Here is a 144179-nt window from a genome sequence, read left to right on the forward strand (position 1 = left end):
ATTTTATCACTTGTCCCAATAATGTCCCTCCTGTCTAGGATCATGCATTGCATTTAGTTTTCACATCTCTTTGATCTCTAATCTGGAACTTCTTCATCCTTTCTTTGTTTCTTGTCATTGACAGTTTTGAAGAATAGAAGCTAGTTACTTTCTAGACTGTTCCTCAGTTTGGGTTTATCTGATATTTCCTAAGTTTAGATTCAGGCCATGTTTTCTTGGCTAGAATACTTCTTCATGTAGGTGGTGACGTGTCCTCAGGGAATCACATCCAGAGACATATCTGACTGCTCCTCCTTACTGAGGTTAATTTTGACCATGCAGTCAAGGTGGTAGCCAGTTTCTCCATGATATAGTTAATCTTTTTACCCTTGAAACTAATAAGCACTCTTGCAGGGAGCCTCTGCAAATGGCCTGCTCCTCGTCAAATCCCACCTCCCGGATTTGGCATCCACTGATGGTTTTTATGTGAATTGAGCTTGACTATAGTGATTAGAAAATGGTGAACAATCCTCAGCGGGTTAAATGACCTCAAAAAGCCTGGTCATTGATTAGAGTAGACTTGGAAAGAGGGAGCAGAAGTCCCTCTGCTGTTGAGAGTAATCTGTTTATAGACTACCTAGTCCTCTAGTGCTTCTCTTAATTTCCTTTACCAGCTAAGGTCATGATAAGTCCATTGTGATTTGTTGAGGTGCTCTGAATGGTTAAAAATTTTTTATTTTTCAAGGAGAAAAAGAGAATGAAATTTTTAAAAAATCAGATTGAGATGGTTTGTGTATCAGCATGGTTCCTTAGGCAGACTGAAAGGTTCTTCATTGGTGGTTCTGAACAGATAGGTATATTTTCATAGAGTGAAGATGAACATATTTATAGTAGCAACTTTTTGTTTGCATTTCCTGTCATTCATTCGAGCTAGAGCCCATCTCTGCATGTAAGAAGATAGTGTGAGCTTTCTTTTTGGAGGAGTGGGTTTTGAAAATACTCAGATTTAGCAGATAGGCAAGTAAAACTAGTTATATCATGTGATTGTGTGGTAATGATAATGAAATGGATGTAAAATTCATGGTTTCTTTTATTTTCATTTTGCAGTTTGATTGGTTGGGGTCAAATAAGAAGAGGAGTGACAATCAAGCCAACAGTAGATGATGACTGAAGAATTAAATAATACATTTGGATGAAGTTGGAATTTCTCTTAACAACCTAGGGGTGTATTTTCAAAGCAATAGTGAGGAGTTAATTTCACAGCTTATTACCTTAGTAGTAGCTGTAAGGTTATTCTCATTTTTCGGTGATGAAAATTTAACCTCTAGTACTAAAATAAATGGGGTCTACAATAAATGTAAAAATTGGCATAATGTTGGATTGAGTCTACATTTTACCAGAAATTAATCACTACCAAATAATGTCTAATTTATATATCAGTACAGGTTTAAAATGAAACTGTTTGCTACAGCCCACCTTTGCTGTAGCACACATACCACTGAACCTGTTTGAAATAAAGTTTTTCTTCATCATTTTCATAATTCATCTTTGAGTAGCTCTAGGGCTGAAGGATTATTATATCAGAAAAATCTTGAAGACAGATTCTGAAAGACCAATTTCCTTTGCCCCATATTTTATGCTGCTTTGTCTTTGCAATTTTGAGTGAAAAAGAAATTAATAAGTTCAAATAAAATTATCCTTCAGGGCACGAGTGCTCGTTCCCATGGACACACCTCTCTCTCCCCTTCCTCTTTTCCTGGCCTGGACACAGGAAACTAGAGCCTGAAGTTGTCACCCTCTCCCTGTGATGCCCTGTGATTGTTTATGCATTGCTTTACACCTGAAACCTGACAGCTTTCCCCCATTGGAAAATACTGTTAACACCAGATGATTTTAGATAAGTAACACAGATCTTTCCAGGCCTTGTTTTGTGTATTTTTTTTTAACTGCTTAATTGACACAGTTATGATGTAGATTCTAATGTTAGTAATCTTTGGAACTTTCAAAGGGTAAAAGATGTTAGAAAGCAAAGGGTGAGCCCTTTGGTTTTTAACTTATTCTCCATGTTCTTGTGTGCCATGCTTTTAAGTTTTTTTTTTTATTTCATAAGATTCTGTTAAAGCAATGGTTCATAACTCTGACTGACATTAGAATTGTTGGAGAATCTTAAAAAAAGATAGATGCTCCACAGAGATTTTGATTTCATTGGTTTTGAGTGGAGCTCAGGCATAATTTAAAAAAAAAAAAACTTCTGTGTTGAGAAGCAAATTTAGAGTTGAGAAGTAGGTGTATTAAATAACACAGAATCTTACTGAGTTTTGGTAGTCCAATAATACTCTCTGGTTTGCTCTTCTTAAATTTGCATTTAATGTGGGACTTGATGCCACAGTTGTACTACTGTGCTCTTTGGGGCATTGAACCTGCTGCGTTGTAGAAGTTTAGTAGGAGCGGCTCTGAGTTGTTACTTAAGTTTATAAGTTTTGAGGAAGCATGTTAATGTTACTTACTTGCTTGATTTTGAAGGGTTGTGTTATAGCATGAGGAACACACTTGAATGAAGCAAGGTTCTAATCCAAACATTAATTTTTATATCTAACATGTCCCCATGTGTTTTGTACGAAAAATTCTGGAGTAACAAGACTCAAAACTTTGCAATAGTTGACTTATTTATTGTAGTTAATCTCATGTCAGAACTGAAACCAGAAGTCTGTTTTCTATTTCAGACATGCGCATGAATTTTGACAAATTTGCAAAGCACTGTGCTTAGTGTACATGGGAATACACAAATATGAAAACAGTGAGCCTGATTTTCATAGAACTTGAGGTCAGTATAGTGATTCTCCGCAAAAGGTGTACCTGATTGAGAATCTGCCTGTAATGTGATGTTACTGATGAAAGTACATTGTATATGTAAATCCTCTTGGCTCTCCTGTTAAGAGGTTTTCAGAACTGGACCAGTTCTCACCATCTCCACTGCTACTGCCCTAGTTGAAGCTGCCCTCTCACCTACAATGGCCCTGTACCTCCTCACTTCCACGCTTGCCCCACTGCAGTCTGTTTTCCATACAACCAGTTACACTTTTTGGAAACGAATGCTATGTACAACTCTAATAAGTTGTAAAGTTAGTCTCACGGAAATGGAGGGCATGTGACGACATCCAGGTGACTTCCAGGCTGACCTAGACAGCTCTCTTCACTATTTCACTCTTTGTATGTAATCTCCAAAGATGGTGTGTGTCTTTGGTTTTTGCAGAGGAAAAAGGACTAGTAAGAGTGCAAATAGCTGCACTCGCATAAAACTTCTGAAATTCCATTCCTAGAAAAACTTAATATAGTAAAGCTCCCAGTGAAATGGGTTCTTTTCTAGAAATACAGTGAAAATGTTTAAATTACCAGAGACGAAGCAGATATCCTTATATTGATAATCAAGAAACTGAAAAGGCTATTTAAAAATTACCTCTGCTCGAGGTCCTGGGTTCAATTCCCCAGCACCTCCATTAAATAAATAAAACAATAAAATAAAAATTAACCTCTGCAGAAGTTTCCACAAAACTCACAATACACATTCTTCCAAATTTGGAAGAATAGTAATTCTTGTTACTTAAAATTTTCCAGAATATAGGAGACATCATAGTTCATTGTTCAAAATTATATCCTTGTTGCCCAGACCTGGAGAGAGAACTGCCAAAAACAAGACAAAAACAAACCACTAGAGACCATTCTCACAGTTAAAGTTGTAATATCTATACTAAAATATTAGTAAATTAAGTCTAACTATATATTAAAAGTAATGCATTACTGTATATGCAGGGATGTCTTATAAGTGAAAAGAAAAAGATATACCTTGAAGATGTATTTGATACAATTCAAAGTATTTTTAAAACATAGGTATTGTAGAGAAGGAAACTATTAACTTGATGTAAAGTACTTAGCAGAGAACTATCAGAATCATTGATTTTAATGAAACATTGGAGCACAGTAACATCTTTCAGTAGTGCTGTAGGTGCAGTTAAAAGTTCCAGTTGTGTAAAATGTAGGGTTGCGAGGTTAATGAAATAAGGGTGAAATTCAGAGGGTTGGGAAGTAGTCATCAATTGCATTGCACCAGAATTCATACTGTTTGGTTTCTCTGTTCTCATTAAGGTCTGGAACAAATCAAGAATATCAGCTGCCACTTGAATTCTACAGCATTGTTCTCTGAGGCTTAGCAAATGAGATAGAAATATTGGGAATGGAAGCAACAGAATGTTACTTACAAGGTATAAGATTGTCTACCTAGAAAATACAATGCCGAAACTAAATACAACCCCGAAACTGATTATTTTACCAAGTAATTTTACTAATTAGTTTACACACACACACCAGAAAGTGCAATGAGGATAAACTATCCAGGTATACATTTAACAAGATTATGCAAGATATATATCAATAAAACTAACATTTGCTAAAGGACAAAAAGATGTAACTGCTGAGAAAGTAAGCAGTATTCTTGGATGAAAATACTCAGTATTGCACAGATGACTGTCCTTTGTTCCCTATAAATTCAGTGCAATCTGAATAAAAATTTCAGTAAGACTTTTTGAAGAACTTGTCCAGCTGGTATTAAAGACTTGGAAGAGTGATTCACAAGGATATTTTGAGGAAGAATTGTGATGGAAGAGTTGACACATGTTTTGTTTTAAATTTTTTTTATTTTTTAGTAATTTTTTCATTTTGTGGGAGGTAATTAGGTTTGTTTTTTTATTTTAATGGAGGTACTGGGGATTGAACCCAGGACCTCATGCACATTAAGCATGCACTCTACCACTGAGCTATACCCTCCCCTCGACATAGGTTTTAGAACATATAAAGCCACAATATAAGTGTGGTGCTGATGCAGAAATAGGTCAATCATTGGAACAAACTTGACAAACATAAAATTTTAATAATACATGCTGTAGGCAGCATTTATGTCAGTGAGGAAAAGGACAGACTTATTTTTTAGTCCAAATTGCTAGCCATTTGGAGATAAAAGATCTTTCACTTAAGATCTTATTTAAGATTTTATTTTATTGAAGCAAAATTATGAACAAAGAAAACGGAGATTATTTTAATAATTTGCATGAGGAAGAAAAGAGAAACCCAAAAGCCATAAAGGAAACGTTGACAGATCTGACACACAAAAAGTTCAAAATTTATAGGCAAAGGTAATACAGATTTAAAAGATGACAGAGTGAGAGAAAATACTTAAAACTTACATGAAATGTGCAAGATTAATATTCCTGGTATAAATCGGTAAGATTAAAAAAATAAAGTAGAAATGGGACAATATATATTGCATCACTTCAGGTGGGCTAGCAACTAGCAGGAAGAGAACTCATGTAGACTCATGAGCACACGGAATGCCAATGATTTGATTTGAGCAGAGATGGGCGTTAATGTCAGTGAAGTCCCTCAAGAAGGAGCAGATGTGTCCTCTCCATGGAGTTTTCTTTGTGCCTCAGGCTCCACAACAGGGAAGGGCTGTGCTGCTGCCAATGACTATCTTATAAGGGCGGGTCTTGCCAGATCAGAGAAAATTAGTTTTGTGCTGGGCCATTGTACTTTTATACTCAGAGGTCGTGTCACTTTGCAGGAAGAGCTTAGACAAATATTCCTCTTAATGCTGGCATTTAAGGGATTTTTTTCGTTTGTTTTCTTTATTTTTAAATTTTTATTTTTATTTTTTTTTTTGTTATACATTTAAGGAATTGTTTACACTTGTTGGGCAGCAGAGTAATCATACTGTATTCTGGAAGGTAAAGCACCATTACTGAATAAGATGTCTGACTTCAGCTTTTTGACAACAGGGAAAATCCATCTCACAAATGTGTATAGGCTGTTTGTAAAAGAAATGAAAATATCCAGTATACATTTGTAAAGTGCTCAGCATATCTAGTGATAAGAAATGTGAAAACTAACAATGTGGTTCATTTTCACTCATTAAAATTGGCAAAAATTAAGAAGATTTATAGCAGCCAGTGTTGGTGAGGATATATTGTTGGTGAGAAGTATAAACTGGTTCATTCTTCAAAGAGGACAGTTTGATTACAGCTATCAAGATTTAAAAGATCTCACCCTTTGACCCAGAATTCCCTATCTGGGAATGTACCATAATGAAATATTTGCTCCTGTCCACAAACATCTACGTAGAAGAATGTTTATTCCAGCATTGTTTAGTAAAGCAACAATTGTAAGACACCTAAATGTTAGTCAAAAGGGAATGATTACATTTTGTGGTGCATTTATTCTATCATGAAATAAAACTATAAGCCACCTTTGATTCAGCCCTGGTTAAAATTAATGGTGAAAACATTGGTCCCAAAAGTATTTCATGAAAATCCCTGAGAGGAAATAATCTCTGACTTAAAGTGCTTTGAGAATTCGTAATACAGTGTTGGTTGTTACTCACCTCAGAAAGAAAATGGAGTGTCAAGGGAGCAAGCTCCTGGTTAGTATTAGCACTGAATCTGTTAGAATCACAGGTTTATTTTCTCAAACAAATTTATAAGGGGAAAGCCAAGACCAGCAAGTGAATTCATGCCACTTACATAATAGTGAAATTATACATTAAAGTTTATCACTATCAGGCTGGTATATCCACTACAACCTATATTCCTAGAATAAATACTTTCTATCAAATATAATTTCTTATATGAACATATATAGTGAGTAATATATTTTGCACAACAAACATATAAAAAGATTTAGCAGAAATCATAATTTTACATATTCCAAAAGAGTTAAAAATCAATCCTTTACAAATAATATGTCAAAAATACCGCAGTAGGAGCTTCAGTTAACCAGGAATGCATTTAATGATGGCAACATACAAATTATAGTTCAAAATTAAAATCTTTATCCCTTTTGAATTCTCTTAAGTCTTAGGTGTCTTATGATTTGGAAATCACCTTCAACTTTCTCCAAAGGGTTAAAAATACAGTATAACCCATTAGTCTAGTGGTTTGTATTCTCAAAAGCACTAATCTAACCATCTTTTGTCTCAAAAGTTTCTCATCAACTGCTGTTATGACTCATGGCCTATTTTTTCAGAAATTTTATTAGCCTTCTCAAAAGACCAATTTTTGACTGTGTCCAGCCTGTATTGTACTTTTTATTTCATTGATTTCTTTTCCTATGGGTATTATTCCTTTCTCCTACTTTCTTTGGATTCATTGTGCTAATTTTTACTAAGGACTGAACTCATTAATTTTCTTTTAGCCTTCTTTCTATGTAAACATTGAAAGCCAAGCATTTCCCACTTAGGACTTTTTTAGCAGAATCAAACAAATTTGTATTTATTTAGGTATAATCTACATTCAATAAAATGCACAAATCTCAAGTGCTCAATTTGATGAGTTTTGATTATTTTATACACCCATGTATCCATCAGCCCAAACAAGATACAGAATATTTCCACCACCCCAGAAAATTCTCTCCTCCTACAATATGTAGTCTTTTGGCATCTGACTTCTTCCACTTAGGATGTTTTTGAGATTCATCTATGTTGTAGTATGCATTAATAGTTTGTTTCTTTTTATGGCTGAGAAGTATATAAAGATAACACTACATTTTGTTAATCCATTCACCAGTTGATGGACATTTGGATTATTTCCACTTTTTGGCTGTTAAGAATAAATCTGCTATGAACATTAGCGTTCACGTCTGTGTAGACATGTATTTTCATTTCTTTTAGTACGTTCCTAGGAAGGAATGTTAGGTTGTGTGATAAGTCTATGTTCTGCTTCTTAAGAAACTACTAAACTGTTTTCCAAAGTGGCTGTACCATTTTATATTCCCATTAACAATGTATGGAGGGTTCTGGCTTTTCCACATCTTTACCAGTACTTGATATTGTCTGTATTTTATTATAGCAATTTCAGTGGATATGTAGTGATATCTCATTGTGGTTTTAATTTGCAGTTTCCTAATGAGTAATGATGTTGAGCATCTTTTCATGTGCTTATTAGCCATTCATATTTCTCTGGTGAAGTGAGTATTTAAATCTTTTACTCATTTTTTGACTGGATTGTTTGTTTTATTACTGAGCTTTAAGAATTCTTTATATGGTCTCAATAGCGCCTTGTCAAATACTTGATTTGCAAATATTTTCTCCATATCTATGGCTGGCTTGTCTTTTCATTTTATCAGTGGTATCTTTTGAAGTACAATTTTTTCTTTTATGGATTATACTTTTGGTGTTGTATCTAAGAACTCTTTGCCTTCCTCAGGCTCAGAAATATTTTTTCTCCTATGCTTTCTTTTAGAAATTTTATAGTTTTAGCTCATAGATTAAAGTCTGTGCTCTATTATGAGTTAATTTTTTTATGGTATGAAGTAAAGGTCTAAGTTCATTTTTTCTATACGAGTATCTAATTATCCCAAGCCATTTGTTGAAAAGACTATCCTTTTTCCAGTGGATTGCCTTGGCACCTTTATTGAAAATCAGTTGACATAGGTATAAAAGTTGATTTCTTGAATTCTTTTCTATTGATCTGTATGACACACTGTCTTGATTACTGTGTCTTTACAGTAAGTTTTCAAATCGAGTGATATAAATCCTCCAACTTTGTTCTTTTTTCAAAATTGCTTTGACTATTCTAAGTCCTTTGAATTTCCACATAAATTTTAGCTTCAGCTTGTCAGTTTCTCCAAAAAGCCTGCTGGAATTTTAATAGGTATCACATTAAATTTATAGATCTAGTTAGGAGGGAATTGCTATCTTAACAGTATTGATTTTTTCAATTCATAAATATGGAGTGTCTCCCCATTCAAGTTTTCTTTAATTTCTCTCAGTAACATTTTGTTAGTTTTCACCGTAGAAGTCTTGCACTTCTTTTGTTAAACTTGTTCTTATTTAGTTATTTTTGATGCTATTATGAATAGAATTGTTTTCTTAATTTCATTTTTCGGTTGTTTGTTGTTCATATTAAAAATTGGTTGATTTTCTTTCTTTTTTTCTCTTTTGCAGTTGACATGATCTTACTTTTTTCTTCCAGTTTTATTGAGATATAATTAATATATCAATATTGTATAAGTTTAAGGTGTATAGCGGAATGATTTGACTTACATCTTTAAGTGATTATTTCAATAAGTTTAGTGAACATCCATCATTTCATATAGATACAAAATTAAAGAAATAGAAAAAACAAGTATATACTGTATAGCACAGGGAGCTGTATTCAATATCTTGTAGTAACCTATAATGAAAAAGAATATGAGGTGGAATATATGTATGTATATGTATGACTGAAACATTATGCTGTACACCAGAAATTGACAAAGCATGTAAACTGACTATACTTCAATTAAAAAATTAAAAAAAATCTTTCCTTGTGATGAGAACTCTTAGGATTTGCTCTCTTAACAACTTTCATGTATAACATACAACAATGTTAATTATATTTATTGTGTTGTACATTATATCCCTAGTATTTACTTATAACTGAAAGTTTATACCTTTTGACTGCTTTCATTCAGTTCCCCCTCTCCCCAACTCCCGCCTCTTATAACCACAAACCTGATCTCTTTTTCTTTATGAGTTTGTTTCTGAAGTATAATTAACCTATAACACTATATTAGTTCTTGTTACACAACATAGTGATTTGATATTTCTAAACATTTCAAAGTGATCACCACGACAAGCCTACTTATGATATGTCACCATATTGCGATATGACATAGTTATTGACTCTATTCCCCTCACTGTACATTTCATAGCTGTAGTCATTTATTTTGCAACTGAAGTTTGTACCTTTTAATGTCCCTCACCTATTTCTCTCTTCCCCCAACTCCCATTGCCTCTGGCAGCCACCTGTTTGCTGTCTATATCTGTAATTGTTTCTGTTTTATTATGTTTGTTCCCTTATTTTGTTTTTTAGATTCCACATACAAGTCACACATCATTTGTCATTCTCTGTCTGACTTATTTTATTTAGCATGATAACCTCTAAGTCTATCCATGTTATCTCAAATGGCAAGATTTCATTCTTTTTTATGGCTGAGTAATATTCCATTGTGTTCCATATATATATATCACATCTTCTTTATCCATTTGTGTGTTGTTGGGCACTTTTAGGTTGCTTTCATATCTTGGCTATTGTAAGTAATGCTGCATTGAACATAGGGGTGCATGTGTCTTTTCTAATGAGTGTTTTTGTTTTCTGCACATACTCAGGAGAGAAGTTGCTGGATTGTATGGTAGTTCTATTTTTAATTTTTTGAGGAATTTCCATACTGTTTTTCATAGTGGCTGCACCAGTTTATATTCCCACCAACAGTGCCTGAGGGTTCCTTTTTCTCCACATCCTCGCCAGTACTTATCACTTGCTGTCTTTCTGATGATAGCCATTTTGACAGATGTGAAGTGATATTTCATTGTGGTTTTGATTTGCATTTCCCTGATGATTAGTGATGTTGAGGATCTTTTCATGTGCCTGTGGGCCATCTCTATGTCTTCTTTGGAAAAATGTCTATTCAGATCCTCTGCTCATTTTTTAAACCAGGTTATTTAATTTTTTTGACATTTATCTTGTATCCTGTGGCCTTGATAAACTCATTTATTGTTTTTTTTGTGTGTGTGAATTTCTTGGGATTTTCTACAAATAGGATCGTATCATCTGCAAATAAAAACAGTTTTATGTCTTCCTTTCCAGTTTGGTTACCTTTAACTTTTTTTCCTTCTTCCTTATTACACTGGACCTCCAAATCAGTGTTGAATAGAAGTGGCAATAGCATACATCTTTGTTTTGTTCCTGATCTTAACAGAGAAAACATTCAGTCTATCACCATTAAGTATGATGTTAGCTGTGGGTTTTCTAAGTTGAAGTTCCTTTTGATTCCTTGTTTGTTGACTGTTTTTATCATGGATAGGTGATGGATTTTTTTCTGCACCTATTGAGATGAACATGTGTTTTTTGTAATTCATTCTTTTTAAACACAGTGTATTACATTAATTTTTGGATGTTACCTCAACCTTGTATTCCCAGGATAAATCCCTTTTGCTCATAATGTATGATCCTTTTATATGTTGCTTAATTCATTTGGTTTATATTTTGTTAAGGATTCTTGCATTTATGTTAATGAGGGATATTATTGATTTTTTTGTTTTCTTCTGATGGCTTTGTCTGGTCCATACCACACAATGGTAATGCTGGAATCATAGAATTAATTGGTCAGTGTTCTAGCCTTCTCTGTTTTCTGAAAGATTTTGTGAAGGATTGGTAATATTTCTTTAAGAATTTGATAGAATTCCCCAATTTACCAATGAAGTCACCTGGACCTGAGCTATTCTTTTGAGGAAGATTTAAAATTACTAATTCAATTTCTTGTTATAGGTATATTCAGATTTTCTATTGCTTATTGGGTTAATTTTGATAATTTATGTATTTTCAGGAGTTTGTCCATTTCATCTAAGTTGTGTAATGTCTGAGCATAAAATTGTTCATACAATCACTTTTAACCCTTTTAATTTGTGTAGAGTGGGTAATGATGTTGCTTCTTTAATTCCTAATTTTGGTAATTTGTGTCTCCTCTTTTTCATAGTCAATCTAGCTAAAGGTTTGCCAGTTTTATTGCTCTTTCAAAGAACCAACATTTAGTTTCTTTGATTTTCTGTATGGTTTTTCTGTTTTCAGTTTCATTGATTTCAGTTTTAATCTTTATTATTTCTTATGCTTGCTTTGCATGTAGTTTGCCCTTCTTTTTCTAGTTTCTTAAGGTAGAAGCATAGGCTATTGATTTGAAATCTTTTCTCATACTGGCAGTTAAAGCTCCAAATTTCCCTCTAAGCATCATTTTCTCTGTATCCCATCCTATTTTTAAGATTAAATTTTTACTATGAGATAATTGTGAATTCACATGCTGTTCTAAGAAATCATACAGAGTGATAACCATGTACCCTTTACGCAGTGTTCCTCAATGGTAACATCTTACAAAAGTAGTACCATGTCACAACCAAGATACTGACGTTAATATAATGAAGATACAGGACTTTTCCATCTCCAGGGATCTCTCATGTTGCCCTCATGCAGCCACACCTGCTTTTCTCCTGCTCTACCTTCCCCTACCCCCATCATTAAGCCCTTGTGACCACTAATATGTTCTCTGTTTTCCGAATTTTGTCATTTCAAGTATGTTATGTAAATGGAATCATACCTTTAGGGATTGGCTACTTTTTTTTTTAACTTAGCATAGTTCTCTGGAGGTTCATTTAAGTTGTTATGTGTATCAATAGTTCATTCCTTTTTATTACTGAATAGTATTTCTTGGTATGGATGTACCATAGTTTAACCATTCACCCAAAAAAAGGACATTGGTTGTTTTTCAGTTATTGCCTATTCCAATTAAAACAGCTATAAACATTCATGTGCAGGTCTTTGTACTTAAGTTTTTAGTTCTCCAGAATAAATGCCTAGGAGTGCAGTTGCTGAATCATGTGGCAGTTGCATGTTTAGCGTTTCAAGAAACTGCCAAACTCTTTTCCAGAATGGTTTACTATTCTGCATTTCCACCAGGAAGGTATCTAGTTTTTCCATGTCCTCGCCAGCATTTGATGCTGTCACTGCTTTTTATTCTAGCCATTCTGGTAGGTGTGTAGTGGTATCTCATTTTTGTTTTAATTTGCCTCTCTAATGGCTGATGATATTTTACATCTGTTCATGGGCTTATTTGCCATCTGGATATTCTCTTCGGGGAAATGTCTGTTCATGTTTTTTCCTCATTTTGTAATTGGATTATTTACTTTTCTACAGTTGAATTTGAGATACTAATCCTTTGCCAGATATGTGATTCATTGGGAGGAGGGTATAGCTCAAGTGGTAGAGTACATGCTTAGCATGCATGGGGTCCTGGGTTCAATCCCCAGTACCTCCTCCAAATAGAAATAAATGAATAAACCTAATTACCTCCCCCTCATTAAAAAAAACAGATATGTGATTTTCAAATATTTTCTCCTAGTCTGTAGCTTGACTTTTCATCCTCTAATTAAGGTTTTTCACAGAGAAAAATTTTATATTTTGATGAAGTTCAGCTTATCCATTTTTCCTTGTATAGTGTTTTTGGTGTTAAGTCTAAGAACACTTTGCTCACCCTAGGTTCTAAAGATTTTCTCCTATGTTTTTTTCCTAAAAGTTTTATAGTTTTATATTTTACATTTAAGAGAATTGACATCTTTTCTTTGTTAAGTCTTCCAATCCATGAACACAGAATGTCTCTCCATTTATATAGGTCTTTTATTTCTTTCATCAGTGTTGTGTAGTTTTCAATATACAAGTCTTATACATGTTTTGCTAGATTTACACCTAAGCATTTCATTTTTCTGACTGATTCTAAATGGTATTTATCTTTTAAATTTTGGTGTCCGTGTGTTCATTGCTAATATTTAGAAATACAGATGATTTTGTATATTTGTCTTCTGTGACCTTGCTGGACTCCTTTATTAGTTCTAGGAGTTCTTTTATGAATTTTTGTTTCACATAGACATTCATGTCATCTGCAGATAGGGACGGTTTTATTTCTTCCTTTCCAATCAAGTTTCCTTTTCTTTAGTTTTTTTTTTTTTTTTTTTTGCACTGTTGCACTCACCAGGACTTCTAGTACTATGTTGAATAAGGTGATGAGAGCAGACGTCCTTCCCTTGTTTCTGTTCTTAGGGGGAAAGCAAGCAGTCTTTCACCAATAAATATAATGTTAGTTGTCAGTTTTCTTTTTTTATGTAGATTTTCTTTATCAAGTTGAAGAAGTTACTTCTGTCCCCAGTTTTCTGAGGCTTTTAAGTCACAAATCAGTGTTGAATTTTGTCTGATGTTTTTCTGCATCAATTATGTGATTATCTGATTTTCCATCTTTAGCTTGTTGTTGTGATTTTTGACTGTTAAACTAGATTTGCATCCGGGGAATAAACCTCATTTGGTCAGACCATGGTGTATAATTCTTTTTTTAAAAAATTATTTTAGTAAAATACACATAGCATAACATTTACCATTTTAGCCATTTAAACGTGTACAATTAATTGTCCCTAAGTACATTCACAATGTTATGCAACCATCACCTCTGTCTAATTCCAGAACATTTTCATCACCTCAAAAGGAAGCCTCATACTCATTAAGCAATCACTTCCCATTCCCATTCCCCCCCAGCCCCTGGCAACCACCAATCTGATTTTTTGTTTCTATGGATTTGCCAACTCTGCATATTTCATATAAATGAAATTATACAATATGTGGCCTTTTGTGTCTGGTTTCTTTCACTTAGCAAAATGTTTTCAAGGTTCATCCATGTCATAGCATGTGTCAGTACTTCATTCCCTTCTACGACTGAATAATATGCCATGTTTTGTTTATCCATTCTTCTGTTGATAGACATTTGGGTTGTTTCCATCTTTTGGCTATTGTGAATAGTGGTGCTGTGAACTTTCACAAACAAGTTTTTGTTTGAACACCTGTTTTCAGTTCTTTGGGGTATATACCTAGAAGTGGAATTACTGGGTCATATGGTAATTCAATGTTTTAACTTTCTGTGGAACTGCATTCCCACCAGAAATGTATGCGGGAGAGTTCAAGTTTCTTCACATCTTCATCAGTACTTGTTATTTTATATTTTGTTGTTGTTTTGGCCACCCTAGTAGGTGTGAAGTGGTATCTCATTGTGGTTTTGATTGGTATTTTCTGATCGTTAATGATGTGGAACATTTTGTCATGTGCTTGTTAGCCATGTGTATATCTTCTTTGGAGAAATGTCTATTCAAGGTCTGCTCATTTTTTAAGTGAATCTTTTTGTTGTTGAATTCTAGAAGGTTTTTAAAATATATATACTGATATTACAACCTATATTTTAAAATATATTGCTGAATTCTATTGCTAAATATTGTTAAGGACTTTACATCTATATTCCTGAGGAATATTGGCAGTAGTTTTCATTTTTTGTATTGTCTCTCTGCTTTTAGTCAGGGAAATACTAGGTTCATAACATGAATTAGGAAGTATTTCCTGTTCTATTTTCTGGAAGAGATTGTATGTAGTTAATGTTAATTCTTCTTTAAAAGTTTGATATAATTCTCCAGTGGTAGCCATCTGGGCCCGGAGATTCCTTTTTTGGAGATTTTTAACATTAAAAATTCAGTTTCTTTAAGAGTTACAGGATTATTCAAATTGTGTGTTTCATATTGGGTACACTGTGGTAGTTTGTGTTTTTGAGGAATTGGTGCATTTCATCTTAGTTGTCAAGTTTCCGTGTGCAGAGTTATTTGTAGTATTCCCTTATTATTCTTTCTGTGTCTACAGGGTCTTTAGTGATAACCCCTGTTTCATTCCTGATATTGATAGTGTGTCCTCCCTCTCTCTCTCTTCCTCCTTCTTTCCTCTTTGGTCAATTTCTAGAACACTGAAATGGTTGTCTTTGTCAATTTTATCCAACTTTATAGTTGCTTTTCTGGGAAAGGATTTGACTTCCACCTTCCCTGGAAGTCTTACTCTACCATAGTCTTTTAAAAGGAAAAAAATAGTTTTCTTTTTCCAAGTTAAGGAAGTTTCCTTTTAATTCTAATTTTCTTAATTGTTTTTATTTTGTTTTATTTTAAATAATAAATAAATGTTCATCATCTCTTCTGTATCTCATGAGATGATTATATTTTTCCCTTAGAATATAAAATATCATATTACTAGATTTTCTGATGTTGAATTCTTAATGCCTTCCTCAAAAAGTTATCCTTGGTCATAGCACATTGCTTTTTTTTTAATGCATTGCTTAAATTTGGTTTGTTATTTTATTTGGAAGATTCTCATGCACATTAATAAGTGAGATTGATCTAAAATGTTATTTTACTTTTGTGGATTTGATATCAAGTTTATATTAGCTCATAAAATGGACTGAGTAACTTTTCCACTTCTATTTTGTGAAATACATTATTTAATATAGAGAGATTATTTTTCCTTTGAAGGTTTGGTAAAACTTGTTAGTAAAACTGTGTGGGCTTGGTATCATGGAAGACATTTGATTGTCAGTTCCAATTTTGGTAATTTATATTTTTCTTAAAATCTCTCCCTGTCTTCTTAGTTTTCAAATGTACTGGAATAAAGTTGTTCATAGTATTCTCATATGTTATTAAAAATTTCTACTGTTACTGTTTGTTATTTTTCTATTTCTAATACTGTTTATTTATTCTCTCTCTCCTCTCTTTCTGATGAGCAGACTTCCTGGAGTTTTTTCTATTTTAGTAGTTTTGTCAGAGAACAAGATTTTGGTTTTATTGATTACCATTTTGTTTTCTGTCTTTAATTTCTGCTTTTATATGTTTATATGCATCTTTCTACTTCTTTGGGGTTTACTTTTTTTGACCCTAGGGTCCTGAACTGAATATGTAACTCATTTATTTTCAGGCTTTCCTATTTTTGCTTTTACAACTTTTTGTTTGTTTGTTTTAATCAAGCCTCTTCCCCAAGAGTGGCTACTGGACCTGTTCTGTTCCTTGAGGTTCAGAGTATTTGTTTTATTTTATTTTTTATTGAGATATAATTCACATATTGTTAAACTCACCCATTTAAAGTGCATGATTCAGCAGTTCTTAGTATATTCACAAAATTGTGCAACCATCACCACTATCTCACTCCCAAACCTGAAGCCCGGTACCCGTTATATAGTCATTTCCAACCCCAGCCCCTGGCAACCACTAATCTCTCTCTGTCTATGGATTTGCTTATCTGAGGCATTTAATGTATATGGAATCATATAATTTATGGCCTTTCACACTTGACTTCTTTCATTTAGTATAATGTTTTCAAGATTCATCCCTGTTGTAGCCTATATCAGACTTGTATTAGTTTCCTAGGGCTGACATAATTACCACAAAATGGCTGACTTAAACAAGAGAAATTTACTGTGTCACAGTTCTGGAGGCTAGAAGTCTGAGATTAAGGTGTCAGCAAGAATGGTTCCTCCAGAGGCTGAGAGGGAGCATCTGTTTCAGGCCTCTTGCCTAGCTTCTTATAGTTGGCTGACAATCTTTGATGTTCCTTGCCTTGTAGGGGGAAAGCATTTAATCTTAATCTTAATTTAATTTTTCAAGTGTGTTAGCTATGTGTTTTGTTAAGTTGCCCTCTGCTTGTCCCAGTTTTAATGGACTAAATTGGCTCTGGAGTTTGGGTGTTCTCAGTGTGATCTCTGTGTTACAAAATTCCCCTTTCACCTGTCATTTAGAGGTTTTAACCTCCACTGATAATTGTAATGTAAATCTGTAACTTCATTAGGGGTGGTAAAATGTTATTTTACTAAGACTCTCATTCTTTCTGCATTTTGAGGGCTAGAATTCTTCTATGAAGAAGGAATTTCTTCTGTTAACCATGTGATAACCTTAGAGTCCTGACTGCAGATGGAAATGCCAGGATAAATGCTTGATTCTTTCTCTTTATCAGTTTGCACAATTATGAAATATCACTCTAGCATGGTGAGGTTCCTTGAAATGATCTCTGTGGGCTCAAGTATATTATATATTTTTTAACATTTTTTATTGAGTTATAGTCATTTTACAATGTTGTGTCAAATTCCAGTGTAGAGCACAATTTTTCAGTTATACATGAACATACATATATTCATTGTCACATTTTTTTCACTGTGAGCTACCACAAGATCTTGTATATATTTCCCTGTGCTATACAGTATAATCTTGTTTATCTATTCTGCATATGCCTGTCAGTATCTACAAATTTTGAAATCCCAGTCTGTCCCTACCCATCCCCCACCCCCTTGGCAACAAGTTTGTATTCTATGTCTATGAGTCTGTTTCTGTTTTGTATTGATGTTCTTTTTTTTTTTAGAGTCCACATATGAGCGATCTCATATGGTATTTTTCTTCCTCTTTCTGGCTTACTTCACTTAGAATGACATTCTCCAGGGCCATCCATGTTGCTGCAAATGGCGTTATGTTGTCTTTTTATGGCTGAATAGTATTCCACTGTATAAATATACCACATCATCTTTATCCAGTCACCTGTTGATGGACATGTAGGCTTTTCCATGTCTTGGCTATTGTAAATAGTGCTGCTGTGAACATTGGGGTGCAGGTGTCTTTTTGAAGTCAGGTTCCTTCTGGATAGATGCCCAGGAGCAGGATTCCTGGGTCATATGGTAAGTCTATTCCTAGTCTTTTGAGGAATCTCCATACTGTTTTCCACAGTGGCTGCACCAACCTGCATTCCCACCAGCAGTGTAGGAGGGTTCCCTTTTCTCCACAGCCTCTTCAGCATTTGTCATTTGTGGACTTTTGAATGATGGCCATTCTGGCTGGTGTGAGGTGATACCTCATTGTAGTTTTGATTTGCGTTTCTCTGGTAGTTAGTGATACTGAGCATTTTTTCATATGCCTATTGATCATTCGTATGTCTTCCTTGGAGAATTGCTTGTTTGGGTCTTCTGCCCATTTTTGGATTGGGCTATTTGTTTTTTTCTTATTAAGTCATATGAGATGATTATATATTCTGGAGATCAAGCCTTTGTCAGTTTCATCTTTGGCAAAAATTTTCTCCCATTCTTTATGTTGTCATTTTGTTTTACTTATGGTTTCCTTTGCTGTTCAGAAGCTTGTAAGTTTCATTAGGTCCCATTTGTTTATTCTTGCTTTTATTTCTATTGCTTGGGTAGACTGCCCTAGGAGAACATTTTTGAGATGTATGTGAGATAATGTTTTGCCTATGTTTTCTTCTAGGAGGTTTATTGTATCTTGTCTTATGTTTTTAAGTCTTTGATCCATTTTGAGTTTATTTTTGTATATGGTGTAAGGGAGTGTTCTAGCTTCATTGATTTACATGCTGCTGTCCAGTTTTCCCAACACTATTTGCTGAAGAGACTGTCTTTATTCCATTGTATGTTCTTGCCTCCTTTGTCGAAGATTAGTTGACCAAAAGTTTGTGGGTTCATTTCTGGGCTCTCTATTCTGTTCCGTTGGTCCATATGTCTGTTTTTGTACCAATACCATGCTGTCCTGATTACTGTAGCTCTGTAGGGTTGTCTGAAGTGTGAGAGAGTTATTCCTCCAGCCTCTTTCTTTTTCTTCAGTAATGCTTTGGCAATTCTAGGTCTTTTGTGATTCTATTTAAATTTTATTATGATTTGTTCTAGTTCTGTGAAATATGTCCTGGGTAATTGGATAGGGATTGCATTAAATCTGTAGATTGCCTTGGGCAGTGTGACCATTTTAACACTATTGATTCTTCCAATCCAGAAACATGGGATATCTTTCCATTTTTTAAAGTCTTCTTTAATTTCCTTCATCAATGGTTTATAGTTTTCCGTGTATAAGTCTTTCACCTCCTTGGTTAGATTTATTCCTAGGTATTTTATTACTTTAGGTGCTATTTTAAAGGGGATTGTTTCTTTACTTTCTTTTCATGTTGACTCGTTAGTATAAAAAAAATGCAGCTGATTTTTGAATGTTAATCTTGTAACCAGGTACTTTGCTGAATTATTTGATTAGTTCTAGTAGTTTTTGTGTGGACCTTTTAGGATTTTCTATGTATAGTATCATGTCATCTGCATATAGTGACATTTTTACCTCTTCTTTTCCAATTTGGATCCCTTTTATTTCTCTCTCTCGCCTGATTGCTGTGGCTAGGCCTTCCAAGACTATGTTGAATAGGAGTGGTGATAGTGGGCAGCCTTGTCTTGTCCCAGATTTTAGTGGGAAGCTTTTGAGTTTTTCACTGTTTAGTACTATGCTGGCTGTGGGTTTGTCATATACAGCTTTTATTATGTTGAGATATATTCCCTCTATACCCACTTTGGTGAGAGTTTTTATCATAAATGGGTGTTGAATTTTATCAAATGCTTTTTCTGCATCTGCTGAGATGATCATGTGATTTTTGTCCTTTCTCTTGTTGAAGTGATGTGTTACATTGATTGATTTGCGTATGTTGAACCACCCTTGTGTTCCTGGGATGAACCCCACTTGATTATGGTGTATAATCTGTTTTATGTGCTGTTGGAATCTATTTGCTAATATTTTGGCAAGGATTTTTGCATCTTTATTCATCAGTGATACTGTTCTGTAATTCTCTTTTTTGGTAGTGTCATTTTTTTAATGTATTTCAATAAGTTATAGTCATTATTATTTCTGATGCTCAAATTATCCTTTGTTTGGCCAGTGGGCCCTCTTTAAGGTGACTCCTGTGCTGTCCTGGTAGCATTGTTGCAAGATGTCCCAGGTTTGTCTTGTATATGTCCTTCCCAGATTTGGAATCAGCTATTTTGGGGCTTTCCTTTTTCATTTAAAATTAATCCATCTAAGAATTAAAAAGTAACTTCAAAATACTGATTTTGCTACACCCCATACATTTTAGTATGTAAGTACATTTGAATTCAGCTACACATATTTTGTAATTTCATTTTTGACTTACTCTTTTTAAAAAAACAACTTGATTGAGATATAATTCATGTACTATACAATCACCCATTTAAAATGTATAATTCAGTGATTTTTAGTATATTCATAGAAATGTGCAACCATCACCAGAGTAAATTTTAGAACATTTGAATCACCTCAAAAAGAAACCTCCTACTCTTTAGCTATCACCCACCCACCCCAGCCCCTCATTCTTCAACTCTCCAGCTCTAATAACTGCTAATCTACTTTCTGTCACTATAGATTTTTCTGTTCTCGACTTTCATATGAATGGGATTATATGTGATCTTTTGTGTCTGGCTTCTTTCACTTAGCATAATATTTTTGAGATTCATCCATGTTGTAGCATGTATCAATACATCATTTCTTGTTTACAAAGCTGCTTAATTGAGTTATAATTCATATACCATACAATTCACCCATTCAGAGTGTACAATTCAGTGTTTTTTAGTATATTCATAGATACATGCAATCATCACTACAGTAAATTTTAGAAACTCTTCATCACCTCAAAAAGATAATCTATCTAGTTAAATAACTGATCCATTAAAAAAAATAAGACACCCTGTACCTTCTAGCTTTCATCCCCCTTCCCCTAAAAGCACCCCCAACCATGGCCCTAAGCAACCACTCATCCTCTTTCTGTTCTATAGATTTCCATATTCTAGGCTTTCATATGACAAGAATCATAATGCATTGACTTTTGTGACTGACTTCTTTCACTTAGCATGTTTTCGAGCTTCATCCATGTTGTAGCATCTGTCAGTACTTTGTTCCTCTTTATTGATGAATAATATTCTGTTGCATGTATATACCACATTTTGTTTATTCATTCATCTGTTGAGGGACATTTGCTTTCCTACCTTTTGGCTATCATGAATAACATTGTTATAAAAATTTGTATGCAAGTTTTTTTTGTGTGGATATATATGTTTGTTTCTGTTCAGTATATACCTAGGTGTGGAATTACTGGGTCATATGGTAACTATATTTAATCATTTGAAGAACTGCCAGACTGTGTTCGAAAGTGACTGCACAATTTTGCATTCTCACCAGCAACGTGTGAGGGTTCCTATTTCTCCACATCTTACCAAACTTATTATTATGACCTTTTTTATCTCCTTTGGCTATATTCTTTTTATTTTACATTGTTTACTCTTCAGCAGGGTTTTTAAAAAACTTAAGTCCATGATTTACATTAGGATTCACTCTTTGTGTTATACATTCTCTGGGTTTGGACGATTGTAAAATTACATATATCCACCATTACACTATCATACTGAATAGTTTTACTGCCCTAAAAATCCCCTTGCTCCACTACTCGTACCTCCTTTCCTCCCTCTCCTTCATTCCCTGGCAACCACTGATCTTTTTACACTCTCCATAGTTTTGCCTTTTCCAGAATGTCATATATTTGGAATTCTACTGTATGTAGCCTTTTCACTGAGCAATGTGCATTTAAAGTTCTTCCATGTCCTCCTGGTTTGATAGCTTATTTCTTTTCATCACTGAGTAATACTCCACTGTATGAATGTGCTACTATTTTTTTATCCATTCATCTGTTAAGTGACATCTTAATTGCTTCCACATTTTGGCAATTATGAGTCAAGTTGCTATAAACATTCATGTGCAGATGTTTTATGTGGACATAACTTTTCAGGTAATTTGGGCAAATACCAAGGAGAGCAATTGCTGGATCATATGTTAAGAATATGTTTGGTTTTGTATGAAACTGCCAAACCATGCTACCAGAAAACTGCTATAGCTCATCAATTAATTTTGTAAAGTTGCAGAAAACAAAAGTTAATATACAGAAATCAACTGCATTTCTATACAATAACAAGGAAATACCAGAAAAGGAAATCAAGGAAATAATCCCATTTACCATTGTATCAAAAAGAATAAAATACGTAGGAATAAACCTACCTAAGGAGGCAAAGGACCTGTACTCCAAAAATTGTAAGACACTGATGAAAGAAATTGAAGATGATACAAACAGGTGGAAAGATATACCGTGTTCTTGGATTGGAAGAATTGACATTGTTAAAATGGCCATTCTACCCAAGGCAATATACATATTCAATGCAATCCCTATCAAATTACCAATGACATTTTTCACAGAACTGGAACAGAAAATGTTAAAATTTGTATGGAAACACAAAAGACCCTGAATAACCAAAACAATCTTGATGAAGAATGGGGCTGGGGGAATCACACTCCCTGGCTTCAGACTATACTACAAAGCTACAGTAATCAAAACTTATGGTACTGGCACAAAACCAGACACATAGATCAATGGAACAGGACAGAAAGTCCAGAAATAAACCCACGCACTTATGATCAATTAATCTATGACAAAGGAGGCAAGAATATACAATGGAGAAAAGACAGTCTCTTCAGTAAATGGTGCTGGGAAAACTGGACAGCAGCATGTAAAAGAATGAAATTAGAACATTCTCTAACACCATATACAAAAATAAACTCAAAATGAATTAAAAATCTAAGTGTAAGACGGAAAACCATAAAACTAGAAGAAAACATATGCAGAACACTCTTTGTGTAAATCACAGCAATATTTTTTTCAAACCAGCTCCTTGAGTAATAGAAATAAAAGCAAAAATAAACAGATGGGACCTAATTAAACTTGAAAGCTTTTGCATAGCTAAGGAAACATAAACAAAACGGAAAGACAACCTACACAATGGGAGAAAATATTTGCAAATGATGGGACTAACAAGGGACTAATTTCCAAAATATACAAACAGCTCATACAGCTTAATATCAAAACAACAACAAGCAACCCAATCAAAAAATGGGCAGAAGACCTAAATAGACATTTCTCCAAAGAAGACATACAGATGACCAACAGGCACATGAGAAGATGCTCAATAGCTCTAATTATCAGAGCAATGCAAATCAAAACTGCAGTGAAGTATCACCTTACACCAGTCATAATGGCCATCAATAAAAAGTCCATAAATGATAAATGCTGGAGAGGGTGTAGCAAAAGGGGAACCCTCCTACACTGTTGGTGGGAATGTAAATTGGTGCAGCCACTGTGGAGGACAGTATGGAGGTTCCTTGAAAAACTAAAAATACACTTACCATATGATCCAGCAATCCCACTCCTGGGCATATATACAGAGAAAACTCTAATTCGAAAGGATACATGCACCCCAATATTCATAGCAGCACTATTTACAATAGCCAAGACATGGAAGCAACCTAAATGTTCATTGAAAGATGCCTGGATAAAGAAGATGTGGTATATATATATATATATAGTGTGTATGTGTATATATGTATATATATATATATATATATAAATATTACTCAGCCATAAAAAAGAATGAAATAATGCCATTTGCAGCTACATGGATGGACATAGAGATTATCATATTAAGTGAAGTAAGTTGGATAGAGAAAAGCAAACATCATGTGATGTCACTTATATTTGGAATCTTAAGAAAAAGATACAAATTTTATTTACAAACCAGAAAGAAATAGACTTCATAGACATAGAAAACAATTTGTGGTTACCAAGGAGGGAAGGGGGCAGGTATAGATTAGGAGTTTAGGATTAACAGATACACATTACTATATATAAAATAGATAAAGAACAAGGACCTACTGTATAGCGCAGGGAACTATAGTCAATTTCTTGTAATGAGCTGTAATGGAAAAGGATCTGAAAAAAATATACATGTATGTATATGTATAACTGAATAATTTTGCTGTACACCTGAAACTAACATTGTAAATCGACTACCTTAAATTAAAAAATAAGAATTAAAAAAAAAGAAACTGCCAAGCTATCTTCCAAAGTAGCCGTATGTTTTGCATTCTAACCTGCAATGAATGAGAATTCCTGTTGTTTTTTATGACTTCCTGATTCTAGCCATCCTAGTGGGTGTGAAGTGGTATCCCATTACCATTTTGATTTGCATTCCCTGATGGCTAATGGTACTGAACATTTTTTTCATTTTATTTTTTATTGAGGTAACATTGGTTTATAACATTATATGAGTTTTAAGTGTACGTTACTCTCAACTTCTGTACACACTATAATGTGCTCACCACCAAAAATTTAGTTCCCATTCATCACTGTACAGTTGACCACCTTTACCCATTTTGCCCTTCCCTCCAACTTCCCCTTCCCCTCTGGTAACCACTACTCTGTTCTCTGTATCTACATGTTTGTTTTTGTTTGGTTTGGTTTATTCATTTATTTGTTTTTTTATATTCCACATATGAATGAAATCATATGGTATTTGTCTTTCTCTGTCTGACTTATTTCATTTAGCATAATACCCTCATGGTCCGCCCATGTTGTTACAAATGGCAAGATTTCATCTTTTTATGGCTGAATAATATTCCATTGTGTGTGTGTGTGTCGCATCTTATTTGTCCATTTGCCCATTGATGGGTGCTTAGGTTGTTCCTATAGCTTTGCTATTGTAAATAATGCTGTGATGAACATAGGGGTGCATATATCTTTTCAAATTAGTGTTTTTGTATTCTTTAGATAAATACCCAGAAGTGGGATAGCTGGATCATGTGATAGTTCTATTCTTAATTTTTTGAGGAATTTTCATGCTACTTTCCGTAGTGGATGCACCAATTTATATTCTTACCAACAGTGTATGAGGGCTCCCTTTTCTCTACATCCTCACCAACACTTGTTATTTCTTGCCTTTTAGATAATAGCCGTTCAGACAGGTGAGGCAATATCTTGTTGTGGTTTTGATTTGCATTTCTCTGACAATTAGCGATGTTAAACATCTTTTCATATGCCTGTTGGTCATCTGTATGTGTTCTTTGGTAAAATGTCTATTCAGCCCCTGTGCCCATTTTTTAAACAGGTTGCTTTTGAGTTGTATGAGTTATTTTTATATCTTGAATATTAATTCCTTATTTGATATATGATTTGCAAATATCTTATTATTATTGGCCATTTGTATATCTTCCTTGGAGAAATGTCTATTCAAATCCTTTGCTTATTTAAAAAAATTGGGTTGTCTTTTTATTGTGTTGTAATAATTCCTTATATATTCTAGATACGAATCTCTTATCAGACTTATGATTTGCAAATATGTTCTCCCATTCTGTGTGTTTTCTGTGCGTTTTCTTAATAGTGTCTTTTGAAGCACAAACTTTTTCGTTTTGATGAAGTCTAATTTATCTATGTTCTCTTTTGTTGCTAATGGTTTTGGTGTCATATCTAAGAATCCTTTGCCAAATCATGATTTACTCTTAAAACCATGAGTTATTTAGTGGCATTTTAAGTGTTCTAAACATTTTTTTCAGCTTTATTGAGGCATAATTGGCTAAACGTTTTTAAGAATTTCATTTTATAGTTCTTTTCCATCACATTAGGCCCATTTAATATTGACTGTTTTAAATTTGTTGAGACTTCATTTGTCACTTATATCTGATGTTTTTAAAATAAATCCTTCATATGTAATAGAGAAGAATGAACAAAATTTTTTGTTAGTGAGTTTATCTTGTTATGGGTTTATTGATCTTTAACCTATATATTTGTGTCTTTCTCCAAATTTGGGGAATTTTCAGCCATTATTTCTTCAAATATTTTTTTCTGCACTAATCTCTTTCTGCTCTCCTGGGACTCCAGTGGCACAAGTGGTAGAGCTTTTGGTATTTTTTTCACAGGCCAGAGTTTCTGTTAAATTTCTTCTATTTTCTTTCTTTCTGTTTTTTGGGTTAGATAATTTCTATTAATTACTCACTAACTCTTTCCTCTGTTACCTGTAATGGTTAATTTTATGTGTCAACTTGGCTAGGTTATGGTGTTTGGTCAAAAACAGGTCTAGATATTGCTATGAAAGTATTTTTTAAATATGTGATTAAGATTTAAATCAGTAGACTTTGAGTAAAGCAGTTTATCCTGTATAATATGGGTGGGCTTTATCTAATCATTTGAAGGACTTAGGAGACAAGACTGACTGCCCTTGAGCAAGAAAGAGTTCTGCTTCCAGGCTGCTTTTGGACTCAAGGCTGCAACATCAGTTTTCACCTGGGTTTCCAGCCTACTCTCCTGCCCTGAAAATTTTGGATCTGCCATACCCCACAATTGTATTAGTCAATTCCTTAAAGTCGATCTATCAGTCAATGAATCAATCACTCTTTCATATATATATATACATATATATATATATATATATATTCTCTTTATCGTTGCTGTTTTGAAGTTTCACTCCAATGTGTCAAAAAAAAAAAAAAAAAGGTACCCACAAACGTCCAAAATGCTCCCTAGAGGGCAGTGTTATCTCTGTTCAGTCCAAAGCACTTTGTCTCTTTTTTTTTTGACTGAGATTGCTGTTTGGCCACTGGCTGGGTTTTGAGATCTGGACTATAGATCTCCACTTTTTCATGGTCTCAAAGGCTAGACCAATCCCCTTTTCCTAGACAAAATGACATGAATTCCAAAATTTTAAAGTTAGGAGTTGTACCTGCAGTCTGCATAATTCTCATTTTATATACATATAATTCACTTGATCAGCTCAATAGAAGTAGATATATAGAAGCATATAATGTATATATAAGTATATATTAGCATATAATGAGAATTTTATGTGTATATTACATGTTTTATATATATTACACATTTACTACTATTGAGCTCATCTAGTAAATTTTTTATTTCATATATTGTATTTTTATCCTCTAAAATCCATTTCGTTAGTTTTTATAGTTTCTTTTCACTCTGCTGAGAACTATCTTTTCATTTGTTTAAAGGTATGTTTACCTCACAGAGCATAATTATAACAACTTTAAAGTTTTTGTCTGTTAATTTCATCATCTGAATTATCTTGTATTTGGCATGTGTTGAAATTCTTTTCCCTTGGGCATTAGTCATATTTTCTTGATTCTTTGTCTGTCAAGTATTTTTGGATTGTATACTGGTTATTTTGAACCTTATGTTGTAAGAATCTGAGTCCCGTTATAGTCCTCTGGTGGGTGAAATATTTTTTTAAGTAGGTTATCAACCTAGTGGTTAGGTTCAGTCTATAAGTTCTGGCTCACCTTCTGTGGGCAGTGGTCCCAAGGCCAGTTCAGTTTTCAAAGCCTTTGTGCTGATAGTTGGGCTTTTCCGACATACGGTCTACTCAGGGGTTAGTTTGAATGGTGTTTCATATTGCAGTTCAGTTGTCAAAGTCTCAGCTCTGTTGCTTTGGCTCTGTCCCAGGCATGCGCAGCTCAGAGGGGAGCCTGGGATTTGTGCTGCTTCATACCCAGAATTAATGGATTCCCTTCTCCAGCTCTCTCCTCTTTGTGATTCCTTCCATACTTTCCAGCTTTGAGGGGCATGTTTTCTAAGTCCTCTGGCCAGAAATATGGGGTTCCTTGGAGTTTTTCTCCTTGTACTGCCTATAGCAGCTCTGCTACAGACTTCTCCTCTGATCAGTGTTGGGACAGAATGTAAATAAAAATTTAGTAACTCACCCATGTATGAGTCACTTCTTCATGTTTTGGCTTCTCTTCTCAATTCACCTGTTTTGATTCTCAAGTGTTGCTTTTTGTGTTTTGTTTTTTGCCCCCATGTATTTTATTATTTGTTTGAAGTGGAAAAGAGAGACTGTAGTGGGCGTACTCTACCTTGGCTGGCACCAGAAATTGGTACATCCATACTTTTTCTTTTAGTAAGAATTTGTGAGTGGTGAGTTATTTCCTGGTATGTCTGTAAATATCTCTGTTTTGCCTTTACTCTACAATGGTAATTTACCTAGGTATAAAATCTTACATTACTAATAATTTCCCTTTTTCACTTTGAAAACATCATTCCAGTGTCTCCTGGTATCAGTTGTTGGCTTCTGCAAAGTCTGCTGATATTCTAATTTTCATTTCTTAGTGGTAATGCCTTTTTTCTCTTGTGGCTTCTAGGATTCCCTTTATCATTAATGTTTTGCAGCTTTACTCCAATGTGTCAAAAAAAAAGTTACCTACAAACTTCTGAAATTCTCCCTAGAGGGCAGTATTGTCTCTGTTGAGTCCATAGCACTTTTGAGATAATTGTTATCTCCTGACTGTGGTTGCTCTTTGGCCAGAGACTGGCTGAGTTGTGAGATCTGGGCTGTAGATCTCCAGTTTCTCATGGTCTCAGAGGCTAGGCTAATCCCCTTTTTATAAACAAAATAACATGTATCCCAAAATTTCAAAGTAGGGGTTGTATCTGCAGACCACATAATCCTCATTTCTGGGTTTATAGTGTATTAATACCTTTTTCTTTCCTTGATTCATGGAAATCTGCAAGTTTCACTAAGGTTTTTTGGCTAGCTTCTTTCAGTCCTTCGTTACTTTGTTTTTTCTTTTTTTGTATTTCTTTATTCCTTTTTAAGGTTTTTAAATATATTTCAGAGTAACTTGAAGCCACTTAAGGCCATCTTATTGGATCATTTGCCGGCCTGCCTTCTTTTTTTCCTCCAATTATCCATTCATTTGTTTAACATTAATTGGATTAATATGCCAGTTTCTATACCAGACCAAGGGACAGAGAGATAAATAAAACCCAGACCTTTTTCTCAAGATTCCTTCAGCCTCTTCAGTGCATTATTAATCTAGAGAAAATTTTCATGACATAGAACAGAGTCTTAAGGAACATGTGAAGCTGTGCCAGAAAAGTCTGATTTAAATAACTTAATTTTTTTCTTAGTGGATATGATATTTTTGGTCAGGAGAAACTTGTTCCTCAAGCTTCTATAAAGCCAGTCCTGCTACTTTCTATAAAATTCATTACAGTAATATTTATTGATCCATGTTCAGAGTGGTTGTGAGATATTTCACATTATTTACTGTCGAGTTTTATTCAGTAGAGAAATTGTTACTGGAAATAGTACTTTGGGGAAATGTTTTTTGCCAGGCTGAATTATTTGTTCTATAACATCTCGTGTTGAATCTGAAAGTAATAGACAAGTATTCAAAATGGAACTGAGTATTTTTTCTTTTATCACGTATTAATAACATCATTTCAAGCGGACATTTGACAACATTTAATTTTTGAGCAAAAATAATAGAAATATAAATGTACTTGTATAACTTTAAAAATTAAATATTTGTTACTAAATATTCAAAAAAAGGATAATTGGTTTAGATTAGGGCCATCTTGTTCATCATAAGTGGTTGTTCAGAGCTTGGACTTTGAATTTCTATTTAGCATGTTAATTAAAAATATGAAAAATCAAACTATATATTTAACTATTAAAAATTTTTAAAACATAGGTGTGCCTAGTTTGGAGAAATAAACATTGTTAGTAAGAAGCATATAATTTATTGTGTGTATATATATATATATATTTTTTTAATGGAGGTACTGGGTATTGAACCCAGGACCTCACACATGCTAAGTATGTGCTCTACCACTGAGCTATACCCACCTCCTAGAAGCAAATAATTTGTATGATAATTTTGCCTAAATCAAATTTCTGTTAATTGAATGCTATTCCAAAATTTACTAGAGAAGCTTAAACATGAACAAATTTGTTTTAAACCATGAAGTACTACATTAACAGAAACTATTGCAATTTATAATAGCAATTTAAAGGAATCCTAGGGCTAAAAGTATTGTGAAGTGATTTCCTAGACTTAGTTTACTTAAATGAGCAAGGCTATAAGAGAAAAAGATATGAATGAATAAATGTTCCCCTTCAAAGAAGGGGAGGATGAAAAATATAAAGGAGAGGAGATCCCTCATTTTCAGTTTTTTATTGGCAATTTGGTATGCAATCCTCCAGGGAATAGGACCAGTAGTTCTATTATTGGTAAAAATAAAAATATTAGGATAAAATCCAAGAAATTGAGGAAAACATTGTAATATTAAAATTGAATTGAAAATATTCATATAAATCCATGATTAAATAGTGTGTTCGTTGTCTACTGCTACATAACAATATTCCCACAAACACAGAGGCTTGACACAAGACACAGTTACTATCTCCACTTCCTGTGGGTCAGGAGTCTGGGGTGTGGGCCTAGCATAGCTGGATGCTCTGCTTTGGAGGCTAACAGCTTCAATGGAGGTGTCAGCCAGGGCTGCACTCACATCTACTTCCAAGCCCACGTAGTTGTTGGCAGCTTTTCATTCCTTGCAGACTTCTGGACTGAGGGCCTCAGTTTCTTGTTGGCTGTCAACCAGAGGCTACCCTTAGTTCCTTGCCAAGTGGCCTTTTCTATAGGCAGCTCACAACATGGTAGCTGGCTTCTTTAAAGCCAGCAAGGAAGACAGTCTCCTCGCAAGACTGGCATTAGTCATACCTATCGTAATTATATATATATATTATAAAGCATTATATATATATATATACATATATATATATATATTATAAAGCATTATAAAGACTAATGGTGGCACTTAATTGAAATAGATGGATTCTATGGAAATTCATGCTTTAATAATGATGCTCAAAGTTTGAAAATGTTTATTTGTCACCATTTGAGGCAGCTATTAAATCAACTGCTTATTGTGAAAATTAGTAATTAATTGTAAAGAATTAAGCATATCCTGCTCTTCCAGTAGAATCTGTATTTCAGGTAACCAAATATCTCCAGTAGATGAGGGAAGCGCTACTTCACAGGTGAATGCCAGTTAGTAAATATAGAAGAGATGGTAGATATTTTAAATGCAGAAGTAACAAGGGTCACTTCATAGTTGTAGAGCAAAAATATAACTGTAAAATAAAGGGAATAAGCAGTTATCACTTTAATCCAATAATTAATCTTAACATTATTAATGGATTAATCATATGTGTTGTGTCTTCTGATGTGATTCAACATGAATACCCATAACATATAGAATATTCTAACTAAAAATGTTGATAAGACTGTTATAGGAAATAACAAATAGAAGAACAAACTAAATAGCACCAAGAGGTAGCAACTAAACAAACCCAGAAGGTGGCATATTCCTCAGAATAACTGTAGGACTATTTCTTCGATAGTCAACATCATAATAAAAGGGATCTAATAATTATATGTAATGGGTAGTCCTTGAACAGATTGTAATTTAGACCAAATAACTGTTAAGGGCATTTTTGTGCTATTTGGGAAATTTCTAAATAGTCTAGGTATTTGATGAAATGGGAAGGTGGAATTTGTTGACTTAAAAAAGCAGGTTATAAGATAGCATGTACACTGTGATCCATTTTTCAAAAAGTACAGACACATATAATAATTTAGGAAAAAATCTGAAAGTACAGGTACTAAGGTGTTAACAATGATGCAGCTCTGCGGGGGCAGGGGGATGTTTACGAATTTCCCATTGTTGCTGTAACAAATTACCATAAATTGAGTAGCTTAAAACAACACAAATTTATTCTCTTACAGGTTTGGAGGCCAGAAATACGAAATGAGTCTTAGGGGACTAAAATCAAGATGTCTGCAGGGCTGATTTCCTTTGGAGGCTCTAGGGGAGAATCCATTCCTTGCCTCTTCCAGCTTCCCGAGACTGCTAGCATTCCTTGGCTCTGATTGCCTCACTCCAGTATCTGATTCTGCCATCACATCACCTTCTGTGCCTTCTGATCCTCCTGCTTCCTTTTTATAAGAACCTTTGTGATTACACTGGATCCACCTGGATCATCCAGGATAATCTCCCCAAGTCAAGATCCTTCACTGAGTCACATCTGCAAAATCCCTTTATGCCGTGTAAAAGGTCCCAGGGATTAGGTCGTGGGCATCTTTGAGGGGGGCCATTACTGTCTACCACAGAATGTGATGTCTTTATTTTTGTGTCTATATTTTGTAATTTCAGATAATGCATATGTGTTACTTAAAATGTATAAGTTAAAAGTAGAAAATGTCATAGTTTATAGTATCAAGTGACATGAAATGTGGTTATTTATAAACTTTTATCTGGCTCCATGTGAAACTTCAGCTTTGCATCCAGTTATATTCTTACTTTTTATCTATATGAAATCGTGAAGTTCAAATTCAAGTTATAGGTTGCCAGAAATGGCAGCAAGTGTTTGGTCACTGAGTTAGAGACTTTTGGATACTGGATTGAACAAGGACACATATATTGAGAAATCATTCCTTCCATTCATTGGTGCCTCCAGCTGCTTAGTGGATGAAGTAGCAAACTCAAATTTTGTAAGGATGAATGTTTCACCTTGGGAGAGTGGGTCTCACTGAGGGCAGTACCACCAAGGGTATGCTTTGAAAACACATGGGTTATTTTGGTTGTTACAGTGATTGACAGGCATCCCCTGGCAGTTAGTGGGCAGGAGCCAAGAATGGCATGTGTCCTTCAATGCATGTGACATTCCTACAAGGACGAATTTTCCTACATCTTACATAATTTTCAAACGTCCCCCTAGCCATTTCTGTAGATGAAAAACCTATTTGTCATTAGCTAAGCCTAAGGCTAACCTCATTTATGTGTAAACTCAAAGTACTCTTTTCTTTTTCTAAAATTTGTTTTTTAAAATATGGGATGCTGTCACAAACGTGCATGTCATTCTAGCGCAGGGGCCATGCTTATCTTCTCTGTATAATTCCAATTTTAGTATACTGCTGCTGGAGCGAGCATAACTCAAAGTATTTTTTGAACCGTTTTAATATCCTGGAATTTTCCAGGAACGGAACTACTGTGTAAATTGAAAGGAGTGTGTGTTGTTTTGTTTGGAACTTTACCAAGAATTGTTTAATGTTTTAGAAAATCACACCAATGACATCAATGCCATTTATGGGCTGTGCTGGATATCTTCCATTTGCCCTTCCAGATTCACTCCACCCTCTACCTCCTCTCTGTCCTGGGAAGGGATAGTATCAACAGGTTTCCTTGCCCTCCAGCTTCTGGATGGGTTTACTCAATGGGAAGCCTGGGCAGGAGATCTGGAAGATGAAATGAGAGTGAGGTCTGCCACTTGAAATGACCGTCGGGAACGAGGTGTTATCTGATTCATGGAAACGTAAAGTTGGATGTGACCATGGTACTTTATTTGAAAATGATCACATTATGTACACGATCGTGTCCAAGCTTTCAGAATGTGCAAGTAAAGCGCCCGAAGAGGTGTTTTAAACTCCCATGGTACTTGCTCCTACTGATTTACTTCTCGCTTAATCCACATTTATGGATTCCCAGAGAATTCTCAGTGACTGGTTAACAGAGAAAAAGCACAGGCCTGGTTTTTGCACAGTTTGCTGGCAGCAGCCAAAGGTGGATGGTAGCTGCGTTCCAGCCCGTGAAAGACAGTGATGAAAGAAAGTTTTCCTAGGGGCAAAACTTTGGGCAGTACGTCATACTGTTCACTTCAAGTGGAGGAAAAGATGGCCTATTTTCTCTCTTGGCATAATATTATTGGGAGATACAGTCTGTCACAGCCCATAATGTTCCTGCTTGTTCTTGTTTTCTTTGCCAAGAATGCAAGGCCCTGACCACTTTACCTGGGTCATTTCTCGGCTGTATTTTCAGGGAGCTGCACTGAGGGATGAGGTGATATTTCCTTCTGGGGTAAAGAGCAGGCTTGCTATAAAAGATGTGAATTCCCCATGGCCAGTATTCCTTGGCTGTGATGCAAACATGCACTGTATACAGAAGGCTTTTTTTTTTAACAAGCCATTTTTTACTCTTTATCCTTTTTTTTTTCTTCTTGGTTTATTTGTTTTGGGGGAGGTAATTAGGTTTATCTATTTTTTAATGGCGGTACTGGGGGTTGAACCCAGGACTTTGTGCTTGCTAAGCACATACTCTACCACTGAGCTATACCCTCCCCCATCACTGTCTACAGAGTATGTCCACCTAGCGCCTCTGCATGGCCCCCTGTGGGACTTGGGGACATGTGGAACCCACACAAGTATGCTGATGCTGGGCATACTGCTTACTGTGTTGCTGGCATCCAGGAAATAGTAACAGGCTAACTTGTTAGCTTGTGAGTAAGTAGGAGAAAATCCTATACCCTGACAAATATTTGTTAAACACTTTGCACTAGGTTTTACAAGCTGTTCACATATTATGTGACTTATACCTGACTTTGCATTGAGGGATGTAATTAATTCAGAGTTCTTCCTCTGTAGTTTTGGTCCCTTAGGGGACCAAATGTTGCTGGTTTTTATGTTTGAATGGCTTATTTTTTTCTCTGTTTAGGCAAAACTCCCCTGGCAGAGGTGTCATTGCACATCTGTCGGAAAAAAACAGGTAAGTTTTAATGACTTCACGAAACTATTTGACAAAGTTCCATAGCAAACAATGCTAAGGACTAGAGGTAAATTGAGTGCCAATATAGTAAGTCAGAAATTCAAAATTCATTGTCAGTTTCTTCTATCTGCACTGTAGATGGATAACATGACATGCTCCCATTCCAATTGTTTATAATTCTATTTTGTCCCTTTCCATTCCATAGTAAGTTTTAATCTTCTTAGATCTGTTGTTATTTCTCACAGTTCTAAGTAATGGAATTTTAGCATTTAGTGTGAAAAACCACAGGCCCTCCTCACTGCTGCTGTAAGAAATCCCAGCACCAGAATAAGAAGATGATATCCTGATTTCTTAAAATGTCCTTGAAAATGTTATTTCTAACAAAGGAGTGTTGTAAGACATCTGGAACTCAAAACTTAAGGCTTATTCTGTGAACGTAACCTTGGCCTTAAAAAGCCTGTAATTCTTTTTGTTTATATTATTTAATAATGTGTTTCCCTGGTAATGATATTTAAATTGACATCTCCATGTCCTAAGAGCTATGAATACCTATGAGTTGTCTTTAACAGCCAAGGGAATTGAAAATTTATGTGCATACCAAAATTTGTATGCAAATGTTTGTAGCAGCTTTATTCATCAAAAACTGGAGACCACCAGATGTCCTTCCACGGGTGAATGGATAAATAAACTGGTATGTGCATACAATGGAATACTAGTCAGTAATAAGAAGGAAAGATCTAGTGATTCACTGAACAACATGGGTGAATCTTTTTTCAGTGGCAAAATATACGTAACATAAGCACGGGTGAATCTAAAATGCATTTTGCAAAGTGGAAGAAGCCAGACTCTGAAGTCCCAAAAGTATTGTATGATTCCATTCCTATGGCATTTTGAAGAAGGCAAAACTATAGAGATGTGTATTAGTTTCCTATTTCTGCTATAAAACACTACAAACTTGGTGACTTACAGCACAGACTTATTCTCTTACAGTTCTGGAGGCCGTAAATCCAAAAGCAGTTTTGCTAGGCTACGTAAAGTCAAGGTGTGGTAGGGCTGGTTTCTTCTTGAGGCTCTAGGGGAGAATTCATTTTCCATGACTTTTCAAGCCTCTGGAGACCACCTGTATTCCTTAGCTTGTGACTCCTCTCTCACATCTCTCCAACCTCTTGCTTCCATCCTCATGTCTCCTACTACCTCCGACTTTCTTGCTGTGCTCTTTAAGGACCCTTGTGATTACATTTAAGGCCCACCTGGATAATCCAGGCTCATCTCCTAATCAGGAGATCTTTAATTTAATCACACCTGCCAAATCCCTTTTGTCATATGCCTGTTGTCAAGATTAGGACATGGGTATCTTTTCAGATCACTATTCAGTCTAGAGGAGGATGAAAAGCATATCAGTGATTATAAGGAATTGGGGGAGAAGGAAGGATTGAGCACAAGGGTGGTGATGGATACATGACAACACAATTGTCAAAACCTGTAGACTGGTACACCACCAAGAATGAACTCTACTGTACGTAAATTGTAAAAATTCACCTTGGCGCCTTGGTTGTCAGTGATCCCAGGATGGAAGGCAGAGTATGACAAAATAATTTAATTGTATTAAAAATAGATGACATAACTTCATGGAAGAGGGTAGGGGAAAATGCTAAATAACTTCGAAAAACAGTGTTTTCAAGCTCATAGATACAGGGAACAGACTGATGGTTCCCACAGGTAAGGGGTGGGGAGTGGGCAAAATGGATGAAGGGTCAAAAGGCACAAACTTCCAGTGATAAATAAATAAGTCATGGGGGTGTAATGTACAGCATGGCAACTTTTTTTCATGTCAGATTCTACTAATGTGTTTTCATCTTTGATTTTTTTTATTTGGGGGAGGAAGTTAGGTTTTTACTTGTTTTATTTAAATGGAAATACTGGGGATTGAACCCAGGACCTTGTGCATGCTAAGCACCCACTCTACCACTGAGCTATTCCCTCCCCCTCCTGTAGAGTATAACTGAAAGTTGCTAAGAGGGTACGTCTTAAAAGTTCTCATCACAAGAAGAAAAATTCTGTAGCTATGTATGGTGGTGGATGTTAACTAGGCTTACTGTGAGCATCATCTTGCAATATATACAAGTATTGAATCATTATGTTGCATACCTGAAACTAGCATAATGTTGTATGTCAGTTATACCTCAATTAAAAAAAAAGGAAAACTTGTATTTTGAGTAGATAATGTAGGGCTACCAACAAAAATAACTTAACATAAATGTTGAACTCTAGTTGGTAAACAGATACAGAAATATAGATATGTCTGTATACATAGGGTAGTATACTTAAATATATTTCCTGGGTCTGACTGCTGAGATGGCCTAGAAGCAGTGACACCTGAGCAGCAGTGAGCACGCTTAGCATTCAGATCTTTTGTTTCTAAATATCATTCTCTAATAGGGGGATCAGGGCTTCTTGAAGAAATGGCTGATTCTAGGGCTGGGGCAGGGAAGATACAAGATGAGGGCAGAACATCTGGTAGGACCAGAGCGGGGAAAACAAAATAGGAGCCTGCACTTGGCCTTTCCAGACCCCGGCTGTGAGTCATATTCTGTGATGTATATTCTGACTTTCATACTCTATATGATAGTGTGTCCTTTCCCTGTAATAAACTATACATTTGTAAGTTTTGTCATTTTGGGTCTTGTGAGTCTTCTTTAGCAATTGAGCTCTGTTTGAGTGCCACTGTTAGTGCAGCTATATCTATCTATTCAATTTTTACAAATGTTCCATGGGTACTAAGAAAAAAAGGTGTGTTGTCTATTATACATGTTTCTTTCCAGGGAGCTATTAAAAAGCAAGATTTATTAATCATATTCTTATTTTTATTGAAGTATAGGTGATTTACAATACTGTATTAATTTCAAGTGTACAGCAATGTGATTCAGTTTTTTTAGACTTTTTTCCATTATAGGTTATTACAGGTACTGAATATAATTTCCTGTGCTGTACAGTAAATCCTCGTTGCTTACCTATTTTATGTGTATTAGTTTGTATCTCTTAATCACGTACTCTTAATTTGTCCCTCCCACCCCCCTTTTGGTAATCATAAGTTTGTTTTCTATGTCTGTGAGTTTGGTTTTGTTTTATATATAGATTCTTTTGTATTATTTTTAGATTCCACATATAAGTGGTATTTGTCTTTTTCTGTCTGACTGACTTCACTAAGTATAAAATTCTCTAGGTCCATGCCACGCAAATGGCAATATTTCACTCTTTTTTACTTCATTGTGTATCTATATACCAACTCTTCTTAAGCCAATCGTCTGTTGATGGGCACTTGGATGTTTCCATGTCTTGACGATTGTAAATAATGCTGCTATGAACATTGGGGTGCATGTATCTTTTCGAATTAGTTTTTGTTTTTTCCAGATACATACTCAGCAGTGGAATTGCTGAATCATATAGTAGCTCCATTTTTAGTTTTTTAAGGAACCTCCACATTTTTTTCCATAATGGCTGTACCTATTTACATTCCCACCAATAGTGTACGAGGGTTCCCTTTACTCCACACCCTCTCCAGATTTATTATGTGTAGACTTTTTGATGATAGCCATTCTGACCAGTGTGAGGTGATACCTCATTGTGGTTGTGATTTGCATTTTTCTAATAATTTGCAATATTAAGTATCTTTTCATACGCCTGTTGGCCATCTGTATGTCTTCTTTGAAGAAATGTCTATTTAGGTGTTCTGCCCATTTTTTGATTGGGTTGCTTTTTTTTTTAATATTCAGCTCTATGAGCTGTTTGTATATTTTGGAAATTAGTCCCTTGTCAGTCTCATCATTTGCAAATATTTTCCCCCTTTCTATAGGTTGCCTTTTCGTTTTGTTTATGGTTTCCTTAGCTGTGCAAAAGCTTTTAAATTTGATTAGGTCCCATTTGTTTATTTTTGCTTTTAATTTCTTTTGCCTTGGAAGACTGATCTAAAAAAATATTGCTAGGATTTATGTCAGAGAATATTTTTGCCTATGTTCTCATCTAGGAGTTTCATGAAGTCATGTCTTACATTTAGGTCTTTAAACCATTTTAAGTTTAATTTTGTATATGGTATGAGGGAGTGTTCTAATTTCATTATTTACCTGTAGCTGTTCAGTTTTCCCAACACCACTTGTTGAAGAGACTGTCTTTTCTCCATTGTATATTCTTGCCTTCTTTGTCATAGATTAATCGACCATAGATGTGTGGGTTTATTTCTGGGCTCTCTGTTCCATGGATCTATATGACTGTTTTTGTGCCAATGCCATGTTTAATTACTGTAGCTTTGTGGTTTAGTCTGAAGTGTGGGAGGGTTATGCCTCTAGCTTTGTTCTTTTCCCTCAGGATTGCTTTGGTAGTTCTGAGCCTTTAGTGATTCCATATAAATTGTAGTATTATGTGTTATATAAAAAAATGTCATGGGTATTTTCATAGGGGTTGCATTAAATCTATAGATTGCTTAGGGTAGTATGGCCATTTTAACAATATTAATTCTTCCAATCCAAGAGCATGTGGTATCTTTCCATTTCTTTGAATCATCTTCAATTTCTTTTATCAGTGTTTTATAGTTTTCAGTGTTTAGTTCTTTCACCTCCTTGGTTAAGCTTATTCCTAGGTATTTTATTTTTTGATGCAATTTTAAACAAGTTTTTTTTTTAACTTTCTCTGTCTGATATTTCATTATTAATACAAAGAAATGTAACAGATTTCTGTATATTAATCTTATATCTTGCTACCTTGCTGAATTCATTTATTAGTTCTAATAGTTTCTGCATGGAAATTTAAGGGTTCTCTATATAGAGTATTACATCAACTGCAAATAGTGACAGTTTTACCTCTTCCCTTCCAATTTGTGTAACTTTAATTTTTTTCTGGTCTGACCACTGTGGCTAGGCCTTCCTATACTATGTTGAATAGAAGTGGTGAGAGTGGGCAGCCTTGTCTTGTTCTTGAATTTAGCAGGAAGACTTTCAGCCTTTTGCTATTGAGTATTATGTTGGCTGTGGGTTTGCTGTAATTTGGTTTTATTATGTTGTGAGATATGTTCTCTCCATATGTATTTTGGTGAGAGTTTTTAATCATGAATGAATGTTGAATTTTGTCAAATGCTTTCTCTGCATCTATTGAGTTGATTCTGTGGGTTTTGTCTTTCCTTTTGTTAATGTGGTGTATCACATTGATTGATTTGTTTATGTTGAACCATCCTTGTGACCTTGGAATGAATCTAACTTGATCATGGTGTGTGATCCTTTTTATGCATTGTTGGATTCATCTTGCTGATATTTTGTTGAGGATTTTTACGTCTATATTCATGAAAGATGTTGGCCTGTAATTTTCTTTTTTTTAAAGTGGCTCTGTCCGGTTTTGGTATCAGAGTAATGGCGGTTTCATAGAATGAATTTGGGAGTATTCTCTCCTCTTCAATTTTTTGGAATAGTTTGAGAAGGATAAGTATAAGTCCTTCTTTGTATGTTTTGTAGAATACTCCAGTGAAGCTGTCTGGTCCTGGACTTTTGTTTGCAGGATATCAATCATATTATTGATTATCCTTCTACATATAAATTTCTTTATAAATTTTAATGTCATTTAAAAATGTCAAATTCTACTAATGTAAGTATTTTCATCTTTGATTTCTCTTAATTGCATTTGTTTTATTTGTTTCCCCTTCCTTTACATTAATCTTTTTGTTTCATTTTGTGCTTCATTTAAATAATATAAAATTGAATTTTAATCCAATTTGTGAATCTAAATTTTTGATAGGGGAGTAGATTCCATTCATATTTATATTTATCATGATCAATAATACATTTGTTTTATTATTCATGTCATATTTTTCGATACCATTTTAATGTTTCCTTATTTTTTATTTTCTTTATGATTAAAAATTTTTTTTCTCTTTTGAGTGTTTGCTTTTATCTGCTTTATTTCTTTGAAAGGCCTATTTACTCCTTTTGATATTGGTAACTGTGACTTTTAAGTTTTCAAAAACATTCTATGTGACTGGGGAAGGCTATGTACACAGTATTTTAGTAGCAAGAAAGTTGTCTGACTGTTTGGGTCATGTCAAAAGGACTCCGGAACCAACTTAAAGAAGTTCCCAGTAGCCACAGTTGGATTATTTGAGCATCACTAAAACTACTTGCAGTGGATTGAAACACATTGAATATGTTTGAATCATGAGTTTATAATATCACCAAACAAACTTATTTTTCTCCTTAAAAAAAAAACCTTGATTGAGGTAGCAGAGTTTCAAAATGGTGGGGTGAGGAGTTTGGGAGATATGCTCCCCAGTGAAATAACCATTTAACGATGAAAATTATTTAAAAAACCCAATCATTTAAAGTCTCTGGAATTTGTTCTAAGGATGCACAGTGACTAGAGAAACATTCATTCAAGAAAAATCTACTACTAAACCTTAGTAAGAGCAATGGGGGTCTGTGGCATTTGAGCCAAGAACTACTTCCTATCCTCCCAGCTCAGTGTGATGGAGGCTCTACTCTTGGAAGATACAGCTAAGAAGACAGGGCTCCCTTTCCTCACAGCTTCTGGTGTAGAGCTGTGGTTTCACTCCAGGAAGGACAGGCTATTAGCATCTCTCCTCACGGCTAGCTCTGTGTTGCAGAAGATGTATCCAGGTAGGTGCAGGGCAGAGGACTGGAGGCCTCTTCCCCTGCCCAGCCTTCACTGTAGGACAGAGGTTCTACTTTGTGTGCGGTAGGCTGTAGTACCGGGCCCTGATCACTCCTGTCCCAGCTTGCTCACATGGCAAAGGTTCCATATCAGGAGAAGCAAGATGGGAAGACTAGGGGCTACTATCCCTGGCCAGATACCCTCCTGTAGAGCAGAAATATCACTCTGGGAGAAAAGGGCCACCATCTCCCGTTCCCCTAGCTCAGGTACAGTAGTGCAGAGGTCCTCTTAGAACTTAGAACATTGCCTGTCACACAGTGTATGGTTAATATTTGTTAGCTATTATTGTGAAAGACAGTTTGGCAGAGCACAGAAATCTTCGATTACAGTCTTTTTCTCCGGAGAGTCTAACTGTTGCTCCATTTTCTTCTGAGAGCTGATGTTGCAGAGAAGTCTGAAACCAAACTCACTTTGTTGCCTACAGCACAGTGGTTAAGAGCTCTGCTCAGACTGCCTTGGTTTATATCCTGGCTCTTCAGTTACACTGGATGTGTGACCTTGGGCAAGTCACTTGACCTCTCTAATCCTTACTGTTGTCATCTGTAAAGTGGGGCAACTCATAGACCCCCCTGTCGTGGACCTTTTGCTTTTGTTGGCCAAACCATCCTTCCTCTCTTTTGTCTGTTTTTCTTACTCCAACCTTTTAATTCTGGTGGGACTTCTAAACATAGACCCTCAGCCCCTGGTCAAATAATCTCACTCCATCCTCTTGGTCACCGTGATGGATCCAAGGGCAAGCGCAGAACAAGACAATGGGTGTCCTTCTATGGTGAAACCAGAAGAGGGACTCTCTTCCTCCTGGGGTAGCTGAGCTGGGACAACGTGAGCCTGGAGCTGCCTGTGCCGCGTCTGGGGCAGCCTGCCTGCTCCCACGCGGAATGAGAGAGCTGAGGCAGCTGGAGAGCAGAGGGATCCTGACACGATCGTCCGAGTTTCTGGATCCAGTCCACTTAAAGGCCAACACCAGCCCTCTGTTAGAATGCTATGAGGTTTCAATGAGCAAACTCAGGGAAAGCACCAAGTAGCGTGCAGAACTCAAGGTAAGCCCTCAATTAATGATGATTTGTTTTCTCCTGTCATTAGATTGTAGGGTTTTCCCCCTTGTAGTTAAAACTTGTTGCCAAATGTGTCTGTGTGTAGGTAGTTCGTCTTCCCTGAACTGTGGTAAGTTCTTTCAGCCTGCAGATACAAATCTTCTTTAAGTTTAGGAAAACCTTTTTCTAAAAAGATCTTTCATTGCACCTCTTGGCTAGGAACAGCGAGTCCCTGTGTGCCAGTGCTCACTCTCCGTTCTCCGTATCTGTCATCTCTCCCATCATTTTCTCTCTCCTCCACCTCTGCATGTTGAGTTCCTGGGGGCGTGGACGTGGGTGACAGTGTTGATCCCAATAGCGGTTGACTCCTTGTTGTTCTACTCCCAGCCCTGGGCCACAGAAGGCCCAGGGGGATGGACAAAGCCCCTGGCCACCACAAGCCAGCCCCTTTATCCGGGAGGGTTCTTGAAGGAATGGGTTCTGCCATTTTCCCAGGGCTACTGTCTTTCTAGCAGCAGTGCTGGCAGGTACCTGCCACACATACTCCTCAGTGACAGACTTAGGCAGTCAGGGGAGGATCCCAGAGACCCCTGGGAGCTTGTTGGAAATGCAGAATCTCAGGCCCCATCTTGGACCCAGTGCCGCAGAGGGAGCTTTTTTTTCACACCACCCCCCCCCCCCCCGGGCGATTAGTGTGCCCATTAACATTTGAGAAGCTCTGCTCTAGAGCACAGGCACAATTTAACCCTCTCTTTTGGTCTATTCAGGAAGTCATTCTTTACAGTGGAAACCTTCCCAAACCCCACACCAGACCAGATCCTGTCATGTTCTGACCTTTCACTATGTACTTCATTGTCATGTGGATTTTCCCTTAATGTAATGTTTCTGCCATAAAGTGGGGGCTCCATTGCCAGGGACTAGTGGTCTTATATACACAATTCACACTTCATTGAAACTTGAATTTTACTAGGTCAGATTCCTGCTGTGTCCTTGGCTTGCCTCACCTTTTGGAGAATTACGAAACTTTCCACATTTCTGCCAGATGCTTCTTCCTGTTTTGTTCTCAATTTGGGCTGTTTGTTTCTATTTGCTTGATGTCTGTATGCAAAAACAATCAAAAAACACTTGTGGTTCATGTAAACACAGAGCACAATTCAAATTTTTTCCATATGGGATTCTCTAACGAAGAATTTTTATGTCCTGTAATTACTTTAAATTGTAATGTTGAATTGTCCTTCTTTTAGCATATTTATTTAATGTATTTTGGGGTGAAGAGTTATTATATCATTAAAAGAGTCTTTGTTCAAAATGTCGAAGATTTTTCAAGAGCTGCTTTAACAAATGTTGCTAGCTGAAAGGTCATTCTGCAAGATAGTGATGTTCTTGGCAGAAATCTAAAGCATGAGCACATCAAGAATTGGCCAAGGACCGGGAAACTGGGAATTGTCTTCTGCTGGAGGGAATGTATACTAGTACAGTCATTTTGGACAGTAATATTGAAAATATGCCACATCCAGCAATTTTACTTCTTTATACTCCAAGAGAAAGTCTGATAAATGTGAGCAAAAAGGCATTTACTAGGATATACTTGTTTTCTTAAAGTATCATTGGTGTGTGGGCCACTTGTTTATGTATCACCTGAGCGCCTTATTAAACTGCAAGATTCCATAGCTAGTGAAAAATCAGAACTCCTAGGAATTGAGACCCAGGAATTTGCATCTTTAGCAAGGTGTTCTCTTCCAAATTTGAAAACCATTGCTATTTTCCTAATCACTTGTGGTCTGGTTTTATTTATTTTATTGCTTAACTATGCGAATTGTTTTGAAAATAAGTGCTGTTATAGGGGCTACAGAAAAGTGAAAAGGAAGCAACAAGTATCTGTAATGCTTATCCTACTCCAAAGATTCTTTGAAATTTGAAGGTAAATTTTTCTTCGTATGTTTATTTGCTTAGCCAGTCTTCTTTCATTTATATCCCCCACCACTTCTCCCTCAGTGTCTTTTCTGCCCTCCCCATCTCGTATTATTTTGAAGGCCATCTCTGATAGCATATCATTTTATCTGTAAATGTTTTGATAATGTATCTCTAAAAGAAGGATTTTTTAAAGATATAATCATACCATCTTTGCCCCTAAACCAGACTAACAATAATCTGTTTGTTTATATCCGCATATATCCATTTAGCATTGATAGCAATCCAGTCAGTGTTCACATTTCTCCAGTTGTCTCATTTTTAATACTTATTTGTTTGAATCAAGATTAAAATAAATTTCATATACTTCAATTGATTGCTATATTTTTTAAGTCTTTTCTCATCTATTGGCATCTGGTTTCCCCTTCAGTTTTTTTTGTTTGTTTGTTTGTTTGTTTTTTCTGACAATGTATTTGTTGAAGAAAGCCTGTCTCATAGTGTTTCCCACCATCTGGATTTTGTCTGTTGCATCCCTGTTGTTTCATTGATACGTTTCTCTGTCCCTGTATTTCTGTAAACTGGCAAATGGGGCTAGAGGGTTGATCAGGTTCTGGTTTGATTTTCTGGCCAGTGCATTTTGTACTTCCATCATGAGGCATATATCTGGTTGTCATTCTAGTGAGCGGCCATTGATGATTGTTGCTTGGATCCATTGACTCATTAGTGGTTGCAAAATGGTAATATTCTAATTCTATCAAGCCTTCTTCATGTATTAGTAGGAATATTTCTATTAAAAGAAAATTCTCTGTATCAACTATTTGTTTAGCCTGAGGTACAGTTCATACAGGATAAGTGCTTGATCTTTCCCTTTGCTAGTTTTCAAAATAATGAATTGGTTCTCTAGTATTCTCCAAAGGTGACCATTTTTTAGAAATCAGGATATAATTCACATCCTATAAAATTCACCCTTTTAAAGTGTACAATTCACTAGTTTCTAGTGTATTGACAAAGCTGTGCAACCATCACCACTAGTTGATAATATTTAAAAGCCTCATTATAAACTTATGAACATACTTAATGTGTTTCGATCCATAGTGATTATTCTTTTAACATTCAAATTTTTCATCTTTAGCAACTGGGATTCTTTAAACTGGCTCCTGAGACCTTTTGACATACGGTAGTCAATTTTGACATTATCTTTTCTTGCTTTCTGTTATGAGGAGATATTCCTGGTTCATCTTGTACTTTTCTGCTCCAGCCCAGTAATCAGTTATTTCTCCCAGAAACCCTGGTTCCTTTTAACGGAAAATTGAGTATGGAGGTCCCAAACTGGCACCTGGGGTGCTCATTGTTACTGGATATTGCTTCTAGGGCTCATATACTGATTTTCACCTCTTTTGTGGAGCTAATTTGTTTGCTGTGTCCTGTGATTTATAATCCATGAGGTAGAATTTGACTATTGTTGATTTTCAGGAATTAAACAACATCTTATTCAACTGATGACTCGTGTGAAAAATACTGTTTGAAAACCACCTAATTGTCAGTCACTGTTTATTTTAAAATTATTTCCCTTGTGGAGGGTGTGTGGTTAAAGACTCAGATTAAAAATTCTTACTTGGCATTAATTATAGCCAGCTGAATTCCAACAGGATACAACTTGTTCATGTTAAGATAAGTATAAAATAACTCAAGTATCAAGCACTAGATAAATGGTTAATTTTTATAGGGCATGCTTAGTACAATAAAACAGGGCCTCTCTAGGGGAAAGCAAATCTTATTTAATCTTTGGTATATAAAATAATGAATTACAACTTTATTCAAGAAGGTCTATATTTTCTCATAAGCTGATAATTTATTGTTTCTTATTTGGATTTCCATCAGTCAGTGATGGGGAGTGAAAGTCAGCGTCTTTTTCTTTTTTTTTTTTAACAGCTTCTTCTCTGAATAATCTTTTTTTTTCTTCTTCTGGAAAAATAATTGAAAGGCTTTGTACTATTCCTGGCTCAAGGACCTATAAACATGTCAGGGAGTTTTAGTTAAGTTATTAAAACACTGTCAGAACCTTGAGTAGTTACTTTTAACTATCTGATATACATTAACAGCTCTGAAGGAACAAATAAATTTTAGCACGTAACCAAAATCCCTTTGACTGCTTTGAAACCATCTATTTCGTATTCACAGCAAATGCCTTTGAAATGTTTTGCTCTCAGTCTCCCTATATAAAATTTCACTTTATTGTGTGTTTAAGTGAGAAATGAAAGTACTTAAGAATGTTTGCATTTAGCCATACACAGCCTCCTTATCCTAAGTTCCCCAAGGGCAAGCACCACATCTTTTTACTCCCTGTGCCAGAATTCTCTAGGTCCCTAATACTAAAACAATGAACGAAAGTATCAGTGCAAAATAGTCTGTAGCAGGTCCTTTAAGTGCAAGGTGTCAAGTGCTTAATCACTCAGTGCTTGATTTCCAAATACTTTCAGTGATCTTAGGTGCCTTCAAGGTTCTGCTGTAAATATTTTCACTAAATATATTTTATATTTTAGTATAACATCGAACAATTTCTGATCTCTGCTGTTCATACTTCCTTTGTGCCTTCACTTTATCACGAGACATTTTTATGAAATGTACTTCCAGTAAAATGATTTTTATCATATAGTTTTTATAGCCTTCCATAAATGGATTTAAAGTACAAATTACTTTCTTTTAAAAAAACTCAAAAAAAAGTATAGCTGACCTCATCATCTGTACAATCATCTATAGGATAATCTTTGTTGGACTTCAGTAAAGGTTTATTTAATATAATTAATAGAGCTAGGCCACCCTTGTTTCCCGTTAAACTTAAGTCTCTTTATGTATAAAAAATAATGGCAAAGGCTCTTTAAAACTATCAATACCTAAACTACTTCTGGTTTTTTAAATTGAGCAAACATCTTTTCGTTTATGCTCCTTGACATTTTTTTAAGTGCTAGTGGACTTACAAGTATGCGATGGTAATTATGGAAGAACTAACAAAAATGCTGACATTAGGTTGTGTTCATGCTGCTTACAGTTGCATGATTGATTAGACCCTATTCTGTTGTTTTTTCTTTTTTTGATGAGACCCTATTCTTGACATGCGATAGCATTAAATGGAGGCCCTTGGAAAGTACTTAAATGCTGGTTATCAATATTTTGAGATTATATTAGTGTGGGTATACAAGTTATTTCTCACTTTTTTTTACTTGAAAAAGTATTACTCAGTTTTATTTACCTGTGAATATTATATCACAGCCCAATGGAATTTTCCGTAAATGATGAAGACATATCATGTAATCACTTGAAAAAAATCAAAGTTAAAGCCTTGAGAGGAAATTTACCATCAAGTACATTCTCACAGATTTCTTCTTACTGTACCTTTGCTCTTCTTTTTTGAAAGCAATTTTATAATTTTAAGATGTCTGAAGGAAAGGACAAATTGCATTCTGGGAGTTTTGAAAAGTTACGACAAGAGACTAAAATACAAGGCCTCTGTATTTAAAGAGATTTCACACCAGTATGCTGTTTGCTTTATAACTTTTGTGTTCTTTACTGTTTAAAAATAACTAGCACTTAGTGAATTGAAAAAATAAATAAAGCGTATCAGATTCCAGATTAATGTAAAGACATTATTTAACGTTTAACTAGTAAGTTTTAAACATAGTTTGGGTCCCAAGTTCGGTATGGAAAGAACATAAAAATTTAACGAAAATGCAAAATACACACTTTTGGAGTTGAAAAATGCTTTATTTAATCAAATACATATTTTTCTTTCTCTCCTGTCTCTTTTTAAACTTTAAAAGGCTTGTTTGGGTAGTTCTTGAAAAAAAAAAAAGTCCATATCCCAATTGTAGCTCTATTAAAGAAATGTGAAAAATTCATTATTTACGGGAAAAAAATCATATTGTGAAATATGTCACACAAGACATATTTCACAGGTTGCCGAACTCTAAAACACAGATACAGAGAGAATATACATTAATGTTTTTGTTCATTGCAATGTGCGAAACCAGTTTCAAAATGTAACCCTATTCCTTATTTTCTTTCCCGCAAACTAATAAAATCAGTTAGGTTCTCTGATTGAACGCTTATTAAAAAAGAAAAATTAAAGTTTGGTAGGTGCTCTAGGATAACCCTTCTCCCCCTCCTCTTGCCCACACACCCATTTAGACTGGCAAACCTATTTTCATTTTATTTCAAAGATTTTTTTTTTAAGCGAAGGCAGGGGACGGCGGGGGTTGCTAAATTTATCTCCTTCTCCAGCCACGGGGATGAAGAAAACACATTTACTGCGGGCGGGGGTCTGAGGGCCTGCAAACAACTCGAGCAGGCGCCTCGGCCAGGACCGGCGCGGAGAGGCGGTAGGTCTCCGGGGAGGGCCCCGGGGGCGGCCGCGGCCCGCGGGAGATGGTGGGGGGCGGCCAGGCCGAGTGCGGGCCTCTTGCCTCTGCACGGGGTCGGCGGACCGCGGCCCCGCGCGGGCTTTACGGCCGAGGCGGCGGCAGCGGCGCGTGTGTAGCGGCGGCGGCGGCTGCGGCGGGCGGGAGCGCGGAGGAGGTGGAAAGAAGGGGGGCGCTGTCACGGAGACTCCGGCCGCCGGAGACCCCGCCGCAGCGAGGCCACTGGGCTCCCCGGTCGCAGGGCGTGAGCGCGCCGACCGGGGCTCCAGGGGTACACACCGGGCGAAGGAGGGGGCCTATCTACCCTTCCGCATTTTCCTGGGTCTCTCTCCCGGGCGGTGACGTGACGTGCTGACGGCGGGCCCGTGCCGGGGAGCTGGGCCGCTTTTTGTCAGCTCCGAGCTCGGCCCCTCCTCCCTCCCTCCGCCCGCCCCACCAGCCGGAGCCCGGCCCAGTGCTCCAGAGAAAGGCCGGCCTGCAGCACCCGCCACCGTCGCCGACCGCCCGCACGCCCGTCCGGTGAGTTCCGGGCGCCGCCGCGGCCGCGGGGCCTAGCGCGCGCGCAGGGGCCTGGTCCCGGCCTGGTCGGCGGCCCGCGTGGCGCCCTTCCGCGCTAGGCCGGGCCGTGTGGCGCGCGGCGCCGAGCAGGCCCCAAGGAGGCCGCAGTTAGGCCCGGGGAGGAGCCCGGCTGCCCCGAGCGGCGGCGGAGGCGCGCTCCGCAAACGGGCGGGGGTTGGGGGAGGGTCGCCCGGTGTCCCGGGAGGCGGCCGAGGGGCCCCAGGTGGGCTCCGCGGCCGGCACAGGGCACCGCGCGGGGGCGAGGCCTGGCAAGAAGGCGAAGGCTGCAGGCGTGAGGTGAAGGCCGCAGGCCGGCCGGGCCGATTTTCGCTATGTAAATATCGGCGAGGGGGGGAGGGACGGGGGACAAGATGGCGGCGCCTCGGCGCCTGCTGCAGGGGACGATTGAGGGGGTTGCCGGGAGGGGGAGCCGCCATCTTGAAGGCGGTGTCTGAAGAGAAAATTCCGCTACAGCCCGTGAGGGGGGGTCGGAGAGCGGGCGGCGACGGTAGCGGCTCCGGTGACGGGTCCCGGAGGCCCAGCACGGCAGCGTGTGCGCGCGGAGGGGGCGTGCTCGCTCCCCACGGCGGCCATTGCCCTTGCCGCCATGATGGACTCTCGGGCTCCTGGCGCTCGGCGGCAGCGCCACCTTCCTGCCCTGCCTCCCGCATCCCCGTGACTGGCTGCTGCTTCCGCTGCATTTTAACTGAGCTGCGGCAGGCGGCCATCGCCGCCGCCCGGGCTCCGGGGCCATCTCGTCCCTCTGCGCCCCTGGTCGCGCGCCTTTTCCCCGCTCTTGTAGCAACTTGAGGGCCGTCGGGGCGGATGGCCACTCAGTATCTAGACTCAACCACTGCAAAGGGACCCCAGGACATTTTATTTTTACTCTAACGAAGTCGTATGTGACTGCTAAGAGTGCTCTCGATGTAGTTGTTTTTCAAGTCATCGCCTTCTCGAATAAAGGAAGAAATAAAAAAGAAAGGAAAATAAAATTTGATGGAAAAGAAGTTTTTACCATTCTTTTATCCAGTAGGGGGAAAAGTGCAAATTGCACGGCTCAGAAACGGAGAATAAAAATTTTTAAGTCTTCAGAATTTCAATTACTTGGAAACAACTTTCTTGAAAAGGTGCATTTAAGCTACTAGCGATGTGTTGGTAGTATTTTTTTTTAAGTATTTACTTTTTTTGAGGAGTAAGAAAAGGGCAGAAAGTTTTTTAGTTTTCTTGCTGAAGGACAGTATAATGTGATGTAGTATTTATTGTTCATGTACCTGGCATGGGGTTTAGTTTCTCTATTTGATTTGAAAAGTTATAAGGTGGAATTCCATCCCTTAAAGTGGTTTTGACTGCAAACTACAAAACTCTCCTGTAAACTGCGAGCCCAGTGTTAGCGATGCACTATGTTAGGTGCTAAGAATTAAAAGGTTCTTGTAATGCAGACGGTGGCTGCAAGAAGTTCGTTGTTCAGAGGGAGATGAGGATGAAAGGCACTGAAGTGCTGCGGGGAAGGTACAGCCAATTACTGGGCTTTCAGAGGAAGGCAAGGCTAGGGGACATTTTGAGAAGGTTACTGAAGGATGGGTAGAACTTTGTTGGTGTGAGATGGGGGTGGGGAAAGGGCATTTCAAGGGTGAAGCTTCTTTAGTAAACAGCAAGTATTTATAATTTGGCTGGAATAGATGGTGTAGGTAGGGGAGTGGTGGCTTAATAAGGCAGATGTGGAGGAGCTTGCTTTCCAGGTGGAGGGGCTTATACTCGATGGGGGAGGCTGGGGAGCCCTCACATAGGCGGGTGATGACGCACCTGAGCCTGGCTTTGTATTCATTTAGCACTTCCTTTGGACTAGGAAAAGTTTGAAAGTTGAGAAGTTATGAGAGTGGCAAGTTAACCATTGTTTTCACTATAGAAATGATTATCAAGAATGTTCAGAAGTTAAGCCAATTTTGCTACTTTTTGAATGATCCACGTCTAGTAGACAATTGCTCCTTTTTTCTGTTCCTCATTTCTCACTCCCAGTAACTTTTTGCTCAGAGTTGTTACAATCTCTCTAGTACAGAAATGGGGAGGAGTTTCTAGCTTTTCATTTACTGTGGTTGAAAATTACAGAAACAGTGCTGTGGGTTACTTTATGAAAATGAGGAATGAACCTGTAAGTATACCCGTGGTAATTTTTAAAGAAGTCGTTTTTGAAAAGTAGGTTAGAAGAGCGATTACTGAAAAGGCAGCAGCCTTCAGATGGCCTTTTTGCAATCCCTGTTCTTCCACCGGGTAAGAGGAATTACTTTTTTGTTTGACAGGATAACTAAGGCTATTTGCTAAGCTGAGCTGTCTCATACTTTGATTAATATTTGAGTATCCTAGATGCACTTTCTGGAATGTTTTCTAGAATTTTATGATATATAGATTTATAGGTAGCGTAAATATTCACTGGAAAGTTGTTTCAGCTTTTCCTTTTTTCCCAGACTGCAGCAGGTCAGAGCAGTGATACTCCGTGAGAGGACGCGAAGGAACTGAAGATTCTCCTGCTTCTCATAAGGGGCCATGGTTTAGAAAAGTTGAGACAGTGCGTTGTAGGATGCTGACTAGAAACAGGTTGCTAAGGCGGGCTGTGGTTGTTGAGATGGTAAGGGTAAACGTAAACTTAAAAGAACCAGCTGCTTTATAGCTTGACAGCTAGAAAAGACATAGAAGAGGCCTAAAAGAAAATTGTGTTGCTGTACACGCAGTACAGCAGCAGTAGATGTTCCAGTACGGCACTAGTGGATGATTAAAAGTTGGACTCAAGTTGTATAGTTCAGAAGACAGAAGGGTATGGTTTAGAATTTCTATCGGAAACAGTTAAATATAAAATGCTTTTTGTCTGAAAGGGTAGGCCTTATGGTCCAGAACACTGACTGGTGGAACACCTTGTTTACCCAACCACCTTGGATAAACAAGGTGTTAGTTTTTAATTTATGTGTATGTTTCAGATAGATGTGAGTTTCCTTTTTGGAAAACATACTCACAGTGCATTGAAGAAAACTTGTTTCCACATGGCTTTTGGTAAATGCTTCCTCTAAACCCATCTGGATTTGTATTGCCACTGATGACCTTGTTTGTATGTTTGTGTTTGTGCTCACTGGCGATTCCAGACATTCTTTTTTACTCTTAAACTCAACTTGTCCTTGAAACCACTCAGCCTCAGCAGAGATTACCTACTCTTTAACTTAAGCCAGAAAGGTAGACGGCCATCTAAGCAATTGAGTTTCCTTCCTTCCACTTCATGCTCTTCCTCTGTCTCTACCTGGACTTTCCTCCTGTTCTTTCCTTGCATGAAGAATTGGCCTTCTTTAGGCCCAGATGCTATCCCTGTGGGATCCAGTGGTCCCAAAGGACGGCGTTCTGTCAGTGATTCTCCTGCTTGCATCATAGCCCTCTAACTCTGCTGGTGCCTTTCCCTCTCCTTAGAAACATTACAAGGTTTGCTCATCTTACAAAAACCGCACACCTGTCTTACCTTTCCTTTTACTAGTAGTTTCATTTCTTTTCATCCCACTTATTCCTAAATCCACTATTTCCCAAATTGAGAAACTTTGCCCCAGCATGTCAGCAGGTGTGTGGTATGAAAGTGTTCTGGGTTTCAGTAACTCTGCGCCTTCTCTGTCTTCTATCATGGGGTTTCCCTCAGGGTCAGCCCTCTACCCTTTTTTCTTGACTCTTCTCACCTGGTTTTGGTGTCCTTTACCATGCCTACCCTCTCTTCTAGTTTCTCATCGAGCGTTTCCAGTGGCCTACGGATTGTCTCCACTCAGGTATCTCACTGCCTCAGCTTGGCTCAAACAGGATTTCCCTGGCACATAGTAGATGCTTAGTACTATTTATTGGAAAGAAAAAATTTTTTAAGCCCAGAGCCCCGAAAATAACTCCTGCCTCAAGCTTTCTGATACTGGCACCCTCATTTTCCCAAACTCATTCTTCTCTGTCTCATATAGCGATGCGGACATCTTTAATTTAGCATTTAACTGATAATATTTTAACTGTGTGTTTATATTTTTGTCATTTTTTCTAAACTCTGGGCATAGAGCTAGGTTCTCATTTATCCTTGTGCCTAAGCAGTACCTGGCACGTGGTAGTGAAAATTATTTAAAGACAATTATCTCAATTTTTGGGTGCAGAGAATTTTATGTAGTTGAATAGTTTTCAGCTATTCAAGCATCCAGCCACTGTGTCCTTTGACCAAGGAGTATACATACCACAGAAGTTTTGCTTAGGTAGTTGTTAATATGGCTAGTCTGTTCTTACTCCTGTCAAATTATTTTTCCAAAGAACTTTTTATAAAATCCAAGAATCTTGTAAATATATTTTACTCGGAGGTACATTTTAAGGAAACTACTTGGCCTTGAAGAATATAGCCATTAGGATTAAAAAAATTTAAAAATTTAAAAACTATGAAATATTTCAGAATTACTGAAAAGCAAGTATCAGATTTAACAGATCTTAATATTTTATTATATATTTGTTGCATAACTTGTTTGTTTAAAGAAAACTTTGCAGATCCAGTTAAAGAGTACCTCCTTATCCCATTCCTGTCTTTGCCAGAAATAACCAAGTAATGCTTTATGTGTTTTAACTTTACATAAATGGTATCATACTTTGTGTATCATTTGATATTTCACTTAGCAGTGTGTTTTTGAGGTTTATCCATGTTGTATGTGGATCAAGTTGAGCAGTTCTCAGAGTGTGCTCCAGGAATTCTCAGGGATCCATTAGATTCTTCCTGCCGCAGTCCTCTGCGCACTGCACAAGTGCTGTACAGAGGCTACACGAAGCATGATGTCATAGTAGATTGAACACAGAAGCGGTTATGGGAATCCAGCTGTCCTCTGTTAAGCCTGTCTTTGAAGAGATTTGCAAAAGTGTAAAACAATGCTCCTCTTTTCACAATTTTTTTTGTTTTGAAAAAGTTACTTAAAAACAAATGTTCATGTTTACATACAGTGGGTTTTATTTTTTATGAATTAATATTTTTTAAATGCCTCAGCTTTAGTTTCTAATATAAACATCTCTAGATAGAACCTGTATAAACAAAGACTGGGGTCCTCAATTTTTAAGAGTGTAAAGTGATCCTCAGTCCAAGAAGTTTGAAAACTGCTGATCTAGTTCATTCGTTTTGTTTTTCAATATATAAGTATACTGTGGTGTATTTCTTCTTCTGGAGGGACCATTTGGTTGTTAGCAGTTTACTGCAATTTTAAACAGTGTTGCTTTGAACTTCCTTACAAGGTTCTTCTCCCCTGAGATGATAGAAATAAAATCGCTAGATTCAAGAATATGTGCATTTGTCAGCTTTAGGGGGAATTGCCAAATTGTTAGATTGTGTTCCATTTGACACTCCCACCAGCTGTGTATGGGCCTGTTTCTCCAGACCACTGCCAAAAGATTAGACTTTGCAATTTTTCCCAATCTTTTGGGTATAAATGGTATCTCATTGCTGTTTTCATTTTGCATTTCTTAGATAACTAGTGTGGTTGAGGTTTTTTTCCCACATATTTATTGGCCGTTTGAGTTTTCTGTGACTTCCTTGTGCCTGTCCTTGGTCCATTTTTCTATTGGATTGTTGCCTTTTTATCATTGGTAATGGATATTCTTTTAATATTCAGAATACTAATGATTTGTAGTTATACACACTGAAAATATCATTTCCTAGCCTGTGGCTTATCTTTTTTGTTTATGGAATATTTTTTGTGTAGGACTTGTTAATGTGAAGGTAGTCTGTTTTCTCAGGTTTTTTTTCATTTATGGCTTATGTTTTCTTGTGTCTGCAAGAAGTTCTTCCCTTGCCCCAGGGTCATAATGATACTGTGCTTTTTCATATTTAGGTCATTAATTCATCTGGAATTTTTTTCTCTACTGTGTGATGTAACGATCCAATTTTATCTTTAATATAGATAGCTGAGTAGTTCAGCCTTTCTCCCCACTGATTTATAATGCAACTCCTGAGATTTATCATATTTTTATATATATACATTTGTTTTTATGTTCTCTTCTGATTTCATTAGTCTGTTTGACTATATACCTATACTACCCTGATTTAATAATGATAGCTTTATAATTAAATCTTGAGTGTTCTGTAATCACTGTTGTCCAGATAACTGTCATGATGTAGTTATCATTGCTTTACATGCACAAACCTGGTCAAGACTTCATTTTGTCATCACTTAAATGAGTACTTGCATTGTTGTGTTGTAATTTCATGCCAATCAATACAACTGAAGGCAGAAGGAATTGTGAAGTGGGTGTCTGACTAGAAAGAAAATCCTATATAGATAATGAATGTTTTAAGAAATGCTGCATCACCAGCTCTCTTGTTGGCAGAGGACAGTATTGTTAGGAAAGATTGAATAGCTTTGGGTAGAAATGCATTCCACAGGAAGACTCTGAATGTGAAGTTTTAGGAGTATGCTACCAATTTATTTTGCTTCTGTTTCTCCTATGTATGCACAAGCTAGGATGAAAATAGTTTAAATAAGTCTAAAAGAATTGTCTTGAAAAATATAAAATGAAACTTCTGGATAATAAGCTGTTGCATCAGCATAATTAACAATATATTTTTCTTAGTTGTAGGTAAAATAAGGATTTTAAATTTGGTAGTATTTTTAAATTCAATGAAATGTGGGAGTAATGAGAGTTTATAATTTTTCTGTATTTTCTAAATACGTAGGTGTTTGTGAATAATGATGTTTTATTCTTTTCCATTCCTTTTTGCCTCTTGTTTTTTTGTTTTCTTTTACTTCATTGACTAATGCCTCTAGCACAGAGTTGGATGAAAGCATTAATAACAGGCATCACTGTCTAGGTACGTTAGTAGAATGCTTCTAATATTTTATCATTAAGTATGATATTGATTGTGGAGGGTTTTTTGGAGAGGTAGATATTTATTAGTTTGTGTTCTATTTAGCATTTTAAAGTTTTCATTATGAACAGGAGTTAATTTTTCTAGTGCTTTTGCTGCATCTATTGATGTGATGAATTGTATTTATTGATTTTGTATTTTAAACTGTCTTTTGAGTCCCTGGATATTTGCATCCATTTGTTGTTGCCATTAACTTTACCTTTTTATGCTAATGTCTTAAGGTGTGTTGGGGAGTATTTCTTCTTTGAAACAAGTTGTATTTAATAGAGATGAGCTGTTTCTGGGAAGTTAGATTAGAAATCATCTGTGAAACTCTCTGTGCCTGCTGTCTTTTGTGAGTTGTGTTTTGATTAATAGTTTCTTTCATGGTGATAAGTCTTTGGCTTTTCTTGAGGGTTTTTTTTGGTTGTTGATTATACAAAATGAACAATATTCCAGAAATACACAAAATTTCAAATATATTGGTACAAAATATGGGTTTATCTAATGACTTTAAAATGTCAAATATCATTAATTTGTTCCTCTTTTTTTGATCAGTACTGCCAGTAAGTTGCCTATATTATTAAGGCTTTTCAAATAGTTCTTTATGTTGACCCTTTCTATTTCTGCTCATATGGTTAATATTTCTTCTATTTTATTTGCATTTATTCTGACATTTAAAAAATTTAAATTGGAAGTTTAGCTAATTAGTTTTTAATCTCTTACATACCTTGAAAACTATAAATTTTCTTCTGAACTATAATTCTGGATACTGTGAATTTGATGTGAATTGATTTTCATTATTTAATTCTAAACGTATTGTGATTTTTACAATTTTCCTCTTGTCCATTGAATTACTGAGACTTTTCAAGTTTATTGGAATTTTTTGAGGGGAGGCTGTTATCTTTGACATTTATTTCTAATTTATTTCTATTTTATAGTTGGGGAACATTGATTAATATGCAAAAATAAATTGTATTTCTCTATACCAACAATTTGAAAATAAAATTTAAAAGCCTATACAACTTATAATAAGGTCAGAGAACATCCAATACCTTGAAATAAATCCAGCAAAGCATGCTAAGACTTTTAGTAAAAGCATTACTGAGAGAAATGAAGAAAGAACTAATAAATGGGGAGAGATACAATGTTCATGGATTGAAAGTGTCACTATATAAAGATGTCAGTTTTGATATATAGAGATTCAGTGAAGTACCAATCAAAACCCCAACAGGATTTTTTTTTTTTAATAGACCAGTCCTCAAATTTATATGGAGATACAAAGGGCTTGGAGCAGCAAAGGCAATCTTGAAAAAAAAAAAGTTGGAAAACTTAACTACTATACATCAAAAACTTATTATATAGTTGCAGTGATTAAAACAGTGGGTGCAAAGTCAGACTGATCAATGGAACAGAATAGAGTCTAAAAGCAGACCTGCGACTATAAGGTCAGTTGATTTAAAAAAGTGTATTGGGATTTTGATTGAATGTAAAAGTAAATTAAGAGAGAATTGATACTACTGATCCAGCATATTCAAGAGCAAGATTGATTTCTCTATATATTTGTCTTAAAAAAAAATCCACACTATATATAGCACAGGGAAATATACACAAAATGTTATGATAAATCACAGAGAAAAAAATGTGACAATGAGTGTGTATATGTCCATGAATGACTGAAAAATTGTGCTGAACACTGGAATTTGACACAACATTGTAAAATGATTATAAATCAATAAAAAATGTTAAAAAAAAATCCCGCTTAGTAGAATTTTCAGTTATTCCCATCAGTGGAATTTTACATTCTTAAGTGTTACATGAGAAAGCTTTTGAGCTCAAGTATATTAATGTTGTACCAACACACTTTATGAATTAATTCTGCTATTAGTCTTTTAGTTGATTCCCTTGTATTTTTCCTAGATAGGTCATATATAAATAAGTATAATTTCTTTTGAATAATAATAATATCTTGGATTTCATTATCTTATCTAATTGCATTGGCTATCTGTTCCCATACAATCTTTTTTTTTTTGCCCTGTACAATCTTAAGTAATAACAGTGGGCAGCCTTGTTTTAAGTTTGACTTTAGAAGGAGTATTTGTAGTGTTTTACCTTAGTTTTATAATACTATGCCTTTTTGTTATAAAGTGATACTGATACCATTCTCCTATCTGAAAACATGTTGTAACCTGATCTAGTTTAATGTTTGCATGTATTTGTATTTTTTAAGCTTTATCTCAATAAAGCTTCTATAACATTCACCCTTTAAAATGTACAGTTCAGTGGTTTTTAGTAGATTCAGAGTTGTGCTACCATCACCAGTAATTTTTTTTAATTAAAAAAATTTTTTTAATGGGGAGATGAGTTAAAACCCCCCTCATCCCCCATCACCCAGTAATTTTGGAACATTTTTATCACCCCCAGGAGGAAACCCTGTACCCATTAGCAATCACTTCCCACCTCCTGTCCCTGGCAGTCTAATTTCTGTGATTTGTCTATTCTTCACATTCCATATAAATGGAATCCTGTAATAGATGGGTTTTTTTTTTTTTGCATCTGGCTTCTTAGCATAATGTTTTTAAGGGTCATCCATGTCATACCATGTTCTAGTATTTTATTCCTATTTATTGTATTTTCTTAAACCTGTTAAGAAAATGTCTTTCTATTCCAATTTGACTGACTAGTTTGTTTTAAGTAAGAAATAATGTTGAATTTCGACTGTTCATCATCTTTTGAGAACATCAGGATTTTCCTTTCTTGACCTGTTAGTTTGGGCCATTATTTGGTTCCAGCCTTGAATTCTAAAATAACCATATTTTGTCAAGGTCTGTGTGTGTGTGTGTGTGTGTACAACATGTGTGTATATGTATTTTTTGCATGATGTATCAGATTTGCAAATACTTGACTTGAAATTCATTATTAACCAAGTCTGTAGTTTGGTTGCATTGTTTTTGTTAGTTTTTTTTTTTAATGGTAAATTAAAAATTAAGAATTAAGAAGACTTTCCTCCTCTGTGCTCTAGCGTAGTTCAGATAGCTTTTGGGAAAAGCCTGGAGCTTTTTGAAAGGTTAACAGACAGCTTTCTCCTCCCTGCCCTCCTCCCCGCAATTTCACAGTGATTGGGTTTTCTCTCTCTTGTTGAGTTAATGCTTGTAACTTACATTTCTCCTCAGACTATTATAGACTTACATATTATAGAATTATAAGACTGTTTTCTTATAACTTTTTACTTTATCTGTGTGTTGTTTCTTTATTTCGAATTATGTATGTTTGTGCTTCCCCTCAGTTTCCACCTCTCTTTTAGATTATTATCCAGTAGCATTTTACTGTCTCCCCAAACCCCTGAAAAAAGCCAGGTATGGATTTTTTTTTTTTTTGATGTAAATTGGCTGATTCCCTAGCTTTTCTCCAGAGAATGATCATGGAATTAATGCTGCTGATACTCAGTGGAACATTCCTGTTATTGTTCATGTTAGAAACAGGTGGGGGTCAGGGGGGATTAGATGAAGGTAGTCAAAAAGTACAAACTTTTAGTTATAAGATAAATACTAAGGAGGTAATGTGCAGTATGATAAAGATAATTAACACTGCTGTACATCGTATATGAAAACTGTTGAGGGTAAATCTTGAGAGTTTTATCACAAGGAAAAAAATTCTTTTTTCTGTTTCTTTAATGTATTTATATAAGGTGATAGATATCCACTAAACCTTGTGGTAATCACTTCATGATATATGTAAGTCAGATCATTATGTTGTATACCTTAAAGTTATACAAAGCAGAATGTCAATTATATCTCAATAAAACTTGAAAAAAAAATAAAGATGAGCAAACGGGACAAAAAAGAAGCAAATGTATTGCAAACTATGCCCTGCATTGTCCAATCTGTTCTTTTAATTTTTTTAATGATTAAATGATAGTTACTAAGTTACATGTACAAAGCATACTTCTAATTGTATTAGCGAAGAATCAATGTAAAAACACTCCATAATTCTACAAATGTCAATTAAAAAGAATTTGTTATAGTTGTTGAAAGGCCTGGTATTCTTGTCAGTTTTTAAGATGTACAGAGAACACTGTTAGTGTCAGCAGTGCGTTGACAGAACCTCACATACCCAAAGTGATGTATTTAAGAAAAACACTAATAGGAAGCCTGTGTTCATGTAGGTGAGGGGAAGAGTAGAGTCAGTATTAGTCAAGTTACTGTGTTGGTAATCTGGCAAGACAGTGATTTTAAGAAGTTTTAGGGTTTGAAAAGACTTAAAATAGTTTAAGAACTATAAAACTACAATACATGATTTTTACAGCTAGTTAACTAGAAAACTGAGGAAAGCAGTTATTAGCTTGAATAAAGTAACATGAAAGTGTGAATGCTTTAGTCTTACCAAAAAAACAAAATTCTAATGCATTATCAGAAAGATTTTCTAATATGAGGAGACATGTTGCTCATTAAGAAGGAGTTTGGTAAGAAAAACACTTACTAAATTAACAGTTGTGGGAATGACCAGTTCAAGGATGAAGTAAATGCCCGATTTTTGGAAAGATGGCAGGTGCAAGAAAAAGGAAAAGCGTAAAAAAATTTCTGATCATACCCACCTTTCTTCATCATATACTACAGTTGACAGAAATTAACCCTTTAAAAAGTTTTCCCCTGACAGTTTTATTTAGTTTAACTATTCCATGTACTATGTAGTCTAAATTAATCTCCACTTCTTATGTTAAAACAGTCTTCATCCTTTGATCACATCCAGTGTTTCACAAACTCCACTCCAGTATACCTGCAACTGAAGGCAGAATGCTTACTGCGTTAGGGGAAACATGTAAATAGGACTTCTGTTCAAAGTCTCAGCAAAAGCTAATAAACCAACTTTTTTTAAAATTTTAAACTGTTTTTGAAACTTGAAAATCAAAGAGAGATGTTGTTAGACATTATGGTGCACAGTAGAATGTTAAGTAATGAACCTGGATAAATTATTGAGTATATTAAATAGCAATATTTCATGAAGGAGGCTGTACTGTTTTACATAACAAAAACTAGTTAAAAAGTGCATGTATTTCCTAACATCCAGCTGCAGTCTTGAAGACAAAGGCATTTAAAAAGTGTAGTATTTAGTGTTCATAGCATATCAATGCAACTAAGTTCAGAGGATATTTTGGCAACGCTTTAAACATTTTTTAATTTTTTTTTATTTTTATAATTATTGAGGTATGATTGCAATATAAAAGCTTTACACATTAAATGTATACAGTTTGATGAGTTTGGGGATAAGTATACACCTGTGAAACTGTCGCCACCATCAAGGCCATAAACATTCATCATTTGTCAAAGTTTCCTCCCACCCTGTCATCATCGTAGTCTTTTTTTCTTATTGGTAAGAACCCTTAACATAAGTTTCTTCTTTTAGCAAATTTGGAGTGTACAGTACAGTGTTGTTAGCTATAGGCATTGTGCTGTATAGAGGGGTCTCTAGAACTTTGTATCCTCTGACCATTACTTCTCTAATATCTCCTTTTCAACTCCTGGGAACCAACATTCTACTACTCTCTGCTGCTCTGAGTTTAACTGTTTTAGAGTCCACATACAAGTGAGATCATGCAGGATTTTTTTCTGTATCTGGCTCATTTCACTTAGCATAATGTCTTCCTCTATCCATGTCACAAATTACAGAATTTTAAGGCTGAATAATATCCCACTGTATGTATATACCACATTGTCTTTATCCATTATCTATCACTGGACATTTAGGTATTTTGGCAACCCTTAATCTGAACATGAATAGGGGCTTTGGAAAAATAAGATTTTAAGAAGGTTTGTCATTTTAGGACCAAATTTGAATAAATTTTGAAAGTTGGAACTCTTACACTTTAAACAAACAAAACCTTGAAATTATTGATTGGCTCAAATGGTTTTGTGGAAAAAAACTAATCTTTAACAAAAACTTGGCATTGAGTTTTTGAGCAAAGTGTACAAAAGTTCCAAGTAGGACAGGGCAAGGAAGGACAGGGGCTCTGACATTTTCAGCATTTTCTTTTCCTCTTCTTGACACACAGAGTCCACAAGGTGGTTTGAAAATAAAATAGTCTATTCTTAGGGAATGGAATTTGGATTAAAGCTATTAGATTAATATTATTAATTATATACATCTCTTTCCTTATTTTTTGAATGTTTGCTTTGTCAGGCCTTGATAAGAGTTGTAACTTTCACTGCTATTTTTTTTAATTTCTGTCTCAGTTTTTTTATTTTTACCTATTTCCATGCTGTTTTATTTGACACGTACAAATTCATAATGACTTCAAATTCAAGATAGGCTAGAGAACACATGTTTATTTTTCTTTCCTTTCAAAATCACACTGAGGAAGAAGTATAAAAATTCAGAGAAACAAGAAAACCTGAGAAGTATGCCATTTGCAGACCAGAATATGATGAATTTCTGGTTGAATAAAGCAGTTGGGAATCAATTAATGGCAAAACTCTAGAGAGCTTAGTCAACCTGTGGCCCCATTCAGAAAGTGGGAAGGACCACCCCCAAATTGTCTTTCTGCATTATCCCCATTGTCAAAAGCAGGGATGTCCTGGGAGAAAGAGCAAGACATGGGCTTAGCCAGGTTATAGTTATGGAAAGCCAAGCTATTTACTTATCATTATAGATATCTCTAGTGGTTTTCCTCCTGAGATGATGCCAGAAATTCAGCTCTCTGAATTGTAGATTCATCCATAGGAAATTCTAAAGTGGATACTGTGGGGAGAAAGTGCAGGACAGTGCTTTAGGTAGCTTGTACCTATCTGAAGGATATTGGCCCTCCAGTACTGCAAGGTGGCGTAATTGTCCACCATAGTGAGGTAAAGCCTGGCTGGTTAAGTGGTTCCTTTCTCTCTCATGGCCTCATTCTAGACAGGACTCTTTTGGTCAGAAGTTAAGTTCATTGCTATGCAAATGAAGATTCTCACTTGGGCTGAGGAAATACAGCCTGGCTATTTGAATGTAACTCTAGCCTAGACCCTCATCCACAAATAAGAATGGTCAACCTATAAGAACCATACTTTTGAGGAAAACCAGCAGTCTGAAAGAGAGGCACCAAATTCAACCCAATGAATAATGAAACAGCAAGGACACATTTAATACACTGTATAGAATAAACTTTAAACCCTCAGAGATATTTGATAAGATGTAGTATCTACCAAAAAGAAAAGATTGCTGTGAAAAAGAAAAAAAAAGTTTATATTGACATTAAAACATGATCTTTTAAGTAAAACTTCAGTAGATGGAGATAAGATGAAGATGAAGTTAGCTTAGAAAAAAGAGTCTAGGCATTCTGAGAATGTACTAGAAAGGCAAAGATAGAAAATACGGGAGAAAAAGTTTTAAGCAATATGGAGGCTAGATTTAGGAGTTCTTATATCCTAAAATAGAAATTCTAATAAGAGTGAACACTGGGGGGAAAAAAAAGAATGGACAGAAAAATGGAAGAAAGTATGGAAACAGAAGAAAATGGGAAAGGCCTGCTGGGTTCTGGATATAAGATGACCAGAGCTTGTTAGAGTGGTAGCAATGAAAGTATAGGGAGCATGATGAATTTCAGAGTGACTGGCTTTGAGACGTATTTAATTTAAGGGCTGAATTGGTGAAGAGAAGTGAAATAGAATTCCAGATTTGAAAATCAGATATCTGAAGAAATGATGGCTAACATTGAAGAATATGCGAAAAAGTCGGGAAAGAAACGTAGTTTAAGAGGGAAGATGTCAACTGGGCTTTAAATGTAAATTTTCACCCGTTCCTATTTCCCTCTGAGAAAAATTCTGTTATAGACAGATCTGCTTTTGTTTGCCTTTCCTATAGCTTGCACAATTCCATCTACCGTGTATAATATCATTTGGTTCTCTTAGCTTGGCTTAAGGAGAGGATAGTCAAGTCATAAAATTAAAAGGCATACGATTCTTGTGTGCATATTAGCTGCAAAAAACAAAGTGAATATTTAAGTACTCTGTTAACTTGTCCACGAGGGAGACCATGAAAGTGTCTAGGCATCAAGAGATATAAAACAGAAATAAATTATATTCATTATTCCTAATTTAAGATAGATAAAATGCCGTTGCTGTATCTATTAACTTGATGTGGTATTTTTATTGCTGTATTTTAAAGACTGGAAGAAAGTTATTGTGAATTTCCTGAGTTTTCCCCTTAAAACTGCACTTTTTTTTTTTTTTAATTGTGGATTCTTCCACAGCATTTTCAGAATCATGACTCCTGTATCCGGGCAGGGAATGTTTTACTGAGCTTAAGGTGAGAGTGGGGTCCCAGAAGTATTTTGAGGACATTTGATAATCAGATTAAACATTAGTATGTGTTTACCCTAGTTGTTAGGATCTTGCTTCTCTGAACCATTCTGCTTATTTGTCTTCAGATTCACCTGGTCTTTGGGCATGGTTCTTACAGCAAAGGTAGGAGCACTTTCAGTTACATTATCAGCGTCCACTCCCCAGTTACTTGATCACAATCCAGAGAACTCCCCCGAGTACGTTCCATTCTTTGAACATTGGTTTTATTCTGATTTTCAGGGAGAATTACTTCTAATTCTCCCCACAGGGGTTATGAAGCTGAAGTATAGTCATCTCTGCTTGGAAGTACAAAACATTTTTCCTGATTTGAGTTTTTATAATGACAAAATAGAAGGGAAAATAACCAGTCAAAACTGTATTTTGAACAGTTACTGCTTACCTGAGTCAAAATGAGGTAAGTGGACACCTTCCATTTGGGCCAGAATATCTCTTAAGAAATGGACATGATGTAAAATGATTGGAATAATAACAAGTAAGTCTGTTATGGTAGCTTGGGTTAATATTTTACAGCACCCCGGATTTGGGGAACTGCTGAAGCTTTCTGAGCAGGGCGTGCCTTGATCAAAGCAGTGCTTCGGAGGATTCGTCTGCCCACGAATTGCAGGAATGCCTTGGTGTTTGTCACCAGCCCTTATTTGTAGGTTCCTGGTCATTTGTTGTGGGAGTGGCAAAAAGGAGCCAAAGGCCAGTTGAGAGGCTATTTTCGTCCCCTGGGGATCAGGAAATATGAAGCTGAGAGTGAATGGTGACAGTGGGAATAAAAATAAGGGACAAATTTCTGAGAAGTTGTGGAGAAGGAATGGACATGGTCTGACAACCGGACTGAAGATAAGCCGGGAAGAAGGAAAAGGCCATAGTGGTCATGTCAGGAGAAAGCAGGGTTTTCTCCTGATGAAACTGTTGGGCAGACAGCCTGGTGGAAGTGTTGGGTAGTACCCTGAGTATGTGGATTTAGGGAATCATCTTTGTGTAAGTGGGCGTTGAAACCCTGGAGTAAAGAGAAAACAGAAAAGAGGGTTGAGTGTGGCGCCCCGGGCAAGGCTAGCAAGGCTGGCAAGGCTGCAGTTACGAGAAGGGCTGCGAGTGAACAGCAGATGGGAGGGGGGAAGAGAACTAGGTCATCACTTAAACTGAGGAAGGAGGGAGCTCCAAATCAAGGGGATTGATTATCTGTCCAAAATATAATAGAAAAGCTGAGAAAAGGACTTACTGTGCAGGTTGAGAATTCTTAGAGCTGATGGGTTTGGATTTATGTACGGAAATGGAGAGAGGAGCCTTAAATGCCTTAATGAATCCCATTTATTGCCTTCTAAATTGGCTTAATTTCATGTCATTACGCTTAGAAAATTAGTTTACGTTTATCATTTTGTAATTACATTTTTAAAGGAGGAAAAAGAATTATGGCCAGAGGTGATTTTGTTAAGGAGAGAGCAGTGACAATTTATTTAGAGCATGTACATGTTCCATTTTTCATAGTTGAAAAAAATTTTTTTGTCTATTAGTCCTTTTAACTTGAAGCACTTTGAATAAGTAACAGGAAACATGCTCTTTCTGGAAAAAGAGTAGACTATGTCTCAGGGTTGACAAGCTGAAAATCCATTTATTATATTAATATTAATTAATTGAGTTTCTCATGGATATTTTGTTAAGGAATATGTATGCGAATTTAGCATCTGAAAATAAGGTCTATAAATGATCATAATTTATAACAAATAAGTACAATTAAAGAAAAAGGATAAAGTGTTAAAGAAATTCAGAGGAAGGGGAGATTATTTTCAGCTTTTCCTTTTTTGTGTGTGAGCAAGGGGGTTTGGGGAAAAGGTGTTCCAGGTAGAAGAAACCCTGAGCCAAATACAGAGTTTGGGTCTTACGGGGACAGTGGGCATTTTTGCTTGGTTGAAGTGTGTGTGTGGTGGTGAGGGGGGAGGTGCTTGAGGAAAGGTTAGAGAAGATAAGGATAGAAGGATAATTTTCAGCTGGAACTTAGACAATGGCAGGAGTTTGAACTTTATTTGGAGGCAGCATGGAGCCAATAAACATTTTTTGAACAGAGAAGTGATATCACCTAGCTGATGCTTTAGAAAAATGACTCTGTTATTTAAAATTTTAGTAAGCAACAGGCAGCACTTATACCATCAGCAAAAAATGATGAAAGTGAAAGAAATACGCGTCTAATAGTACCATTTAGGTTGGATTAGAAAGTGAGAAAGTAGAGATAAGGAAACCAATGAGGGAGGAGATGTAAGTAATACTTACAACATGAGTAAGCCCTAATCCTTGATGTCTGCTCTTTTGAAGCAGTGATTAGTGTTTAGTAGTATATTATTTGATTGGTTAAGTTCTTTTTGTTTTTGACTGAAATTGAAAAGGGAGCATTAAGGTCATTGGGGTGGCTTGCAAAAACTCAAGGCAGACAAGGTTTTGTAGCTGGACCCCAGAAACGTCTAGAATCAGGAGCTAAAAATCTATTGATAAGCCTCCTCTCCCTGCTCCCTCTACTCTGTTTTTCAGAGCATTCCCTGGATTCTTTTTATTTTTCATTTGTAAACTTTATCTCACTAGTCTAAGCTGAAGTTGGAAAATGGCCTTTCTTGGCTCCTGTGTTCCAGCCACCAAGAGAGGAGAGAGAGACAGAGAGAGCCAGGTTGACCTTTGCTTATGGTTTCAGGTTCTCAGGGATAGGACTTTGATTTTATTGTGCTCAAAGATGAACTTATTTTTACTGTTTTATATCTAGTGCCAATCAACTATGGCCAGGAGAATATAAATACACTGTGGGAGTTAACTTCTAGATTGGAGGGTTGGTTAAGAGGTCATTAAGTTAGGCACAAATCCCAAAGGGTTTTTACTACAGTTATGCACTGTGAATTTTTACCATTGTTTAAGGTATTGGTTGAAAGCAGACTACATTAAATTTAGAGAAGTAATAAGAAAATTGTACAGGGGTTTCCTCCCAATAAGCGTGTAAGTTGAACCTTAGTAAAACCAGTTACCTTTGTGGGAGTGTGGAGTATACAGACTGAGAGGAGTCAAGAGTGCTGGGGTGCTGGAAATGTTCTGTATCTTGATCTGGGTAGTGTAGTGATTACACAGATTTTGGCATATGTCAGAATTCACCAAGATGTTTGCAGTCTGTATGTATGTGTGTATGTATGATGTATGTATGTAAGCAGTATCTCAAACAAAAAGTCTAGGCCAAGTTGACTTATTTGATTTAGCCACCTTTCTTTGTCATATAGATGCCCATGTATCACTATGTTTTTGGCAATTTAATTTAATTTTAACTTTTCCCTTTTATTTCAAATAGATACATTTTTGTATCTATTTTTAGCTGTTCATTTGACATATAATTTGAGGGTTTCAGAAATGTAAATATGATGATGATGTTTTTAATACATGATAGAAAAAAAGTAATACTTGATTTACTTTTTTGCCTGATTTAGGAGCTGTGACTGATGAGAATTAAAGGCCATGGATGAAGATGGACTTGAATTACAACCTCAAGAGCCAAACTCATTTTTTGATGCAACAGGTATAACTACTTGGGTTGTTCCACTTAACAACTGCCAAATTTGGAGTTGGTTATCAAGAGGAAGAATTGCTAGACTCATGTTGATATTCACAGTTAGGTGTCTTATTAGCCTCTCAAGCCTACAAATGTTAAAGTGAGTGCATTATTATTCCCTGCCTTAAAAATTTGGCTCCCTCATAACCAACATTCATTCTTGTCAGAAACAGCAACAATATTAAAACCTTAATATTTACTTTAGTTATTCTCATCTTGCCCAGTTATAACACTAAGTCCTGTTAGAGTTCTCCCTTTGAGAATGCTCCTTGCTTACCTTTCTTCATTCTACTTTCTTCCATGTAGACCAGCTCTCTCATCTCATTCTTAGTCTGCAGTAACTTTTAAATTATTTTCCTTACTGTGAGTCTTGTTTATCTAGCCCACCAGAGTACTCATCATAAAATAACATATGGATCATGTCATTTCTCTATTTTCCATTACCCAGCAGGTAAAGTATAAACCTAAGGCCCTCTGCATTCTGACTCCATCCTGCTTTCACAACCCTCTCTCACAAAAGAGGCATTTGCTTCAGGAAGATGGAGTCTTACCTCACTCCCCAAATTGGACAAGGAAAATTAAATTCATGAAGTTCTAAACATAGAAAAATGATCACAATTTCAGATTACTCATGGTACCAGTAACATAGTGATTATGCTAGGTTTTATAATGTAAAATGTTTTTATATCACACTAACTAGTTACCCGTATAAATAGAATGTTAATGAGTTTTCCATTGGACTTGAAATGACCATATTGCAGCATATTAAAGAAATAGCAATTAACTTTATAAAAAAATTAAATATTGGTGATTTTTAACTTTAACTTTTCTTTAATCTCTAAACCCAGTGGGGTATGTGTATTTTTCTTAACAATTTGGGAGTCTTTTGACTCACGTTGAGTAATTTCAGTTTGATAATGATAAATGCGAAGTTATGATTCTTTCTTCATTAGAACATGAAGTATAATTAATGTGCTTGGAAGAGAGACTAAGCTCTTTGGAGAAAAATGCACACTATTTACTAGCTTAATCTTGCCACAGACAAGCCTGGATCGTGGGCTAAGTGGTAGATTGAAGGCTTTGCATTTTAGCCCTGATTGTTAACACTTATGGTATTTGTTTATCTTTGAGCAAGTCACTTAATCTGCCAGGGCCTCCATTTACATATGTCCTAATAATAATGAAACCTTTCATTACAGTTTTTCAGAACACTTCCCATATATTCCCATTTGATCATCACAACAGTCCTGTGAGGTATGCATGGCAGATACTACTGTCCTCATTTTACTGATGAGGAAACCGAAACTCAGAGGTTAAATGACTTGCCCAAGGTCACAAAACTAATAAGTGTCCAAACCCTGCTCTCTGATATAGATGTTGTAACCAGTACGCTTGCCACTAAATGCTTTTGTCTTCATGTCTGCAAAATGGAGATTATAGTGATCTATTGCTTGATGTTAATACTGAGAATATTGAAAACAGTATAAAGCATTTTGTAAGAGTTCTATAGGAATTAAAGCAAACATACTGTTTATTATTTCTAGGTGTGGTTAAAATGGTTATTAACTGGCTTTAAGATTTCCTACATTTTTAAAGGTTCTTTGGCCCTTGTTGATTATTTATGTTGTTAAACAAAGTCATGTGTCTCTCTGAGGGCCTGGCCAGTGACATACAGTCATTGAGTTAGGCGGCTGCTTGGACTCAGCCTGGTCTGAGTCACATCCAGAAGCACTAATGGACTGAATAGCTTTGTAGGTAAGACTTTTATAAAACGTTGTTTGCTTTTCTCTGGATTAGGAGCCAAGATACCAGATTTGTTTTCTTTTATCTTACATTATGTTTTTTGGCAAGGATATCTGATTTGGATTCTCATTTGTGGCATTCATTCAGAGTAATACTTACTGAGCACCAAAATCTGTGCAAACTGTGTGATCTTGGTGAAGTCATTTAATCTCACTGGGCTTCAATTGATTCACTCCTCTACCTTCATTCCTTAACTGCAGAGTGGACTTAGAGTAGGGTTTCTTACATGCTAAGGAACTGCCTGGGGAACTTGGATCTGGGGGGATGGGAGGAAGCTGGATGGAAGCAGACTACCTTGGTGACGTTGGGGCAGGGCCTGTTCCAACTGACCTCACCTTCCATTGCTGCAGAGTGAGTGCACTTTTCTGCAGCTTACTATCCACAGAGGCTCCTTGACCAGTTGTCTTTCCTCCTTAACTGTGGTCTTCTAGCCTTCTTTCTATTTATGGCCCAATCCTTTTTATATTCTAGATTCAGGGGGTAGTTTCTAAATTTCCATAGTCATAAGTGAAAGATTTTGGTAGGCTATTGTTCTAGAATAAAGGGGGAGAAAGGGGAAAAAATGGAAGGGAAGTAAAAGAAGACATGGGAGAGATGAAAAGAAGAAATATGAGTTGAGAGGTGGAGTAAGAAAGGAAAGAAATGACAAACACATATAATGAAGAAAAATAATATATTTGCCACCTGAAGTTGCTTTACTTGTTAATTTTTATCATCCCTTAAGTACCTGTTCACATTGGCTTAATTTTAGTCAGCCTAGTTTTTTACTTTCATGAATATTTTTCTTCTTTGACTATCTCGATTACTTTGTTTTTCTATTATTTTTCCTTATTTATTAATTGATTTGGGATGAGTATAAAAGTTCTTATATTAAAATTTTCTATTTCTCATATGAGTCAAAAATAGATACCCTCTTTATTTCTTTAATCTATCTTAATGTTTGAGGAAACTGAGGAGCTAGCCTGTTTTCCCGGTAGAAATTAAATAACGTTTACATTAATGGAGGTAGTCATGCATGTCTACCTGAAATTTGTGATTTTAATTTTTTTTCTTTAAGGAGCTGATGCTACACACATGGATGGTGATCAAATTGTTGTGGAAGTACAAGAAACTGTTTTTGTTTCAGATGTTGTGGATTCAGACATAACTGTGCATAACTTTGTTCCTGATGACCCAGACTCAGTTGTAATCCAAGATGTTATCGAGGACGTTGTTATAGAAGATGTTCAGTGCCCAGATATCATGGAAGAAGCAGATGTATCTGAAACGGTCATCATTCCTGAGCAAGTGCTGGACTCAGATGTAACCGAAGAAGTTTCTTTAGCACACTGCACAGTCCCAGATGATGTTTTAGCTCCTGATATTACTTCGGCCTCAATGTCTATGCCAGAACACGTCTTGACGAGTGAATCCATACATGTGTCTGACGTTGGACACGTTGAACATGTGGTTCATGATAGTGTTGTGGAGGCAGAAATCGTCACTGATCCTCTGACAGCCGACGTAGTGTCAGAAGAAGTGTTGGTGGCAGATTGTGCCTCTGAAGCAGTCATAGATGCCAATGGGATCCCCGTGGACCAGCAAGATGATGACAAAAGCAACTGTGAGGACTACCTTATGATTTCCTGTAAGTCTTGGGGTACAGTGATTGTCAGAGGCATTTTTGAAGGCTGTCTTTCCTAACTTACATCGGGGTGAAATTTTCTAGACTTCTATAAAATTCAAGTGACTCTCATAGACCTTCCTTTATTGTTATTTCAGTTTGGAGCCTGTAAGATAACTCAAAATTAAGAAAAGTAAAATGATGCAGAGTAGAGTCATTTCTCTAGACACAATAGAAAGATGAGATTTCTTCAGTCTAGAGAGACAAAGACAGAAGGGAATAGAACTGAACTTTGTGAAATCATGGAGGATGTAATTAGGCTGTTGTGAGCCTTTGTTAGAATTAGGAACCCTCTTGAAACTTAAAAGGAGTTCAACTTGGAGAAAAATGTATAACCAAACTGCTTATATTCTAAGTACAGTACTACTTATGTAATATTTATGTACTTACTCTACTTATATAATATGTAAAATGCTATTTACATAACAGATAGCATGGAAGGAACTCTGGTACAGAATTGAAACATTAATGATTCCAAAACATTTTAAGTATGATGGACTCAGGTTATTGAAGAAAAGTAAGATGTTTTGGAGCCCACCTCTAACGTCTGGGAGGACAATTGTGTCTTCTTACAGTTTATTTCTTGGTACCACTTTCAGAGATAAAATCCTTAGTTGGATAGACCACAATTCTGACCCAGTATGGAAATTCTTATGCCTTTAGGAACTAAACTTTAAACAAATAAAAACTCAGACTATTTGCTTATATAAATTCACAAGACTGTTTGCTTTGCTTGAATACCTGTTATAATACAGGAAATTAATGTAACTTATTGGAGTCCACCAGCATTTTAGGAATTACCTTTTAAATGTTATTAAGATGTTGGAAATCAGAGAATTCTTTGTGTAAAGAGGAAGAAAACACCTTCGTTCAACACGTGTTTATTGTGCCCCTGCTATGTGTCAGACATTGTTGTAGGTAGTGCAGATATGGATATATACTAAATAAAAAAATACATTAAACCGTTGTCATTGGAGAGCTTACAGTCTACAGTAGGGGAACGTGAACAGATGTGCAAATCTTCTCTTTAAAATTTTCAGTAAGTCATTGAATCTCAGAGTCTACTAAACAGTTTTTACAAAGTTTTTAGTATCCATCTTGGCAGATTTCCCTCTGAAGATCTCATTTTAAATGATGACAAAGTAGCAAGTAATAGTGTCATGGTGGTGCACAAATGCTCTTTGTCACAGTATAGATGCCTTTGAGGTCAGGTGACCTCTCCATCTGGTCTTTGCAATCTAGATGTTATGATTGCTTCTAAATTGATTGTATATTTCTTCAGGGGAGGAACTGTCTAGTGTGTCTTAGCTACTTACGTATCTTTCCCATCAAACCTTGTGGCATATTAGATGTGAAATATTTACTGAATGAACGAATACGTGAATGCTGTATCTGAAAGTCTGTGGACATCACACCTCATCCAAGAAATTAGTGACACATTTCTTCTCTACCAGTAGCTATTGGCTCTTACTTGGTTCTGGTCAGGCTAGATATGGTGCTACTGCTTGATGGCACTTGAGTTTTCTGGCTCTTGAGAGGTGGAGTGTTTGAATCATCCCCTTGTTACTCAGATTGTTTCTTAGTTCTCCTTTAATCTGAGACAGCTGCCAGACATTCCTAATTTCTTTGCATTGGTCTTCACCCTCCTAGAGTTTCACTTTGCAGCTTCATAGTCAAGACGCTATTTTGTGAAACATCAGTTTGTACAGTAGGGAAAGTTGGAGAAGATCTGGTGTTGATGAGTCAGGCACTGCCTTACAACAGCTGCAGGAAATAAAATATTCTTAGGGTGCCTCTGATATTAACATGGTCAGTGAGATGTCACTCTAGATCTTGTTGACATCTCCCATGTCTTTTAATTAGAACAGTTAGGTAGGAGATGAACGGGAGTTAGGCATTCCTTTCTGATCCTAGATTCAATTTAGGTGTTGAAATAAATTTTTTTTCATAACAGCTTTATACACATACCATGCTGTTCCCACACTTGAAGTGTATAATTCATTGGTTTTTAATATATTCATAAACTCATGCAACTGTCATCACAATCAATTTTTGAAAATGTTCATTACCCCCATGGAGAATCTGAATCCCTTTAACTATCACTCCTGTCAGCCCTCTCCCTCCCCTCCAACTCTAAGCAATCTAATTTACTTTCTGTATTTGCCTATTCTGGACATTTCTTACAAATGGAATCCTATAGTATGTGGTTTTTTGTGACTGCCTTTTTTATCTAGTATAACGTTTTTAACATTCATCCATGCTGTAGCATGTATCAATACTTCATTCCTTTTTATTGCTGAATAATAATCCATTGTATGGATATCCTTTTTAGTCTGTTTATCAGTTGATGAACTTTTGAGTTGTTTCCACTTTTTAACTGTTTAGGACTGTAATATTAACATTTGTATACAAATTTTTGTTGGACATATGTTTTCTTTTCTCCTGGGTATGTATATAGGAGTGGAATTCTTGGGTCATATGGTAATTCTATGTTTAATTTTTTGAGGAATGCCAGACTATTCCAAAGCAGTTGCACCATTTTACATTCCCACCAGCAGTGTAAGAGGATTCCATTTTCTCCATATCCTCTCCACTACTTGTTAATACTTTTTGTGAGTTTGTGATAGCTGTCCTAGTGGATGTGAAGTGGTATCCTATTGTGGTTTTGATACACATTTCCCTGATGGCTAATGATGTTGAGCATCTTTTCATGTGCTTATTGGCCATTTGTATATATTATTTGGAGAAATGTCTGTTCGGGTCCTTTGACCATTTTTAAGTTGAGTTATTTGTCTTTTTACTGAATTGAAAGAGTTCTTTATATATTCCAGATGCAAGTCCCTTATATATGATTTGCAAATATTTTCTCCCATTCTTTTGGTTGTTTTTTTTTTCCCATTCTGTTGGTTGTTTTCCCTTTTTTGATAGTGTCCTTTGATTCACAAAAGTTTTAAATTTTGATGAAGTCTAATTTTATCTATACAGGTGTACCTTGGAGATATTGCAGGTATGGTTCCAGACCATCACAGTAAAGCGAGTCACATGGATTTTTTGGTTTCCCAGTGTATATAAAAGTTATGTTTACACTATATTGTAGTCTGTTAAAAGCTAATGTATAATAACTTTATGTTCCCCCAAATGTATATATCTTAATTTTTAAAAACTTATTCTAAAAAATACTAACCATTATCTGAACCTTCAGTGAGTTGTAACAGCAAAGATTACTCATCACAATTCATTATAACAAATATAATAATAATGAACAAATTTTGAGTATTGTAAGAATTACCAGAACATCACACAGAGACATGAAGCAAGCAAATGCTGTTGGAAAAATGGTACTGATAGACTTGCTTGATCCAGGGTTGCCACAAACCTTCAATTTGTAGAAAGCACAGTGTCTGAAGTGCAATAAAATGAGGCAAGTGTGTAAACTTTTTTTGTTGTTTATGCTTTTGGTGTCATATATAATAGATTATTGCCTAATCCAAGATTATAAGGATTTACACCTGTGCTTTCCTCCAAGCATTGCCTTTACATTTAGGCCTTTGATCTATTTTGAGTTTATTTTTGTGTCTAGTGTGTGGTAAGGAGCTGAGTTCATTCTTTGGCATGTGGAATTCAGTTGTCCTAGCACCTTTTGTTGAAAAGACTCTTCTTTCCCCATTGAGTGTTCTTGGCACCCTTGCTGAAAATAATTGACTATAAATGTGAGGGGTTTATTTCTGTACTCTAAATTCTATTCCATTGATCTGTATGTCCATCCTTATACTATTTTCATGCTGTCAGGAGTGGGCAGTGAATTTGTAAAATTTACTACCCTAAATATTAAAGTCTAAATTTTAAAGTCCAAGCAAAAATACATAATTCAACTTTTAAAGGTTTAGCAGAATTAATAAGTGATGACAACATAATGCATTCTTATGGAAAACAAGGGTACTTGAGTATGTGTTACCTGCCTTTTATAGTAACATTAAGATAAACAACTAATAGGCCTGTGGAGCATGGGGTCCCTCCTGCCAAAACCTGAACACTTGGCCAGAGTCTCTCTTCTAATGTAAACTGATATGATTCTTCATTTCTAATACACATTTTAATAAAATATGTGCTTTCAGTTATTTTAAGCAGCTTTAAAAGAGACAAATTAAAAAAATTAAAGCAAATAATTTGAGCTTAGAACCTTTTAAACTAGTTGGGGTTAAGTGAAAGTATGTCACCATTTTTAACATGTTTATTATACAACTGGAAATTTTGCTTTGTGGAGACCATTAATAAAACTCTTTGGTGACAGTGAGTGGGGAGTAATAACACAGCTGTGTTCTCTCCATTTGGTTGTTTTTATATTCTAAGGCCAAAGACTTTTTCACTACGATAAGATTGTATTCAAAATATTATTTTACAGTATGCAACTGCTTTTTATAAAAGCCAGATGTTAATACATCGTTACATTGGTTAGTTTTTAACTAATGCTTATTAAACTCCTTTGGTCTGGTGGCATATATAGATATAGATATAGATATAGTTTAAGTCCATTTGAATTAATATTTTGAGAAAGAGTTCAGGTGCTAATGTGTGCAAATTGCTTTCAGACTCATCAGACCCATGAAACCCATCTCTAATGACCCTTGAGTCACTTGGCATTTCCTTCAGGAGATCTAATTAAGTTTGTTTGGTGAGGTTTGTTGTTAATAAAGTTTCCTTTTGGGGGAAAAATGTTTAGGGTTGTATTTTTTTGTGGTTTGATTTTTTAAAATTGTCAGTGTGGACAATTTAAACGTTTTTTTTAAACTTAGGCTTTTTTATCCCAAGAAAGATTATTTAGTTGGAGATTTGTAGCAAGTTGATAACAGTAAAAATAGGTAATAGTAAACCTTAATAAATGATATGTGTGTCTGAACTTAATATATTATGTTCCTTACCGCTACCTTGTAATGTTGGTGTTATCATCGTTTTACAGATTGGGTAACTGAGGCTCAGTTTATGTAACTTGGCCAAAGTTATACATCCAGCTAGCATTAGGGTAAATGTTTGGAATCAAGTGTGTTTCATTCCAAAGTGTTTACTTTCTACTCTCATATTGCCTTTCTTTATGTTATGTGTGTATTCGTTCATAAAGTTAATACTATAGAGCAGTAGAGTTTGGAATAAATAGTGCTTATTGTGGATGGAGGAGGCAAATAGAATTCCGGCGTTTTACTAAAATTTACAATATTACTGAATACTCAATTTCAACATTAGGAAATAATTTAGAGGAGGCTTAAACATTTTCTTAGTTTACCAATGATAGCACAGTCCTCCCAGACAGCCTCCAAACCCTGTTCCATTGTTTTTCTACGTTAAAAATGTTATTTAAAAAAAAATTATGCTTACATGAGAAAAAGGAATTGTATATAAACTATTTTTTTTCTTGCCCATGTTTACTTTTCTTGTGTCTTCATTCACTTAAAACCATTATTGATAAACCACAATAAACTAGGAATCTTGCTAGCTATTAGAGATAAACAGTAAAGTCTCTGGTTTTTTAGAGTTCACAGTCCTGGAGAGAAGACAAACAGAAACTGGTAATTATGGTCAAGTTTGAAAAGATATATAACTTGATGTGCAAAGGATTTGGAAGCACTGAAGGGGAAAATGTTGGCAAATTTTGGGTACAGTTGAGTGAGCTAAATGCTACAAAAGTTTTATAAGCCAGAGTTCTGTGGAAACGTGGTTGAAGACATAACTGAACTTTTTAAGACATAACTATATTTATTCCATCTCTGTGCATTTCCTTCCTTCCCGTATTGTTTTGAAGCAAATTCTACATATCATTTCACTCATAGGTATTTCATTATATATTTCTCAAAGACAAGGATTTAAAAGAAACAGTAATACCATTATCACATCTTTAAAAAATAATTTCGAGTGAACTTAATTTGAGGGATGAATAAAATGCTCACTGGGTGGCCGAGGAGGGCAGAATGGTAGAGGGGAGAGCGTATTAAAGGTGGGGAGGTGTGAAAGATCTTTGAGTGCTCAGAGACTTTGTCTTTGAGTTGCAAATAATGTCTTCCATGAGGCAAATGGAGGCAAGGGCACAAATCCTAAAGGCTCTTAAATATACTAAGAAGCCTGCTTTGCTTTTTTGATGTGGGGAGTTACAGGGTTGTAAACAGATTAATACTAACATGTTTAGATTCACAATTTGGAAAGGTAACTTTAATCGCAATGTTGAGAGCAGACAAGATAAGAGTAAAATCAGAAACAAAAGATACACTTTGGCAGGAGGTAGCAGTAGTCCAGCTAAGAAACAGACGATAGTTTGAAATAAGGTTCTCTCAGTAGAGTTTGGCAAAAACTGCTTCATGACATGCTTAGGAAGTAGAATTTGGATTAAATTTAGAGTTGAGGGAGAGGGTGTGGTTGAAGCTCCCTGTCTGGCTTCTGACTTGTGCAACTGGGCAGATGGCATGACCGTTACCGGAGGCAGAGCACATTTAGGCAAGCTGAAGGCCTGTGTGCAGGGTTGCTGCCTGCAGCTGTCTGCTGTACAGCAGCTGTGTAAAGGGCACCCTGCGGATGAGTGTGGTGGCCCTGGCTTTTTAGTTCAGGGGTTTTGAGCTGTTGGTCTGATGTTATTAGTTAGCTCCTAATTAAGCACAACTTTGGTCATAGTGCAGACATCCAATAAAAAGTTGTTTGGTGGATGAATGAATAAATAAATTCAAACCATCAAATGTTTATTGCATAAACTGAGGATCAGTACAATCTAATGACTTATTTATTGATTCTAGGGGCTATTAGCACAGGAGACATGGTAAAATGTTTGTTTATTCCTTTATTCTATAGGCTGATTGTTATATGTGTATGTATCTTACCATTATTTTCATATATGTGCTCTATCAGTTTTCTTTCTTAAACCATTTGATAAATCACAATAGAAGTTTAGATTAAAAAAAATACATGTCCACAAGGGAATATTTCTGAAATGTGAGAAAAGTCTTATTTATTGAACTAAGAGTATTTTAGAGAAGATGTCTAGTTCTGATAAAATTCAGAAAAATTTCTGTTGATTCATCTAAAATTATTGTGTCTTTACTGTAGGTGTTCTGAAATTTATGTAGAAATCACTAAAATGAATGAATTAAGAGTTTTCAGTTTAATATTCAGGCTGGATGTCAGATTTATACTAAGAAAAAAGTGCTCAGATAAGATGAAGATGTTGCAGTTCTCCCTTCTCCCCACCACAAACATGATTGGGATAAAAGGTCTACATTTTGAAAGTCTTATAAGTAGCTGGAGCTTCAGGTTGGCCTTGTGACTCATATTGACTGTTTATCTGCTTGAGACGGAGACAAAATTGTCTGACAGCTTGCCCTTTGAACAGGTCTCTGATTACTTGGTGCGATAATGGGAGTTGGGCCAGGGGTAGGAGAGAGAGAGACGACGAGAGAGGGAGAGAGAGAACATGCCTCTCCTCTCAGAATCTTAGAGAAACAACTTGATGTATGGAAATAGCGCCTGTGGCTTAGAGTCAGCCAGCCTTCCATTTGGATGCCAGCTCTGCTGCCCACTAGCTGTATGAATTTGAGCAAATTACTGACTTTACTTTGGCATTAGTTTCCTTATTTGTGAAAAGGCAGTAATACTACCTGACCTACAGCATAGTTGTGAGAATTAGAGATGCCCCAGGCATCCAGCACAGAGCGTGCCTGTCAGTAACTGCTAGCCGTTGTTGTCATCCATGCTGAGTCTCTGTGTTGGTGGCATCCACTGGGCTAGCAAGACTAACACTGTACTGGCTTCGCTTAAGACCTTCCTGTTCCATCAGGAAGGGACAGCCTTGGGTAAAGGCAGGCAGAGGGTGGAGTTCTGATAGTCATTCCTTTTTCCCCCTGAAATTGTTAAGAAATCAATTCTTGGTTAACTAGGTTCAGTTAACTATGTTTTAAACCAGTTCAGGGCAATTTTGCAAATATTTTTCATTAATTATTATCTCTGACGCCCTGCTGGAGATCACTATAACTTAGGATAGGCACTTGAATGGCTCTGATCCTTTAATTCCCTGTCTATAGAATGAGGCTAATTTTATTAAGCCTTATAACCTCTCTAGGAAAGTTTTAAGAATTAAAGATCAGATTTTACCAATTCTTTGAAATCTTCTATAGGCTATATAATAAAAATAAGATTTAGCCCCAGAAAGAGGGTTCCTGAGGAGGAAGGTAAGAGAGGGAGGTCTGAAAGTGCACTTTTAATTTATCTACTAGAATATCTGCCCCAGCAGAATGCTTCTTGCAAGTTACTCAGTCTTTTAGGTGCCCCAGTTTCACATCTGTAAAATGAACTTAAAACACCTAAGTTGTGGAGTGGTTGTCATTGATTTCATGATAAAATATTGGGAAACCACCTGCCATAGTGTCTAGAACATAATAAATGGTCTTGAGCTTAGGTATCCTTTTAGGAGGCACTACTCATCCATGGTATCTTCACTATTAAATACCAGTCACCCACACAGGAACCGTTAGGATGTTGAATAACACTGAGTTTTTATTCTGTAGTTTTTCTTTTGACTGGATTTTGGGTTTAGAGGTTAAAAAAGTTGAAGTGATTAAGTAGTAAGATGGCTGTTGAACTTACCAGAGTAAGTTAACGTAGGCACCTGGTTCAGAGATCAAATTCTCTCTTTAGCAGCAATACTGAGGTACTGTTTTGCAAAAAGGCCTAGTGTCCCTCCTTGACATCAGTCTTATTTACAACCTGGGAATCTTGTTAAACATTTTAAAAAGATGTGTATTCAGATTGTCCCTTGAAGTAACTTATTTAGCCCATAAAATCATCTTTATTTTTCTTTCAGATTAACTTGTTTCAAGGTCTGTGAGGTAGCTTCCAGTTCTGGAAGGCTGGGATTTAGTGACTGAATCCATGTCTTCCTTGTGCGTGCTGGTCATAGGTTTAGAGACTTCAGGCTTAATTAGACTTTGAGACTGATTCTGTCCTCATAGAATGGGTTTTCCTTAATTGTTTGTACCTTCGAATAAATAGAGTCTCAAATTTGACTCATTTCTCTATCCAGCTAAGTTTTTCTCTGAGTTCTTCTTTTCCCAGTGACTCTCCTCTTGAAGCTTTTATCTTTTTGATCCATTCTGGATTAGTTCCTTTTTAGGCTTACTGTCATACAGATATTTTTCCAAAAATTTCCTTCTCTCATTTCCTGAGGCCGGTCCATTGTTTTCTGGAGCCCACATCACCTTCTTCTTTGATTTACTCTCTTTACTGGCCCACATATTGAAAACTTTCTAAGCAGTGTGGATTTGTATATACTAGGAATATTTTTATTCTGCCCTTAAACTTGATTGATAAGTTGGTTAGGTACAGAAGTCTAGGGTGAAATGAATTTTCCCTGAGAATTTGTTATGGTGTGTTTCATTGTCATCAAGCGTTTGTTATAGTTTAGAAGCCTGTTGATATTTTGATTCTCAGTTCTTTGCAGATGTTTCTTTTTCTTCTGAAAGCTTTAAAGATCTCTTTATCTCTATTGGTCTGAAATATCATAGGGTTGTGTGTAGTGAACTGTGGGTCTTTTTTCATGTGTTTTGTTTTCGTGGATGTAGTCATTAGCCACATGTGGCTAGTTAAATTTAAGTTTAAATGAGTTAAAGTTAAGTAAAGTCAAGTATATAGTTTCTAAATTGCACCAACCACGTTTCAAGTGCTGAGCAGTCACATGTGGCTAGTGTAGATATATGGGACGGTGCCATCATCACAGAAAGGTCTCTTGGTAGAACATTGCTAACAATATGATCTCTTAAAACTCACAGAAGAGTTACAGAGGTTCAGAAAATAAATTAAAGGACAACAGAGGCAGATAGAAAGTAAGCTGACAGAATTCAAAGAGAACTTGTAGAGAAAAGTGGGAATGTGATCAAGATAAAAGCCACTATAGAAGCAGCTATAAGAATAAATATGCTTCAGTATATAACCAGGTGCAGAGGGACTTGGCTTTAGGGAATCACAAAAATGTATAAATGAAATGGATAAAAATAAAAGTTACAAAAATGATCATGGAGAAGATGGATAGACATGGGAGACAGATAAAGGAGACAAATGCACAAAAGTGAAATTCCAGAAAAAATGAATAAAACCAGTGAGCTAGAAAATATAATGGGAGGAGTTTTTCTGAAATAAAAATTGGAATCTTCAATTGAATCTTTCTTATTTCAAGAAATTGACAGAGTGATAAAAACAACTAAGTCATAATCACAGTGATGTTTAGTGAACTTTAAGGATAAAGAATTACAGGGACATCCACACAGAAATAGTGGTAGAAGACTGTGGAACAATGCCTATAAAGTTCTGAGAAAATGTAACCTACGAATATTATACCAAGCCAATTTGTCATTCAAGTAAAGGCCATGGCCTGACATTTTCAGGTATTTGGGAACTTAGGGGCTATAACACCCATTAGCCCTTCTTGACAGTCCTGTTTGGTAATGAATCTAGCAAACTGAAAGGTCAATCAGTAGAAAGAACTCTAGAATGGAGAGACTCTGATAAAAGCATTGGTAATGAGTACTGAATTCACTTAATATAAAACTAACAAAATATTTGGGAAGGGGAGGTGTGTAAATGTCTTAATTTTTACATCTTTCATAGTAAGGTGATAGTAGATACTGGCTTTAAAATTGATTCATGTGTTATAAGCAAAATATGACTCTTAATGTTCTTACATTTTTTCTTTAGTGGGTTATGAGCTGATGCCATAACGACTAACATTTACTTGAAGATCGGCATTTGTATATTTAACAAATGAATGTCTTGTGCTTATTATATGTCAGGCAGTATTGTAGGTACCTGGGATACATCAGTCAACAAAACAGAGGACAGTGCCTTTCCCTTTTGGAGATTGTATTCTAGCAGAGGTACACAGACATAAATAAATAAGTGATACATATTTGAGGAGGTAAAAAGGAGTATAAGGAGGATTTGGGGTTAGAAATGTGGTCAGAGTTTTGGGAAAAAGGCCTAGAGTGGAGATGCAAAATTAAGAGTTGTTGGCATATAGATGAAATTTAAGCTATAAGGCCGAATGACATCATCAAAGGAGGGATTGTAGATAAACCAAGACCAAGGACTAGGCCGTGGGGTTTGCAACATTAAGAAGTAAGAGAAGGTTCCTGCAAAGGACTGAGGAGGCATGGCCAGTGAGGAAGGAGAACACCAAGAGCCTGTGTCCTGGAAGCCAAGTGAAGAGAGTGAATCACAGGAGAGTGCTGCCAAGGCAAGTCAGATGAGGGCTGAGAACAGGCAACCTTGATGAACAGTTTTGGGGATGTCATGGGCCTGACTGAAGTGAATTTAGAGGATATAGAATGACAGGAAGTGGAGAAATGAAGGTGGCAGAGAAAGGAGATCAAGAGTTTTTGTTTTTCAAAGGGGAAGAAAGAATAGCTTGTTTGTATGCTGGTGAAAATAATCTAGTAGGGCGAAGTATAGGGTATAGCTCAGTGGTAGAGTGCATGCTTAGCGTGCATGAGGTTCTGGGTTCAATCCTCAGTACCTCCTCTAAGAATAATTAAATTAAATAAACTGAATCACCTCCCCCCACCCCCCCAAAAAAAAAAAGGAAAGAAAATGATGTGTAGTAGAGGATCTAGAGGGAGAGAGGGCAGCAGAGGTGCTGGAACAAGAAAGAAAGGGCGGGCTTTAGCTAGGAACACAGGTGGGTTGTCTGTGGTACCAGTCTGGGTTTAGTTGTTGGTCAGTGGGTAGGTGTGGCAGACAGCGGGTCTTCTCTTCTGATTGTTTAATCTCCGTGAAGTAAGACAGAAGATGATCAACTGAGAGTGAGAAGGTGAGGTGATAATAGGGATTTGAGGAGAGAGGAGAATGTGGAAAGTAGGAGGGGAAAGTTAGTAGAGAAGGTCCACCTTGGCCTTCGAGGGATTTCACTGAAGCTCCCTTGAGCAGTATAAAGTATGCCTGTATTTTGCTACAGTTTTGCTGTTGCTAGTGAGATCACTGATAGTCAAATTTTTCTTCAGTTTTAAAGTTTAGAACGCAGGATGAGATGAAAAGTTTATTATTATTATCTTTTTAATGGAGGTACTGGCGATTGATTGAACCAGGGACCTCGTGTCTGCTATACTTGTGCTCTACTGCTAAGCATACCCACCCCCTAAAGATTATTATTATAAGGCTTGAGGAAATATGATGCCAATTTTATTTAAAAAAAAAGAAAAAACTGGGAAGGAAATTTACTAACAAATGATGCAATCTTTGGTTAGTGGGACTATTTGTGATTTTATTTTTAATACTAAATTTTATCCAGTGAACATACAGTTCTTCAAAAAATCAGAAAATGAAAGTAAAAGTCTGGGTTTTAAAGACAGGCACCTCCTAACTCTCCTACTCCTCACTTACTATACCAACTGGCAAATCGCATATCATCTCAGAGCTTTCCTGTCTTTATTTGGAAAAGGTGAGAATCAAATGAAATAAAAGTACATAGAAATGCTAAGGAAATTGCAAAATGCCATGCAAATAGTAGTTATTATTAGAGGTGTTCTTAATTTCCAGAAATTACGCTCTTCTATTTTGGAGAGGCCTTATTCTAAAGCTCTAGTTCTTCATTACAACAGCAGAAGGCACTTATGCAGAAATCATGTATGATGACTCAGCTTTATCGAAACCTTCTTTGTCTGTTTTTAGAAATTCATTTTTAATGGTATCTTTAAAATCACAGTGAAATTTTTAGTACTTAACAGTACCATCAAAGTGGTATATGTGTGTGTGTGTGTAACAAATCACTTCTATAGTATTTCATATTTGGAATAATTTCGTAGATTGAGTTAGTAGGACAAATTCTCAAGGTGAAAATCTGAAGGTGAATTCTACTTTTGTCTAATAATAGAGTAACTTTGCTCGGCTCAGGTAATCCTGTATATTTCAGATGTGTTTCCCACACATTTATGAAAGCAAATAAAGGTCTTTTACTCTTAAGTTACTGGTAAGTGCATGACATTTTGCAAGCTCCAAAATGATTAGATTTTCTGGTCATGAAAAGGTTTTATCTTACAAGTACAACAAGCTAACATATGCAAAAACAGCTAGCCTGACCTTGTTCTTTGTAAACACAAGGACATTTGATTTTCCAGTACCTGTTAGAATCCATTTTGACAAACCTTGCCCAAAGAGGCCAAGCTTCATCAACAGTATCAAATTGTTCAGAGATCAGTTCTCTGAAGATGTACTGATTTATTCAGAACTCTCCTTCTAGTTTGGTGAGATCTACAGCCTTCTAATGCTATCTCAGTTTGAAATTCCAGAGCCACCTTTAAGAAAATAAGTGACTCAGTCAGCTTGGTCTGTCATAAAAGTATTTAGCTTTGAAAAAAAGGGTAAGTACATGTCAGACCAGAAAATAAGGACATAATGCCAATTCTTTTCCTCTACAAACCATTTGTATAAAGCAGAGTCAAAATACTTGAATTTAGGTAGTTAGGTTCAGAGTTCAGGAAACCTGTTTTTGTTTTTGTTTTTCTTTTTCTTTTTGAAACCACATAGAGTTTAACCAGCTAGCACCTTCATATCATTAAGCTTGTCCTTGATCAGCTCATTGTCTCTAGCTTCTCAAGCTCTTAACCCATTCACCATTCTCTTCCTGGTAACCACAGCGCTCACCTCCTACTTCATGTCCACAGTTGAAGCCGCCGATCATGTACTCCTTCAACTCTTCTGCCATTACAATCTTCCCCCTCTAAACACAGCATAAGCTGCGTTCTTATCCATATTTACCTCCTTAGATCTCAGAAGAATGGCATATTGTTCCCCCGTTTTATAGAAAATTCCTTCATCTTTATGCCTGGTTTCATCTCTCTCTTCTTCTGAGATCTTGGTCCCAGAATTTCACCAGGTCCTCTGGCTTCAGCCTCTCACTTTCTATTATATTTTCTCTCACAGACCAAGTGTGCACGAATGTTTTTATCAAGTAAACAGAAAAGTCCTTGACTCTGCAACCCATTTTAGTTACTACCCCTTTATGCTCCATTTTTAAATTGGACTTTTTGAAGAATTTTACACCTTCCATTGAATCCTCAACTCGACGGTAACCTGACCCCATATAGCCTTCACTACACTGCTCTTCACCGGGAACATCGGTGGCTTCCGGGTTGCTCTAGTAAGTGCAGACATTCCTTCTTGACTTTTGTGCCTGCTGCATTATTGCCACTGGCCTTACTAGGATTCTTGGAACTTTTTACTCCCTAGCTTCCTTCATGACCTTCCACCAACCTAACTTTCCCTTCCCAGGTTCCTTGGTGAACTCTTCTTCTTGTCCCTCCCTTAAGTTAGGACATTCCCCAGGATATCCTCAGCCTACTCTTTGCTCACACTGCAGGTTCTCACTGTCATCTCAAGGCTTAGTTAACACAGAGCTGATGGCGCCCAAATCTGTGGGTCAGCTCTCAGCTTTCAGATTTGAATATCCAGCAACGGACGCCACATCTCAGTCATTCCTTGAATCATTGATTCATCAGTGTTCTGAGCATCTACTGTCAACCAGACTCTGTCTTAGAAGACTGAATAATAAAAATACAGATTCTGCTTTATCAATGGGAAAGATGGGGCAAAAAAAAACCCCAGATAGTGACAATACAATGAATCCTATACTCGGAGAGAAGCAAAAGGTGCTGTGAGTATAGAGGCATAGGAACAGGCACTGAGTCTGAAGCTGTTAGGGATGTTACCCTCTTGGACCTTAAATTAATTATCAGAAGTGTTCCTTTTCCTAATTTCCTACCGTTTCTTCCCCCAGTTATTCAGTCATTATATCAGAAATCCCATGATTATCTTTGTCATGTTCAGTTTTCAATTGAGCACCAGGTTCTACCACATCAGTCTTAAGATTGGACTGAAGTCTGACCCTCTTCTCCATCCATACTACGTCTGTCTTGATAGAAGACCTTGTCATTTGTCACCTACATTATTGTAATAGACTGAAGAGTGGTATCTGTGCTTTATGTCTTGCTCCCTTTGAGTCCACCTTTTTCAGGGCCAGCATGGTGGAGCGAAAATGGCAACCTGACCTTGTCACCGCCCTGCTTAACAGGCGCCTACCACCTGCAGCAGAGGTTCTCAGACCTCTGATTAGAATCCCTAGGGCAGGGTACCTCTAAATCTGTCTGTCAGGCCCTACCCCTACAGATTCTGATCCTGTAGAGCTGCTTGTCTGGGGCCTGTGTTTTTAAGTTCCGTAAGAGATTTTAACACCTGACCAGACTGAGAAACCTCCTGTCTACCAGGGTCAAGTCTGAAGGCTTTGACCCTCCATGACCTGGCTTTAGCGTAGCAGTCAGCCACATTTCCCACCGTGCCCTGCGTGTCTCATTGTTTATGTAAAGTCATTCAGTTTTATGTGAATCAAGTTAGAGATTATATTTGTAAAAAAGGGCTTTTTGAAAATGGTAACATTTTATTTAAAAATCTACTATTATTATTTGTAATATGTTTCCTGCCTTTTCAGTGGATGATGCTGGCAAAATAGAACATGATGGTTCCTCTGGAATGACCATGGACGCAGAGTCGGAAATTGATCCTTGTAAAGTGGATGGCACTTGCCCTGAAGTCATCAAGGTGTACATTTTTAAAGCTGACCCTGGGGAGGATGACTTAGGTAAGAGGAAACCTTCAGCATATTATTCATCCTGATCAAACACTTCAACCTGATTACTTTTTGGTGGTGTAGACTGAGACTATTTAAAATCTTTTCTGAAGATAGCTTTTAAGCGAGGGTTCCAATGTAGCAGTAGAAATGTGTGTGAAATGCAGTAAGTGAAACAGGTGGAAATGAAGTTTTCACATAAGTCTTCGAGTTGTCATCTTTCCTGATAGGTGGCACTGTAGACATTGTGGAGAGTGAACCTGAGAATGATCATGGAGTTGAACTACTTGATCAGAATAGCAGTCTTCGTGTGCCAAGGGAAAAGATGGTTTATATGACCGTCAACGACTCTCAGCAAGAAGATGAAGATTTAAGTAAGTAGGTGGCCTTTCTGTGGGAGAGAAATTTGTGTACCTATAACTCTTAACTTATTTTTTTAAAATATGGCCAGTATTTGAAGGAAACAAAGTAACATTATTGTAGAGATTATTATGCTGCCATATTTCATAGGAAACATCAGTGACTTGTTAGGTATGCTTAGAATGTTGCTTTAAAAACAAATTATGGTGAAAGCCAAGAAATGTATGACTCATTCAGCAAATACCTATTGAGTGCTCACTACATGAAAGCTGTGTCCTAGGTATATAGCACTTGAACCTTCTTGTCTGTTAACTGAATTCAAATGAAACTGTCTTTCCTGGGATCTGTGTAAACCTGGTCACGTAAGTTTCTGTAATTTTCCACTTAGATGTTGCTGAAATCGCTGATGAAGTTTATATGGAAGTGATTGTAGGAGAGGAAGACGCTGCTGCAGCAGCGGCAGCAGCTGCTGCACATGAACAGCAAATTGATGACAATGAAATCAAAACCTTCATGCCAATAGCATGGGCAGCAGCTTACGGTAAGTCACATAGCGGCTCTTGGCACTGAAGTGGTCCTTGAACGTGAGTTCATAGCTGAAAAATGGTTTCTGTGGTCTTAGGTTTCACACATCTGAAATACCAGTACCCTGTGAGGGTTATTTGATTTGAACAAGAGTAGAGGAAGATTATAAAGTCTACTTTTTGTCTTTATTTTTAACAGGAATTTCCTTCATGTGTATATTACGTAGAAGGAAGTACTACAAGAAGTACACAGGCTTTCAAGCTGAAACTTTTCATCTTGATTATATGTGGCCAATGACTTTACAATTTTGGGAGACAACAAGGGAGTCCATGGGGCAAAATGCTGACATTTTTTTTTTTTAGATTTGGAAGCTAGGCATTTCCTACGGTCTTGATACAATAAGTGGTCGTAAAACCCATTACCTAGAATGGGGAATCTCTGTCATTCATGAGTATCATGGCTTACTTTCGTTGTTGTAGTTAATAAAGAGTCCCTAATTCTTTATAATTTATAATACTGTATAATTTTGTTTTTTAATGCGCATTGTTAGGTAATAATTCTGATGGAATTGAAAACCGGAATGGCACTGCAAGTGCCCTCTTGCACATAGATGAGTCTGCTGGGCTCGGCAGACTGGCTAAACAAAAACCAAAGAAAAGGAGAAGACCTGATTCCAGGCAGTACCAAACAGGTGAGGGCACACGAGTTCCACAGCGCAGCGTGCTTTGCGAGCTCTCAGATGAAACTCTAGTATGTATCCACAAAGGTGTTGTGATGGCATTTTAGCTGCTAGACCACATAGAGCTTTTGTGTATTGAACTTGAAAATATAATTTTAAGAATTAAGTGATATTCATGAATGATTTCCTTGGTTAAAAAAGAAAACAGGGAATGGATTGAACATGGATGAAAAAATTCAAAACTTGGGTGATTTTTATGTGGAAATGAAAAGAAATCCCTCAAATATGTTGCAAGCATTGACTTTTTTAGAAAAACTAAGTTAATATATTTAAAGAATATGATTATGTCAGCATAGAGCAGGAATAATATAAAGAGCAACAGGACAAGTACTTCAGTTCACGTGACATTCCTGTCTATTCTTGTATGCTGATGTGCATATTAAAATTTTATAGGTGTATTTAAGCTTTAATTGATATAAGTTATGTTGTTAGAATCACTAAAGCAGAAGTTATGACTATGAAACTTAATTTTTACCAATAATTTCCCACCAGTCTCTAAATTGTTACAGCTTTAGTCACTAGTTGATGGAAGTTACATATTTATTCATTTCGTTTTATTTTTAAACTGGAGGCAGTGAGATTGGTACAGTCATACTGAATGAAATTTCCAGACCAGGTTCTCTTTATGACGAGGCTGCTGTATCTCTTATGTTGAAAAACGGTGAAAAGAATGTTAAGGAGAAAATAGCCTAACATAGGAGTGTTTGCCCAGTAATGTTTGGAACATACACTTCTAAATTCTTGAAGAAACCAAAGCAGGACTTGGTTTGATCACTCATGCTCCTCTCTTTTCCTTTCTTAGCAATAATTATTGGCCCTGATGGACATCCCTTGACTGTCTATCCTTGCATGATTTGTGGGAAAAAGTTTAAGTCACGAGGCTTTTTGAAAAGACACATGAAAAACCATCCAGAACACCTTACGAAGAAGAAGTACCGCTGTACTGACTGCGATTACACTACCAACAAGAAGATAAGTTTACACAACCACCTGGAGAGCCACAAGCTGACCAGCAAGGCAGAGAAGGCCATCGAGTGCGATGAGTGTGGGAAGCATTTCTCTCATGCTGGGGCTTTGTTTACTCACAAAATGGTGCATAAGGAAAAAGGAGCCAACAAAATGCACAAGTGTAAATTCTGCGAATACGAGACCGCTGAACAGGGGTTACTGAATCGCCACCTCTTGGCGGTCCACAGCAAGAACTTTCCTCATATATGCGTGGAGTGCGGTAAAGGTTTTCGACACCCCTCAGAGCTCAAAAAGCACATGCGAATCCATACCGGGGAGAAGCCGTACCAGTGCCAGTACTGCGAATACAGGTCTGCAGACTCTTCTAACTTGAAAACACACGTAAAAACTAAGCATAGTAAAGAGATGCCATTCAAGTGTGACGTTTGTCTTCTGACTTTCTCCGATACCAAAGAGGTGCAGCAACATGCTCTTATCCACCAAGAAAGCAAAACACACCAGTGTTTGCATTGCGACCACAAGAGCTCGAACTCAAGCGACCTGAAACGACACATCATTTCAGTTCACACGAAGGACTACCCCCATAAGTGTGACATGTGTGACAAAGGCTTTCACAGGCCTTCTGAACTCAAGAAGCATGTGGCTGCCCACAAGGGTAAAAAAATGCACCAGTGTAGACATTGTGACTTTAAGATTGCAGATCCATTTGTTCTAAGTCGCCATATTCTCTCAGTTCACACGAAAGATCTTCCGTTCAGGTGTAAGAGATGTAGAAAGGGATTTAGGCAACAGAATGAGCTTAAAAAGCATATGAAGACACACAGTGGCAGGAAGGTGTATCAGTGTGAGTACTGTGAGTATAGCACTACAGATGCCTCAGGCTTTAAACGGCACGTTATTTCCATTCATACGAAAGACTACCCTCACCGCTGTGAGTACTGCAAGAAGGGGTTCCGAAGACCTTCAGAGAAGAACCAGCACATAATGCGACATCATAAAGAAGTTGGCCTGCCCTAACGATTCTTACACAGACGTTTGTAGAGATGTTGGCATTGAAGCAGAAAATTCATTTTAAAGCCAATCAGTCTCGTTCACATACAATACTGTATATTGATTTATGCTGTGTACAAATAGAATTACTGCTTCTAGTTGACTTTTTTTTTTACATTTTGTTCAATAGTGTGTTCTGAATTCTATTCAGTTTGTTTAATAAATGGGGAAAAGTGGCAACAAGCAAGTTGCTTTTAATAAAGTAATCCCTGATTCTATACTGAATTTTTCTATCTTAGAAGTTTTATATTTATTTAAATATTTACCGTGCTTACCTTGATGGTACTCTTCTAAGACCATTTAACTTAAAGTTAAGGTAACTTTAGATTGGTAGCTCTGACAGTACTCATGTTGACTCTCTCTTTTCCCATAAATTTCTCACAATAAAATTGTCAGAGACATCTACTAACATAAATTGGGAGATTTTTACGGTCAGGTCTAATTATCCTAACAGAATTCATTTACTTGTCTTGTTTAATATTTTCAGACCACATGACAATGGAAGTTTCCATTTGAGCTTTTGTGTCCCTGGCATCGCCGAGTAAAGAGCAGTGGCTGGGTTCGTGTTACTTTTCATTTTGTTCGGACGCAATATACTTTTGGGGAGGCTTTCTTTGGAGTATTTACATCTGTTGTCAGCATAGCAAATTTTAGAAAACTTTATTGAACAATTTTGCTTGATCATGTTGTATTTTGATTATTCTGTCTGTGCTGCTTTGTCTTGGAATGGTTGTGTGCTACAAATGAGACTTATTGAGGACTGCATTTGGAATCTCCTAGAGGTAATTCGTGGCTCATAGGATCTTTTGCAACTTTATATATGTAAATGTACCCTGAATTATGTATATGCACATATATATAACATGTATCTGTGTGTATTGCTTATTTTACATATTTATACACACAACCCCAAGTAGTAGTTGTTTAAAATCTATAATGAAAAGTATTAAATTTACGATAACATGAAAGATGCAGGGATGCATGAGAGAGCATTTTGTTAATCATGCTCTTCAGAGAGACTACTCAGGTGAAGAATTAGAAGGAAAATAAGGACACTAGTATTTTTAAAGAGTAAAGGTATTTTCTTTTAAATATCTTTGGTAACTGAAAAATAGAAGTTAAGATGTTTCTAGATAGAATGTTTTCATATAACTTCAGCTCCATGCCTTTATATTTTTCTGAAAAGCTAATGAGTATCCAGACCTAACTCTGTCAGTTGTCTCTGGGAAGCTTGTGAGGGAACTCTGTGTCACCAAGTGTGGGGGGACAAAGGAAGCAGCAGCTCCGTGGACCAGAGAATGGGTGCTAATTACGACTTAAACTTGGCAAGTCCAGCCTGCTCTGTTATTTCTTAGTTACAGTCAGCAAACTTTAAAAAACTTAATGCTTAAGTTGACTTTGATTAGAAGATAAAGGTATGTTTTAAGTGCATGAGAAAAATCTGAGGCCTTATTTGGAACATCACCTACTCTTTCACAGTTTGGTTTTTCTTTGAAAGTTGACATTTTTTAACACATAGTTCCAAATCAGTATCAAAAATTCATAAAAACGAACTTGGTTAATTAGAATTTGATTATGTTAAGATAAATTGGAGAACAGAAAACCATTTTGGGGGCCCCAATTGGCTGTTGGCGCATGAGTATCTGGCACATCATTGAGAGGCAGGAATTTTCTTCCCACTGGTAGCTGCCTAGCCACTTCATTATGGTGCTCCATCGCCTTCGTGCTATTGGGTTTTTACCTTTCATCTTTCTCTTTGCCATTGATACTTGTAGGCGAGAGTTATTTATAGGGTTAGAAGTCGAAGTATCTAGTGTTTGGCAAGCCTCTGAAGTGCTAGATTGATTTAGTCCAGCTCTAAATCAAGTGCTTTAGGCTGGTATGAACTCCAACCCGAATGCCAGTCAAAGCCACGGCATAGGAGCCCCTATGCCCTCTTGGCCCCATAATGTGCTTTCTTTTTCTTTCTTTAAAGTAACTTACAGTTGTGTGATTCATTACCCTGCAGTACTTTTCTTCAACGCTCTGTCTGTTTTTTTGTGAGAACCTTTAAAATCTCCCTTAATTTAAATTTTTCCCAGAAATAATGTAAAAGAAAACACTTAAATGAAAGTGGAAATTTATTAATTTTAGAACATCCTGTAAAAGTTAATACAGAAAATATAAATAATTGGTCCTTTAACTATATTTTTTTAAATAAACTGAAAGATAAAGAACACAACACTTTACACACTTTATATTTCTCTTACATAGTCTGGAATCATACACAGTTCTTTTCTTTTTAAAGCACAATATTGAAACCTTTAAAAGGTATTTAAGGGTTTGGTCAAGTGAATATGATAAAATGTATTTGTCTGTATAAAGAGAAAATGAAGTTGTAGTCACTGTTATGTACTGACATTAGTTACAACCTAGTTTTAATTCTTAAAACAATTTTGATTAGCAAAGCTAAAAAAAATGGATGTTTCAGTTAAATGTTTTAAAGAGGTACAGATTTTTACAAGGACATAATATAAGTTATTGTTCTGTAGAAATATCCTATTAAATATTGTATGTCCCTCCCTCTGTACACTTTGTAAAAAAAGTAAAATACATAAAAAGAAAATCATATAGGGATGTGTGACATTATTGTAATTGTGTACTTGAGAATAACGTGCAAAAATAAAAATCAGAATATTTTCCTGTTAATGTTTAGTCTATTTGATACCAGTACTAAGTTAATGGTTTTTCTTAAGAAAAAAAATGTACAGTTTTTGTAAACCTAATAAACATCAAAAGCAGTGGATTATTTTCATTTCCCCATTTCTTAATTCCTTATATGCAGCAGTGGAATGCAAAATGCTTGATGGCTTTGAATTTTGTGACCTGGATTTAAATACTAATATTTCAGTTCTGCGAATTTGCAAGTAACATTTTAGAGAAGTTAAGAGGTGATTGGTGAGTCCTTTGATGAGCATGTCCTTGCAATTCATTTTTTCTTTTATCTTCATACAGGATTTGTTTTATTAGCATCTCTCATTCCCCTGAGATAAAATTTCCCATGCATAAAGTGGTTTTTGAGAGCACTTAAAAGTGTATTTCAGTATCAGTCTACAGCACATTTAATCAGTGGGATTGTCCCCACCTCCACAGCAGAAACCCTCCCCTTGAGTTACCCCTCTGTGCCCAGTTTGGAGGGATTCTATAGACACTCAGATACTAGAGAATGATCATGGTCATTTTTAGAAAAAAGAAGTTAGTTAAAAGTTAGCAGGAGTCAGAAGAAAATGAGATAGATTTGAATCATCTTTGATTTTTAAAGATGAGATCGTGCAGTTATTTAACTATGCTGGAACAGTAAATAATCAAAATTTGAGGTCAGTGAGGTCAGTGACCAAGAAAACATGATCAATGTCACTGTCCAGGGCCATAAACAAGACAAGACCGTAGCATGCTGAAAGACTTAATTCTAGTAGAACGACTGCCAGATAACATCATACTGGTCTGTGATTCCAGCCAGTCAGATAATGTACTACTCTGTCCTCAGAATCTCAGTGTTAAGTTTCCTTTATTTCTCACAAATTCTAGGATTCGCATAAGGAAAAGCTTGACCAGTCGAAATCTTAAAAGCAGTGTTTTCAAAGTGCGGCCTGGCAGTGGTGGCGGCATTATAATCAGCTGGACTTAGTTAAAGATGCAGCTTCTCAACCTCACCCCAGACCCACTGAATCAGAAACTGGGTGTGGGGCCCAGAGATCTGTGTCTTATAACACGTCCTCTAAGTGATTCTGGTACATGCTTCAGTTTGAGAAGCACTGTTACAGCACTTGAACTTAAAAGATTACCGGTGCAGCATTTTGTGTAGTAGACAAGACACACACGCACCCAAACCCCAGAAACAAGCAGTGATGGTGAAATGGGACTCAGTTTATTAACCTTCACTCTTACACAACTTTACCCTCTTTGAAATGTGAGCCTGTTGATCAGTAAGTATATTCTTCAGTACACTTGTAAATAACCTGTGCTTCGTAAATCTTGTGTGGCTCCCCAAAGTTAATATTCCTCAAAGGTAAATAGAATTCAAAGAAAGTTTCAGCAAGTGAAAAAAAGGAGCTGAAAAGTGTGCGTTTAATTGGCTCAACATTACTTAAGTAATTCATATCTGAAAAAACATTTTGCCACATTCTGCAGCTGTCTAGATAAGGTCAAAGTTAAGTTTGCCCTTTGGGATTTTGTTTTGTGTATATGTTGTTTGCTTTTTTCATAAAATAATTCTTGGATTTGTCATACATTGTTTCTGTTATTTTTGACATCTTTGCTGTTGTAAATAAATTCCTATTTTGTTTTAAGTTACCCTAGTGGAGTGTTGGCTATAGACAAGGCACACACAACGCAGAAATGAGGCTTAAATCTCACAGTAAATCCCCAACACGATGTAAGCCGAAAATGATGCTACCCCTTCGGTGGTTCAGCACTTCTAGCACCAGTGAGGGTATCACTGTTGACCAGAGGTGGTTGTAGCATCTGTACCTACTTGGACTTTAAAATCGTTTTCATGACCTCTGAGATGGAATTTCTTAACCAAGTTTGACCAAGTTTGTGGTCAAAATAAAAAATCAAGAATTATTTTCCTTTACTTGGTTTTTCCTTTTCTCTTGGTCTCTCGTCTTGCTTATGTTGCTTGTATTGGTGAACACAAAGATTTGGCTTTGTAGTGATCTGCTGATGCTGTAAAGCCAATTGGACAGTTTGCTACAAAAAGCCTGCCTAGGGCTTTTAGATGATGTTTGTTCATTCATGATGTGAATGATCATATTTAGAAATATCTAAGCGTGTTGCTAAAAAAAAGTTAACTAGACCTATATTATTTTACTTTTCAAGAGAGGCCAATTTCTGCTTTTCCTTCATGCTTGTGTTGGGCTTTAAATGCAGAACCCATTTCCTTTTGCCGGAACTTCTTTGAAATAAGGGGAGGTATTGCAGAACCATCCGATGGGGTGTGGGAGGTTCTAATCACACCCGTCCTCTCTGGGCTCTAACCACATTGAAAATAGACCTAAGAAACCACCAGTTGGGTGTGTGACTTCATCTAGTAAAGCTGGGTTGGGAGACCCAGAGGCCAAATCTACTTCCCTGCAGTCTAGGCATTGGCTGATGCAGCCAGTCACTTGAAGGTGTGGGGCCCACTTTACCCTCTGTGAGCTATGGAGAGCCTGCTCGGTCCCCAACCAGAGAAAGGAGCAAGCGGGTAGGGTGTTTAATAACATTCTTTTTGGAGAGAATATGGAAAATTTAGAATGGTACAGAAAGAAGGTAAAATGCTGTCTCCTCTTATCCCATTACCCAGAACATTACTATCCTTTAAAAAATATATTTATTGAGTTTTAGTTTTATTAGATTTTTTCAGTTGTAAAATACATGTTACTGTAACATGTTGTACAATACAAAGTAAGTATAAAGACAGCTTAATGATCTCATCTCTACACCTCCTTCAAGCCAATTTCCTAGAGGTAATCTTAGTTAACAGACTGTATGCCTTCCCTCCATGCTCATACAAACAGGCACAAAGATAGATATGTAAAGACAGCAAGAGGAGGCTTCGAGGAATTTCCTTTTTTTTTTTTTTTTTTTTTACCAAAATGAGATTACGCATCTTAGCAAGTCACTTAATATATCATATCCATCCCTCTGGGAAAGTAGACCACCAAGCTCTTTCTCCTTCTCTTTAATAGGTGAAAAACTTTCCAGAGATTGTACCCACCTTAATATAGTCAACCATTCCCCTTTTGATGGACATTTGAATTGTTTCCAGTTTTCTGCCAATACAAGAATGCTGGAGTAACTATCCTTGTGCATATAATCCTTATTCACTTATGCTTTGATTTCTGCGGGATGGATTCCCGCAAGCTGTGATTGACAAGCGAAAGGATATGTGATATTAAAAAGTGTTACTAGATATTAGCAAATTATTTTTTGTTAGAGTGTAAATTCCAGAATTGCAGGCATTTTGGTCTATTTTGTTTATTGTTGTTCACCTAGAACAGCAGAGTGCATAGCAGGTACTAAAGAAATATTTGTTGGATGCTGAGGTTTTCAGGATTGTAGCAATTCACACCCCCAGAGGAATATATGGGAGGGCCCATTCCCCTGTCTTACAAACAATGGGTGTTAGAGCCAATATCACAAGTAAAAAACATATATATATTTTTTCTCTCTCTCTGTCATCATTTATTCTGCTTTGTAAGGTCAATCTGCTTTGACCTTACTCCTAGTAGAGTCAGGTAATACTTGAAGAATCACCTGTTCTAATCTTGTGCCCCATTTTCTACTTAGAGTCTTTAGTTCATTTAGCCGATTACATTTCTAATACCTTTGCTGCACATTTTTCTAGTCTGTGATTTATTTAGTTATTGACCTCATCTGTCATGCTTCTCCTAAGACCCTCAGGGTCGGCCTGTTGCTGCGCTGGAGTTGTTGTTGTTGTTGTTTTAATAGGATTGAACCCGAGACCTCAGGCAAGCTAAGCTTGTGCTCTACTACCGAGCTATACCTTTGTATACCTTTGTTTTGTAAGTAAGTCCACTTTAGTGTCTTTTTTTTTTTTAAATTCCACATATGAGTGATACCGTATGGTATTTTTCTTTCTCTTCCTGGCTTACTTCACTTAGAATGACGATCTTCAGTTCCATCCATGTTGCTGCAGATGGCATTATTTTATTCTTTTTTATGGCTGAGTAGTACTCCATTATATATATTTTTATATATATATATATATGGTATATTTATATATACCACATCTTCTTTATTCCATCATCTGTTGATGGACATTTGGGTTGTCTCCATGTCTTGGCTATTGTAAATAGTGCTGCTGTGAACATTGGGGTGCATGTGTCTTTTTGAATTAAGGTTCCCTCTGGATATATGCCCAGGAATGGGATTGCTGGATCATATGGCAAGTCTGTTTTAGTTTTTTATACATATCACTTTTGATTTCTTTACAGTAGTGTTTATAACTTCCAAGTAGTAAAAAGTTTTTTATTAGTCTCTTTAGTGTTGATCTCTAATTTTATTGGTTTGGGTTCAAAGTATAGCTTGGATAGCCTCTACATTTTTTTGGAATTTTATAGTTTTCTTTTTGGGCAAGGCACTTAATAGTTTTTTATGAGGGGAAATGCAGCACCGGCTGTGTAGTATAGTGTGTATTTTTCCATTTCTGATATAAATTTATAGATAAAATTGAGCTTGTTGATTGTGTTTTCAAATCTCCTATATTGCTATTTTCTGACTCCCTGATTTTTTAATTTTTGAAAAAATATTAAAATCTTCCATCATACTGGTATTTTATTCAGTTTCCTTATATTTCTAGTTTCGTGTTGTGTATTTGGCATCCGTAGATTTTTGTTACATAGATGTATGACATATCTTCTTCATGATACAGAACATCTGTTTTTGTCCTCTTTAACATTTGATCTTGAATCCTGCTTTGTCTGATAATGTGTTTTCCATTTCAACAGTCCTTATCTCTTATGTTACAAATCCTCAGTCACGCTATCATAATCTATTTATATGTAAGTGTACATTGCAGGATTTAGTGCTACTGTTGCTTCTTACTCATTTTATCTTTCTCCATTTGACTTCTCTGTACTGAATAAATTGTCATTTGATTGATGCATACCAAATGTTTGTTCCCTCATGTCTGGTATGTGGGTGTATTATATTCTTTCTGAGGCCCTGACTACCCCCAAAATATCTACTTTTGCCATGACAAATGATATCTTAGTTGGGAGGTATAAACTTTTGGTCACCGTCCCTTTTCTTCCACAGTTTATAGATGTTATTTCACTGGTTTTCTGTTGTATATCTTGCTTCTTTCTTTGTTTCCTAAAGTTTATGTGATTTTTTTAATCTTTGGAATTCAGCCATTTCATTAAGATCTATCTAGAGTGTGTGTGTGTGTGTGTGTGTGAGAGAGACAGAGAGAGAGAGAGAGAGAGAGAGAGAGAGATGTGTTTTAATCAAGTCTGGGAGTTGTTATTTGTTGAGCCCTTTCTTCCTGATGAGTCAAGCCTCTCTTAAGGAAACTTCCCTATATTGTGTGTGTAATTGTCACTGCTTTGACTGGCATTTTGCTTCTTTGGGCATTACTATCCTTCTCATATAAGATCTTCTGGACTTGTCTTGTCATCATAAAATGGCACCGAGAAGAAAGAATCTCTTCAATTTCACATCCCAGCATGTGATTATTATTGTACTGAAAAATGTAAATATTTGAAACCGATGCCTCTTGAAGAACGAAGCAGGAGAGTGGTGACAATTCTGTAAATGTGTAGCGTGTCCTCATGGAGTAACAGTGCTTCTGAGTTATTTTTCTCTAGTAGAAGGAGCTTCAGCCAGAAGTTTCCTGTCATAGAATAACAGCAACTGGGTGCCGCCTTTGCCTCAACTTTAGATATAGAAGCATATGAAAATATCTTAACTTAATACTTAACACATAGTTAACGTGGATAAGATTTCGTCCTGTCCTTCTTTCCCAGCGTGTTGTGCATCTTGTTGGGCTAGCAAGAAGGAGAGCGTTATTGTAGCAGACATTGCCATTATCTCCAAATATTTTTCTCACCTTATTCAAATTTAATATGCAATGCCAAGCTTTGTTTCAAAATTAACCAGTTTACATTCTCACCAGTAAAATCTGAAAATATTAAGTTTTGGTGAGGATGTGCAGCAATGTATGAGAATTCCCATTGCTAGCTATTCTCACCAAAGTGTGTTCTCAGACTTTTAAGTCTTGCCAACCTTGTGCATATAAAAAAATTACATTGAGGCTTCAATTAACATGCCCCTAAATATGAATAATATTGAGCATCTTTTCACATGTTTTGTCATTATTCATGTTTCCTCTTCTGTGAAAGCCTGTATAGATTTTGGGGGGCCCATTTTCTGTTGGATTGTTTGCCTTTTCCTTGGTGATCCATACACATTCTTCATATATTCTTGACATTAGTCCTTTGTCAGCTATATGTAATTTAGCAGTCTCTGCAAATCTCTTCTCTTGCTCTGTGGCTTGCCATTGTACTCTATTGTTTCTTTTAATGAACAGAAGTCTTCATTTTAAAGAATTAAAATTGAAATATTTTCGTTATGTTTATTGCTATATGTCTTAGGAAAGCCTTCTCTTCCCTATAGTAATGAAGATAGTTTCTGATGTTATTTTTAAAAAGCTCTGTAGTTTGAATTACCACACGTAAGTTTTTAATCCAAGGAGTCACCTTTAGGATATATATGAGTTAGGCATCCAATTTTAATTTTTTTCAATTTCAAACTGATACAATTTCAAACTTAATACTTTATTGAAAAACCAACACTGTCTCCACTGATCTTCAGAGCCAGTTCTGTAATATGTAAAATATTCCTACAGATGTCAGTCTATTTCTAGGTTCTCTGTTTTATTCTGTTTGTCAGTCATCTTTTTCTGCGACTTTACAACACTGTTCGAATTACTGTAGTTTAAAAAACACCATTATTGAGCTATAATTCACATACCATAAAATCCACCCATTTAAAGTGTACAGTTCAGTGTTTTTATAATCAAAGTGCTGTGCAGCCATCATCATGCTCTAATTACAGAATATTTCATCACCACCAAAGAAATCCTGTACCCATTAGCAGTTACTCCTCAGTCCCTGCCTCCTCCCAGCCTCTGGCAAACATTAGTCTACTTTCAGTCCTTATGGATTTGCTTTTCTGGTCATTTCAAATAAATGGAATCATACAACATGTGCTCTTTTTGGCCGGCTTCTTTCCCTTAGCATAATGTTGTCAAGGGTCATCCATACTGTGCCATATATCAGTACTTCATTCTTTTTTATAATAGATAATATTCTATTTTGTGATTTACCATGTTCTCTTTATCCATGCATCAGTTAATGGACATTCGAGTTCCACTTTTTGACTCATGAATAATGCCACTGTAAACATTTGTGCACAAGTTTTTGCATGTACATGTATTTTCATTTCCTTTGGGTGTATACTTAGGAGTGGAGTTGCTGGGTCAAATGGTAATTCTATGTTTAATATTTTGAGCAACTGCCAGACAATTTTCCAAAGCAGCTGCATGATTTTACATTCCCATCAGTAGTGTATGAGGGTGCCAATTTCTCTGCATTCTTGCCAACACTTGTTATTGTCTATCTTTTTGATTACAGTCATCCTAGTGGATGTGAAGGTTTATCTCCTTGTGATTTTGATTTGGGTTTCCCTAATGACTGAGGCTGTTGAACATTTTTTCATGTGCTTGCTGGCCATTTGTATATCTTTGGCAAAATGTCTATTAAATCCTTTCCTTAGTTTTAATTGGGTTAACTGTCTTTTTATTATCGAGTTGAAAGAGTTCTTTATGTATTCTGGATACCAGTCCCATGACTTACTATAGTTTAAGAATAATCCCTATATTTCTTAGGGCAAGTCTATCCATTTTGTTCTTCAAGGGTGACTTGGCTTTCTTGGTTCTTTGCAATGTCCTTATACTATATATTCTGGGGGTTTATCATGTGCTTGCAAATATATCATTCTTAATATTTTCCTTTAAAAAATCTTTACTTTTAACCTTATGGTATCATCATGCTTTAGATTAATCTCTTATAAGCAGTATATAAGCAAAATTTTAAAATTCAATACAATTTTACTCCTGTTAACTGTTTTACTTTTAAAGTACTCAGTGAAATATTTGATATTTATCTGTCTAACCTGCTGCATACTTTTTAACATTTTTGTTGTGAATATTCAAACATAACAGAAGCAGTCAGAATAGGATAATGGACCCCCATTTTCCCATTATCTAGATTCAGTAATTACCAGCATTCTGCCAATTTCTTTTCATCTATCCCTCCCATCCCATTTTATTCTGCAGTGTTTTAAAGCAAATCCTAGATATCATGTAGTTTCACTGCTAAATACCCAAGTATGCTTCTCAGATGACATTTTAAAAAATTTAACTATCATGCCCTCATCAGATGTAGAAACATTTACAATAATTGATTATGATACATTATCCAATCCATATCTAAATTTCCCTAATTGACTCTTTTATTCTTTAAGAGTTCTTCACTCACTACCCACTCTTTTCTATGGAGTTACTTTTTCAGAGAAACCAGGCCATTTGTTATATGGAATGTCTCACAGACTGCATTTGGCTGGTTGCTTCCTCATGATGTCATTTAACTTGCTCTCCTATTGCTCTTATTTCTTGTAAGTGGGTGGTTAGATCTGAAACCTTGATTAGATCTATATTCAGTTCTTTTGGCAAGAATACGTAATAGGTGGTGCCATGCGCTTCATATTGCATCAGAACGTTAGGCACATAAGATCTGGTTTTCCCACTTTTAGTGATTGTTGAATAAATTTAGCTGCATATTTACCTTTCATCTATTTCCTTATTTTGGATTTATTTTTTACTACTCCGCTTTTTCCCTTCTGTTAGTCTGCAAATAAAAGAAGTTTCTTTTACTATTTCAATAATGGTTACCCTGGACATTACAATATGGTTTCTTAACATATCAAAGTCAAATGTTAATTGGCACTTTTACACTTCTCTGGAAAAACTGCAACGGCTATAGATTAGTCTCCCCAACTTAAATGTTACCTTTGTGATTTATTTTAATTCTCTGTGTGTTTTAAACCCTAGATAAAGAATTCTAGGTTGACTGTTCCTTTCATTACATTGTTTTCTGAATTCCATTGTTCCCATTGAGAAGTCAGTTATTGATCTCACTATTGCTCCTTGGAAAGTAATCAGTGTTTGCCCCTCTATGTGCTTTTTCCCCACTGTAGTTTCACCACGATATGTCTAGGTATGAATTTCTTTTGATTTATCCTGCTTAGGATTTGTCGGGCTTCTTGAAACCAGAGATTAATGACTTGTTATCTCTTCAAATGTTGCTTCTTCTCCATTCTCTCTTGCCTTTCCTTCTGGGAGTTCAGTGAAATATGAGCTAGGTCTCTACGTCGTATCTCCAGTGTCTCATACTTTTTCAAATACATTTTCCATTCTTTAAGTCTCTCCATGCTTCATTCTGGATAGTTTTTTTTGACCTACCTTCCAGTTCAGTAATTCTGTCATTGGCTGCATATAATCTACTCTTTTTTTTTTTTTTAACATTTTTTATTGATTTATAATCATTTTACAATGTTGTCATATAATCTACTCTTAATGCTACTACTCTTTTTCTTTTTCTTTTAGTTTTGCTTCTTTCATTCAGCGTGGTTATTTTGAGATTCATCCATATTGCTGCATATACCAATAGTTCATTCCTTTTAATAGCTGAGTATTATTCCATTTTGTGGATATAACACAGTTTTTTTTATACATTCACCTATTGGTGGATGTTTGGATTGTTTCCAGTTTTAGGCTATTATAAACAAAACTGCCATGAACGTTTATGTATTTGTGTGGACAAATGTTTTCATTTCTTTTGGGTAAATGGAGTGACTTGTTTGCATGGTCTATGGGTTAACATTTTAGTCACAGGTAAACATTTTTCCCAATGTAGTTGTACCACTTTACAATTCCACTAGCAGTACTAAGAGTTTTAGTTGTTCCACATCCTTACCAGCACTTGTTGTGGTCAGGTTTTTAAAAATTTTACCCATTTCAGTGGATATGTAGTGCTATGAAATTTTTTCTCTTTTTAAAAATTTTATTTTATTATAAAATAACAAACAGTGCAGTTGACTTTTTTGGTGTAAAGTTCTAAGAGTTTTTTAGAAATTAACATATAGTAAAAATGACTCTTTTGTTTTTGGGGTACAGTTCCATGTGTTTTAGCAAATGTTTAAATTTGTGTAACCTCTGCCACAAACTGGATGCAGAAAACTTGCATCATTTAAAAAATTACCCTCAGCCTGCCCCTTTGTAGTCATACCTCTAATCCTTGGCAACCAATCATCTTCTCTATCACTAAAGCTTTCTTTTTTCCAGAATTTCATATGAAATTGAATCATGCAGTATATAACCTTCAAAAGTGACTTATTTCACTGAGCATAGTGCCTTTGGGTCTCATCTATGTTTCTATTATTGCTCATATTCGATTATAAGGCTGCACCACAGTGGTTTATTCATTTACCCATTGAAGACCATTTGGGTTGCAATTATGATTTGAGTTGCTATAGACATTCATGTTTTTGTGAACATAAGTTTTCATTTATATAGGGTAATTCCCTAGGAGTGGGATTTCTGGGTAATGTGGTAAGTATGTGTTTAACTTTATAAGAAACTGTCAAAATGTTTCCCAGAGTGGCTATACCATTTTGTGTTACCATCAGCAATGTATGAGAGTTCCAGTTGTTCTGCATGCTTGTCAGCACTTGGTATCATCAGTTTAAAAAAATTTTTTTAACCATTCTGTTAGGTGTGTAATGCTATCTCCTTGAGGTTTTAATGTGCATTTCCCTAATGACTAAGTAACATTGGGCATCTTTTCATATGCTCATTTATCATCTATATATCCTCTTTGTTTTAGTGTCTGTTAATGCATTTTGCCCATTTCTTTCTTTCTTTTTTAAATTGAAGTATGGTCAGTTTACAATACTGAATCAGTTTCTGAGTCAGCATAATGCTTCAGTCATACATATACATACATACTTTCCTTTTCATATTCTTTTTCCTTATAGGTTACTACAAGATATTGAATATAGTTCCCTGTGCTATACAGTAGAAACTTGTTTATTTTATATATAGTAGTTAGTATCTGCAAATTTCAAACTCTCAATTTATCCCTTCCCACCCTTCATATACATATAGAAACTTCTGGAGTATTTACAGTTTTTTGTTTTTTTTTGTTTTTTTTTACATTTTTTTATTGATTCATAATCATTTTACAGTGTTGTGTCAAATTCCAGTGTTCAGCATGTTCAGTGGAGTATTTACAGTTAACATCAATCTTGTGCTTTTATTGCTTTGGCTTTGTAATCCCAGGGCCTAGCTTTGAGTCTTGGAGACAAATAAATTTCCAGAAAGTATGGCTGGTTTGCATCAATGCTGGATCACTACTCTTTGCTTTCTTTAAATTGGTGAAATCCTATGTTGTTGATAAAGGGAGCCAATTATGAAATCATAGCAGTGAAAGGCACGGGAAACAGCCCTCTGGTGTAGGTCCCTGATTTCAGGCATATGAGTGTGTAAGTTTTCCTGGGCTATCAGCAGCCCTCATGTTCTCCTTTGATAGGAAGGAAATAATTTTCCCTTGGGCCAGGGAAGGGGTTATTACCTGAAAGCGGCTCTCTCACTGACTAATTCTACCTCCTGTATGGCACTATTGAACACCTCCTTCCACACCCACCCACAGGTTGAGCAGTCCCAGCCTTTAGTCCTTAACACCTAATAGGGGTTTACCCACTGAAGATGCTTTAAATGAACCTGCCCTGTTCAGACAAATATCCTGGGATTGCATGAAAACCCAGAGTGCAGGACCTATCAGTTACCCCCACACCTCCCCATCATCACTGCTTCTTCAGCCTCTACTTAACTTTGTGTTCACCTCCCAGGTCTTACCTCAGCACCCTGGGATGCAACAGCCCACTGTGAACCCACTGGCCCAACTGATCTTGTTCTTTAGATTTTCTAGTTATACAAACCAATAAATTCCCCTTTTTATGCTTAAGTTCTTTAAAATTGGATTTTTAATATCTCAAAACATAAAGAGCCCCAATGCAGAAATATAAAGTATATTGAATGCTAGATGTAGCAGTTTGAACATTGATTTGATAGGGAGAGGGAGCCCTTGAAATTTTTTGAGTAGGCAAGTGGCATCCTTTTGTTTATTCAATCACTCAAGAAACATTTATTGAGTGCTACCATGTACTTTGTGCTGGCTTATGGGCATCCACCGGTAAACACAACAACGTGATCCCTGCCCTGAGGACCTCCCTGTTACCTTCACTCAGTAAATAATGTTTGACTGCTGATTATATATAAAACGCTGTATTAAGTGTTTGTTGATATAAGGAACGTAGTTCAAGATGGTGGCAAAAATGGTCAAACTTGCTTGTACCAGTGTACACATGTTCTGGATGGACTGGACTGAGGTGGGGATGCCACTCAGGGGCTGCTGCAAGGCCCCAGCTACAAGGTAGGGGAGACCTGAGTTAGAGCAGGGATGACAAGAAGGGAAAGCCTTGAAAACAACCAAGAGGGAAGGAAGATTGAGGAACTGATTGATTGCATGTGGGAGCAGAGAAAAGCAGAAGTAGCAGGTGGTTTTGAGGACAACTTGAATGGCTATGAACAACAGCAGGGACATTGGGAGAAGCTGGTTTGATGGGGTGGTGAGGAGAATTTTTGCAGCTATGTTTATGAGCGATGTTGGATTGTGGTTTTCATATCTTGTGATGTCTTTTTCTGGTTTTGTATCAGAGTTATGCCAGAAGTATTCTTTCTTCTTTAATTGTCTAGATGAGTTGGTAGAGAATTGACATTATTTCTTCCTTGAATGTTTGATAGAATTCACTATCAAAGCTATGTAGGCCTGGCATTCCCTTTGTGGGATATCCAATATCACCAATAGAGAGCTATTTAGGTCATCGTTTTCTTCTTGAGTGAGTTGCAGTAGCTTGTGTCTTTCAAGGAATTTGTTCATATAAGTTGTTGAATTTATTGGCATAAAGTTGTAGTCATATTCCCTTATTATCTTTCTAATAACTATAGAATCTGTACTGATGTTACCACTCATTCCTGATTTTGTTAATTTTTGTTTTCATTTTTTTTCCCTGATCCATCTGGCTGAAGGTTTATCAGATTTATTGAAATTCTCCAAGGACCAGCATTTGGTTTCATTAATTTTTTCAATTTTTCCTATTTCATTGATTCCTTCTCTGATCTTTGTATCATCTTTCTTCTGCTTAATTTGGATTTAATTTTCTCTTGTTTTTCTAGTTTCTTGAAAGGTGCAGACTGAAGTCATTGAATCTTTTCTTCTTTTCTAATTTAGGCATTTGGCTCTGTAAGTTTTCATCTAAGTACTACTTTAGCAAACCTTACAAATTTTGAAGTTCTGTGTTTTCATTTTCATTCACTTTAATTTACTTTCTAACTTCTTTTTGACCCATGAGTTATTTAACTGTGTTATTTAGTTTCCAAATATTTGAAAAGAATGTGTATTCTGCTGTTTTGGGGGAAGTGTTCTACAAATGTCAATAAATTAGATCGAGGGTTGATAATTTTGTTCAAGTCTTCTATATCCTTCTTGATTTTTTATGTCTTCTATAAATTATTGAAAGAGGGATATTGAAATCTCTAACTACAATTGTGGATTGGTCTTTTTCTCCTTGCAGCTCTATCTGTTTTTTCATATATATATCATATTTCTCCATTCATCCATAATCCCTTATCCACTTATTCATTATGGCCACTTAAATTGTTTCCGTATCTTGGCTATTGGGAGTCCAGATATACTTCATGATACTCATTGTTTCCTCTAGATATATACCCAGAAGTGAGATTGTTGTATTATACGGTAGTTTATTTTCAATTTTTTTTTGTGAAACCTCCCTACTGTTTTCCATGATAGCTGCACCAATTTACATTCCCATCAAGAATGTACAAGGGTTCCCTTTGCTTCTACATCCTTGCCAACACCTGTTATGTTTTGTCTTTTTGGTAATAGCCGTTCTAACATGTGTGAGGTGATATTTCATTATGGTTTTGATTTGCATTTTCCTGATAATTTGTGATGTTGTATGTCTTTTCCTACATACATCTGTTGGTCATTTGTATGCCTTCTCTTGGAAAAATGTCTATTCAGGTTTTTGCCCATTTTTAAATTGGGTTATCGGTTGTTTTGCTATTGAGTTGTATGTGTTCCTTATATATACTGGACGTTGACCCTTATCAGATATATAGTTTGCAAGTATTTTCTCCTTTCCCATAGGTAGCAACATTTTGTTGATTGTATCTTTTACTGTACAGAAGCTTTTTAGTGTGATGTAGTCTCATTTGTTTATTTTAGCTCTTTTTGCCTGTGCTTTTGGTGTCATATCCAAAAAATCATTGCTAAGACCAATGTCAAAGAGATTTTCCCCCTATGTTTCTTCTAGGAGTTTTATGATTTTGGGTCTTATATTTAAATCTTTAATCTACTTCAAGTTTTTTTGTGTGTTTGGTATAAGATACAGGTCCAATTTCATTCTTTTGCATGTGAATGTTCCCAACACCATTTATTGAAAAGACTGTCTTTTCCCTATTGTGTGATGACTTCTTTCAGCTTTTGTAAGTCTGAGAAGTGTTTGCCTTCATTTTTGAAAGACCTTTCACTTGGTATAGAATTCTAGGTTGACTTTTTTTTCCTTTTGATATTCTAAAGATGTTTCTTCACTGTCCTCCGCTTTCAACTGTTCCAAAGAAAAATACGATGTTGTTACATAATGTGTTTTTTGAAATTGTGTGGCTTTTAAGATTTTCTCTTTATCACTGTTCCTTTTTAAATTTAAATTTTTACTTATTTAAATTAAAAAAATTGAAGTACAGTTTACAATGTGTCAATTTCTGGTGTACAGCATAATGTCCCAGTCATGCATGTATTCATTTTCATATTCTTTTTAATTAAAAGTTATAACAAGATATTGAAATATAGTTCTGTGCTATACAGAAGAAGTTAGTTTTTTTAATCTATTTTTCTATATAGTCTTTATCACTGGCTTTGAGCAATATGATTATGATGTGCCTTGGTATAGTTTTCTTCATGTTTCTTGTGTTTGGGATTCATTGAGCTTCTTGGATCTGTGAGTTTATAATTTTCATTTTATTTGGAAAACTTTTGGCTATTACTAATTTGCTATTAATCTTTCCAGTGTAATTTCATCTCAGACATTGAAATTTTCATCTCTTGAAGCTCGATTTGAGTCTTGCAAAAAAATATATCTCCCATGTCTTAACTTTTGAGGGTATGAAATACTGTTAGAACCCTTTTAATGTTCTTGTATTCTAATTTTAACATCTGTGTCATTTGAGGGCTGGTTTGATTGATTGACTTCCCCCCCTTGTCTTGGGTTATATTTTCCTCCTTCTTTGCATGCCTAGTAATTTTTTTAATTGGATACCAGACATTGTGAATTCTACCTTGTTGAGTGATGGATAATTTTCCTATAAACATTCTTGAGCTTTATTCTGTGACACGGTTATTTGGAAACAATTTGATCCTTTCAGGTCCTGCTTTTAAGATTTGTTAGACAGGACCAGAACAATGTTTAGTCTAGGGTTAATTATCCCCTCAACTGACCTAAGATTCTTCTGAGTACTCTGCCAAATTCCCTATGAATTTTGAGGTTGTCCAGTCCAGTTAGTGGGAACAGGCAGTATTCTTGGCCCTGTGTTAACTGTGAGTACTGTTCCCTCTAATCTCTTCATTCGATGCTTTCCCTGGCCTTGGGCAGTTTCCTGACATGCTTGTGCTGATTAGCACTCTGCTGGATACTCCAGGGAGGCCCTCTGCAGAGAGCCTGGAGTTCTCTCTGTCTTTGCAGTTCTCTCCTCCCTGGAACTCATTCCTGAGATTCTAGCCATTTTAATCCCCCCCCCCCAATTTTCACCTCTGTTTCTTCAACTTGGGGAGGTCACCGGGCTATCTCTGGGTACCCCTTCCCTGCACCATGACCTGGAAACCCTAGGCAGTGGTGTGGGGTGATGCTAGGGCTCACCTCGTCTGTTTCCCAGCTCTCTCCATCACTGTCATTTGTTGCCTAACGTTCAGTGTCTTACATGTTCATGTATTTTTTTTTTCACCTTTTGATTGTTTCAGATGGGAGGGTAAATTCGATCTTCTTACTCCATCTTGGCTAGAATCCTCTTAATAATTTTTGATGGAATGTTTGACATATGTATGAAAAATTATAGAGATAATTTGCTTCTCTGTAAAGCTATTTTCTCATAGAATTGTTTTACTTTAGCTTCAGGCTGGCAGCTTAAAGAGAGGCAATTCTTAATATAATCAGGGATTAAACTGATTTGAAGCTGAGACTAAGTCTTCTGAGTGTTTATTCATTTCTGATTCACCCTTATTCCTAAAATATGTCCCTTTAGAGATTCCAGCTGCAAACATGGAGTGTTTATCAGGGTCCCTTTTCCTTGGTCGACCCTAAACTCTTAATTTCCCCCCATCCCTTTGAGACTATTGGAAGCACTGCTCAGCTCTTCAGTCTATGAGTCATTGCTTCTGGTAAGCTTCTCAGCTTTTCGGCTGCTTTTTTAGACTCAGTAAATGCCTCCAAGGGAAAAAGCAGCCAGGAATGAATTTTGGTCTCATCTTTGTGTGTTTCTCATCTTTTATCTTGGCTCTCAAGTTCTCATTGCATTGGCTCTGATACCTTCAGACAGATTTTTAAAAATACCTTACCTAGTTTGTCTGGTTGTACTTCGTGAGAGAGTTGGTATGCAACAAGTTAGTCCACTATGGCCAGAAATAGAAAACCTACCTTTCACTTTGTTGTTGGTTACTTTACTTTGTCAAGGTGTTTGAAATTCACATTCTACTTTATAACTACAATTTCCAGTTGTTTAGTGTTAGTTCTAAATTTTCATCCATACAGTGTTCATCACCAGCCGTCTCACCAGTGCAGTGCCATTTTTGAGCTCTTAATTTTGATTCAGCATTAGGTTGCTTGGATTTTTAGTCCCAAAAGTTTTTCTCTGGGAGCCTCCTTCCCCTGTTTCAACTGGCTTGGTTTCTCTCCAGGTCTATTTGTACAGCTGCTCTCCTTGAATTATTTCTACTTATTATTTTCCTGGGCGTATTTACTCTTTCTTTAATATTTTGTCTTTCTCTTTCTAGGCTCACACAGTCACATGCTGGAACACATTCTCTACATCCCTGAAAAGGTTTTGGGAAGATAAACTTTGAGTCCTTGCATGTCTGAATATGCCTTTATTCTGTTCTCACTTTTGATAGTTGAAGATGTATTATTTCCTTTCTTATAGCATTTAGAGGCAGTGATGAGAATTCTGAGAATAATGTTATTCTAGTTTCTCTGAAGGCAATGTGTTTTTCCTCTTTGGGAATTTAAAGGATTTTTTCTTTACTCTTGGCGTTCTGATATTTCACCATTATAGGTCCAGATAAATATTTAAAATTTTATCCTGCTTAGCATTTGATTGGCTCTTTAAATATGAAAACTGTGTCCTTTTTTTCACCTCTGGGAACTTTTCATCTCATTTCTTTTATTATATTCTCCCCTCTATTCTCTTTAGCAACTCTGGAACTTGCATTAGATCAGAGCTGATACGTCTGGATTTGTCCTTGTCCTTTTAACTTTTATTTAACATTTTAATCTCTTTTGTTCCCGGTTTGCACTGTGTTCTGAGAAAATCACTCAGAAAAACTTGTTTTTCAGCTAGAGAGTTCTTGATATTCAAATTTTTGTTTTCCAGTCTTTAATTGGTTTGATTCTTAACAGCCAATTCTTGTTTTATGAATGCGATAGCCTCTCTAATCTTCCTCCAGATATTAATAATTCATTTTCAGTTATTTTCTGTGTGCTACATCTATTCTTAATAATTTTAATTTGAGTCAGGGCCTTATGTGATCCATTTATTGCAAGGCATCCATCCAAAGAAATCTAGGTCAGCAGCCAACATTCGTGATGAGTAATTTACAGCTTTACTTGGTCTCTTGAGAAAAACCAAAGAGGGAATGCATTTTTAATGCCTACCTAACATCTTAAATATTTTTTTCCCCAATACACTTTACACTCCTGGTAAGAGATCTCTGGAAATCTCTCCCATTGTCACTTTCCAACCTTCTCAAATCCCCTCTAATGTTGAATCTATACTTCTTTTATTTTCCCTCTTTGCTCTTCTAACTTGGAATCTCTGTGTTCTCTATTAAAAAAAAATCTCCTTATGCATTACCTGTGGATTCTTCACAGTAAATGAAAACCCAAGGGCTGCAACATGAAGAATCTTTCCTCCTTAGAAATTGAACAGAGTGAGGTAAGACTGAATCTCATGCTATACAATTGTCATCCCTGCTACAGTTTTCCTGAGGAAGTATTTGAAAGTCTTCGTAAAGAGAATCCTGGAATTTAACAGTGGCACCCAGAGACAACTTCTCCTCCAGTTCAGTCTCCATCCCTCTCCTGCTGGTGTTGGTTTAATTACTTTCTTGGCATCCCAGAGACCATGCCAGGCTGGACCTGACTGAGTTCATCATGATTCCTTCTCGCAAACCTTAGAGCCAAGGAGTGACACACTCCACAGTTTCTGCCCTATGTCATCTGAAAATGAGGAGACGCTCACCAGGTGGATAGCTTCATGTCTGCAGGCTGCTGCTGGACGGCCATCTTCCTTAACAACTTGAAACAAACCCAGGCCATACAGAACCTCCCAATGTTTGGAGATAGCATGTTCGATTTCATTTCCATTTGTCCGGGTTTCCAAAATGCCAGGGTATGGATGGTCCAAGACTCACTGCCACCCCTTTTTTGACTCATCCTGTTCAACCAAAAGCAAATTAGTGGATGTAGTCTCCCAACGGAACTCTTGAGAGGCGGGGCTCTACTTGGGTTTCAGACCCTGCTTTATCCAAACCACTGGGATCTTACTTATCTGGGGTCCAATTTTCATACTTTTGAATCACTTCTCTCCCTTAGATGTACAGTAGAATCCTTGGTCTGAGCTTTATTGTTGAATGTTGCTTTGGAGAACAAATATGGTAACCTTTTTTTCCTCTTCCTCAGATTAGCTTCACCAACAGTGAGAGTTCTGAAGATTAACAAAATTTAAGATGGCTTCATAAATCTTGACTATGAATTAGGATTACAGGTTCTTAATCTGGGTCAGAGGTTCTCAGCCCTGGCCGCACATTAGCCTCACCTGGGATGGTTTAAAAGCATTCCCCCGCACAGGACACAGCCCAGGCCAATTGAACGTGAATCTCAGAGGGAGGGGCCAAGGCGTCAGTGGTTTTAAAAAGCTCCCAGGTGACTCCATGTGCAGCCAAGGTTGAGAACCTCTTCTCCTGGCGCTCTGGCCCTTGGAGCCTTGCTGTCTTTCCTGGGAGATGCTGCTGTCATGGTTGTTCCGGTCTGAAGAAGCAGGTACTGCTGTTTTCGCGTCTCACTGGCACGTGCTAATACAGCGGGCCTGTGAATTGCGGTTGCTGTCCATTCTGCTGTTCTCCTTAGGGCTGTGAGGCAGCTCTTAAACACAAACAAACAATTTGGTGACGCAGGGCTCATGAACAACCCTAAACTGGGAGTCATTTCACTGATGCTCCGTTCTTGCAGTTTCCGTCCTTGTTTCATTTCATTGGCATCTGTAATCACAGATCAGTCTTTTTTCCCCCCTATTTTTTAAGAAATTGAAGTGTAGTTGATTTACAATGTTAGTCTCAGGTGTACAGCAAAGTGACTCAGTTATGCATATACATATATTTTCAGATTCTTTTCAATTATAGCTTATTACAAGAAATTGAGGTGAGAGGGTACAGCTCAGTGGTAGAGTGCCTGCTTAGTATGCACAAGGTCCCAGGTTCAATCCTCAGTACCTCCATTAAATAAATAAACCTAATTACCTCCCCCCAAAAGGAAAAAAAATTAAAAAAAGAAACTGAATATAGTTCTCTGTGCTATACACTAGGTCCTTGTTGTTTATCTATTTTCTATATAGTAGTGTGTAACAGATCAGTCTTTTGATCTGGTACCTTAAGAGGCACTTCTCACTAACTGATCATGTTTCCAGCAGCAAGTACTCCATATCAGTGACTTCAAAGCTGACATCATCACCAGCCACACAGAGGCTGCTAGCATCTCGAGCAGGGGGCTGATGGCACTGGTGGAGCCTAGGAGGGTCCTGAGTGAATGCAAGCATGTCAATCACAGGACCTCTGTCTCCATCCAGGAACAACTTCAATTTCTTAAGAAACTGGCTATCTGTGGATGACATCTCCTTTACAACTTCAGACTTTCTCCATTTGGTAGACTTACACAATGCTGCATGTGCTTGGTTTTCTCTGCAGTATTTACACTTCGAACAGCATATTCTCCCCCAGATTTGCCTCTCTGACTTCAGACCTCACGCAGTCCCTCTTTTGGGCTGTTCAGGGTGACTGTCAGGTCTATCATGGCCTTGGTCTGTCTGGGCAGCTCCTGTTCTTTAACATTGTTATTATAATAGTCTAATGTTCATGTAAAAATGTTTTCTTTTTCAGGTTTTTTTAAAATTTATTTTAACTTTTTTGGGAGGAGGAGTAGTTAGGTTTTTATTTATTTATTTTAATGGAAGTACTGGGGATTGAGCCCAGGACCTTGTGAATGCTAAGCACACACTCTACCTCTGAGCTATACGCACCCCCTTCTTTTTCCGGTTTAACACAAAAGTTTTTTTTCTTTTATGGTGGTACTGGGGATTGAACCTAGGACCTCATGCATGCTAAGCATGCACTCTACCTCTTAACTGTTTCCCTCTCTGCAAAACTAACACTTTAATTTGAAGTCCAGCAGGCTATCACACCTTAAAACTGAAAGATGACTTACAGCACCCCAAAATGTAGTCCAGGCCCTAAGTCCCTTGCTCTGCTGGGGAGGGGACAGGGCGGTCAGTAACTACCTCGCACATGACTTTTTCCTCTTTCTGTCTTCTACTTAGGAGAAAGCAAAGTTGTTTAAGTGATCAGAGAGGTAAAAGATGTAGCCCACGCACACCCTCAGCCAAGCCAACAAAAATTGGTTCTTTACTTCATCATCCAAGCCATATGGAGTCTACGGAAGAACTTGGCAAGTCGTCTTCATCCATTCAACTCATCTGTGTCCAGCTTTTCCGCTAGTAGAGAGCAATCTCCTTGAACCATTTCCAACATCTTTGCCCCTTCCCCATATTCCTTGATCTTTTTAGTACCTCTGTTATGGGCTGTCAGTTATACTGTGCTCCATGCCGTTCCTCTTTTGGATGGGGGAGGAGAAAGCTTTAGATCCTGAAGGAGGAGGTGAACAGTGGGAGAGTCCATCGTGATGCTATGGCCTGTGGGAGAAATAGTTACAAAGCAATCAGAGGTTTCCATGGAGGATCACTTCCTGTTGATGTATATTTTTTTTTATTTTTCAGTTTTATTAGGTAGAATTGTTACAGTTTGACTGCACATATACAATATATTGCATGTGAATACATATATACATATACTGCATATATTTTTAAAAATTTACATATATGTACTGTTCATTGTTTCTAAGAACAGTTGAGAGCTTTCCCTTTTTAAACTTACATAGATATCAAAGGAATAAAGCCAACCACAAGATAAGAATCAACAGAATGCAGTAATCCAATCATAAAGGGCAGTTAAATGTGCTTACACATATTTAAGAAATCAATCATCTAAGTTATAAGCACTAAGTAGTTCATTTGTGTCCCTTTTTTTTTTAGATTCCACATATAAGGGATATCATATGGCATTTTTCTTTGTCTTTCTGTCTTACTTCACTTAGAATGATGACCTCCAGGTCCATCCATGTTGCTGCAAATGGCATTATTTTATGCTTTTTTGTGACTGAGTAGTGTTCCATTGTCTGTCTGTCTGCCTATCTATCTGTCTATCTCTATCTCACACCTTCTTTATCCAGTCATCTGTTGATGGACATTTGGGTTGTTTCCATGTCTTGACTGTTGTAAATAGTGCTGCTATGAACATTGTGGTGCAGGTATCTTTTTGAATTTTATTTTCCTCCAGGTATATGCCCAGGAGTGGGATTACTGGATCATATGGCAAGTCTATTTTTAGTTTCTTAAGGAACCTCCATACTGTCTTCCATAGTGGCTGCACCAATTTACATTCCCACCAACAGTGTAGCAGGGTTCCCTTTTCTCCACACCCTCTCCAGCATTTGTCATTTGTAGACTATAATGACAGCCATTATGGCTGGTGTGAGGTGGTTATCTCACTGTGGTTTTGACTTGCATTTCTCTGACAATTAGCAATGCTGAGCATTTTTTCATGTGCCTGTTGGCCATTTGTATGTCTTCACTGGAGAATTTCTTGTTTAGGTCTTCTGCTCATTTTTGAATTGGGTTGCTTGGTTTTTTTGATATTAAGATGCATGAGCTGTTTATATATTTTGGAAATTGGTCCTTTGTCAGTCGCATCATCTGCAAATTTTTTTCCCATTCTGTAGGTTGTCTTTTCATTTTGTTGATGGTATTCTTAGCTGTGCAAAAGTTTTTAAGCTTAATTCGATCCTATTTGTTTATTTTTGCCTACTGGTGTATATTTTGAATCTAATGATACTGAAAGAGTTCATGTCTCCTTCTCAGCTTTTAATTACATTTTAAAAAAGGCTCTTCCTGTTACCTCAGCCTTGAGATATTTCAGGCTTCTCAAGGTGGAGTGGAAGGGAACACACCCTGACACACACAGACACAGACACACACACACACACACACACACACACACACACACACACACACACAACTACTCCTCTATTAATACTGAGGCAACTCTGGTATTTCTTGTGTTGGTTGAGCTTGGTGCCTATCTTTCATGGCAATGAATTTCCTCAGATGTTCTGTGAATTTTGTGTGCTCCTGTTTCGGTGTGAGAAATCCTGTTTGGATGACTGTGATGCCGGCTCCGATTAGACAGCTTGTTTCGTGGATTGTGGGGCTGCAGCAGAGTGGGCGATGTTTGGCTGTGTCTCTCTCCGTTGGGGTTGGTCGTCTTCCCGGGGCAGTTTTGGGGAAAGAGTACACGTTGCTGCTGGCCACCGCTCAGCACAAGCCCCTGGAGAACACCAGGGGCGCGCGCCAGAGAGACAGAGAGAGAGGGAGGGAGAGAAAGACTCCACATGTGCACATGTAGTCTTCAGATTAGCCACCCAGAAGCTTGTTCAGCCCCATGGGAATGTCCCTTCTGACCCACTAATAAATCACATACTATAGTTTGAAAAACACCGATAGAAGAGTCACTTGATGCGTCGTGATTGGGATGGCCATTTTCCTGGAAGTACAATATTTCGTTAGGCACAAATGGCCCCCTGTTGTTGAATTTATCAGTTGTGATGCTGACTTGAAGTGCTCTGCATTTAAAAGGACTGCTGTCTTAGTAATGCTCAGGTCCTGCCCTGCATGCCATAACTTATGTTGTTACGCTATAATTTGCCATGAAATGTCAAAGTCTGTAACAAAATTTTAAAAAGAAAATTACAGAAATCAGTTAGAATTGTAGAACTATATTATTTTTCTTTGAAAAATTAATCATCAAAATGGTATATGTGATAATTCCCTATTAAGAATATTCAATCAGCTGCTTAAATCTCTTTATTCCCAGGGTAGGCTGTGTCAGAAGGTGCTGTTCTCAAGGGAATGGGTACTAGCTCGTAGCCAGGGGCGCCATCTACTGGGCTGACTGATATTCTGTCTAACAACACCAGGAGTTCTCTTTTAGGGCTCCTTTGGGTACTAATGGTTCCTCCATTCCGGGGGCACTCCCCTCTCCCCCCACTGGCCCCGTTTTAACACAGCATAAACAGAGCACGGAATTCCCAGGCTTCTGAACTGAATCCCAATGATGCCTGTCTGTCCTTAAGTGTGTGCTGCACTAGTTAGTCACTTGCTTCTAATGAGCAGACTGTGACAAAGGTAGTGGAGGAGCCCTTTCCAAACTAGTTTACAAAATAGTATAACCTCTGTCTTGGTCGCAAGTGATCTCTCTCTGGTGCCTCTTGCTTCGTTGTCCTGCTGAAGCCAGCTGCCACGTTGTGAGCTACCCTATGGAGAGGTCCACATGGCAAGGAACTGAGGGCAGCCTCTGGCCAACAACCAGTGGGAAACTGAGGCCCTCGTTGGAACTGAGCGCTCTTAGTCCAACAGCCTGTAAGAACCACTATCCTGTCAACAACCGTGGGAGTGAGCATGGAAGCAGATCCTTCCTCCACAGAGCCTGGAGATGAGGCTGGGGCCCCCGGGGACATCTTGACTGCACTGCTGTGAGAGACCTACAGAAACTGGGGCAAAATAGAAAGAGAGCTGCTGGGGTTAGCTAGGACACAGCAATGCTTGTCTCTTCCCCAAACTACTGTGTGAAGGTGAAAACAATGGGCAGCCAGTGTTCTCACAACTGGAACACAACTCTTCCGGGTAGTTGGTATCCAAGCTCAAGTTCACACCCTTCCACCAACCCCTGCGACACACACACACACACACGCGCGCGCGCGTGCACGTGCACACACACATACACACCCCACCACCACCACCAAATGTTGTTTTGGGTCATTAATTTTGGGGATAATTTGTTATGCCATAGGAGATAAGTATTTTAAGGGCCAATGCTGGCTCACTAATTTTGATGGATTTTCAAAAGCTTCAGAAGTTTCCTGTTTGAAGTTGGCTTAATAAGCCTCATAAAGCCTTTCTACTGGGCCTGCCTGGTTAGCCTATCAGAACTGTGTCTCCAGGAAAGTATTCCCAGAAGCTTCTGGGGCCACTCTGTCTGTAGTCCTACAAAGAGGATGTCACAAAAGACAGGTCTTTATCATACACCAGGTGAGTGAGTATTTTAAGGTGAGTATACTTTCCAGAGTAACATGCATTGTCCTTCTCCTTCATTTTCAGTTGTAAGAATAAAATGTGAACACATCCTCCCGGTGAAAATAAATACATTATGGAGAAGGTCCTCTTCGACAGTAACCTGACCCAGGTCCCCCTCCTCTGCGCTTCTCCACTCTTTATTACGAGTTTGGAGTCAGTCTTTGTGGAACTTAAAAACATTATACAAACATGCAGGTGCTTGGCCTTCCAAAATAATACTCTCTTGCATTATCATTCACTTTTTTCACTCCGTTCGCTCAATCGGCTCATCCAGTTTTAAAATCCCTATTGATATATGTGGATCTTGCCCATTCTGAGCTATGAAATGAAAACACCACATTTTACTTACGTATCTTGCACTGTTGACCTTAAGTTGTTTCCAGAGCTTTACTGTTAAACACAATGTTGCCGTGAACATCTCCTACCTGTGCCAGAGTGTGTTTTTCTAGACCAGACACCTAAGAAGGGAGATGCTGGGTCATATTATATGCACACTTTTGGTCTTAGCCACAATGCCAAGTTGTCCAACAGAATGGCTGTGTCAATTTATACTTTCTGAGGTCAGGAAAGTGCCCGTTTGCCCTCAACTTTTGCCAGAATGTCATATTTTCCGGTCTGGTGGGTGAAAAATGACTCCTCGTTGTTTTAGTTTGTATTCCCCAAGTTATGAGTGAAGTTGACAATCTTTTCATATATTTATTGGCCGATTTTCTCCCTCTTTGTAGGGTTCCTATGAGAGAAGTAGTGTGCATGTGTGTGTGTGTGTTTAGCAAGGGTAGGGGGGAAGGGCGTGAACTTGGGCTTGGATGCCAACTACCCAGGGGAGTTGCATTCCAGTTCTGAGAACATCGGCTGCCTGTTGCTGATAGCACTGGGAGCGCCTGTGAGAAACTGAGATCACTTGCAGCCTCTCCCTTCGGGCTGAGGAAGAGCCCCTGGTTTCAGCTGGGGCATTAATCGAGAGAGCCGCTGAGCTTATCCAGGACACAAACTGCTTGTCTCCTTCCAAAACTACTGTGTGAAGGCAAAAACCAGGGGGTTATGATGTTGGCTTGATTAATTGCCTCTGATCAATGCCAAAGAGGTTGCTGCCACCTTATGGGGGCAAGGCAGAGGCTGAATGGAACTCAGGGAACTCCCCTCGGTAAAAGTTAATGAAAGACCCCGGATGCCTAAATAGGCAGGACTGAGAAGGGCATAGACTCCCAGGACTGAAAGTTGGGGACCCCTCGCGCCAGCAAAGGGAGAGGCATTAGGATCGTCTGCTGGAGGAGGGAAACCTCATAACTAGTTGCAAAAACAGACTGTTGCCAATACTCAAGTTTTCTTCCTTGCCAAACATGTATTTTATATATTTTAAAGAATTTCTCCAACCTTTGACTGACTCCTTTCTCAATACAGATGAAGATGGATAAACTTGCTATTTAGACTCTAATTTCCAGAATTATGTTGGAATTAGAAGAGGAACAGATCTGAGCCAAAGATCTTTATCTTGCAGCTGGGTGCAGAAACTGAGGCTACTTTGGTCTCTCTTTGGGAAGTATGAGTTCATTTTATGTCGTAAGGGGAAATAATTACATTACTTGAGTCAACAGAATTTTGGGAAGTGTATATAGGGGGAGATGGGTTATATGATTAATTAGTGACCAAAGGGATGGATTGTCTGGTAAGGGGAGGGCGGGTACCACGCAACATGCATTCAGCCTTCCCAACAGCAAGCAGGGTGATTTCTGGGCAATTCTCTAGGTGTGTAAATCTTGGTGGAAGGAGAAATTGAGGATCTGGCAGAACTCCTGCTACAGAGGCCCCTGAAGGCTCCATCTGCCAGATTCTTCTTCTCATTTCTGCAGTAGAGCCAAAGTGTCAGCATGTCGCCCAAAGTATGTGAGGGTGACTCAGTCTTCTGGAACTTTTAATCCTTTAATCCTAAACAGACTGAAGCAAATCAATTCATTCATTCCAGTGGCTGTGCTGGGAAAGATTGTCAAGCGACTCCGGTCACAGAGACTCTCTGGAACTCTTTGGTTCTGTTTTGCTCCATTGGGTGAATTTACTTCAATTTATGTATCTGTTTGTTCTCTGTCAACATCTGGGGCTGTCTCAGATATTGCCACTGGGAAGATTCTTTTTTTTTCCCCATTAATTTTACTTCAGTAGCTTCAACTTTCTATCCCTATGTAATGACAGGATAGGTTTTGTCTCAGTAGCATTTTATTTATAATACATTTAAATAAACGCATTTTCATTTCTTTTTGTTGCTCTTACCATATACATATATTTCTAGGGTGAGACAAAGTAAGCTTATACCCCAAATAAAGAGAAAATATATCTATAGTTTAAATAAGACAAAAATACTGAGCTATAAAAAATGCAAAGTTGGGAAAATGTTCTAATAATCACACCCAACTCCCAAATTGTCTTTCATTCTCAAACACGGCACTTAATTAGAACTTTTAAAATTTAGCAATAGAATGGTTACTTGATTAGATTTATTTTGTTTCTGTAATTAATAATCTTACTATCAAGAAGACAAAAATTACAATGAAAATATACAAAGTAATGTTGGTGTTACTTTTATCTTATAGCTTGCGATAGCATTGTAGACAGAAAAAGGAGTCAAGTTCCTTTGCTTTCTTAGCGACTTAAAAACATTAGTCAAATGTATTGCCTTTGGAAATGTCTAAAATGTGTCTTTTCTATCTCTTGGTCTGTTATTAATCTTTAAACCCATAGGCATTTCAGGGTAAACCTTAATCAGTATGCTTCTGATTCATTGTCACTTAAGTCACTGAAAGTTGTTTCTAAAATGTTAGTTCATTACAAATGAGCTTTTTGAACCATTTACAAATACTTTCAGTCTTATAAAAAATACTTTCAGGACCTTGTATTTCAGGACAAAAGAGTCTTGTTTTTCTAGATGTAACTAGACTGAAATCTTAGCGGGGAGAGGTCTAACTTCAGAATTCTAGAAGTCAGAATAGATTTTCAACTTGAAAAAGGACACCTTCTACCACTATTCTCCAGTGTTGTCCAAACTGCTCTCCCTTTCCATGGATTTGATATTTAAGAAATTGAACTTTGATTTCAATTTAAAGGCTATCCGAGTGCTTCCCACCTACCCCTTTTTTAAAAAATTGAAGTATAGTTAATTTACAATACAATGTTAGTTTCAGGTGTAGAGCACAGTGATTTTTTTTTTTTTTGCAGATTATATTCCAGTGTAGGTTATTACAAGAAAACGCTGTAAAGATTCTTGTACTTCACTTTTGGTGGACATGTTCAGACATATCTCTTGGGTATATATCTAGGAATAAAATTGCTGGGTGGTACTTGTAATAGAGATTAAGCACACATCTTTGATTTATTAAAATCTAATATTAAACGGTAATTTTACCTACTCCCAGGGCCATGCAGGGGCTGGAGAACATCCTGTTTATACTCCCTGCTGACCTATATGCCATTGTAGTTGTGTATATTAAGCCTCTCAAAACATTATTATTATTGTATTGTACAGTCAATCTTAATTTAGAACTGCCCACATATTTACACTTTCACTTGCTCTTTATTCCTTCCTGCAAATTCAGACTTCCATCTGGGATCATTTCCCTTCTGTCTGAATGACACCCTTTAGTATGTCCTTCAAGGAAATTCTCCTGGTGATGACTTTCACCAGTCTTTTGTCTGTTTGTTTTTTCACCTTCATTTTTGAAGCGTATTTTCATTGAATACCTAATTTGGGATAGGCAGTTATTTGCTCTCAGCACTTTGAAGATACTTCATTTTCTTCCAATTTGTTCTGTTGAGAAATTATTTGTCAGTCTTATTATTGCTTTTTTGAAGGTAATTGTATTTTTGTGTGTGTCTTCTTTTAAGATTTGTTTCTTTGGTTTTTACTTTTTTAAAAATCTTTTTTTAATTGAAGTATAGTCAGTTTACAATGTTTTTTGTTAAACTTTTTTTATTGAGTAATAGTCAGTTTACAATGTTGTCAGTTTCTGGTGTTCAGCACAATGCTTCTGTCATACATGAGCATACATATATTCGTTTTCATATTCTTTTTCACCATAGGTTACTACAAGATATTGAGTATAGTTCCCTGTGCTATACAGAAAAAAACTTGTTTATCTATTTTATATATACCAGTCAGTATCTGCAAATCTCGAACTCCCAATTTGTCCCTTCCCACCTCCTCCCCCGCTGGTAACCATAAGTTTGTTTTCTATGTCTGTGAGTCTGTTTCTGTTTTATAAATAAGTTCATTTGTCTTTTTGTTTCTTCGGTTTTTGTTTTCAGCAGTCTGACTGTGGTGTGCCTACGTGTGGTTTTCTTTGTATTTATACCACTTCAGATTAATAGCAATTCTTGAATATATGGCTTGTGTGTTTAATAAGTTTTGGAAAATTGCCAGCCATTATCTCTTCAAATATTACTTCTGTCTCATTTTGCCTCTCCTTTCCTTCTGGGACTCCAATTACACTTTTGTTAGATCTTTTCATTATAACCTATGTGTCTCTTACACTGTTTTGGGTATTTTCCTTTTAGTGCCCCTGCACTTTGTCATAGGTACTTCTTCTCCTGGATTAATCTTGCAGTTCATCAATTATTTCTTTAGCTGTGAATAATATGCTGTTAAGCCCATCAATCAAATTATTAATTTCAGTTACTGTATTTTGCGTTCCAGATTCACAATTGATTCTTTTCATAGTTTCTGATTTTTCCTGGCCAAAATTTTAAATCTTTTCTTTTAATTCTTTGAGCATATGACCCATAGTTTTTTTTTTTTTTTAATCAGACTCCAATAACTTCATTTTCTGGATTTCCTGTGGTTCTGCTTCTCTTTTTAAAATTTCTAATTTAATTTTTAGTGGAGGTACTAGGGATTGAACCCAGGACCTCACGCATGCTAAGCACATACTCTACCACTGAGCTATACCCACCCCCTCTTTTTTAAAATTTCACATTTATTCTTGATATTATCACTGAGTATAGTTTGCTCGGTTGGCTGTTTTTTCCTTCCAGCTCACTGAAATTAACTTTCTATTTTCTGTAGGCCTCTGCCATTTTTGTTGAAAAGTCCTCTGTCAGTCTGTTTCTCCTTTGCAGGTAATATGTCTTTGTGCAGTTTCACTGGCGACGTTGACCTTGAGCACCTGGCTGACCTAGTGCTTGCCAGGTTTCTCCACTGTGAAGTTACTTTCCCCCCTTTTGATACAGCACTCTTTGGAAGCGAGACTCTAAGTATAACCCACACTTAAGGGGTAAGGAGTTATGCTTTACCTCCTTGAGGGGGTATCTACGTCCATTATTTGGAATTCTTCAGTGCAAGAGATTTGTCTATTCTCCCCCATTAGTTTTTTTTTTCAGTTGTTTCTATCCATATGGACTGATGGATATTTATTTTATAAATATAACTTTAGATTGTAGTTCAGTACTACATGATTTGGTTTGTTTTTCTTGCCCAAATTGTTCCAACTTTGAGTTAGTAGCTCCTTCAGGTTGTCTTTTGTGTTCCTTTGACATATTCCCATCATTTTGTTTTTTTTTGCCTTTCCTTACTTGCTGGTACTTCAAGATGCTCCAGACTCATCTTGTATTTTTCCTGTCCCTATCCTAGAAACAACCATTCTCCAAGGAGGCCTGATTCCTTTTATTGGAGGATGGTATTGGAAACAAAGAATGGTCACATTTTGTAGTTTTTTCTTCTTGCAGATATTTTCAATCATGTCTTTTATTTCTTTAAATAAAGTAAGCGTTGTTTCCAATTAATCTTTGTCTGAAGTTTTGGAAGCCTGATTCTGTACTCTGTTGTTTCAACTGGTTCCCACTCATGATGACTTGTTCCCTTCTATCTTTCTCTATTTTTACTTTATACTGATTACTGTACTTGAAAATTTATTTTGAAGATTCACTGAAGCCTAGGATGAAGTTACTTTCCTCCAAAAAAAAAGTTTTCCATTTGCTTTTTCTTCTTGGGGTAGCCCCAGTCTGGAACCACTTTATGTCAGGTACACAGCTCTAATTTCCCAGAACTACTCAGGCAATGTGAACCTGAGCTGCAAGTTCATGGTCACAACTTTGCAGGGAAGGAATTTTTTTCCTGCTTTCAGTATTACGAAGCCAGTGGGGTCCTGGCTTAACATGGGAAAGGCCTCCTATTACTTTCTCTACCTTGGATTGTTTTATGTCCAGGTTTCCCCATTAAGCTGCTAAAATTGAAGCACAAGTGTTCCTTATTAGCAAATCCCTTGGGATAAAAGTGACTCTGGCCTTTGGAACTGTTTCTTCCTATAGACTCCTGCTTTTCTCTTGGATTTTGGCCTGGTATTTCCTTACTTTTTCATTAGCTTTTAAATACTCTTGAGATTTGAAAGAAATTATCCATGTGCTTAGTTGTTTGTCAGTTACCCATATTTTTAGTTGATTGGTACGAATAATACAGCCCATCCTTCCTGCAAATAGCTTTTTCAATCTAGGGACTCCGTCTTTCCTCAGTCCTGGAAAATTCTCAGACATTATCTCCTTAAATATTGCCACTTCTGGTTCTTTCTGGTTTCACTCTCTGGAATTTTCATTAAATATGTTTTGGTGGCTCTCAACCTACCTCCTAGCTCTTAATTACTTTTCCACATTTAAATCTTTTTATCACCGTGCTGCCTCTGAGTGATTTCCTCAGCTGTCTCCTAAATCACGAATTCACTTTTTGCCCCTATTCTCTTGTTTAGCTCATTATGTGGGACATTTGTCATTTGGTTCTCAGATTCATTCCCCATCCACCTGTGCTCGGTTCCATCTGTATTGCAAGGACTTTTGTATCCCATGATCCCCTCTTGCGTATTTCTCTCCCTCTGTCTCGGCTTTGGGCAACATCTCTGGAATACTGGGTCTCCTCTTTGCCTCTACCTCCTGCCAGATGGCCATACCCTCCGTGGCCACAGCTCCTGCTTCTGTTTCCCATGAGAGGGCTCTGGATGCTGGGTTCTGCTAACCCAGCCTCCTTCTGTTGTCCCTTCAGCCACACGGGCTGGTAGCAGCTTCCTGCTATTTTTAATCTCTGGGATGCCTCACCAGCCCCTCCTGTTCTCTCAGTTCCTCCATCACCTCTGTAGTAAATTCCTTATATTAAGTTCCCTCTGTTGAGGGGTTTTTCTTTTCTTGACTGGACCTTGACTAATACACCATGTATTTGTACGTTGTTTTTAAACTTCCAAGATTCCCATGTGTTCTTGATTCATAGCCACCTGCTTTTGTTTGTTGATTTTAAATACACTTATTTTCAAATCGTTTCCAAAGTGTTCTGTTATTTTTACTTTCCTTTATATGACTGCTCTTAGATGTTGGCTTCCTTTTGTGGTGTTGGGTTTCATTGGGGCCTTTATTTTATTTTTTTTGGAATGCTCATCGTCCTGGAGGCTTTTCTTCTCTCCCACTCACTGTCCCTGGAAAGTGTTTTTATGATTGCTTCAGCCCAGTGTCTTAAGGACAAAAGTCAGTGGCTCGGGGCTTTTGCTCTGTGGGCATTTCATAGTTCCAAAGCTGGAGCACACACAGAATGGCACACACAGAATGGATACCTGCTGATTGATGGTGCAGATCTCTCTGCTTCCTTGCTCTATCGCAGACAGTTTGTTACTAGCTCCACTCCCCGGTGCGTCGGTAGGACTTGTTCCCCTTCGCATACAGCTCGGGGGACCATGAGCTCCGTGCGTCAGTTTCGCTCCTGGGAATGGGGGTCGTGGTGGTTCCTTACTCCTTGGTTGGATCTGAAGTTCCAGACTTATGGTCAAAAGGTACAAACTTCCAGTTATAAAATAAATGAGTACTAGGGATGTCATGTACCACATGGTGACCACAGTTGACATTGCTGTGCGGGATATTTGAAAGTTGGTAAGAGAGTAGATCCTTAAAGTTCTCATGACAAGAAAAAACACATTTTTCTTCTTTTTTTTTTTTGTATCTATATGAGCTGATGGATGTTAACTAAACTTATTGTGGTAATCTTTTCACAATATATGTAGGTCAAGCCATTATGCTGTACACTTTAAACTTACACAGTGCTGTATGTTAATTATATCTGAATAAAATGGAAAAAAAAGAAAATAAAAAAATCAAGACGAAACAAAACCAAAAAGATATTTCAGACTTCACTGTCTGGGTCGGGTCCTTCCTGGCCTCTTGGAGTCCACGTGTTAAGCTTGCACTTACTGCTGTGGTTTTCCACTTCCCTTCCGGGCCATAATTTAAAATATCATGTCCCTGAGTATTTTTTGAAACGCTATATCTACCATGTTTACATTTTTGAAACAGAGCGAGGGAAGTTTGTGAAATATTCGCCCTGAGTCAACACAATGTTTAACCACAATGTAGTCTAAAGCCTTGTTGCTCAAAGTGCCTTCTGTGGAGCGTGTTTTAATGTTTATTTATTTGTTTATTTTTCACTGGAGTTACCAGGGCTTGAACCCAGGATCTTGTGCAGGCTAAGCATGCGCTCTACTACCGAGCTAAGTCCACTGCCCCCACCGTGGAGTGTGTTTTAAATGCAGAATCTCAGGCCTCCCTGAGAGCTGCTGCATCAGAAGTGGCTCTTTAACAAAATCCCTGGATAAATCATATACAGATTTAAGTTTGAGAAACGCTCTTCTAAAGGTATAACCAACCTGGACAAAATGACACCCTTACACACTTTTATTTCCCTAAACTCCACTCCTTTCGTCCTCTCCAACCACTTCCATCTTGAATTTTCATTACAGTTTGATGTGAAAGACCATAATTTGTATAAGCAATAATAATTTGGATTTAGCACATATTTTCCTCCTTGTTGAAGTTCTCGTGGAGCTTTTGATAGGATAATGTTTTTGAGTCCTTGTAATCTGAAAATGGTCTGTACTTTCCCCTCATTCTTTGACAATATGAATGGATATAGAATTCAAAGTACCAATATATTTTCTCTCAGCACTTTGTAAGTATTACTTATGCATGTTATTTTCCTGCATCCATTAAAAAAAAAGGAAAAACAGAGAAGAAGCCTTTTATCATAAAAAATTATTTTACAGAAAAGTAGAGGGAATGGTATAATGAACCCCCCTGCATTTCTCACTTGACTTCAGCAATTAACAGTATTTTTGTATCCATTTTGCTGACAGGAAATCTCACGTCAATCCTGTTCTCATTTTTTTTCAGATCTTTTTGTTCTGCTAGCTTTTAGGGAACTCTTCATCCTTCTTGTTCTGAAAATTTGCTATAGTGTCTAGATATGCTTTTTTTTTTTTTAAACAAACACTGATTAGCACTCAGAGGTCTTTCTCAATCTAAGGTCTTGTGTTTGGGTTCAATTCTGGGAATTTCTTGACTATTCTTATCTTTTGAATGTTGCTTTGATTATCTCCTTTCAGAAATAACTTTTAGAGGAATCTTGTAACTACTGAATCTTTCCTCCATCTGTCTTGACAATTCTTTATTCTTTTCACCCCTTTCTCTCTTTGTCCTGCGTTCTGGGAAAATTTCTCAATGTAACGGCTCAGCTTCCTAATTTACCCTTCAGCTGTGTGCCGTCTGCTAGTCACTGAGATATTCAACAGCTACATTTTTTTTAGTGTCTCAGCTTTTAATATTTTGGGGTCACAGTGCTTGGTTGTGGACTTCTGTAGGAAAATTCTCCTGGGTGCATCCTGAGTGGGGATGGTTTTCCAGCAGGTTTAATTTGCAGAGGGGCTGACCACACAGGAGCATGGTGGCTGCAGTGTGAGCCCTGGCCTTCCGGTGGTGAGGGCCACCAACTTTCTTACTTGAGGGTCTTAGTTGTAATTGACAGAATCCAATAGCTACTTTAAACAGAAGAGGAATTTTACTTCTACTTTTTATTGAGGGTTGAAATAAAGTACCTAAAGGCACTAATGGATGAAATAAAGTACCTAAAGGCAAAATGGATACAAGGCACTAATACACTATATACATCGATTAACTTTTACATATGTATGCACTTTTGTACTCACCACCCAGATCAAAATATAGATTATCCCCAGCCTTCCAGAAGTTCTTTGTGTCTTTTCCCAGTCAGTATTCATCCCACCCTCCCACCAGGGTTAGCCATTTCCTGTTTCCATTACCACTGATTAGCTTTTCCTGTTTTTGAACATCACAGAATTGGAATCACACCATGTGTACATGTCTGACTTCCTTTGCTGAGCATAATGTCCATGAAATTCATCCTTGTTGTTGTATATACGTTGCTTGGCCTTTTATATTGCAGGGTAACATTCTATTGGATGAATACATCACAATTTATATATCCATTCTCCTATTGATAGACGTTTTGGTTTTTTCCCAGTTTTTAATTCTGCTGAATAAAGCTTCTATGAGCATTCTCATCTGTGTCTTTGGTGAACATAGCATTCCTTTTCCTTATGTTACAAACCCAGGAAAGAGATTGTCGGGTCATAGACTGGCCTAGGTTTAGCTTTAGTCAATATAAACAACTTTTTCAAAGTTGGCTATACCAAGTTACATTCCCATTAGCAATGGATGTGACTTCCAGGTGCTCTACATCTTTGCCAATACCTAGTATTATGAGTCTTTTTATTTTTAGCCATTCTGGTGAGTGTGCCATGGTGTCTCATTGTGGTGTTAATTTGCATTTCTCTGATGAGTAATGATATTGAGGACTGTGACAGATTAGATTTTTCCAAAGAAAGTTTCTACAACATCTCCCATCCCACATGATCTTACAACGGAGCTGTGACACTCTTCCCATCAGAGATGAAGTCTGTGGCCCCTCCCCTTGCATCCTGTGACTCTGGTGGAAGTGGTAATATGTGATTTCTGAGGGTAGGTCATAAAAGGCATTACAGGCAAATTTCTTTTTACTGCACTTTGCTTTGTTGTGCTTTGCAGATGTTGTTTTTTTTAAAATGAATTCAAGGTTTGTGGCAACCCTGCATTATCAGATGATGGTTAGCAATTTTTTTAGCAATAAAGAATTTTTAAATGAAGATATGTGAAGATAGACACAATGCTATATTGCACTCAATAGACTATAGTATAGTGTAAACATAACTTTTATATGCCCTAGGAAACCAAAAAATTTGTGTGACTCACTTTTTTGCAATATTCACTTTATTGTGGTGGTCTGAAACTGAACCCCCAATATCTGCAAGGTGTGCCTGTACCCAGTTCTTTTGGGACACCCTCTTGGAGCCCTGAGCATCCACAGAAGGAGTTCAGCTAAGCAGGTCACCGTGCTGTGAAGAAGCCTAAACTAGTCCATACAAAGAGACCATGTGGACAGGTCCTGAGACCACACGAGAAAGATTCCAGCCAGCCCCCAGCTCTAACCACCATTTGGCTGCAACTGCATGAGACACCCCAAACCAGAACCTCCCAGTCAAGATACTCTCCAATACCTGATTGTTGTTTTAAACCAGTGGGGAAGATTTTGCCCCCAAGGGAATCTGGCAATGTCTGGAAACCTCATTTTTGGTTGTCACAACTTGAAGAGGGGGCTGTTCTTCATGTTTAGTGGGTAGAGACCAGGGATGCTGCTAAACAGCCTACAAGACAAAGGACAGCCCCCCTGCAGCCCCACAAAGAATTATTTGAATGAAATGTGAATTGTGCTGAAGTTGAGAAGCCCTACTCTATTTTTTAAATTTTTTTAAACATTTTTTATTGAGTTATAGTCATTTTACAATGTTGTGTCAAATTCCAGAATAGAGCACAGTTTTTCAGTTATACATGAACATATGTATAGTCATTGTCACATTTTTTTTTTCCTCTGTGAGCTACTGAGAAGCCCTACTTTAAGTCACATAAGTCACTAAGTCTTAGGGTGATTTGTTCCACAGCAAAAGTACTAGAACAAGCACACAAGCAGAAAGGGAATTTATTAAAGAAAATTAGATCATTCACAGACCTTGGAGAGGGTCAGTGTGTTGGGCTTAAAGGCTATTCAGCCAGAAGTAATGGTCAAACCACATCACCAGGTGAAGACCACTGGAAACGGACCCACAATTTTGCAGCCATGCTGCTGAGGACCGGATATCACCACCACTGAATGCTGGAAACCAATACCAGCCTCAGCACAAAGTGGATTCCCCGTTTCCTGCTTCTTCAGTGATGTGAAGAACTTTGGCATGTCTAAAAGATGAACCCTAGGTCATGTGTAAACCTATCTGCAACAGAAGCTGGCAAAGCAAGTTTTCTGGCTTCTACCGTGGAAGCAGGACCAACAGAGGAAAGGTGTTCCAGAGATGTTGGGAAGCCCCAACCTTGCCAAAATTCCCTGACATTAGGCTGTTTTAAACTTGTTGTGAACATGATTGATGATGGCTACAGAATAGCACGTGTGATGACCCTACCGCAACTTACCGATTGTTTTGTTAACACATTTGGATTATTTCTAGTTTTTTGGGTTAACTTACTTTAAATAATTCTGTGATATTATCAGACCTTTGGGCTGCAAATTTTACTTTAGCGATTCCTTTTAATCCCAGAGAAATAACACCCCTCCAGTTTACTGTACAGAGGTACTTACTGCTTTATTATCTATAATTACTGAAAACTGCAACTAGCTCATGCATCTAAAACCATGGAACAATGGGCTAATTTGTGGTACAACAAACTTTTAAGATTTCCCAGGGTGGTATTAATTCCAAATATTAGGCCACACTGTCTCCATCTGTTTGTTTGTGCTCGGTCACACCACGCATCCAGTTTACTTTGAAAAATGTAGTCACTGTGACTCTGTAATTTTCTTATAATGGAATTTTACAATCAAAAGAATGACTTTATGTTCTATTGGGCGAATACATAGAAAGTGGGCACAAAATGTTTTATGGAAAAAAACAAAATACAGGAGTCTCAATATAGTCAATACAGCCACATAAGATTCATGTCTGCATAATGTGAAGGGTCATAAGAAGGTTGCCTTTTGTTTTGGGTTTGCAAAGTTGTTGAAATCTAGAAAAATAAAAGGAAATTCCCCAGTGTTTATATTAACCTTCCAGCATCTGAAGAGCTTGCCCAATAGGTGGCACTACTGGATAAGAGCAGATAGAAACTTCCAGGCTGCCTTTCAGTGGTGTTTCTCAAACTTCATTTTGCACCATAATGATCTGGTTAAAACCCAGCTGGCTGGGACCTTCCTTCGGAGGCTCTGATGGAGTAGGACTCATATATGGCCTGAGAATTTGCATTTTTAACAATTTCCCAGGTGAAACTGATGCTGCTAGTCCAGGGACCACCCTCGAGAACCCCAGTCTTTGCGTGGAGCTCCTGGGAGTGCAGGAAAGTTCCAGCTGGCTTCCTCTCTCTTCTCATAGAGGTCCCCTGGTTCAACTCACTGCTGTGAACACCCTGTGTCCACAGAGGAGTAAGCAGCCACTCAGAGGTGGGGGGCCCTCTACATCCCGTCTTCCCTTTGAAAGGAGCAAAAGGGTAAAACGGAGGGAAGGCTCTTCATCTGCTGCTTTCCAGAGGCACCGAAAGACCTCACACTGGGGTCCGACACTGGCCAACGTGGCGGATTGCTGGCCTCCTCGGTTGCTACTTGATGAACAGGAGGGGTACCTCCTGTCCTGCAGCAGGCATCTTGGGGTCCTTTGTACCCTCTTTTCCCCCACCTCGCTTCTGTGAATACTGATCTTACTCTGAACCTCGGCCTTCGGGTTAGCTCATGCCAGGCTTTGTGTATTTTGTGCTCTAACTACTGACTAAAGAGCTCTCCCTGCAGCTCATAGAAATGCAAGCAAAATTCAGCACTGTGTTTTTAAAAAACCCTCTCCTCAGACTTTCAACCTCTCCTCCCCCTATTTTCAGTCCCTTGGCTGAGCCTGACCTTGCTCCCTACTTCACTAAGAACATGGAAAGAATTAGAAATTCCACAAGTTCCCAGCACCACAGCTACCCTCCCCCCTGCATCTGGACCCATCTACTCTACTTCCTCTCCAATAAGATGGATGACTTGATGCGCCTGGCCAAGCGCAGTCCCTCCACCTGTGCATTAGATCCCATCCCCTCTCAAGGTCACGGCTGTGGCAATCCTTCTCTCTCTTGTGCATCACCAATTTCCCCCTATTTACTGGACCGTTCCCAACAGCATACACGTGTACTGTTATTTCTTCTGTATTAAATAAGAGGCTTGCTTCTGTTCAGTCTCCAATTTCTCTGCTTTTCTCCTCAAATGAGCCCACCCAGTCAGGTTTTGTCCCCATCTCCCTACCAAAACTGCCCTAGTCACAAGTGACCCCACATGGCTAAGTCCAATGGTCACGTCTCAGTCTTCAGCATAATGGTCACTTTCTCAAAACACTTTTCTCCTTGGCTCCCACAATACCCTGCTCACCTCTTACCTTCTCTTGTTGATCTCTCTTCTAAAAATTAAAAAAAATTTATTGAAGTTTAGTTTACACTGTTGTGTCAATCTCTAGTGTACAGCATAATGTTTCAGTTATACATATACACATATATATTCCTTTTCATTATAGGTTACTACAAGATATTGGATATAGTTGCCTGCGCTATACAGAAGAAACTTGTTTATTTTTTTAATCTCTCTTTCTCATCCCTTTTGCTGGTTTCTCCTCATCTTCCCTACTTCCAAGTGCTGAAGTGCCTGGTTGTTCAATCCTTAGAACTTTTTGAATCTACTCTCACTTTCTGGGTGATCTCAGTTAATGTCTCAGAGTCTTAAACATCACCTATACGTTGATAACTCTCCAATTTCTCTCTCCAGCCTGGACCTCACTCCCAAACACCAGACCTGTACATCCAACTGCCTGCATGGCATCTCCACTTCCATATGTGTTAGGCAACTCCATTATCTGTTCCAAATATCCTGACACTACTCTGAGCTACTCCTGCAAACTTCACTACCTCAGTTAATGTCAGACCTACTGGTTCAAAGCCAAAAGCCGCTGTGTCTTCCTAAATTCTTTTCTTCTTCTTACAACCCATGCCCCGGCTGTCAGCAAATCTTTGCTCCATCTTCAAGCTATATGCAGAATTCAGCTGCTTCTCCTGCTACCACACTGATCCCCGCCCCCAGCATCTCTCACCCAGATTATTGAAATAGGCTCCCAAAGTGCCCTCTTCACTTCTCTTCTTGCCCATCTGCATTCTCAATACAGCAGCCAGTCATCTCGTGAAAATCGACGTCAGAGCAGGTCATTCGTTTGTTGACACCCTTCCCTCCATTTTATCCAGAATAACACCCAAGTCCCTGTGAAGACCTCCTGGGTCGCATGTGCTCTGCCGCCTGGAATTCGGACCCCGGCTCCAGTACTCCTCGCCTGTTCACTCGACTCCAGCAGCGCGCATGCCATCCTCCGCTTCAAGGCCTTTGAACGTGCTTCTTGCTCTACCTTGATTTCTCTTTCCTGGATAGTTAATTGCGCGGCTCCTTCTTTCAATTTCTGAAAATTTTCTCAAAAGCCCCCTTCTCAGTGGGCTTTGAACAAAGCAGATTACCCTCCATAATGTGGGTGCATTGGCTCACAAACCGGCCCCTGTACACTAAAGAAGGAGACGGCCACTTCAGATTGGTAGGTGGCAGGGCTAAGTAGCAAGGGAGCTTATCCACGAGGCTTGTCTTGGGCACCACGAGACGAGCAGATCTCTGTACCTGCCCGTCAGGATCTTAAAATTCTATACAGAGGACTTAACGGGGTTCAGCCATGAACATCGTCTAGATGGTCTCAACCCACCTGACTCTCTCAAGGCTGTGCCCTTGAAACCAGTTCCTAGGGCAAGAACAGTGGGCAGAAGTCACATTCCAAGGACAGTGAACGGGAAGAGGAGCCTCTGATTGCCCGAGTCTAGCTCAAGAGTCAGCCAGTGATCACGTGCTCCCCGTGCCCTCCCCCAACAAGGTGGGCCTCATTCAGTTAATGGAAGCCCTTAAGTGAAAAAGACTAAGGTCTCCCCCCCCCCCCCCCCCGCCAGGAAGAAGGAAGTCTGCCTCCAGACTGACTTCGGACTCAAGACTGCAACATCAGCTCTTCCCTGGGTCTCCAGCCTGCTGGCAGCCTGCACCTTTGACTTGCCAGCCCCCGAAATCACGTGAGCCAATTTCTTACACATTCTCTCTGTCTCTCACTCTTTCTCTATCGTGTCGGCTCTGTTTCTCTGGAGAACCTTGACTAATACAGATTTGGGTTCCTTGGCCAACTTATCTAGAATTTTAATATCCATCCCCTAACATTCTGTTCCCCCTTCCCTGCTTTATTTTTTCTTCTTAGCATATATCAGTATCACAGTTACTACGGACTTTACTCATTTATCTTGTCTATTGTCTGCAAATGACTAGGATGTAAACTATTAGGAAATACATCCATTTGGGGATTCTGGAGGGTATATGATGAAAAGAGCAGATACATTTTGTTATATGTCTACTACATAGCTGGTGCTAAATAAATATTTGTTAAACAAACAAGTGAATAAATCAGTATATGAATGATTGATTGATTGGATAAGTGAATGGCTGATAGTGAAGTTGCCCCCTAAAAGGGCCCCCACTCAAGCCTACAAAGATTTCAACAATTTAGGGGCATGAAAAAATGCACAGTATTGATGCTGGACTGGGAGGGTGTGCTGTTTGGGCAGGGCAGGTGTAACCCGCAACTTGTAATTTTAACAGGCTGCACTTAACCAGCATATACCTGTGCTCCGGGCACAGTCCTAAGCACTTATTAACTCTCTTAATCTCCATAACAACTCTAAGTGATAAGAACTGTTGTCATCCACATCAGCCCCAATTGCCTGAGCTCACCCAGCCAATACTGACCGAGAGGACTGAACCACGGCAGCCCGGGGCCCCTTGCTCTTAACCATGACTCTGCAGGGAGAAGGTGTCATCAGTGCATCACTGGCTGAAAGTCAGGGTGGGCAGAGATGCTGAGGATCTTGATTTTTTTTTTTTTTTTGCATAGGAGTTGACTAGTGGATAGTAAATTGGCCAACCAGGCAATTAAATATTTTCTGAGTACCCACTATGTGTTTGAGAGGAGGGAATAAGCATTTATTCAAAGCAGTTTACTGGCCCCTTCTATGCGCTAGACTCCGCTGATAATTAAAAGCGAGCAACACCAGACCCCTGACTCAATGAACTTCCGCTCTAGTTTGGAAGACAGAATCTACACCAACGACACAGATAATGGTGCAAGATAGCAGTCATATTGGAGACATCCCAGCAAAATGTAACATCTGCTTCCCTGTGACATGGTGAGTTCAGAAGTGATGGGTGTGTCAGGTGGAGGTGGCAGGATTGGTCAGGGTGCGTGGGATGAGGGGGCCTGGGTCGGCTTCAGTCAGGAGCAGGTGGAGGGCCAGCTGCCTGGGGAGGAGTCTTTCTTTGAGCCAGTGTCCTAGACTAAAGCAAGAAAGGCAGCTGGGGCCAAAGTGAAGTTACTCTGGACTATGATCACTCCTTCCAGGCCAGAGCAAGGAAAATTTTGCAGTTTTGGGGGGGCTTTTGTATGCATCTTTTTTCAAGGGGCATCGTGGCATTATAGGAGGCCCACTGGACTAAGGGTCAAAATAGCCGACATCAGAGCTTCCGCGCTGATTAACTATGTGACATTGGGCAGTTCACTGGGCTTCACTGAGCCTCAGTTTCTCATCTGATAAATGGGGAGAATAATGTCAACTACCTACCTTCTGGGACTTTTGTGCGGACCACAGGGGATGATGCTTGTGAAAACATATCATAAATGCAAAGTTCCACACAGCTTCCAGGGCTCCCTGTTCTCCCTGTAACCAGCCTGAACTCCTCCACAAACTTTAGAGTCTAAGTGTGCCACATCTATTCTATGCTTCCAAATGCAATTAAGAGAGACCACAATTAATTCAGGACCACTGGTGCCAGGTGGACAGGAAATCCAACATCAACATCTCAGGCTCCCCCACGGCCCTCTGGGTGGTCTGAGAACACTGTGGGCCTCACACAGTCCAAACGGAAAATCCCAGCTGGCTGGCTGTTGCCTGGTGCTGGTGTCGCTGCAGTGGGACGTGCTGCCTGCCGGTGTCACAATTATATCCGTCTTCCATGGCGCCTGCCACTGCTGCTCATTCCCCGGCCAGTGTGCTGCTCTCCCTTGGTGACTGGGTCAGCTGAGCGCTCCGTTCATGGCCCGGGCTGTCATAGGTCACAGTGCTTAGTGTCCTGTCCCATCAGCCACGCAAATTGGTCCTCTCCAGTGTCCGGGGGCCCCAGAAGTGCTGGGCCCGGGCTGGCCCAGATGCTCATGCTTTGTGAAACTCACAACTCTTGCCCTTTTTCCAGTCTTGAGGATCACCGTGACACCAGAGGGCTCCTCCTATGTCCCCAAAGACATCAGAAGGGTCGCACCCTCTCAAGACCTTCACATTGTCTTCTGCATTTCCCTCCCCCGGGTACCCTGCACCAGACAGTTTCGCTTCTTGGACCCTTAAACACAAGAAACTAATTACACCATTCTCTGGACACCAGTGCTTAGTTTCCTCCAATAAGACTCAGCCTTTCAAAGTGCAGTAAGCTTATTTCTATCACACAGCCTCCCTCCCTGTTTCGAGAATTATCTTCCTGAAGGTGGCTTAGGTAACTAGATGACTGAGTCCCAAACTCAAGTTTATCCTCTTATAGGACATTGTGAGATATATATATACACACACACACACACACACACACACACACACACACATTCACACACATACATACATATAATATATAATATATAAAAATATAAAATAACATAAATTTTTCCCCCGTTCTCTCGCCTCCCTCCCAGAGGTAATGGCATTTCCTCTGACATTCTGTGATCTCCCACAGATTTTGCTGTAGCTTTTCTTACAACAAAAGCAGACCCCACTAAGAACCTGGTGTGAATTAACTTCATTTGTTATCCCTTCTCCAAGACCAGTGATATTTCAGAATTTGACTCCAAAGGGAAAATTAATTTTCCACAGGGCTGAAGCATAAGCTTTAAGTATTCATATATTGTACACACACACAAAAATAACAGCTTTATTGAGATCTAATTCACATGGCATTCAATTCACCCATTCAAAGTGTACACAGTTCACTGGTTTTTAGTATATTCACAGATACGTGAAACCATCACTACAGTCACCTCAGAAAGAAACCCTGTATTCTTTGGTTATCAGCCCCCTACCCCTCCATCCTTCCCAGCCCTCAGCAACAACTAATATTTCTGTTTTAGTAGATGGATCTATTCTGGGTATTTCGTATAAGTGGAATCTTACAATATGTGGTCCTTTGTGGCTGATTTGTTTCCCTTAGCATCATATTTTGAAGGTTCATCTACCTTGTGGCATATACCATTGCTTCCTTCCTTTTTATAGCCAAATAATATTCCATAGTATGGATAGATCACATTTATCTGTTGGTGGGCATTTGAGGTGTTTCCACCTTCTGGCTCTTCTGAATGGTACTGCTGTGAGCATTCATGTACGAGGTTTTGTGTGGGCATAGGTTTTCATCGTACGGCATACATTTTAACCCTTTAAATGAAGAGCTGTCTTTAACATACTCTGCCAAACTCCATGTTCACAAACGGCGTGAGAAGTCATTTACTGCCCGCTCCATGGCTCAGAGTCTCATGATTCTGGGTCCATATCTCTGCCTCTTCCAGCTAACGTTCTGCTGTTTGTGAAACTGGATCACAAAATTTGTCAGACTTATGTATAAATATAGCATTGATAAGCATTTAGCTCAACAAATCTTTGTTAAATAAATGAAAGAGTAAGTGTATGGTGTGTTCGATGGTCTCTCAGGTCTTCTCATGGTGCAACGTCCTGACAGTAATTTCAGTGGCTCTGGGGGCCTCTTCTGTCTCTGCCAAGGACAGCTGTGTTCCAGAAAGTTGAGGTTGCCAGGAGAGCGGCTTTCAGAAAAACACAGCATTGCAGTATCCATTGTTTTGCAAAAGGAAGATGTGTTTAAAAAAATTGAAAAGGCAGTTTTGGACTGGGAATCTGAGACCAGGATTCTGCAGACCAGCCAAGAGCTGTGTGTGACCTTTGGAAGTTAACCACCTCTCTGGGCCTCCGTTTTCTGGCTTTCAGGAAAGTAAGATTGAATGAATGGTTCTGAACTATTTTTCGGTTTGCAAACGTCTTTGAAATTCTAACGAAAGAAATGAAGTCTCTCTCCTTAGTAATGCATAACTAACTACACAAAAATCTGTGTCCGGTTTGCATGGATTCTCTGGAACGCATCCCTAGACGCCAAAATTAAGACCCTAATATCATGTCCCGGACGATCACTGTGGTCACTTCCAGTGTTGAGTGGTGGAAATTTCAGAAATTTTAATGCTTGATTTAGGGAAAATTTCAAGAGTGTAGAGTCATTCCCAGAACCCTTAAACTGTAGGACCTCAGGAAACTGTTCAGAAACCCTATCCTACATACATTGTTTTAAGTTTAAAATGTGAAGTTTCCCTACTGTGAGCTCAGTTACAACTGTTGATTCTTTGAGGTAATTTTTACATAATAAAGAAGAATGTGTAGCGTATTTTTAAATGGTGATTCTAGAATAATCTAGTCCACATATTGTGCCTAAAACCCCTAAGATGATTAATTTACTTCTAAGGGGGCATGTTTGAGAACCGAGACAACCGAACAGGAGATTGTGAAAGTGACTCTGTGTGGCCCGCAGTCCCACAGGCTTCTCGGTTCCTCATCCATCCATCCATCCATCCAAACCGCTGTTGCTATCCCTCCCATGGTCCCCAAAGCTTCAAACTCAATCTTAAGCCACTATGAGCACCTTTCCAGGTTCACAGATCCAGTACTCCCTGAGATTTTTATGGTGCCCCTACCCACTGGGCCCCCAGATGTAGCCTCACCGGTTTGGCAAGCCGATTGATTTGGCAATCAAATTTTACCAACAGAACCACTCAAGCGGCCTTGATCTCAACTCACATGGCACCTTCAGCTCTAGGAACAGTGCTCCTTGAAAGCTAGCAAGAGTCATTTCCAAGGCCTACCAGGAGAAACCGATGTATTTAAGGCAGACCCAAGAACGGCAATAGATGAATCTGGCCCTTACACTTCTGGACTCCAACCAGCAAACAGAAGCCACAGCCCCTCTCTTTGGACCATGGGAGTGAAGACAAGAAAACAGAGTAACTGCAGAGAAGTAAGTACCTAGACTGGAGCAATTCCTCTGTAACAGACATTAATCAAGGCCACGTTAGAATCGAATAATGTGGAATTCAATAGAAATGTACATAACATCCACTGGGAGCCAGATGACTTCATCACAGCTAATGTTATTACAATTAAAAGGAATTAATGATTCACTTTTTAGTTACTTTCTTCCCTTCCCTCAACACCTTTTCTTCGGCTTTAACAAACTGGTCTGGAGCCAACTGCAACATCAGTTTAGTAATGATTTTAAGCACCATTTATGCTGCTATCATGGCAATTTAAATTGTCACTTTCTATTAAAAGGTCTACCTCAGAATGGTTTTAAGTGAAAGTGTTCCACACTTGACAGTGCAATTAAACAAGAAAAAAAAACCTTTCTTGGGATGTCAGTGCAAACGCATTTTAAATAGTGGTTCAGCAGCGCCTTGCTAATTTAAACTACAGTATTGCTTTCTATTAAAGAATAGAAACTGATCTAGGCATTTTTTCCCTCCCCATACTGTGTGACAGTTTGAATTGGCATCGTGTCCCAGGCAAAGCCCTGATGTGCCAGTAGGGTCTCTGAACCTAGATTTTCCCCCTCCCAGGCAGGCATTAAAAAGAAATAATTTCCCTGTATGATGGAGAAGCATCACCTTTCACAGCACTGGCTTTTAAAATTGTCATTTTCTGATGCAACGTGCCTTTTTCAAACTGTGGTCCAGCTGGTCATCAGGGAGAGAATTTTGAGTTACAGGGCTAGGTGGGGGTGCAAGGGGGGCAGCTTTATCAAGATGACAGCTTCCTGATTCAAAAATGGACCATTAACTCTGGAGAAAATTTAGTGTGGGAAATAATTCTGAGCACAGGTATGTGACTCGTTCTCTCTCTGACATATTTCTGAGTTTAGATCTCGAGGTTGTTTATGCATTTCCTCAACCTCTTCTTCAGTTCAGCTGAGGAAAGACACTTCAGGCATGTTCATCTTTGAATACATTTTAACATATAAACAGTAATGGAGCACAAATGTTGAACGTGCCCATACAGAAAAACCATATTTTATCCACCTCATTTGTCTTCTGGACTCCCGTAGCCCCAATAGTCCATAATTCCCAAGCATTTGGCTTAGATAGATTCCAGCTATCAGAGAGAATAATGCAATTACATTCTTAGGTGTTGGTGCCTTAAATTAGAAGCTGAAGAATATTTGAACAGCAGGAATGGCTGGCATTTTATTTTAATGGTCTTGAAGCGTTTCCAGCCTCCCTGAGAGTACCTTATGTCATGAGTAATAGTCTTGCTCTGTAGCACATTAGCTTTACCAAAAGTAAACGAGCCATAACATCGAAGCTGCTTCTGTTACAGTCTCAATTGATATCGTTATTGCGCTGAAGAACATCGAAATAGCATCTTGAGAAAAGTGTCCCGATGATGGTTATAGAGATGCAATTTTTTATGTCTACACAATTACATTTCTAACTTTACCACATTCCACACTTGACTGCAATGGAAAAGATGATCGATGTAAACCCAGTCCTTACAAGAATAATACATAAGCTACTGGGATCGAAACTCATTTTTATTTTACAAATTAGGCAGACTTTCTTTCAGTTCCATTTTCTTCCTGTTAATGTAACAGACATTTGTATTTAACCCTGGGGCAGCTGGAAACAGAAGAAATGGCCTGCTGATTTGGGGGCTGAGGTGAGGGCAGGAAAGAGTCACCTCCAAAAGAAGTATTGAAAGGCAGAGGTGGAGGAAGAAGACAGAGCCAGAGAAACTTCCTTTGGAGCAGTGTATATAGAGAAAGGGGAGAAATCATTAAAGACCCAGAGCAGGGCGTAGGGCACACCAGGGAGTTTTGGAGGCAGTTCGAGTCGCCAGTCTTGGGTTCTTGGTTCTCTCTCTGCTTCACTCACCACTCACACTGTCGGCAACAAGAGTCAAAATTTCTCCAGAGCAGATTCTTGGTCTTGTTCCTTCTTGGATTGCAGCCAGCCCTCAGCCCTGGGCCAGGCATGTGGCAGTATGCAAGCTCAAAATAGCAGCTCCCAGTTACCTTCTCTCTTGATGGAAAAATGAGATTCTGCCCCCTGTTATTTGCAGGATGTAGTGGAGTTGGACTATTTAGATGCTGTGGGAAATGTAAATACAAATGTAAGTTTAAATAACAGTCAGTGGGGGGGTTAGCTCAGTGGTAGAGCACATGCTTAGCATGCATAAGGTCCTGGGTTCAATCTCCAGTACCTCCATTAAAATTTTTTTTTAAATAAATAAATAAACCTATTACCATGCCCCCTTCCCAGTTATAAATAACAGTCTGGTGATAATAGCTGTCTCAACTTTTAGTATCCTGCTGCGAGGTGCAGGGATAATTTCATGGAAAATTTTACAGCAGGCCCTTGAACGGCCTGCCAAAGCTGACCTGCGAAGACAGTGGGGTGACTCTTGCCAGTGATGACAGAGGGCTCAAAATGGAGCTCAGTCAAGATACAGGGTGATGTCTTTGCTGTAGATGAAGGAACTCATTGCATCCTAACAAGGGGCCTTCCAGATGCTGGGCGAAGAGCATAGACTTAGACAACAGAGGCCATCCGTTCTCCCCAGGCTCCTTGGTCGGCTAAGTCTCCTCCCATGAGGAATTTCGGGGAGGGTATTGGAGGGAGGGCCTGAAAGTCTTAGTTTCTTCTTCCCCAACACAGGAGTCCTCTCAGCTTTCCAGCAGCATTTATAGGATGACAAGTGTAGGTTCTTTCAGGACTCTGGAGATGTGATTTACTGAAGGTTAGCGGTTTAAACTTATTTAAAATGGCAGAGTTTCATTTGCTCATTTTCTTTACACAACTATCACACAGTCAATGGTAGAACATTTTTGTCCCCCGCAAAGGAACCCCTTTGGCAGTCACTCTGCAGTACCCCCTCCCACAGCCCTGAGCAACCACTAATCGACTTTCCATCTCTATAGATTTGCCTATTCTGGACATTTTGTATAAATGGAACGATCCCATATATGACCTTGTATGTCTGGCTTCTTTCCCTTAGCATAATGTTTCAAGGGTCATCCACCTTGTAGCATGTATCAGTACTTCATTCCTTTTTATTAATGAAAAATATTCCATTGTATGGATATATCACATTTTATTTATCCATTCTTCCTTTGATGAATGTCATGGGTTGAATTGTGTTTCCTCCCACCAAAAAAGATATGTTGAAGTCCCATCCACCAGTATCTCAGAATGGGGACTTATTTGCAGATAGGATCATGGCAGATGTAACTGGTTAAGATGGGGTCGTATAGGAGGAGAGTGCCCTTAAAGGGTATCCTTAAAAGAAGAGGAGACGAGACACAGAGACACACCGGGAGAAGGCCATGTGGTGACAGAGGCAGAGGTGGGAGTGATGCAGCTGACAGCAAAGGGATGTCAGTGATTGAAGGCCACCACCGGAAGGTGGAAGAGGCAAGGAATGATGCTCCCCTGGAGACTTGAGAAGGAGCCTGGCCCTGGCAAACGCCTTCATTTCAGACTCCCAGCCTCCAGAACCATGCGAGGCTGTCTCCCTGTGTTTTAAGCTGCACAGGTTGTGGTATGTGTTACAGCACCCCAAGGAAACCAACAGCGTGGGCATGTGGGTTGCTTTCACTTGACTTTCAGTTTTAATCTTGTGTATGTAATATGTATGCGATAACGCTTTTAACCCATTTGGGCTCATTGTCTCAGTTAATCCACACCACGAACTTGTGAGGCGTGTTAAACCCTTCTCATTCTTTTGATAAAGAAACTGAGGCTCAGAGAAGATAGGAAGGGGCCCAGCCAGGATTTAAACCTAAGTCTTCTCATTCCAGACTCAGCCCTCCATTAACCAGGATGCTGAGTAAATAACTTCCAGCAGGAGAGACAGCTGTGTCAGGTAGTATATCTTTCCCTAAGAAAGCTGTCAAAGCAATGACAATAGCTAGCATTTACTGAATGTTTACTAAGTACCAGGCGCTGTGCTAAGCACTTTTCTCACATGTGGCGGACACTGCTAGCTGCCTGCACAGCATCTTCTTCCTTACTAACAGAAACCTGAGCTCTCCAGAGTCGCAGTGATATCAGCTGAAAACTACATTTCCCAGCCTTTATCGCAGGCAGGGGTGTGATCAAGTGACATAGTTCTAGGCAATAAAGTTTCTGTTCACATGCACTCCGATGCTCACAGCAGCACTATTTACAGTAGCCAAGATGTGGAAGCAACCTAAATTTCCATAGACGGATGAGCGGATAAAGAAGTGGTATATATAGTCAATGGAATACTACTCAGCCATAAAGAAGAATAAAATAATGCCATTTGTAGCAACATGGATGGACCTGGAGATCGTCATTCTAAGTGAAGTAAGCCAGAAAGAGAAAGAAAAATACCATACAGTATCACTTATATGTGGAATCTTTTAAAAAAGACACAAATGGACTTATTTACAAAGCAGAAACAGAGTTACAGACACAGAGAACAAACTTCTGGCTACCGGGGGGAAAAGGGGTGGGAAGAGATAAATTGGGAGTTGGGGATTTGTAGATAATAACTACTGTATATAAAATAGATAAACAACAAGGTCCTACTGTATAGCACAGGGAACTATATTCAATATCTTGTAATAACCTATAATGAAAAAGAATAGGAAAAGGAAAATGTATATGTATAATTGAATCACTATGCTGAACACCAGAAATAACAACATTGTAAATCGACTATACTTGAATCAAAAAAAAATTTCTGTAGAAGTCCCTTTGGATCCAATGTGGCAGATACAACTGTATCCCCAAAGATTCAAGCTCATTTTCTATGACGTAGAGATGTTGTGGTAGGAACTGT

General features: G+C 37.6%; 2 protein-coding genes and 2 non-coding genes across 8 annotated transcripts in view; 2 read left to right on the forward strand and 2 right to left on the reverse strand.

Annotated features, from left to right (window-relative positions):
- The window catches only part of EIF2S3 (eukaryotic translation initiation factor 2 subunit gamma), a 13193-nt gene extending 11682 nt beyond the window's left edge, over window positions 1-1511 (forward strand). The window contains exon 12 of the mRNA XM_006213009.4: window positions 1087-1511. Coding sequence (XP_006213071.1) covers window positions 1087-1150 — 64 coding nt within the window. The 3' untranslated portion in view covers window positions 1151-1511. The remainder of the gene's footprint in view (window positions 1-1086) is intronic.
- Window positions 1512-4728: 3217 nt separating this feature from the next.
- TRNAI-AAU (transfer RNA isoleucine (anticodon AAU)) lies at window positions 4729-4801 on the reverse strand. Its single transcript has one exon. It is a non-coding gene; the product is annotated as a tRNA-Ile (tRNA).
- Window positions 4802-32821: 28020 nt separating this feature from the next.
- Window positions 32822-32926, reverse strand: LOC116278282 (U6 spliceosomal RNA). The gene has a single exon (XR_004187669.1). It is a non-coding gene; the product is annotated as a U6 spliceosomal RNA (small nuclear RNA).
- A 15622-nt stretch (window positions 32927-48548) lies between these two features.
- On the forward strand, window positions 48549-90966 carry ZFX (zinc finger protein X-linked). Of its 5 annotated transcripts, none has more exons than XM_072956324.1 (8): window positions 48549-48564; window positions 67812-67900; window positions 70794-71363; window positions 86899-87048; window positions 87267-87410; window positions 87785-87937; window positions 88472-88612; window positions 89463-90966. In XM_072956324.1, the coding sequence occupies exons 2-8, from the start codon at window positions 67840-67842 to the stop codon at window positions 90644-90646; spliced, it is 2403 nt and encodes an 800-aa protein (XP_072812425.1). In that variant the 5' UTR covers window positions 48549-48564; window positions 67812-67839; the 3' UTR covers window positions 90647-90966. The 5 variants fall into 5 exon arrangements, with proteins under 5 accessions (XP_072812425.1, XP_072812424.1, XP_072812426.1 ...); XM_072956323.1 differs by lacking the exon at window positions 48549-48564 and adding an exon at window positions 48743-49122; XM_015246764.3 differs by lacking the exon at window positions 48549-48564 and adding an exon at window positions 49374-49495.
- The last annotated feature ends 53213 nt before the right edge of the window (window positions 90967-144179 follow it).

The sequence above is a fragment of the Vicugna pacos genome, chromosome X, assembly GCF_048564905.1.
Source record: "Vicugna pacos chromosome X, VicPac4, whole genome shotgun sequence".
Taxonomy (NCBI): Eukaryota; Metazoa; Chordata; class Mammalia; order Artiodactyla; family Camelidae; genus Vicugna; species Vicugna pacos.

Bases quoted from the DNA above. Each gene is read 5' to 3' on its own strand.
- ZFX (XM_072956324.1), top strand. From the start codon at position 67,840: ATGGATGAAGATGGACTTGAATTACAACCTCAAGAGCCAAACTCATTT. The intron at 67,901-70,793 runs GTATAACTACTT...TTTTTCTTTAAG, and splicing joins CTCATTTTTTGATGCAACAG to GAGCTGATGCTACACACATG. The intron at 87,938-88,471 runs GTAAGTCACATA...GCGCATTGTTAG, and splicing joins AGCATGGGCAGCAGCTTACG to GTAATAATTCTGATGGAATT.